The following is a 144179-nucleotide window of genomic DNA, read 5'->3' on the forward strand; positions in this document are numbered from 1 at the left end:
TGAATTTTGGCTATTCTAATACGTGTGTATCTCGTTGTTGATTTCATTTGCATTTTCCTGATGGCTTATACTGTGAGGCATCTTTTCTTATGCTTATTTACTATCTGTATGTCTTCTTTGGTAAGATGTCCATTAAGGCCTTTGTCCCATTTTTAATGTTTCTTTTCATATTTTTGAACATTAAGAGTTCTTTGTATATTTTTGGTAACAGCCTGTTGTTAGGTATGTCTTCTGCAAATATTTTTTTCCAGTCTGTGGCTTACCTTCATTTTCTTGGCAGTGTCTTTAATAGAGCAGTCATTTTAAATTTTAATCAAGTCGAGCTTATCAGTTCTTTCTTTCATGAATTGTGTCTTTGGGGTTGTAGATGAAAACTCATCACCAAACCCAAGATCAACTAGATTTTCTCCTATGTTATCTTCTAGGATCTTTATAATTTTGTGTTTTACATTTAGGTCTCTCATCCATTATGAGTTTTTTGCAAAGAGTGAAAGGTTTATGTGTAGGTTCATTTGTTTGCACTTGCATGCCAGTTGGTCCAGAGCCATTGGTTAAAAAGAGTGATACATATTTTAAAATTCCTTTTTTTTTTAAAGACAGAGTCTTACTCTGTTGCCCAGGGTGGAGTGAAATGGCGTGATCTCGGCTCACTGCAACTTCCACCTCCAGGGTTCAAGCAATTCTCCTGCCTCAGCCTCCTGAGTCGCTGGGATTACAGATACTTGCCACTACGCTCAGCTACTTTTTTGTATTTTTAGTAGAGATGGGGTTTCACCGTGTTGGCCAGGCTAGTCTTGACCTCCTGACCTTGTGATCCACCTGCCTCGGCCTCCCAAAGTGCTGGGATTACAGGCGTGAGCCACTGCGCCCAGCCCTTGTGCCAGTTTTCAAAGGGAATGCTTCCAGCTTTTGCCCATTTAGTAGGATATTGGCTGTGGGTTTGTCATAAATAGCTCTTATTATTTTGAAATATGTTCCATCAATACCTAGTTTATTGAGTGTTTTTAGCATGAAAGGGTGTTGAATTTTATTGAAGGCCTTTTCTACAGCTATTGAGATAATCATGTGGTTTTTGTCATTGGTTCTGTTTATGTGATGGATTACGTTTATTGATTTGTGTATGTTGGACCAGCCTTGCATCCCAGGGATGAAGCCCACTTGATCATGGTGGATAAGCTTTTTGATGTGCTGCTGGATTCAGTTTGCTAGTGTATTATTGAGGATTTTCGCATCGATGTTCATCGAGGATATTGGCCTAAAATTTTCTTGTGTGTGTGTGTGTGTCTCTGCCAGGTTTTGGTATCAGGATGATGCTGGACTCATAAAATAAGTTAGGGAGGAATCCCTCTTTTTCTGTTGTTTGGAATAATTTCAGAAGGAATGGTACCAGCTCCTCTTTGTACCTCTGGTAAAATTCGGCTGTGAATCTGTCTGGACATGGGCTTTTTTTTGGTTGGTAGGCTATTAATTACTACCTCAATTTCAGAGCTTGTTAGTGGTGTATTCAGGGATTTGACTTCTTCCTTGTTTAGCCTTGGGAGGTTGGGAGGGTGTTGTTGTGTCCATGTCCATTTCTTCTAGATTTTCCAGTTTATTTGCATAGAGGTGTTTAATGTATTCTCTGATGGTAGTTTGTATTTCTGTGGAATCAGTGGTGATATCCCCTTTATCATTTTTTATTGTATCTATTTGATTCTTCTGTTTTCTTCTTCATTAGTCTGGATAGTGGTCTATTTTGTCAATCTTCTCAAAAAACCACTCCTGGATTCATTGATTTTTTGAAGAGTTTTTCATGTCTCTATCTCCCTCAGTTCTGCTCTGATCTTAGTTCTTTTCTTCTGCTAGCTTTTGAATTTGTTTGCTCTTGCTTCTCTAGTTATTTTAATTGTGATGCTAGGGTGCCTATTTTAGGTCTTCCCTGCTTTCTCACGTGGGCATTTAGTGCTATAAATTTCCCCCAAAACACTGCTTTAGCTGTGTCCCAGAGATTCTGGTACATTGTGTCTTTGTTCTCAATGGTTTCATAGAACTTATCTATTTCTGCCTTAATTTCGTTATTTACCCAGTAGTCATTCAGGAACAGGTTGTTCAGTTTCCATGTGGTTGTGCGGTTTTGAGTGAGTTTCTTAATGCTCAGTTCTAATTTGATTGTACTGTGATCTGAGAGACTGTTTGTTACAATTTCTGTTCTTTTACATTTGCTGAGGAGTGTTTTACTTCCAATTATGTGGTCAATTTTAGAAGAAGTGTGATGTGGTGCTGAGAAGAATGTATATTCTGCTGATTTGAGGTGTAGAGTTCTGTATATGTCTATAAGGTCCACTTGGTCCAGAGCTGAGTTCAAGTCCTGAATATCCTTGTTAATTTTCTGTCTCGTTGATCTGTCTAATATTGACAGTGGGGTGTTAAAGTCTCTGACTATTATTGTGTGGGAGTCTAAGTCTCTTTGTAGTTCTCTAAGAACTTGCTTTATAAACCTGAGTGCTCCTGTATTGTATTGGGTGCATACATATTTACGATAGTTAGCTTTTCTGATTGCATTGATCACTTACCATTATGTAATGCCCTTCTTTGTCTTTTTTTTGTCTTTGTTGGTTTGAAGTCTGTTTTATCAGAGACTAGGATTGCAACTACTACATTTTTTTTTTCTTTCCATTTGCTTGGTAAATATTCCTCCATCCCTTTATTTTGAGCCTATGTGTGTCTTTGCACATGACATGGGTCTCCTGAATATCACACACCAATGGGTCTTGACTCTTTATCCAATTTGCCAGTCTGTGTCTTTTAATTGGGGCATTTAGCCCATTTATATTCAAGTTTCATACTGTTACATGTGAATTTGATCCTGTCATTATGATGCTAGCTGGTTATTTTACACATTAGTTGATGTAGTTTCTTCATAGTGTTGTTTGTCTTTATCTTTTGGTATGTTTTTTGGAGTGACTGGTACTAGTTGTTCCTTTCCATATTTAGTGCTTCCTTCAGGAGCTCTTGTAAGGCAAGCCTGGTGGTGACAAAAATCCCTCAGCATTTGCTTGTCTGTAAAGGGTTTTATTTCTCCTTAATTTATGAAGCTTAGTTTGGCTGAATATGAAATTCTGGATTGGAAATTCTTTTCTTCAAGAATGCTGAATATTGACCCCACTCTCTACTGGCTTGTAGGGTTTCTCCAGAGAGATCCACTGTTAGTCTGATGGGCTTTCCTTTTTGGGTAACCTTAACCTACCTTTCTCTATGGCTGCTCTTAACATTTGTTCCTTCATTTCAACCTTGGTGAATCTGACGATTATGTGTCTTGGGGTTCCTCTTCTTGAGGAGTATCTTAGTTGTGTTCTCTGTATTTCCTGAATTTGAGTGTTGGCCTGTCTCGCTAGGTTGGGGAAGTTCTCCTGGATAAAAATCCTGAAGTGTGTTTTCCAACTTGGTTCCATTCTGCCCATCACTTTCAGGTACACCAATCAATCGTAGGTTTGGTCTTTTCACATAGTCCCATAGTTCTTGGAGGCTTTGTTCGCTCCTTTTCATTCTTTTTTCTCTGATCTTGTCTTCATGCTTTATTTTATTAAGTTGATCCTCACTCCCTGATATCCTTTCTTCCAGTTGATTGATTCGGCTATTGATACTTGTGTATGCTTCACGAAGTTCACGTGCTGTGTTTTTCAGCTCCATCAGGTCATTTATGTTCTTCTCTAAACTGAGTGTTCTAGTTAGCAGTTCCTGTAACCTTTTATCAAGGTTCTTAGCTTCCTTGCGTTGGGTTAGAACATGTTCCTTTAGCTCAGAGGAGTTTGTTATTACCCACCTTCTGAAGCCTACTTCTGTCAATTTGTCAAAGTCATTCTCCATCCAGTTTCGTTCCCTTGCTGGTGAGGAGTTGTGATCCTTTGGAGGAGAAGAGGCATTCTGGTTTTTTGAATTTTCAGCATTTTTGCACTGGCTTTTCCTCATCTTCTTGGATTTACCTACCTTTGATCTTTGATGCTGATGACCTTTGGATGCGGTTTTTGCATGGGCATCCTTTTTGTTGATGTTGATATTATTGCTTTCTGTTGGTTAGTTTTCCTTCTATAGTCAGGCCCCTCTTCTGCAGGTCTGCTGGAGTTTGCTGGCGGTCCTCTACAGACCCTGTTTGCCTGGTTATCACCAGTGGAGGCTGCAGAAAAGCAAAGATTGCTGGCTGTTCTTTCCTCTGGAAGTTTCATCCCAGAGGGGCACCTGCCAGATGCCAGCTGGAACTCTCCTGTATGAAGTATCTGTTGACCCCTGCTGGGAGGTATGTCCCAGTGAGGAGGCACGAGGGTCAGGGACCCACTTGAGAAGGCAGTCTGTCCCTTAGCAGAGCTCAGGGAGATCTGCTGCTCTCTTCAGAGCTGGCAAGAAGGAACATTTAAGTCTGCTGAGGCTGTGCCCACAGCTGCCCCTTCCCCCAAGTGCTCTGTCCTAGGGGGATGGGAGTTTTATCTATCAGCTCCTGACTGGTGATGCCGCCTTTCTTTCAGAAATGCCCTGTCCAGACAGGAGGAATCTAGAGAACCAGATGACATATTGTTTATACCTCATGCCTATTTATGATCTTGCTTGATCAGTGATATCTAATTTTAATAATTTTGAAAAAAATTTTTTTGAATCTTTTTTTGCACAGGCATTTGCCTTGAAACATGTTAAAAGTCCCACTTATCCTCAAACAGAAACCACCAATTTCTTTTGCTCCAACCATTATATCAAGTTCCTGTGTCCTTCCTGTTCCTTATCACATTTCTTAAGAGGGCAGTCACACTTGATGTGTCTACTTTCTTAATTCCCATGCAATCTCCAGCTGATTAGAATTTGATTTATTTTATCACCATTGAAGGAAACTCTTTTAATTAGGAAGACAATGACCTCTTGCAGCCCAAATCCAACATGTTTTAATTATTCATGTTATTTAACCTCTGGTTAGCATTTGACACTATGCCACACCTGTGTGTCAAGAAGATTTTTTTTTTAAAGAGTTCAGCATTGTACACAAATGTTTTTAAAGCTCTATATAAGAAAATATTGCCAGAACTGGAAGTTGTACAACTCCTTCTTGAGAACTGCTCCAGTGTGTTACATTCTACACATCAGTTAATGCCATTGTATGGTACTATGTCATTTCTCACTTCTTTCTTTTTCTCAACTCTCAAATACAGGAGGACGGCAAATCCTGTCCTGTAGCTTCTACCTGAGAAATAGTTCTCAGCGATTCTTCTTCTTCAAAGCAGTGATTGTGATAGGAAGCCCTCCTTTTTCTCTCAATTAGAAAATATAATAGTCCCTAGTCGATTTTCCTGTTACTAGTGTCCCATACACTAGTCATATCTCACACTGTAAACCAAAGCCAATGATATGGATATCTATCCCATTAAGTTCTCTATCATTTCTCTGTTGTTTCCAAGATGAAGCTCCAGCACCCTATTTCAGGATCTCACAGGGTGGTCCCTGGATCAGGAGAATCAACATTTCCTGGGAACTGGCTAGCAAAACAAAACCTTTGATCCCATCTCAGAGCTACTGAAGCCCAAACACTTTAGTTCAGGTGATTCCGATTCACACCAAAGTGGGAGAACCACTGCCCCAGCTGGCTAGTAGATGAACCTGTTTGTTCAGGCTGCTACTACACTGCCTCTCCTGCATTTGTATGTCTCTTGCACTTTATGTTATTTTCTTATTGACTATCTCATCTTGCAAATGCCAGACATTGGGACTGACCTTCCAGACTGGAATACCACACCTGATTTTTTTTTTTCCTGGAAAATTGCTATTTCTTCAGTATCCATTTCAAATGCTCTGAGAATTCCGACCTCCCTCAAGATCCATTCTTGCTCCATCTGTCCTCCATTGGTATTTTGTTCACATCTCTGTAATAGCATTTACCATGTCATATCTTAATTTATCTTTCTATGTAATATTTTCCTCCTAAGACTGTGAATTCCTCCCATATAGGCTAGATCTCATTCAAATTTGTTCCCTAGTGGCCTAGCTTGCTGTTTCGTTATTTTTTTTTCTCTCTCTCTCTTTTTTTTTTTTTTTTTTGCCACCTCTTTACACAACAGATTTGAGAGTAGGAAAATATTTTTGAAGTGAAATATTTCAACTCAACACCATAATGGTAATCAAGAAGCTTGGCAACTATTACAACTTTGTAGGAGACTTTTTGCATATCAGAGTAACCAGTCTTCTATTGTTCTTTTGTCCATCTGCGTACATAAAATGACAGTAATTAATTGAGACAGACTGATTCCTCTCACACACTTCCCATATGTTCTTTCTATTCTACTTTATCCATGTGTCCCGATAGACTTCTTTTATACAGCTTCCTTTGTGACCCCCAGATTCCGACAACAAGGATCTAATGTTTCCCAGGTGATTTCTCTCTATTGTTCAAAAATCCTGTTGCCTTAGGTACGGTTCTTTCAATTCCCTCTCCTGATTTTTTAAAAATCTGATTGCCATTTGTGTTGAAGGAACACTGTGTGATGAAAAGTTGAAGGAACCTCAGGGTTTGGGCTCTGTTTGATGGCCTCTTTCATTAAAATGCAGCCCTCTCCCCTTGCTCATATTTAATTCAGTAAGATGGACATAAAACAGGCAATTTAACTCCAGGTGTGAAAATACGTTAGTTTTGAATAAACAGGAGCTGATATTTTCAGATCAGTTTGGGGTAGCTTTGCTATTACTATGGACTTGTTACAGGTGTCTTCATGTTTCCGTAGCTTGATGTTAAACTGCTTAGTAAATAACTATATCAAAGCACCAAATTAAATTCATTAGCTTAAAAGCTTAATGCAGTTCCAACTGGTAATTGTACGTTTACAGAGAAAATCATGTGCCTTGTTTTAGAGAATGAAATTAGAGAGTTAAGCCAAAACAGATTATTTTAATTACCAACTAAGCAGGTTAGAACACTTTTTGATTAAAATCTAGCAAAACAAAATCAGTTAATAATTTTTAAATGATCTCTTAATTTCATCGGAGTATTAAATATTCCTTGATGACTTCCATAGATTTATTTTATGATATGCAGAAAACCACATCTGCAAAACCAGAAGCAGAGTGTCTTCTTACTGTGATTTTCATTGTCATTGATGGGACAGATTTTTGACAAATCTCATTGTTAGCTCTGAACTGTTAGAACAGTTTATTTTCCAGCAGCAAGTAATTCCAACTCGATACAATGGTTAACATGAACATCTAGTTCATGAGCTAAATCTAAACTCCTACCTGTTAAATTTACTTCATGTAAGGAAACCTTAGGGTCGACCTGCAGCAATTTCTTACAGTAAAGGGAACTATTGCAATACTTTGAACTCCAGGTAAGTGAGAGACATAAAATTGATGTCTTTCCGATGTTCCACTTCAAGATCATAATAGATCTATTCTTAAAGAAGTGTGTAAAGCTTAAGCTTTTTGAGCCATAGTATCTGTGAAAAGGATACATTTGGAGACCAGTTGTTTGAGGTGCTGATGTGCTGCCCATATGTCTCAATCTGCTGTAGTGTGCAACTGAGGCCATATAGATACAACACTTTTTTCCCCTGCAGGCTCTGTATAATCCTCTCTGTGGCAAAGGCAGACAGGACATCATCCTACAACAGGTCTCTGCATTTGAACTTTTTAGCCTCTGCCAACAGCCAGAGTTGTTAATTACCTATCATAAATTGCCTTCTCTGAGCATTTCCAAATGTTTGTCTCCAGTTTTGCCTATTATGATTGTGTATCTATTAGGAATATCCCAAGGCAGGAGAATAATCAGTGTCATTCTATACCTTAAAAAATAGATGTAGGGATTAGGCAGACTGTGGGAAGAGAAGAGTAGCAATTTGCCTTCTACCGGGAAAAGCCCTGAGGAGAATTTATCCTTGTATCACAATTATCTTTTCCAGCATTGAAAAGAGGTATTCAAGTTCAGTGATAACTAAATCAACTTCAGGATCCTACTACGGTTTTTTCCTTCTTAGTAGTCTTCTGAGAGAGGTGCTCTCCCTAAGCACCCTGGAGAGTGCTGGCTGCACCCTTAGAGAAAGGCAACGATGCTTGGAGAGTGTGTTTTGCCTTGTGCTGTGAGGTTTGTTTCTGAAAATTCTAATTGACAGCTTTTCTATTTTCATCAACCATACTGCATCCCTTGTAATTTAGCCCAGAAAACTAGGTGGTGGATAAGAAACCTCCTTGTGATCTTGCATGGAACATCTGAATGTCCAGGGTGTTGTTAGTTGCCCTGAAGAATGCTGGAGAATGTTCAGGTCCCCTCTGAGGAAACTTAATAACCGCGATCTCTCCATGAGGGAGACTTATTGGCAAGTGTTCCCTGATAAGAAACCTGGAGTTAAAATGAAGAAACCTGGCTGCAACTAAAAATTATAAATTAGTGAAAGTGACCAGAAAAATGTAAGAACCAGATATTGTTTGTGTGTGTGCGTGTGGGTGCGTGTGTGTGTGTGAGTGTATGTGTGTGTTTTAGGAAGGAAGTTACTTAAAGAAGTACTTATTTCTGTCCTGCAGAGCTAAAGAGTTTTGGTTGCTTCTGGTTGACTTGGATGGATTCTTAATGCTATTTCAGACTGGTGATGCTGGTGGCTACAATGGATGAAAAACTGTTTGTATGTTAAAACCTACAGCCAATTGTGGCTTTTATTTATTCACTCACATATTTATTAATCATCACTTGTGTTCCAGACACTCAGACTGGCACCCAGATACTCTTTCAAGAAAAGCTAAGCATTATTTTTATAATAACCGTGTGATGAGCTAGGCAGCTCACTTTACTTCTCTGGGCTACATGTCAAGAAGACAATTGTTAAAATAAGTTACTCTAATCCAACTAACATGGCTGGCTTTTGTGGCTATGGGAGCATATGCCAGAATGCCAGAGAAAAGTTGTTACAGGTTGAGCATCCCTAATCCAAAGATCTGAAATCTGAAATCTTTCAAAATGGAAACGTTTTGAGTGCCAACAAAATTATTTAAAATATTGTATAAAGTTACCTTCAGTCTATATGTATACCGTGTATATGAAACATAAATGAATTTTATGTTTAGAATTGGGTCTCCTCCCCAAGAAATCTCGTTATGTATATGAAAGTATTCCAAAATCCGAAAAAATCTGAAATCCAAAACACTTCTGGCTGCAAGTGCTTCAGATAAGGGATATTCAACCTGCACAAAAAATGAGGGTTCACATTCTTTGGTGATATGTTGATAAAACTTAATGAAACGATGTAACATTGGCAGACAGAAATCCTTCATCTAGAGCTAGATGTTAATTACCATGGTTGAAGATCAATTCTTTCCAATTTATTTAACAAACTACTTTGACTGAATGTTAGAATACAAATTATAGACGAAAACCAAGATATCTCCTTCAATAATTTCATTGTAACAGAATTGGTACTTATTCATCCATTATTCCACAAATGTATTTGAATGACCAATTAATAGCGCTAGAAGCTTGCAGTATAGCAGAGGAAGGTGTAAATGCACTACAATGTCTTCATTCTGAAAAAAGAAGCTTTAAAGCTACAGTTCCAGGGAGGCGGGGAGCGGGGGGCAAAACGTCATAATAAAAGTCAAAGAATAACTCACTAGCGGTAACATAATAGTCTCAGCATCCTCTTAAACACTATGTCTCCTTCCTTTCCTTTTTCCCAGCCAGAAAGAAAAGAAACAGGTACCACCATTAGGGGTTTATAGCTGTTATCTTAAACCTGTATTATTATTTTTTTCTTCTTCCTTTATAACTAAGTGGCTTTACTTGACTAAATTCTTAGATAGGTAGAAGGAGAGGCCTCTATCTAGGCTCCAGAAAGAAGAATCAAAGTAAACAATTTGGGAAAAAAAGCTCCTGGGGAAACCTAAAACAACATAAGGGGTAAATGAAATTTTCTGGATTTAAGTCTGTAAAACTACATTTCACAGCATTTTGCTAAAGCTTAGTTCTGAGTGATGATGCACCCAAATAATTTGCTTAAATGTTCATCTCGTTTTTTTTTTCTTTTTTATTATACTTTAAGTTCTAGGGTACACGTGCACAACGTGCAGGTTTGTTAGATATGTATACTGTATACTTGTGCCATGTTGGTGTGCTGCACCCATCAACTCGTCAGCACCCATCAACTCATCATTTACATCAGGTATGACTCCCAATGCCATCCCTCCCTCCTCCCCCCTCCCCATAATAGGACCCGGTGAGTGATGATCCCCTCCCTGTGTCCAAGTGATCTCATTGTTCAATTCCCACCTATGAGTGAGAACATGCAGTGTTTGGTTTTCTGTTCTTGCGATAGTTTGCTAAGAATGATGGTTTCCAGCTGCATCCATGTCCCTACAAAGGACACGAACTCATCCATTTTTATGGCTGCATAGTATTCTATGGTGTATATGTGCCACATTTTCTTAATCCAGTCTGTTACTGATGGACATTTGGGTTGATTCCAAGTCTTTGCTATTGTGAATAGTGCCGCAATAAACATACGTGTGCATGTGTCTTTATAGCAGCATGCTTTATAATCCTTTGGGTATATACCCAGTAATGGGATGGCTGGGTCATATGGTATTTCTGGTTCCAGATCCTTGAGGAATCGCCATACTGTTTTCCACAATGGTTGAACCAGTTTACAATCCAACCAACAGTGTAAAAGTGTTCCTATTTCTCCACATCCTCTCCAGCACCTGTTGTTTCCTGACTTTTTAATGATTGCCATTCTAACTGGTGTGAGATGGTATCTCATTGTGGTTTTGATTTGCATTTCTCTGATGGCCAGTGATGACGAGCATTTTTTCATGTATCTGTTGGCTATATGCATGTCTTCTTTTGAGAAATGTCTGTTCATATCCTTTGCCCACTTTTTGATGGGGTTGTTTGTTTTCTTCTCATAAATTTGTTTGAGTTCTTTGTAGGTTCTGGATATTAGCCCTTTGTCAGATGAGTAGATTGCAAAAATTTTCTCCCTTTCTGTAGGTTGCCTGTTCACTCTGATGAAAGTTTCTTTTGCTCTGCAGAAGCTCTTTAGTTTAATGAGATCCCATTTGTCAGTTTTGGCTTTTGTTGCTGTTGCTTTTGGTGTTTTAGACATGAAGTCCTTGTCCATGCCTATGTCCTGAATAGTATTACCTAGGTTTTCTTCTAGGGTTTTTATGGTTTTAGGTCTAATATTTAAGTCTCTAATCCATCTTGAATTAATTTTCGTATAAGGAGTAAGGAAAGGATCCAGTTTCAGCTTTCTACTTATGGCTAGCCAATTTTCCCAGCACCATTTATTAAATAGGGAATCCTTTCCCCATTTCTTGTTTTTGTCAGGTTTGTCAAAGATCAGATGGCTGTAGATGTGTGGTATTATTTCTGAGGGCAACTCTGCACCAAGCAGACCTAATAGACATCTACAGAACTCTCCACCCCAAATCAACAGAATATACATTCTTCTCAGCACCACATTGCACTTATTCCAAAATTGACCACATAGTTGGAAGTAAAACACTCCTCAGCAAATGTAAAACAACAGAAATTATAACAAACTGTCTCTCAGACCACAGTGCGATCAAACTAGAACTCAGAACTAGGAAAATCAATCAAAACCGCTCAACTACATGGAAACCGAACAACCTGTTCCTGAATGACTGCTGGGTACATAACGAAATAAAGGCAGAAATAAAGATGTTCTTTGAAACCAATGAGAACAAAGATACAACATACCAGAATCTCTGGGACACATTTAAAGCAATGTGTAGAGGGAAATTTATAGCACTAAATGCCCATAAGAGAAAGCTGGAAAGATCTAAAATTGACACCCTATCATCTCGTTTTAATCCTGGTTCCTGAGAGTTTAAAGGGATTATTAGGCAAAGTTTATGGGAGGCGATTTCATTGTTTATACCAAGCTCCTACACTGGGCTCCAGCAGACAATGTCACTCATGCTAGGTGTCATGCACGATTACACTAAACTTTGAAACAGGCAAGTTTTCCAGAAATCAGAAGATTCACAGCAGCTAAGCAGAAGGGGCTCACTTTACCTGAGCCAGCATGATAAGGAAGCCCCTTCTGTGTTAACCCTATAAGTAAAGTAACTTTGAAACGACCAATCTGCTTTTGTTCCTTGTTTCTGCTTTCTTCAGCCCTTTTCTGCCTATAAAGCCAACCTATAAAATGGAGCATGCATTCTGTTTTAAGAATGAGATAGTGCCCAGTTCTAGAATCACTAATAACAGCCAATTACATCTTAAAACCAAACTTGCTGTAATTTTATTTTTTAACAATATCAATAAAGGTGCCTTTATTCTAAGAGCTATATGAGGTGGTTTGATCATATTCACAGAATTATAAAATTAGCATAAGAAAATTATTGAATTAAACCCCAAATTGTTTGTTCAATATGGTGGCTGGTTATTAATCGTGAGGATAGGAAAGATGTTCCTTGATTAGTGTTGGTCCTGAAAGAACTTATTGTCTTGTTAAGAAGAAAAGACTCACAAAAAATAATCCAAAACAGAATATAGTCAAGTTTCAACTATGTGTATTATAGATGTTCAGAGAATTGTGTTGTGTTGATTTTTGTTAGCATAGAAGGCCTTGTAAAACATGTGTGAGTAGAAGCCAATTAGAACTGAGTTTTTTTGTTCTTTTTTTTTTTCTTTTTGAGACAGAGTTTTGCTCTGTCACCCAGGATGGAGTGCAATGGCGCGATCTTGGCTCACTGCAACCTCCGCCTCCAGGTTCAAGTGATTCTCCTGCCTCAGCCTCCCAAGGCACTGGGACTACAGGTGTCCACCACCACGCCCAGCTAATTTTTGTAATTTTAGTAGAGACAGGGTTTCACCAGGTTGGCCAGGCTGGTCTCAAACTCCTGACCTCACATGATCCATCTGCCTCAGCCTCCCAAAGAGTGTTTTTACAGGTTCCATCCCTTATTCCTCCCTTATTCCTGGAGTCATCTTAGGGAAATTTTCTGACATTTTATTGCCATCTGTAAAGTAGAGAGAAAGATTACTTGCTTGCTTGCTGAGGACTAATGAGATACAATTTTGAGAAGTCATTTTTTTTCATCCCAACGATTTTCACCAACCATGATCACACTAAATTTGTCTTACTCAAAAACAGGCATAATGTAATGCTGTTAAGAACATATTATTCTAATATTCAGTCCAGAATTCCTCTCTGTGAACTGTTTCTGTTCAGAATCCGTGTTCATAAATGCTGGGAGTGTGTCAGCTGGTGACTCCAGAGGAAAGGGGAAGCCACTATGCATGAGGTAAAAGGAGGAATGTGTTGTTTTGCTACTGAGAAGGACTGGGGAGGGGAGTGGAATAAAGGGTGGGAGCAGAGAAGAGACATGCCAGCAAAATAAAAAAGCAGGTGCTGCAGAGAAAGAGCCAGGAGAGAAACTTCTGGTGGTGAGTGTTAAAAATGGACTTGGGGGACAGGACAGTATAATAAGTGATGAGCTTTTGCCCCTTGTCTCTCTAGTCATCAGGAAAGTCTATTGTGCTTATAAATGCTTTGTTTCAATTTTTGGCAAACACAATAAAGGAGCTGTTTAATATCTGGTAGCACCTCATGCTGACCCTGATGTAAACAAGAAACAAGAGCCCAAGAAGCAGAGGAAGTTAGGAGATAGTAAGCTGTCCAGAAATTAGCCAACGATCATGGAATGGCTCTAGACTTCTGTAGCAAATGGAAATATGAGGTTAATTCCAGGTTTATGTAAATCACCAAGGGTTAGATGAACTCTCATATGGCATGTTACACCAATTTGTAAGGACATCAGAAAACAGTTCACATTGTTTCAAAGTTGGCTCCATAAGCGGGCAATTATTTTTAATATATATCAGGGCTTAGAACATGATACCCCAAAATATGGCACCTTGGCATAAGCAGAAAGCTCACTCTCTTTCTCCAACCTTCTCTCCTCAGGCCATAAAAATCATTCTCTATCCCTCCATGTGGAGAATGAAGACCTTTTGGGACACCTTGTACCCAGAGAAAAGGAATGAAAATACATACAGCCAGAGCAGAATCTGAACAAACAGGTCAACAGGCCTTGCTAAGTTCCCCCTGGTTTATTGATCATATCCTTTTTGATCAATCAGTTTTGTTTGTTTGTTTGTTTGTTTGTTTTGAGATGGAGTCTCACTCTGTTGCCCAGGCTAGAGTGTGCAGTGGCATGATCTCAGCTTACCTCAACCTCTGCCTCCTGGGTTCAAGCAATTCTCCTGCCTCAGCCTTCCAAGTAGCTGGGATTACAGGTACCCACCACCACGCCCGGCTAATTTTTGTATTTTTAGTAGAGATGCGGTTTCACCATGTTGTCCAGGCTGGACAATCAGACTTCTATGTGACTGTCCATTCTTTAGCAAACCTAGGCATAAAAATACACAGCTTTTCCTAAGTCTTTGGGTCGTCATTTCTGAAGTTTCCCGTGTCACATAAAATTTTGGTTAAAAAATTTTGTTATGCCTTTCTCTTGTTAATCTGCCTTTTGTTATAGGTGTCAGCCACTGATTGTCAACTTCACAATTGGTGTGAAAAAGATACTACTTTTTCTCTCCTGCACATCTAATGAAATTCTTCAGTTTAAATCCTTAGGTGTAAACCAATAATATCCCCAATCTTTGTTTTGTACTAACAGTCTTGCCTTTTTCTAAATCAAATACATCCTTGTGGATTATTACTCTCACCTACATTGTCTTCAGAAAAGGAAAATAAAATTACTCTATTGGAGATCACAATGACACAATATTCTGAAAGTGGAGCTGCCTTATAAAACTATTTTTTGTTCCATTCTTTCACAGCTATTTTTAAAGTTCTGTTTTTAAAATTCACAGTTCTACTCTTTGAGACTTCAACTACAAAGTCAAGTATTGCCATTCTTAACATTTAATTCATACTTGCAGCCAGGAGTTCAAGACCATCCTGGGCAACATAGTGAGATCCTATCTCTACAATTTTTTTTTAAAATTAGCTGTGCTTGGTGACATGTACCTGCAGTCCCAGCTACTTGTGAGGCTGAGGTGAAAGGACTGCTTGAGCCCAGACGTTCAAAGCTGCAGTGAGCTATGGTCATACCACTGCACTCCACCCTGGGTAAGAGAACAAGACCCAGTCACAAAAAAAAAAAAAAAAAGAAAAAAAAATTCTTCCTGCATTCAACGACATTGCCTTTCATTTTGGCCATTTCCTCCTCTCCCCAATTGTGACCTCCATACTGAGTTATGCTACAAGTCCCTGATTCCTTTTCAGGTGGTCTCTGTAATTGGAATTGGAGGTGTGAAGGGAGTTCACATTCACACAGAGCCTGCTGAAGTAAGGTAAGCCTTACTTACACAGGCAACTTTTAACTGTGATGATACCTCAGTAAAATGTTATGCAACTTCGGTGTCTTTTAAATATTCTGTGACACTTTCAGAGGAAATTTTCCAGTACATAAAATTATCTCTTGTGTTACCTGAGAGAATGACAACGCTGTTTTAAAAATTACTCTGAAATTCCTAGAAAATCAAACCAAACCAAAAACCTCACTATGTTTTTTTATTTTCCCGGTAAATAAATATTTTTTCTTTGTCATATTTAGGTTGTGGTGAGAGTTACGTAGTATGTCTGAGAGTACATTATTTACCATAAATCTTTGTACAGACACTCCTATTTTTATTAGCTATTTTCAAAATATCAGAAACTAATAATTCCCCTTCATTTCCACAGAGCAATAGTGATCCTAGACCAAATTCATTCTTTTTCTCTCCAAATTGGTTATGATCCTACTTCAGTTTGGTCCACTATATTTAGGCATGAAGGACAAGGAGAGACAAGCTGTCACTGGTCAACAACAGCAGCAGCAACAACAAAACAGATACAAGGGCTTTTCAGGTTAGTCCTAGAGAATTTCACGACATCCCAGGGTTTTCACCACTTCCGTGAGTAAATTTTCTTTCCTGCTCCCATGCAGGAAATGGTTCAGCGTTGGCAAGCCATTCAGGCCCTTGTTACTGCTATGTTATGAATGTGCCCCCCTGAATTTCATGCATGGGTTTCCAAATTTCCTATGTGGCAGTACTGAGAGGTGGAACGTTTAAGAAGTGAGTGGTTCATGAGTGCTCTGCCCTCCTGAGTGGATTAATCTTCTCATGACTTAATAAATTGATGGGTTAATGGATTAATGGGCAATCATAGGAGTGGAACTGGTGGCTTTCTAAGAGGAAGAGAGGCCTGAGCTAGCATGGTAGCATGCTCAGCCCCCTCACCGTGTGATGGTCTGCACTGCCTCAGGACTCTGCATAATCCTCACCAGGAGGAAGGCTCTCACCAGACACTGAGCCATGCCCTTGGACTTCCAAGCCACCAGAATTGTAAGAAATTTCTTTTCTTTATAAATTACCCAGTTTCAGGTGTTCTATTATAAGCCACAGAAAACAGACTAAGACAGCTGTGTTATTAAGACTCTCACTTTTGAGAAAATGTAGACATGATCCTGAAAAGAGATATATATATGTGTAGGTGTATGTGAGTTACACAGTTCTAAGATTGCTTGTCTTCAAAATATACAACAAAATAATTAATAGGAAAAAGAGGCACAGTACAATGTTGTAATTATTTTTCAGAAAAAGCTATCAGACTAGGATGGAGAAAGTGATGTCATGTTGTCAAGGGAAGACTTTGATTTTAAAGGGGGATCTATTTACTTATTGCATATATATAGACAGCTTTAAAGAATATTAAACCTACTAAGCTACTTATGGCTTTGCTCTGAGAACTACTTCCTTTGGTGTTTGGTTTCAGTTGGCTTCTTTGAGTCATCTTGCTTCTCTGGACAAGTGAGGTATTTGCTGTCAGTGATGTGGGCTGAATCAATATGGTGTCACTGTTTATGCTTTAAATTGATGAGTTTTCAGAAGGTGGCAGTGGTATGAGAGCCAGTGATTCAGCTCACCCTAGGATTGTTAACAGAGGTTAATATAGTAGATACATGGTGTGTTCTATTTTTCTTTCAAAATAATGATATATTAAAAATATTATGAACATGGAAAAAGCTTTCAATAAAATCCAGCATCCCTTCATGAAGAAAATCCTCAATAAACTAGTCATCGAAGGAATATACCTCAAAATAATAAGAGCAATCTATGAAAAATCCATAGCCAACATCATACTGAACAGGCAAAAACTGGAAGAATTCCCTTCAAACTGAAACAAGACAAGGATGTTCACTGTCATCATTCCTATTCAGCACAGTACTGGAAGTCCTAGTCAAAACAATCAGGCAAGAGAAAAAAACAAACGACATCGAAGTAGGAAAATAAGTCAAACTTATTTTCTTCATGGATATGATTCTATACCTAGAAAACCCTAAAGACTTTACCAAAAGGCTCCTGGAACTGATAAATGACTTCAATAAAATTTCAGGACACAAAATAACTGTACAAAAATTAGTAGCATTTCTACAAACCAATAACATTCAAGCTGAGTGCCAAATCAAGAATGCAATTCCCTTTACAATAGCCAGCCATATACAAAAAATTATGTGGGAACATATCTAACCAAGGACGTGGAACATCTCTACAAGGAGAACCACAAAACATTGCTAAATGAAATTACCGATGACACAAACAAATGGGAAAACATTCCATGCTCATGGATACAAGAATCAATGTTGTTAAAATGACCATACTGCCCAAAGTATGGTCATCAATCTATAGATTCCATGCAATTCCTCCCAATATCATTTTTCACAGAATTAGAAAAAACAACCCTTAAATTCATATGGAACCAAAATAGAGCCCAAATAGCCAAGGCAATACTAAGCTAAAAGAATGAAACTGGGGGTATCACATTACCCAACTTCAAGCTATACTACAGAGCTGCAGTAACCAAAACAGCATGGTTCTGGTAAAAAAAAAAAAAAAAAAAAAAAAAAAAAACCAGATATATACACCAATGGAACAGAATAGGGAAGCCAGCAATAAAGTCACACACCTACAGCCATCTGATCTTCAACAAATTGGACAAAAATAAGCAATGGGGAATTGACTCCCCACCCAATAAGTGGTGCTAAGAAAGCTGGCTAGCCATAGGCAGAAGAATGAAACTGGACCCCTAATTTTCATTATATATAAAAATTTATATAAAAATTAACTTGGCTGGGTGCAGTGGCTCACACCTGTAATCCCAACACTTTGGGAGGCTGAGGAGGGTGGATCACCTGAAGTCAAGAGTTCAAGACCAACCTTGTCAACAAGGAGAAACCCTGACTCTACTGAAAATACAGAAATTAGCTGGGCATAGTTGCAGATGCCTGTAATCCCATCTACTCAGGAGGCTGAGGCAGGAGAATCTCTTGAACCTGGGAGGTGGAGGTTGCAGTGAGCCAAGATGGTGCCACTGCACTCCAGCCTGGGCAACAGACAAAAAAAAAAAAACAAAAAAACAAACAAAAAAACTCATGACAGATAAAAGATTTAAATGTAAGATCTCAAACTATGATAATCCAAGAAGAAAACATAGGGCATTCTAGACATTGACTTTGGGAAAGAATTTATGACTAAGTGCTCAAAATCAATGGCAACAAAAATAAATTGGCATGTGGGACCTAATTAAACTAAAAAGCTTCTGCACATCAAAAGAAAATATCAACAGAGTAATTAAGCAGATTACTTACAGATTGGGAGAAAATATTCACAAATGATGAATCCAGGGAAAGTCTGGTATTCAGCATCCAGAGGAAACTTAAACAACTGAACAAGCAAAAAACAAATAACCCCCTCAAAAAATGGGTGAAAGTCATGAACAGACACTTCTCAAAAGAAGATTCAAGAGGCCAACTGACATTTGAAAAAATGCTCCACATCATGAATCAAAACCACAATGAGATACCATCTCACACCAGTCAGAATAACTATTAAAAATTTAAAAAGCAACAGAAGTTGGTGAGCATGTGGAAAAAGGGATACTTATACTCTGTTGGTGGGAAAATCAACAGTTTAGCTACAGTGGAAAGCAGTTTGGAGATGTTTCAAATAAAACAGAGTTACCATTTGACCCAGAAATCCCCTTACTGGATATATATCCAAAAGAAAACAAATTATTCTACCAAAAAGGCACATCATGCACTCACCTGTTCATTGCGACACTATTCACAATAAAAAAGACATGGAATCAACCTAGCTGTCCATCAACAGTGGACTGAATAAAGAAACTGTGATACATATACACCATGCAATACTACACAACTATGCAAAATAATGAAATCATGTCCTTTGCAGCAACATAGTTGCAACTTGAGGCCATTATCCTAAGCAAATTAACCAGGAACAGAAAACCAAATACCACGGCCTCACTCGTAAGTGGGAGCTAAACATTGGGTACTCATGGATGTAAAGATGGGAACAATAGAAACTGGAGACTACTAGAGGGGGCAAAAAGGGAGATAAACAATCATTGAAAAATTATTGGGTACTATACTCAGTACTTTGGTGACAGGATCATTCATACCCCAAACCTAAGCATCATAGAATATAACTCGGAAACAAACTTGTACATGTACCCCTGAATCTAAAATAAAAGTTGAAAAAAATATGAATTAGACTATTATATTCATAATTGATAAGTAACCACCGTGCTTTAAGCTTCCATACAGAATTTTCTGTGCAGATAATAGTCTCTTACATATGCTAATTAAGTTGGTAAAACTCTGCTATTCTTCCATAGAATATTTGCCTAATCTGTGTTTCTTTCTCTTAACATATCAAATAAACTTAATTTTCATGGGTTTGCTAAATATTTTTGCTCTGTCTTTAAGAGTTAGGTCAACTGAGTTGTTGGTGTTGAAATTCTCCAGCATTCAAACTATGGTTGGTCATTATGGAGATTGAATCTGTTTAGTCTCAAATGCCTCTGGTAGCAATAGTTTCTCTCCCATCTCTATTTTGCATGTCCTAATTTTGCTTGTAGACTATAAAATGCAATCTTGCACAAGGACTGCCTTTATTGCTTTTCAATCCTAGCATCTAACATAGCATATTTTGCAGATGCTTCTCAATTTACAATGAGACTGTCACAATAAACCCATCATAAGTTGAAAATATTATAAGTCAGAATACATTTAATGTATCTAACCTACTAGACATCATAGCTTAGCCTAGCCTACTTTAAACATGCTCAGAACACTTACATTAGCCTACAGTTGGGCAAAATCATCTAACACAAAGCCTGTTTTATAATAAAGTGTTGAATATCTCATGTAATTTATTGACTATATTACACTGTGTAGTATAGTACTGGTTTACCCTCATTATCACCTGGCTGACTCAGGGCTATGGCTCACTGCTGTTGCCCAGCATCTAGAGAGTGTCATACTGCATATCACTAGCCTGGGAAAAGATCAAAAGTCAAAATTTCAACTATAGTTTCTACTGAATGTGTATTGCTTTTGCATCATTGTAAATTCAAAAAGTCATAAGTTGAACCATCCTGTCTGGGACTGTCTGTATATATGTTTGAGCTTCACAAATATATGACATTAACAATGGTACAATATTGTAAGTAATTTTTTTAATTTTAGAAGAGTAGTATTTACTAGAGGAGTATTTCCTATGTAACTGAGAACTGTGATAAATCCTCCTAATACTTTAGCTCACTTGTTCCTCATAATAATCCTATTTTACAGATGAGGAAATGGACTTAGACTAGGAAACTTGCCCAAGGCTTAGGATAAATATATTTCATCTTAAAAGATAGGTGTGATTTGAGCTGTCACTGGCATTATCAGACTTTTTGTATCAGATTGATTGATGATAGATAACATAAATTGGGTTCTTAATATGTTAAGTATTGTTCTAAGTGTTAATTAACTTATCTTCACAGCAACATGAAGAGGGAGGTAGATTATTACTTGTGTTTTGGAGATGAAAAATGCAGACATTGAGGGTTTAGTAGCCAGGCCTCAGAGGTCCTGTAGCTAGCTGCTAAAATACCTTGCCAGAATTTAAACCATGAAGTCTCTTCAGTGGTGTGGCTTTCTGCTGATTTGTTATACAGCTGTTTATTTAAAATTAGGTTTTAACCCAGCACATGACGTGAAGACTGTTTAAGATTTCATTTCCCATTTTGAATAATTTTCTGTGTTTTCCTAGCCAAAGACATTTAATGTTAGTTTTCATTTTGATAAAATTATCTTATCAATATTTTTACATTACTGTCATCAAAAGACTGTTGTTGAGATTAATCATGCAATGTGTTTAACTAAATGATAAAATAAAAGCCACATGTTACACACAAACACACTCAACTGATTTTTAACAAAGGTACAGAGACAATTCCATGGAGGAAGGATCTTCCTTTCAACAAATGGTGTGGGAGCAATTGGGCATTCCAAAGTATAAGAATATAAAACATTTAGAAAACAATAGAGAATATCTTCAGGACTTAGAGCTAGGCAAAGAGTTCTTATTGATGACACACAAAGCATGATATATAGAAAAAGGTTTTTTTTTTTTTTTTTTTTTAAATAAATTGGACCTTGTGTTAGTCCATTTTCACACTGCTAATAAAGGCATATCAGAGACTGGGCAATTTACAAAAGAAAGGGAGGTTTAATGAACTTACAGTTCCATGTGGCTGGGGAGGCCTCACAATCATGGTGGAAGGCAAGGAGGAGCAAGTCACATCTTACATGGATTGCAACAGGCAAAGAAAAAGCTTGTGTAGGGGAACTCCCCCTCATAGAATCATCAGATCTCATGAGACTTATTATCATGAGAACAGCATGGGAAAGACTCACCCTCATGATTCAGTTACCTCCCACCAGGCCTCTCACACAACACATGGGAATTCAAGATGAGATTTGGGTGGAGACACAGCCAAACCATATCAGACCTCATAAAAATAAAAAGTGTTTGCGAAAAACCCTGTGAAGAGAATGAAAAGGCAAGCTATACAGTGAGAGAGAATATTTTTAAAGCCCATATAGAACAAAGGGATTGTATATAGAATATATAAAGAATTCTTGAAAGTCAACAGTTTTAAAAATACAAAATGATCAAAAGACACGTTTCCAAAGAGAAGGTGTGGATGACAAATAAGTGCAAGAAAAGGTGTTCAGAATCATTTGTCATTAGGAAAATGCACATTCACGCTACAGTGAGATACCACTGTAAACCTATCAGGATGGCTAAAATTAAAAATAGTGGGCCAGGCATGGTGGCTTACACCTGAAATCCTGGCACTTTGGGAGGCAAAGGCAGGCGGATCACAAGGTCAGGAGTTCAAGACCAGCCTGGTCAGCATAGTGAAACCCTGTCTCTACTAAAAATGCAAAAATCAGCTTGGCGCAGTGGCACATGCCTGCAGTCCCAGCTACTCGGGAGGCTGAGGCAGGAGAATTGCTTGAACCCAGAAGGCGGAGGTTGCAGTAAGCTGAGATCACATGCAACAGCAATCCAGCCTGGGTGACAGAGCAAAACTCCGTCTCAAAAAAAAAAAAAAAAAAAAAAAAGAGCGATAACACCAAATGCTGATGAGAATGCCGAGAAACTGGATATCTTTTACTTTGTGGGAATCAAAAATAATAGAACCACTTGGGAAGTAGTTTGGCACTTTTTTAATAGAAATATATGTACCATTTTTGTAACTTCGTATTAATCTATAATTATTTCAAACAAAGAGTTAAATTACCCATCAAAGTAAAATGGGAATGAGTTGTTATTGTATTCATCATTTTGTTGCATCGTTTAAAATAATATAATTCATAGTGTGCTCATAGTAGATATGTGTGGCTATTTTTTAAAAGTTTTTGTCTCTAGTTGCTTCATATTAAAATGTCTGAAACATTCAAGCAATTCAAGAATAAAAATGTCCTTTAAAATGTTAGTCATGACTTGGCAAATTTTTTTTTTTTAATTCTGAGCAACCACTGGGTGGCAGTAAAGGCTTGGGTTTTTGTTCATTTGCCTGTTTTTTTTGAAAAGCTGAGAAAATAAGGAACTAACTGCTCTTAGCAAATTAAAAAGTCTGTAATGATAGATATTATTGCTGATTGGCAAGGTTTAAGCTGCAAATCCAATCATTAAGAAATAATATTGGTATAAGTTAAAGCAATAAGTAACACACACTCTAAGGGATCATATGCAGAGTAAAACCTTATAAACATAAACCTTGGGCTAACAGTCTGAGACGAGATGGACAATTCTAGAGAAAAAAGGAGTTTGGCATTGAGTGTTGTAATGGCATGTGGGATTTTCTGGTTCAAAATTTTACTGGCTTTCAGAAACTCTAAACAACTCCTTTATTTTTCTGTTTCCTCCCACTAATAATTAATTACACAAAATTCAACTGCTCTTCATTTCTTATTTGGAAAATAGTCTTCCTCTTTTAAATGTATATTAAAATGTCAGAATATGAGGAGAATGATAGATTCTCCTCTATAGGAGACAGAATATATCACATTTGGAAATGTGATGGGTAAGAGACTTAATGTCTTTTTATCTTTACAAAGCTGAGAGAAAACCTCCATACAACCTGTTGCATTTTTCATAAAATTTACTTGCCAGGAGCAAATTGAGACATTGACTTTAATAGCAAGTTTGAAGAGATCCTGTGCTTTTCTTCACAGCTTAACCTCATTGATGCATCTCATTCTAAATATATATTATCATCAAGGATGAGGCGTATATTTGCATGTGTTACTGTTCTTTTGTGTCATCCTAATGTCATATAAAATAAAACAATGGATATTAGGTCTGGCACTACCCAGGTGGAAGAGTCACATTCAAAATTTCTGCTGAATATTCATAATAGTATTGTCAAAGCAGATTTCCATGTGAATCAGGCATCAAAACAATTTACAGCCAAAAGGTCCAGTTTTTAGTCTGTCTGCTAAACCTTATGGCTGCAGGGCAATGAGGATAGAGCAGAATGTCTGTAATGAGACAACTACAGTGAGGTTGGGATAATAATTCATTGTATCATTGTGTGATTTGACTGTGATGATGCCATGAAAAAGCTTAGCACTGTTCCTGGGTGACAAGAGCGAGACTCTGTCTCAAAAAAAGAGAAGAAAAAAAGCCAAGCTGTGCCCTGATCACCTTGGGTACATGTCATCAGGACCTCCTGAGGCTGCGTTATGGGCACACATCCTCAACCCTGGCAAAATAAACTTTCTAAATTAACTGATACCTGTCTCAGATATTTGGGGTTCTTATTTGGGTGACCACAAAGGGATTCTGCATGGAGGTGCCCCTGACCTTTGAGAAATCTCCTATTGGTGCTTGGTACCAGCTTGAGCTATCTTTATGGCTCAAACCAACAGAAGAATGTGCTGAGACCTGGAAGCACCCCTCCAGAGAATCCTTGATCTCCTAAAATTTGGTCGAGATCTAAAGTTTATTTTGCCATACAACTAATTGTTTTGGAGTTTTACTTGCTTCCAACACAAGAAAGGCAAGTTTTTTCTGCTTCCATGACGATGGAAGGCAGGTAACTCCTTTATGGAGTTTGAACTCACTTCCAACAGGTAAGATGAATTTGAGATTTTCCTGCTTCTAGGTTAGTAGAGAGCAGTTTTAGCCTGAGACCTGTCCCTAGGTAAGTAACTGAATTGGGATTTTTCTTGGCCAAAGTGAAGATGAACAACCAGCTGGACTTAATTTCTCCTCACCATCAGAGCATCCAGTAACTGTATAAGTTGTGCCATCATTTGTTTTACTTAACTATTTTTTTGTTGTTGTTGTTTGGGTCTTTTCCCCATTGGGTTTGATTAACTCCATCTGATTTGATCAAATCTGAAGGAAAGTTCCAAATTATGGGGAACAAGACCTCTGAAGTGGCTAAATTCCCACAAAAAAAAAAAAAGAAAAAAGAAAAAAAAAGGTGTTGTGGTGTGGGGAGACAAATGGCCAGCAAAAGAAAAAAAAGAATTTTTTTTAAATTTTTGAATACTTAAGGGGCTTTTTATTACATAACAAGGCCACCTTTTTGCTAGCCAAGCCAAACTGAAAGAGCAATTGCTGTTGCCCCATTTTGCATTTCCATAGCTAAGGGTTCTACCTTCTTTTTTTCCACCATGACAGCCTGGATTTGGTTCCTAAATCAAACCCTTTCTGGTTTGATACTTGATACTTCTGAAATAGCACCAATTTGTTCTAGCTGAAACATGGTAATGAGAATTCAAAAGATTTTTTTAAAGGAGCTCAATGGTTAAAAGTCAGCTTAATTAAAAGCTAACATCCAAGATGCATGTGTGTATATGTGCATGTGTGTGTATTTAAAAGGTCTTCATTTTGTTGTTGTTATCATCTTTGTTTCAAAGCCAAGCTATAAAGTAAGTTCCTCCAAAAGTCCAGGAATGAACAAGGACAGCTTGGAGGTTAAAAGCAAGATGGAGTCAGTTAGGTCATATCTTTTTCACTGTCTCAGTTAGAATTTTGCAATGGTGAATTTTGTAACTGTAAATTATGACTATTGCAGTTTTCATAAACAACCTAGATAAATGAGTAAAATAGGTAAATGTAATGGGATAAACACATGTAGACAAACTCATCATAATTTAGAATCTAAAGTTAAATTAAATAATAGATATTTTATTATTTTGGTATTTTCCAACCAAAATATACTGTAGGAAAACATTCTTTCTAAAAAGAAAATGTGTCCTTTTTAAAAAGGTGAACAATTTTTGTGTATTTCAAAGCTTATATGAACGGTATGTATAAAACAAGGTTAAAGGGAACCAGGAAATAAAAGAGATGTAAAGAAAGTTGTAGAAATAAAGAGGTATTTTTTGGTAAGCTTAAAGAAAAATAATTTTATATGAGAAAGAATCTTATATAGTAAATTTAGTCCTAGAATAAAATGACTGGTTGTTTAAGAAAGACGGATGTTCAGGACAAACCAGAAACTCCAAGTATATCATGAATGGTTTGTGTAAGTCATAGAGTGCTTATAAAAAAACAGAAAACTTTTACATGATCATGTTGTCTATAATTAAAAGAAAATTACAATGCTCTTTCTAGAGATTAGTTTTGATATAAAAAACACTTTTACATGAAAGAAATAATTAGAAAAGTGAAATTTTCTGAAGGGATTGATTTACTCTTAGTAAATTATAAGATACTGTAATTTTTTTAAAACCAAAGTTCAACTTTTATTGCATCTCGTGGTTTTCAGTTTCTCTTCCCTTTTAAGAGGCACAAAATATTAATATTAATGCTCTCCTTCAATTCATTTTCAGCTTATGTAAGTTTTTTTTCCCCTCAAGTTCCATTTGTTGTGTCCTGATGTTAACAATGGTTTCTTAAGGGTGTAAAGGAAATGTTTTCTTCCAACATAATATCCTGTGGACTGCAGAAGGTCTTTCCTTTTGCTTTTTGGTAACTGGTCTGACAGATTTTACATTTTATCGAAATAACTCCTATGCCATTTTTATTAAGTATAGTTTCCTTAGGAAAAAAAAAAAAAAAAACTGAGTTAAGGCCAGGTGCGGTGACTCATGCCTGTAATCCCAGCACTTTGTGAGGCCGAGGTGGGAGGATCACCTGAGGTCAGGAGTTTGCAACCAACCTGGTCAACATGGCGAAACCCCATCTCTACTACAAATACAAAAATTAGCCAGGCATGGTGGCACACACCTGTAATCCCAGCTACTCCGGAGGCTGAGACAGGAGAATTGGTTGAACCTGGGAGGTGGAGGTTGCAGTGAGTTGAGACTGTGCCCATTGTATTCCAGTCTGGGTGACAGAGTGAGACTCTGTCTCAAAAAGGAAAAAAAAAAAAAAAGAGAGAGAGAAAAAAGAGAAAAAAAAGAAAAAACTGCGTAAAAAAAAAAAAAAATTTAAATTAAGGTTATTACATCTGTGGATCTTTCTGTATGTGCTTTTAAAGTCCTTGTGACATCAACTTACAGGGCTTTGACTCCTGGGTCTAAAAAGGGGACCAAATCCTGGTAAAGCATAAACATTGAAGATGAAGCTTCAATTGCCTCATCTTTAGGCACCTAGAAGATGCCAATCAAAATAAACTGCATTCCTGAGACACAGGGCCAGAAATTAAAGCTATTCAACTGCTCAAGGCCCAGGGACTATCGTGGAACAGGTGGGCATGTGGGATTGTAAGGGCCAATTTTGAGAGAAAATTATGTTCAGTTTCTTTATAAGTTAACCATTAATGTCAAAGGCACACTGATGCAAGACCAGTGTATGCCCTGTGTCAGATTAACAAGGTTTTCTTGAAGCATTATCCAACTCCTTAATAAAAGTTCTAAAGGTTATAAAAGGCTAATGGAAGTTATATCTTATAGTCAAGATTAAAATCTTATAGATTGTTTAGAAAATTTCAGAAACCTAATTTAATTGGTTTCATGCTGTTTTTATTAGGGCTAATTATGTGGAAAATTCACTCTCCTCTCTTAAATAATGAAGGTTTCCACCTTTTTTTTGAAATCCTTGAGTTATCCCTTTGATTAAATGAATAACTTATTTTACAATGATCTGTGATCCTATTTTGTGATATTAAGTGTTTCAAACCTTTGATATTTGACAAACTATCCAAAAGCAAATTACAAACTATGTCTTTTTCTGACCTAATTAATACTTCAAGATATTAGATTCCCTAACGTCCAAAATGACATAATTTGGCTTATTTGCTATCAATATTATATATGAAGCATTGTTAAATATGAAATGGTGTTTGCTTTTCTTTGGGCTGTATTTATATAAATGTGTTATTGGTATATGTTCCAAAATTATGGGAAACTCCTATAATTCTGATATTACTCAGTGTACATTATCAGTAATAATAATTGCTATGTTAAATTATTGTGTGCCACAGAGGTAACAAATTTCCTTCTCAATTATGTCTTTTGACTATGGCTGCCCTAAAATATTTGTCATCCATGGACATTTTTGTCTTGTTTTGGTCCTCTTTAGAAGATGATTTTATAATCAGCTGTAAAACCCTGACAGGTACTCTTGAAGGCAGGTTTCTGATAACTTTGGAGACTGATATCAGAATAGAGAAAAAACTTTCAGGACTTAATGGAAAGCTGAAATGTTCATAAATATCAAGCAGAACAGGAATTAACTGCAGGGACTGAACTAATAGAAGACTGAAATAATCTTTTTTACTTTTTTCTTAAAATGTTACTGGTTCTATGTTTTATTTTTCAGAGTAAAAGAAACGTTTCTTTTGAGCTATTGACAGCTTTTAACAATTAAGTATACTCTACTCCTATGAACAAAATTTGGAGCATATTTGTTTGTCTCTACCTTATTTCTCCAGAATTTAGAAACCATTTATGAGTATTCTTAATATATGGCAATATAGTTATTTGCATGAGTGCAAGAAGAATCTATTTTCATTTGTAACAGGACACAATTAGAGAAACTGGTTATTTTACCAAAGCTTTGACTGGAATGGTGTGCTTTACTTTCAGGAATCAAACTTTACTTATACAGCCAATAAAACCCCCTTGGGAAAACTGGCCTCATATCTTGTCTACACCATCCCTGTAGAGAATTCCTGACCTGTGGTAAGTAAAGAATGTCACTTTCTGACAGACCCAAGAGCCCCAAGTTGTCTTGGGACCTCAAGAGGAGAAGAATTCACCCAACTCATAGATATTTGATGGTACACATCCATGGCTGGGCTTGGCTTTAAAAAAATCTTATCTGAGATTCCTTCTATAGAACAACCTCCCTTAAAGCCATTTACTTATTTATTTATTTATTTATTTATTTATTGAGATGGAGTTTCACCCTTGTCACCCAGGCTGGAATGCAATGAAACAATATTGGCTCTCTGCAACTTCTGCCTCCTGGGTTCAAGCAATTCTTCTGCCTCAGTCTCCCAAGTAAGTGGCACTACAGGTGCCCATCACCACATCCAGCTAATTTTTGTACTTTTAGTAGAGACAGGATTTCACCATGTTGGCCAGGCTGGTCTTGAACTCCTGATCTCAGGTGATCTTCCTACCTCAGCCTCCCAAAGTGCTGGGATTACAAGCATGAGCCACTGTGCCCCTCCCATCAAAGTTAATTTAAAATGCCTGTATGAAAAATAATTATTCTTGCTGCACTTTATACAAATAATCTGGCCAGGCATAATGAAGCAAATGGGTCCTACCATGATTTGTCTCTAGTAAACCTGGGAAACTGCAGAGAGAAAAATTATGTTTCAAAAACTATAGTATACCTGTTGTTAGATTCTAGTCTTGCCTAATGTTTTTCAGTTTTTACCGTTTTCTACAATTTGGACTAAATTCTAATTTTTCCTGACTTCAAGTCTCCAAAATAATGTTTTCAATTTTTCTTCTTTCTTTTTCTTTTCCCCTGCATTTTTGCTAATGAGTAGTCACAAGGATGTAGCTATGCTTTCTTAAAGCCCCATGAACTGAACCTACTAGACAACTTAATCTTCAGAAGAAAGTAATAGCAATCTATTTACCTACATAAGCCACTGTCCTACCTGCCTACTAATGTATGGACTTCCAAGGAATGTGGCCTATATGGATTTTCCAGGATTGTTTATTTGTTTGATGTTATTTTTCTCTCTTCTTCTCCCTATTTTCTCTTCATAGGACATGCAACTTCTCAACCTTCTAAAAATGGGGTTTCCTAATAGCTTGGGACCAGCCATCTAGCAATAAACCATTGTAACCATGAGAGATCAGACAAAACCTGACACCAGAGACTCATTTTCTTTTAAAATGCTTTCTCCAAAATATTTTTAAAAGGAAAGGAGGGGGGAAATGTAATAGGAAAAGAAATCTTGGGGCGCCAAAAGTCACTAAGCTAAAGGGAAAAGTCAAGCTGGGAACTGCTTAGGACAATTCTGCCTCTCTCCTCACTGAGGTAAAACACATTTCTGATTGCCTCCTTTGAAAAGGCTAATCAGAAACTCAGAAGAATGCAACTGTTTGTCTGTTACCTACCTGTTACTTGGAAGCCCCCTTTCTGCTAGAGTTGTCCCGCCTTTCCAGACGAAACCAGTGTAAATCTTACATATATTGACTGATGTCTCATATCTCCCTAAAATGTGTAAAATCAAAATGTGACCCAACCACATTGGGCACATGTCATCAGAATCTCCTGAGGCTGTGTCACGGGCATGCATCCTCAACCATGGCAAAATAAGCTTTCTAAATTAACTGAGACCTGTCTCAGATATTCAGCTTCACATATTCATCTCATCTTGGCCGTCTCAGCAAAGAAGCAAGAGGTAGAAAATCCATTTTTATTAATGACAACATTAAAGCACAGAATATACTGTAGGAGACTGTCTCCAATACTTTCCAGAAGTGTTTGCCACACCAAAATCAGTGGCATTTACTTTTGTGAGCAGATAATTAATCTGTGCTACCAACTTCACAACTGAGTGGAAATCAAGTAAGGTAGCTGAAAAAAAAATACTGAATCATTTTAATTACGAGTCCATGATTACCAATGTGCTACGCACTGTAAAATGATTTTATCAGCAAATCTTTGCAACTCTATGATGCAACATTGTTTTTACACATGAGGAAACTGGATTCAGCAAGGTGAGGTGACTTAGGTCACACAGCTTGGAGCAAGCGGAACAAAATTTTAAGCCCTGATACGTTTGCCTGAAGGCTTAGCTGTTTCCACTGTGAATACTGACCTTTAAATTAGGACGTGAACTCAACTGAAAATCTTCTAACTCAGAGATATGAACCCACTAATAATCATCCCAAAAGCCATTCCTTATTTGCTGTTTTCTAGGGTATGGAGACCTTGGCATTTCAGGATCCAGTCTCTGTTTGAGAGGCAATATAGCTTTAGAGTTAGGCATATCTGCTAGATATAAGATGCAAAAGCCATGTAGCTTCTTTATGTCTCAATTTCCTTCTCGCTACATTATTAAATTTGTATACTAATATTTACTAGGTTGCAGAAGGGATCAAATGGGAAAATTTTTCTAAGGTACTTATCATAGTACTTGTCATGAAGTAACTTATTGTCTCTTACATAGTGCATGGTTTTTGAGGCATATATTGCTAAATTACTCATTTTTGGCCAGCACCTGGGTCCAGGTTATTTAGGGCTTTGCCATTTGGGGTGTGAACAGAGGAATAGCAGCACTGGCCTCATCTAGGAGCTGGTTAGATCTACAGAATGTCAATCATAGTTTCTGGCCTAGGCCTATTGACCAGAGACCTGTAATGTAACAAGATCCTCCAAATATTTTTTTATGTACATGAGATTTTGAGAAGCGCTTAAACATAGAGTATTTTCTCATTCTTATTGGCCTCTATAATAGGTAAGTCAGCTTACTTCTTCCATTTCTATCCATCGTACTATCCCTCTATGTCTCAATACAGATACGCATACATACAGGCACATACATATATCTATCTATGTGTTTGCATGTGAATTTATATGTATACTCATTATATGTATGCTTTGTGTCAGGCAGTATGATAAAAAGTTAGGTTTGTTAGTGAACAAGATAGTCTTTGCTCTCCTAGAATTTGAAATTACTGGAGGACAAGCACCATAATCAAAAGGGGAATCTCTCTGAAGGCCTAAGGTTGAACCAGAAATAAGTTGCAGGGGGATTCACAAGAAAGAAGGTAGACATCCCACCTGAAATTCATGAATTGGTCTTTCTACATAGCCAGTGGTAAAGTCTGATGAGAAGTCTCAGCTTCATAACATTAAAAATTTATTTCCATGGGCTTGGGGAATCCTGTGAGTCCATGGGTTGTCAGTTGAATCTGCTCATACAATAATTCTTGAGGCGTCTTGGTCTAGATTAAATTCACTTTGGTGTGAGCTCAAGGGAGCCTCTAATTGTTCCACTAGAGGATTCAGTTTATAGCCTCGCCTCCTAAACTATACTAGGTGAATGGAATTAAGAATTCTTACTCAAAGTGAAGCTTGTTAATTAGAGCTTATTTATTACTATACTTTGTAATCGTACAGATTATAATTATCATTATGTCATATATTACAACTATATGGTAATATCAATAATTATTGTTCTTTAGGTACTAGTAGATTATTATTCAATAGATAGTAAATAATATCACATAATTATATGTAATTATAATTTATAATATATTATTCATGCATCATAATCAGATTTGTGAATGGTTTTGATTTTCTATTTCAAAATATAATAAAGTTTAAAGCTTGAGCTTTCCTCACAGATGTGATTCCTGGGTTGATTGTTTCTCTATTTTGTAGCCCGATCTCTCATCTAATAAGTTATTTACCAAGAGGTCAGTACATAAATGAGTTCCATAAAGTCCTCCAAACTGAATAGCACGTTGTCTCATATTGCATTGATACATAGAAGTTTTGACATTTTTAAAACCTCTGATAACAGAGGAATAAGGAAGCCAGTTTGCTAACCTAAGAAAAGTAAACTTTTTTGGTGGGCTGAGGAAGTTAAGGAAACTGGCTCTACCTGGGTATATTGACTGATTCACATGCTTGCATTTACTTTTAAATTGTGTGGATATTGAAGTCTTCTCTCTCTTTATAGCTATGTTTTATTCACAGCAAAGCATAAGGACCGTTTTGAGGGGTGTATTGATTGGTGAGCATTTGCTTTGAGTATTCAGGAATCCTATCTGGACACCATGCCACCACGTGGGAGAAGTCCTTTCATAAGCTTACAAGATAGGTACTGTCATTATTACTATATTTTTAAGGGTGGAAACTAAAGCTCAGTAGTATTTATCACTTGAGCTTGGGAAGAAATGTTTTACCCAAAAGAGGCTGCATAGGTCAAACACTTAAATACATCCAATGTATATTCACCTAGATTAATTTATTGCTCTTTACCCAGTCTGAAGGTGGTAATAGGATACCCCAATTTTCTTTGGGAATATTTTATCTTACCATATTTTTTTTCAGCTACACATATTCTTAGCTATCTTTTGTCTGAATTAGTATGAAATTAAATATTTTTTTCATTTTTTTAATAGCAGCTTTATTGTGGTATTACTTCTATACCATACAATTCACTCATTTAAAGTATGAACTTCAAGATTTTTAGAAGTATTCCACTTATTTTATTTTATTAATTAATTTTTAAAGTGTATAATTGACACATAATAATTGCAAATATTCATGGGGTACAATGTGATGTTTTAATATATTATATAATGACCAAATCAGGGTAATGACCTTATCTATCACTTTAGATGCTGATCAGTTCCATGTGGTGATAATATTTAGAATCTTCTCTTCTAGCTACCTTGAAGTATATGCTACATTGGTGTTTGCTATAGTCACTCTATTGTGTGATAGAACACCAGGACTGATTCTTCTGGTCTCACTGTAGCTGGCATTATCAATTTTTAAGGAATCCTATTCTAATTTAATTAGTCTCTGGACATGGAATATGGTTTATTTTCCTTTTTATTTTGATATAATTTATTTTGTTTTTTTATCACCTTACTGAAAGATTACCCACTTGCTAGCTATGTAAACCTTGGTGGGTTACTTACCAGCTCTGGGTCTCAATTTTCTCATCTAAAAATGGGGTAAATAGCAATCATACATACGTCATAGGGTTGTTATAATAAATAATCAGTTAATTTTTAAAAAGTTACTATAACAGTGCTTGGCACATAATGAGAGCAATGTGTTTGCCAAGAAAAAATTAAAAAGAGATAATATGTCCAGAAAATTAGCTTACGTTTTTTCTAGATAATTTCTAACTAACTTTCTTTAATTGTGAGAAATTGAAATAGCGAGGCACAGTGGCTCATACCTGTAATCCCAGCACTTTGGGAGGCCGAGGTGGGCAGATAGCTTTAGACCAGAAGTTTGAGACTAGCCTGGACAACATGGTGAACCTACCCCCCATCACCACATCTCTACCAAATAATACAAAAATTAGTCAGGTGTGATGATGCAAACCTGTAGTACCAGCTACTTAGGAGGCTAAGGTGAGAGAATTACTCAAGCCGCAGAGGTTGAGGCTGCAGTGAGCTGAGATTGCACCACTGCTCTCCAGCCTGGGCAACAGAGTGAGATCCTGTCTTAAAAAAGAGAGAGAGAGAGAGAGAGAGAGAGAGAGAAATTGAAAAATTGAAACACAAAATGCTGGACCCTCAGTAGAAAAATCAACATTTTTTTTTTAGAACTATTTTCAAGGGGTTATTGGGAGGGTGCCATAGGGCTCATAGCCCTTCCCTTCTAGGCTATAATTCTCCTACACAGGTGTCAGTTATTGAAGGGCTGGCAGCGTAACGGAGAATCTTCCAGAAAGTTGGTGACTGATAAATGTTGTCTGAATTAATGAGCATTTAACTCATTCTTTCTCAGTAATTATCCTGGAATTCTCAGCTTGGTCAAACACCCCCTTTTCCAGATGTCCCTAGTTAGTCCAGATCCTTGTGACCACAGCAGTCAACCACAAAGTCACTGTGGTGGGAGAATTCTGATATAGCTAGGAGTGCCTGGAAGAGGCAGAGGTTGATAGATGGTAACTTCCAGAAACCACACCACCAACTTCTGCATCTTCCAGTTAAGTAATTTGAAATAAACTTTTGAAAATGAGATGACTTCAGTATCCTGTTTGTATTAACATGAAGAAGCACATCAAAGTATTTCATGCGAAATAATAATGATAGGATAATCCTTGGAATTTTAAACCATTTTGTCCAATGAGTGGGTTTTTTAAAAAATATTTCTCTAGAGAAGTTCAATATTTAAAAAACATTGTTCAGCACATGTTTATTGAACAATCAGCAAAATAAAATAATCTGTTGTCCACATTCAAAGCATTTTTTGAAAGTTGTAGATAAGTATTTTTAAAATATTGCCATTGTTTTAAAAATATTTGCTGATGTCCTGGGTTCTTAGGGAGATAATGCACTTAGCATATGAGTGTTCATGAATTTTAGTGTCATTATTGTTATTGCTATTATTACTGGTATTCTCATCTTTAGTAGTTTCCATTCCTCACCCTTCTACTTCTTACCATCATCCTTTTAGGTCTAATTGCAATCTTCCATGGCTTGCTCCAAGCCTGGCTTTTGGACTCATGCTGCTCCCTACACCCCCAAGTCCAGCAAGGATTTTTGGTTGGAATTTTTGCCAGAAACCAAGCTTTAAATCTTGTTCATCACGTCCTCTAACTGGTAGCTAAATGGGATCAGCAAAACTAACCCAACAGCCACTTTGCACACACTTTAACCTCCAATGAAGTTATGGCAGTTGTGTCTCCAGCATTATGTCTAAGAGAGTCATGGGGGGAAGATGAAGAGAATATGGGAAGAACAAAGTAGGTAGCAAGTTGATAAAGTTATGAATGAAAGCAGAGTAAAGGTGGGCAAATGAATATGAGAAGGGGTCTGTTCCCTACTGAGACTTAGGTCACTGGTGGAGAAAAATATGTGGAAAGGTACAAAGGCCTAGTGAAGTAAACACGGGCACAATCTCTTTTCTTCTAAGAGTCTTTCAGTTTTCCTTTCATTAAATGTTTTTCTTTTTGAAAATGACATCTCAGAAAATTGTCTTTTTTTTTTCCCATGACATCCTTGTTAGATCTCTAGGATATGATACTAATATAAGGAAACCTATCGTGAGATGTATTATGAGACCAAAGAAAACCAGTGGGTGACGTATTTCCTTTTGACTATTAGCTGTTGTGGCTGCACTCTGTGATGAAAATTATGGATAACATAGGATAAAGGCAATATTTAAAATATTGTCTTTTTTTTTTTTGAGATGAAGTCTTCCTCTTGTTGCCCAGACTGGAGTGCAGTGGTGTGTTCTAGGCTCACTGCCACCTCTGCCTCCCAGGTTCAAGCAATTCTCCTGCCTCAGCCTCCCAAGTAGCTGGGATTACAGGTGCCCACCATCATGCCTGGATAATTTTTGCATTTTTAATAGAGACAGGGTTTCACCATGTTGGCCATGCTGGTCCTGAACTCCTGACCTCAGGTGATCCACCTGCCTTGGCCTCCCAAAGGGCTGGGATTACAGGCATGAGTCACCGCACCTAGCCTGTTTTTAAAAATGTTGTTGATGTCCTGGGTTATTATGGAGATATGCACTTAGCATATGAGCGTTCATGGGGTAAAGTATATTTGTTCTCAGTGCCTGTATTCGCTTGCTAGGGCTGCCTTAACAAGATACTACAGACTGGATGGATTAAACAATGATAATTTATTGTGTTGGAGGTCCAGAGCCTGGATGTCTAAGACGAAGGTGTCAGCAAGGTTGTTACCTTCTGAAGATTATGGAGAATCTTCCATGCCTCTCTCCTAGCTTCTGGTGGTTTGCCCACAATCTTTGGCTTGTAGAAGCATCACCCCGTGTCTGCCTTCATCTTCATATGGCATTCTGCCTGCCTGTGTGCCTGTGTCAAAATTTCCACTTTTTGTAATAACACTGGGCATATTGGATGAGGGACCTACTCTCCTCCATTGTGATTTCATCTTAAGTAATTAAATCTGCAATCACACTATTTCCAAATAAGGTCACGTTCTGAGGTACTGGGAGTTAGGACTTCAACATATGAATTTTAAGGGGACACAATTCAATCAATAACATTGCCAGTTCAGGAAAATTTAACTTAATTTACTGTTCTTGGAAACCTATCATTTAGGTTGAGGGTTCTTTCTTGGATAGGACTTCTTAATGAATAAAACCCATTAACTTAAAAACTTTTAATTAATAAAGTACCATTTCCAAGCTACCTACATAGAAACTTTCGCATGTATCTCACATGGAAAAACCTACCTATATTAAGTGAAAGTCGTCATCCAAGTAAATTTGTAATGAGTGAAGAGGGCACAGGTGAACACAGGAGTCCAAGTTGTTCCTCCCATACGTCAGTCCTAAAATCAAAAAGTCGTCTTTCAGTGTCAATGTCAGGTCCAAGTTGCCTGAAGAAATCCTAATGGTTTGTTTTTGTTTTTGTTTTTCCAAGATAATTACTGTCTGGGCTAATGGTCTGTTTTTGATAGACTGTTTCTATCTTGACTGGATAAATTCTTTCCAAGTCTGTCTTCCCCGCTTCTCCTATTGGTTAAAGGAAATCCTTTGTGAAGCTTGTCTGCAATCTCTAGATATGGGGTCTTAGAGGTAACAGAGAATCTACTCATTCTTTTCTGTACACTTCATCTTTAAGGAGCAGGGGAGGCTGAGGAGAGGTAATTCCATTTCTGTTTTATCTCTAGAATACATACACACACCCTATGAAAACATTTAGTCCTAACCAAGTATACTCCACACCTATCACCCTCTCCCTACCCCCGACACATGCACACACACACAAGCTCTCTCTTCCTGTGTTGTGGGAAACTTTTAGGGGCAGTTGCATATGAAATGTTCATTAAAACTGCCTGAGCAGTTTGAGGCTATTGTATTATACTTGAAAATGAAGAGTATCTTATTTTTAACATTGAACTGTTAACGCATGCAGGGAATTGGGAAGAAATGTGAGTCTGACTAATAGATGATTAGAGAAAAAGCCATAGGGTTAACTGGAGTACAAACAGCAAGAGAATCATGAAAGTAATTTTATTTGGAGTTTTTGAATAGCTAAACTTTCAAATTTGTTTTTTAGATTCTGGTAGGAAAATATACAAGCTGTTTCTCCTCCCCTAGAAAAAGCTGATATCAGAAATAAGTCAAAATTATAGGCATATTTTTTCCATTTACTAAAATTTTTATAGAATAAGGACTTCCAATTATCCAAGGAGGAATTTTGAATATTATGCATGTGTGCTTGCACGACTGAGAATTTTTGTGTCTATTTTTTGTAAAAAATATAAAATACATGTATTTATAGAAGGGAAAGTTTAAAAAGTAAAATTAAAAAGTAAAATAAGGTAAGGTGTGATTATTTATTTTGAGCTTATTTTAGATTTTTTCTTTCAAAATCATGAATTTAAAAGAAAATAGAATTTGTTCAAATATTTCAAGATTGCTTTTAATAAGTACCATCAAGGCACTATTCCTTTCTTGTGAGACCTTGCCCCTGGTTTCTGTGGCACCATGAGAGTGATTCAATAGGAGCAAATGAACAGTTACACACAAACACACACCCAGGCACACTTAAATGTTGGCATTCCTCTTTGCAAGTCTCACATCCTTAAAGACAGAGTTAATGTTTGTGCTAAAGATAGTGGTGTTCACTGAACATTCCGTTGCTGTCCATATTTCTCAACTTCCTTGCAATTATGCAGGACCTTGTGATTTGTTTTGGTCAATGGTTGTGTGTGGGAATGATGTGTAATGTTTGCCATTTTAACATAGCAGATGTGTAATGTTTGCCATTTTAACATAGCAGCCTACTCAGCTAATACAAAGGTTTTACACAGGATATACCACAACACGCTTTAACTGTTCAAATATCCACAATTTTATCCTCCTAGTGTGAAAAAGATCTAAAGGTATATTCTGACGGTCATGGACTCTCAGTCCTGGGTCATCTTTCTAGCTGGGGAAGAGGAGGAGGCTGACACATCTTTCTAGCTGGGAGGTCTATAATTTTTTAAAAGACAGACAAATTAGAGCAACTGGCCCATTGTAAGAGGACAAGGTGGCCACTTACATAGAATTTTAGGGTGCTAACTGATGCCTTTTTCACTTAGAGCACACTAGGGCTACACAGAATATTAATTATCTTAGCTTAATTTAAACACATTTTTAAACTTCCAGTTCACATGTTTAACATTGAAATGTTTAAGCATTTGAATCCTTCTGCTGCATTTTAAACATTCAACACTGGCAGCCGTTGCATTATCTCAACAGAAAATGCACCTTAAAATCAATTAGGCTCATTCCATTTGAATATGCAACTCGTGTTAAATAAAACATTTAAATATTCCCTTCAAAAATTAATGTTTGACAATTATTGGGCCTACTAAAATTATCTTCCAAGAAAGCAATTGCTCAAAGAAACAGCATAAGAGGAAGAAACTGGCCCTACTTCATGTTGCCGCAGGACAGCCCACCTTCCTCTCTGTACTGTGATGTTTGCAAGATTGCAGCTTCTATGACACTCAATAATTAGGAATATAATCAGTCATTTTCATTGCTGTAAATAGTGCATTGTAGAGTCCCCACCAGCATTCTGCTTCACCATCTGAGGTCCCAATTAAAATCAAAGGAGGAAGAAAGGATCTACTACTTGAAAGTATCCCACTGATTCATTGTTAAAAAAAATTTTTTTTGAATAGTTTTGTTCCAGTCATACCAGCTAGAAGTGATTTCCCTTTAACTATTAAATAGAACTTTCTCTTTTGGCCTTCGGTAACACTTGCATTTATCTCCGGCTTAGTTCATTGCAGCAAATGTTTCTAATATTTCAGAAAACTCCAAGTGCAAATCATTAATATAGAAACATGAAAGACATTTAATACCATTAATCCTTCCCCACAATTTAAAAGATTACATTTAAATTAGAATTTAAATATAGGATGAAATAGGATTAAAGATTAGGGCTATCTGCTTTCGAACCAAAGGTATAATTCTATGTATCTCTTGGGTACGGCAGCTAAGGAAATGCAAAAACTTTGTGTTTTCTTAACTCAAGGAGCTATTGAGAGGGGAGACCTGTTAGTTCTCTGCATCCAAAAGGCTGACTACATTTTTTTTTAATATATACAGATGTTCGTAGTTTGAAACATCAAGACTCATAGAGTTGAGCTGACAAATTTAAAACTCTGCAATTTTGGATTTACAAGCACTATGCTAAGCACTAGACAATAGTGAAGAAAACTGAACATGAATTGTGTCACCATGGTGCTTGAATAGTGATGGAGACAGAGATTACACTAATAATGTAAAATTATATTTGTGATAAGGACAGTATGTGGTATTTGGAGCCACATCATCATTTAGCCAAGGGATGTGATATATAACTTGCAGACCAGACAAACTTTCCTTGAGAGAGTGATGATAGAGATGAAATCTGAAGGTTTACTTTTAGCAAATGAAGTGGGAGGGGAGACACTGTAAGAATTTAGCAAATGAAGTGTCCAGGCAGAGACAACAGTATGTGTTAAGGACTTGTGTTCAGATGATATGCAGACATTGCATTTTTCAGCTCTCGAAGTTTGATTTGAGTCCTTTTCCATTATCTCCCATGTCTTTGCATGCGTAAATCTTCTTGAATATATGGCATGTAGTTATACTAACTGATTTGATGTTCTTGTCTACTAAATCTGTATTGTTTCTAAGTCTATTTTTATTGATTGATTTTCCTCTTTATTATGGGCTATATATTCCTGCTTCTTTGTAACGATGGTAAGTTTTAATTATATGCTAGAAAATGTGAATTTTACCTTTTTGGGAGTTGCATATTTTTGTATTTCTATGCATATTCTTGAATTTTGCCCTAGGATGCTGTTAAATTACATAGAAACAGTTTGCTTCTGTTTTTTGTTCTTAAGATTTGTTAAGTGGGACCAGAGTAGCCTTCAGTAGCCAATTTTGACCTTTTAGTAAGGTAGTAATGTTTTTTGTATTCTATCCAATGCCCCTTGAATTAAGAGGGTTTCCAGTCTCACCGGTGGGCACACAAGCTATTCTCAGCTCTGGGTGAGCCCTAGGGGTTATTTCCCCTGATCCTTTGGGTGTTTCTTTTTCCAGCCTTGGGTAATTTACTCACATGCATATCCTGATCAATATTTGCCTGAATACCCAAGGGGGATCAGACAAACATGCATGAGAGCCCTCCCTTCATGGCCTTCCTCAGGTCCATTTTGTCAGCGCATGCACACTATGTAAATTTGTGCATATTCAAAGAGGTTGAGGCAATGCGGAGTTTTTAAAGGCAAATGAGGAGGATTACCTAGGTTTTTTAATTTGTTTGTTTGTTTTTAAGTCAATCATCCTTGGCTACAAAGATCAATAAAAAGGGCAAATCAGTCCAAGGTTAAACAGAAAGTTGCTGGGCAGACGCCCTTGCAGAAGCATTTACTGGACAAGGTTGTGGTGACCTTTGTGCAAGGTTGTGGTTTTTGCAGTCTGTTTTTCTAGTTGTTGTTATCAGACAAACATGCATGAGAGCCCTCCCTTCATGGCCTTCCTCAGGTCCATTTTGTCAGCGCATGACACAAGTAACTCCATTTTGATTCTGACAGCTTTGACAGCCTTGTGAACTCTTGCTTCCTTGGCCTCCTTGAACTCTCAGCTCCATCTCCTCAACTCAGGGAAGTCAATGGACTTCTAGGTTCTTCATCTTTTTTTATTTTGTCCTGCTATAACAAAATACAAGAGACTGGGTAATTTATAAAGAAAAAAATTAATTTTCTCACAGTTCCGGAAGCTGAAAAATCCAAGATCGAGGCACTAGCAAGTTTATTGTCTGGTAAGGGTTGCTCTCAGCTTCCAAGATAGTGCTTGATTGCTGCATTCTCTGAGGGGAGGAAAACTGTCTTCTCACATGCATGGTAGAAGTAGAAGGTGGAAGGGCATTCTCTGAGGAGAGGAAAACTGTCTTCTTACATGCATGGTAGAAGGTGGAGGGGCAAGTGTGAAGCATCTTTTATAAGGGCCATAATCCCACTCACAGGGGAGGAGCTCTTATGGTCTAATTGCATGTTAAAAGCTCCACCTTTTAATACTTTCACATTGGCCAGTAAGTTTTAATACCTACATTTTGGAGAGGACACATTCAAACCATTGCACCCTCCCTGTACTGCAGCCTGGAAACTCTTCAGGCAGTGAACTGATCCAACTACAGGGCTCACCTTGGTTGCTTTCCTTGTCACAGGAATTGCAATCCTGTGCTACCAGTGTCTACAAACCATTGTTTTATGTCTTGTTCACTTTTGTGGTTGTTTCACATGGAAGGGTAAATTAAGTCCCTGTTACTCCATGATGGCAGGAAGTGGAAGTTTGAAAGACTGATAAAACACCTATGTGGCTAGAATTACATGCTGCCAGATGAGACCAGAGGAGTAGACTAGCAGCCAGAAGATTTTCCAATCTGAAAAATATTAATGCATCTTTTTCTCTTTGCCTTTTCATATACACAATGTGTAGATGCCACCATGAGGCACCTGTTTACTTGGAGCAGGGGATGTGACATAAAAGAGATACAGAAGCATCCTTATGTTATTTTGATTATCATTTTTATTATTATTATTTGAGACAGAGTGATTCTGTCACCCAGGCTGGAGTTCAGTGGTGCAATCTCAGCTCATAGCAACCTCTGCTTCCTAGGTTCAAACAATTCTCTTGCCTCAGCCTCCCAAGTAGCTGGGACTATGGGTGCCCACCACCATGCCTGGTAATTTTTGTATTTTTTAGTAGAGACAGGGTTTCACCATGTTGCTCAGGTTGGTCTTGAACTCCTGACCTAAGGTCATCCACCCTCCTTGGCCTCCCAAAGTGCTGGGATTACAGGCATGAGCCACAATGCTCAGCCTGCTATCTTGATATTGAGGGTACAAGGTGAACTGGGAGACCTGGAGAGTCTAGCATGTAGCAAAGAGGGCATGGTACTTGGGGATTTGATATGGTCAAGGCTAGCAGAAAAGAAGGATGATGGGAACAGTAGCACTTTATGATAACTACTGGGAGAGTCCTGTAACAACCACTTCATGCACAGGTCAGCCAGGACCCACAGAACTCTGAGGGGTTTCAAACAGTCTTATTTCTCCATCCTCCAGCAGCATGAGATCTTGTGTTATCTTTACTTTTCTCATAAACTTCATTGTCATCTAGGAGGAAGGTTAAGAGAGGGTAAAAACTCTGATTTGGGATTTTCCTGGCTCATTTAAACAGCCTAAGTTACTTAGAGACTGTTTAAATGAGCATGCATCAAAATTTCTCCATCTTTTGACTTACCAGATTCTTTTTCCTCTGATACTTCTGAAGATGAGGTCTTTTAAGTAAATGAGGTCTTTTACTGATGAGGTATTTGAAGACCAGAACAGTAAATAGAAAATAAAGGAGTTTTTTATATTTTTATTTTATTAGTTTTTTTTTAACATATCTGAATGTTGTGTGAGTAAATCTGCAACCTCACCATAAAGTTAAGAATTTCTGTTTTAATAATGGAGAGTCAGTTATGTTTTTTAAGCATAGGTAGTTGGTGTGAGGGACAGGATCATATTGGTGTTTTCAAAAGTTTGAAGTGCATTTCAGAAGTTCACTCAGCCAAAGTAAGTGAACTATTAAAGCTTAGAGATCTTTCAGAGACTATTAGGTAAATGCAAAAACTGATTGAAAATACTCAGATTTTAAGAAAATATTTATGATAATCCTTAGTATATATTTATATATATATTTATATAAATATTTATTTATTTATATGTATATTTATATCTGTAGAGTTTACCACTATTCCAAGGCACCTAGATGACCATGCTACTAATATAATAATGTTAGAAGAAAGGCAAATCTCATTTTTATAAATGCTAACCCATTTTGAATACAAACCACTATCTTTTAAAATTTCTCATCTCTTTTCAGAGGAAGAACCACCTAATCCAAGAAATTTAAAAAAAAAATTACAATAGTTATTTTTACCACATGTATCAAAGTGCATTGCCTAAGGCCATGTGCTCTTTCAGTAAGTGAAAATCCATAAAAATAATTCTATACTAAGAGGTATATCACCATTCTTTCTCAAGCTGGAGGCTCCATCCTTACCTTGGACATTCCCAAGTGTCCAATCCGATTGTTAACAACTGTCACAATTTATGAAGTTCTTTGAATATACCTTATCTGGATGGTTGGTAAATCAGAATAATAAGGATATTTGGCCCTTGAATTAATTAGTAGCTGCTTGATTTGACTAATCTCTTCTAGTCCCTACTTCAGCTGGTACTATCTTATAAATCTTACTTAAGGAAATGGCTGACTCAAAGTTTTCTAGTCATTTTGCTTCTTGTTACCAATTGTATTAGTTCTGTCTCATGCTGCTAATAGAGACCTACCTGAGACTCGGTAATTTATAAAGGAAAGAGGTTTAATTGACTCACAGTTTAGCAAGGCTGGGGAGGCCTCAGGAAACTTACAATCATGGCAGAAGGGGAAGCAAACACATCCTTCACATGGCAACAAGAAGGAGAAGTGCCAAGCAAAGTGAGAAAAGCCCCTTATAAAACCATCAGATCTCATGAGAACTCACTATCATGAGAACAGCATGGGGGTAACCACCCCCATGATTCAATTACTCCCACCAGGACCCTCCCATGACATGTGGGGATTATGGGAATTACAGTTCAAGATGAAATTTGTGTGAGGACACAGCCAAATCATATCATCAGTGATCCCTTTTCTCATGTACCTAATGCAGGAAGAAAATTGAGGTTTTACATTCTGAAGTGCTATTCCATCTTTAAAAATCAGAACTTTCTTTATGCTTGAATGTCCCATTCCATATTTTAATGTAAGTGTTTTTCAATCAAGTAGATTTCTTTGTATTTTTTTTTTTACACAGGTAATATTTGAATATATGATTGTTCAGAAATAATTGAAAGATATAGGTAAGTAAAATAGAATTAAAAAGTCACTTATACCAACAACAGCCTGGAAGTAATCACTGTTATCTTCCTCTTACTGTACATTCTTCAGATTTCATATTATTGTTATTTGTAAACATAAAGACATCATGCTGCTTTTGTTCAGCAATGTATTATGAACCTGCTTCTTTGCCAGTAAATATTATTTTAAAACATTATTTTAAAAGGGTGTTCTATTACATGAATATGCCTTACTTTACTTAATAAAGCCCTCATTTTTGGATGTTCAAGTTCTTTTAATTTTTTTTTTTTTTTTTTTTTTTTTGAGACGAAGTCTTGTTCTGTCACCCAGGCTGGAGTGCAGTAGTGCGATCTCGGCTCACTGCAAGCTCTGCCTTCCGGGTTCACGCCATTCTCCTGCCTCAGCCTCCCGAGTAGCTGGGACTACAGGCGCCCGCCACCACGCCCAGCTAATTTTTTGTATTTTCGGTAGAGACGAGGTTTCACTGTGTTAGGCAGGATGGTCTCGATCTCCTGACCTCGTGATCCACCCACCTCAGCCTCCCAAAGTGCTGGGATTATAGGCGTGAGCCACCGCGCCGGACCAAGTTCTTTTAATTTTTAAAAAATATTGCAAACATAGCTACACAATTTAACAAACACAGTTGCAAAAACAGGTAAATGTTTGAGTGTATCATGAACTGCTTTCTTCAAATTAATTGGGAAATATGTAATGAATTGAGATGACTTAAAATTGACCCCTGTTGCCATTTTCCTAATCATGGAAAAGAGTAAAATATATGTTACCTTTCCAACCACATCATAGAAAAATGCCACATAACGATGCTACACTGAGGCATCTAGGGAGTCAATTATGCATCCTCAAACTCCCAGTAGGACTAATTAGGTTTGCATAACCTGTTTCACCATGTGGTTTGGTTCACAAGGTATGGACTGCTTATGACCAAATGACTTATTAAAACATATGTACTCAAACCAGTTAAAAACAATAATAATAAAGTTCAACTTGTATAAATCTACTGGGAAAATAAACTACAATTTATAGGACATCTGATAGGAAAAATAGCACCTGTACATTAGCTGTGAATTGTGATTCCATTTTTGGCTAGATCTTGACTGGAGCATACAGGAAGCATGCAGTGATCAGTTTGCTCCCAGAGTCCTCATGGTAAAACACAAGACAGATGAGCTAAGGACTGCATTGTGGAAAGGGTGCCAGGGGGACCAGGGCCACATAGTTCCTGTTTCTTCATTCTCTTTTCTATGTTAAGAAAAGGAGAGAGAGAGAGAGAGAGCATGAGGAAGAAAAAGGAGAGAGGCAGAAAGAGAGAGAGAGGCACTGATTGACTTGGCTCAGGAAATACTCAAGCAGATAATTTTTGGTTATTTCATCTTTTAGATCCCTGTGTCTTTGACTCTTAGAGGATCAGTTGGAGCAAACAATTTAGAAAGTAAACCCACTAAGCAATAAGCTTTAGGCAATGCGTTTGGAGCCCATCAGAGAGTATAACTATTTTGATAGTAATTATAAGTGTACAGTGGAAAAGTAAAACTCACATGTCCAGATCTGTCTCTGATTACAAGTCTGAAAGATAGAGAAAATGAGCAGGATAATTTAAAGGCAGCTGGCAAGTGAGTTTTATTTCCAGATGACATTGCCAGAAAGCTCCTCTGGTTTAAAAACATAGTCATTACTTTTAAAACAAATCAAAATGTTAACATTTTTTACTTCCATTTATTTATTTAAAAGATATATTATGCATATATGTGTGTGTGTGTGTGTATACACACACACACACACACACACACATATATATACCAGGTATACCAATGTATAATACAGAGGAAATTAATTAATATAAAATGTACCAAAGAATATATAAAATAATACCATGAATACGCATGGCCAGGCAAAAACTTCCAAGGCTGTTTGTGTTTCCTCACCTATTACTTCATGACATATATAAACATTGCCAAACATTATGTAATAATTTTGTATATTCTTTGACTTTATATAAATACATTTTTTCTGTATGTATTTTTCTGTAACTTGATATTATATTTGTAAGAATCAACCATATTAACACCTGTAGCACTAGGTCATTTGTTATAATGTCTATTTTGTTTGACATTAATGTAACTATATATAGCAATTTTGGTTTTTATAAGTTAGTATATGTTTTTCTATGTAAGTCACAGATTTGTATGTGCTTTAGCTTTATTTTATGTGTGCCTCTTGCTACAATATGAATGTTTGTGTCCCACCAAAATTCAAATGTTGAAACCTAATCTCCAATGCAAGAGTATTAAGAGGTAGAGACTTTGGGAGGTGATTAGGTCATGAGGGCTCCACCCTCATGAATGGGACTAATGCCCTTATAAAAGAGGCTTGAGGGAGTCTGCCCCGTTTCCATGTGAGGACACCTAGAAAGCAACATCTATGAGGAATGAGCTCTAACCAGACACAAATCTGCTGGGAGCTTTAGCTTGAACTTCCCAGCTCCACAACAGTAAGCAACAAATTACTATTATTTTTTTTCTTTCCAGAATAAATGAATTATGATATTACCAGGGTCAAAGTGAATTTGACTTTCAATTTTATACAATCCATCAATGACTATTCTCTTTTTAAAGGCTTGGCAGCTCTTTGGGGGTTGGAAGAAGACCATGAAGCTCTAAGTGCTTCAGAGGAATGGGGTTGCCAAAACAGATGTGAGAGACACAGAGAGGAGGCTGGGCCAGTGCTGAAGGTAAAGATCCAATTCACCGTTCCGGCTAAACTTGATCTTACCGGTAGTTTCAATAAAATAAAGTAACAACTATTTCTCCTAAGAATTTACTATTGACTTTTTAAGAAGCAAATATACCATTGCTTAGAAAATAATGGGTTATTGTTTTCCTTTTGAATACAGTTTTCTTTTTCTTTTTTACTTTATTTTTCATACCTCCAAGCAGCACCAGAACAGATGAATTCAGTTTTCTGTGCATGTATTCTCCAGGGAGAGTCGGGGGAAAATTTTTACTTTTGTAGTGGCTGGAAAGTATATGTTTCTTCATAGCAAGGAAAAGTTGTGTATGACACTTCAAAAGTAGAGTCCTTCGGTTCCTCCTGGGGACCAGCGTAGCAGCTGCTATGAGATAAAAGTTTCAATAGACTCTTTGCTCAGAAAAATGGAGAAAATTGAATCCCTTGGAACTAGATATTTATTCCTTTATGTTGTTTAGTTCAGGTTATGATTTCAATGGGAATCTTCAATCAGAACTGTAGTGAAGGTTTATCTTCCTTGAAATGAGATAAATTGGCCAAAATCATCCCCTACTTGCATAAACTTATACAATTTCAGATAACAGTCACTGGTGGGTGATGTTTCTTTATTTTGTATCTAACGCCTGCTCTATGCGTTCTCTGCTCTATGCGTTCTCTCCTCCTAGGGTGTTATTTTGGGTCTGAGTGCAGAAGTAAGAGACATGTGCTAAAAGGTCATCAGTTTAGAACCAGCCCTAGATCTCCTGGGATCCTGCCCAGCTGAATCTTCCTCCTTGTAACATGGGCTTTGGGAATTCATGAGAGATTTAAATAAAGTTAGAGACACTGCGGAAATGAATTCATAGGGCCCTGGGGAAATGCTGAGGATATAGGGGCAGGAACTATGGTTGGGGCAGAGAGGAACAGGAGATCTGGAGATATTTATAGCAATAAGTTGTCACTCAGTTCATAGTGGATGACTAAAATGAGGCGTGTCTGCCCTCTGAGCAACCTGAATGGAAGGAAGCGTTTTCACCTTTTATCTGCAGTGAGTGGGTGCTCCACAGAATGTTCAATCAAATCTGAACTGAAAGAAACATTTTAAACTCACACTTCAGGAGATCATAGAATAAACAGAAATTAGCAAGAGATTTTAATTTCAATTTTCTACTTGTGATAGTCACTGGTAAGAAAAAACTATAAAATAAAATAACAATCTATATTCTAGTTAGTCTCAAGCAGAATTTTTGGGGATTGCTATTGAAAGTTCTATATAATCGTTCTTTATATTAAAAGTATATTTGTCTAGGCTTGGTGGCTCACGACTAATCCCAGTGCTTTGAAATGTCAAGGCAGGAAGGTTGCTTGAGCCCAGGAGTGCTAAACCAACCTGAGCAACAGGGCAAAATCCCATCTCTACCAAAAATACAAAAATTATCTGGGCATGGTGGCACATACTTATAGTTTCAGTTGCCTGGGAGGCTGAGGTGGGAGGATCACCAGAGCCCAGGAGGTTGAGGCTTCAGTGGGCAGTGATCATGCCACTGCACTCCAGTCTGGGTGACAGAGTGAGACCCTGTCCTAAAGTAAATAAATAAATAAATAAATATTTGTGTATATATATTTGTAAAAATATACATATATTTATAAATACTTTTTATTTACAAATATTCACAAATAATTAACCCATGATCTGATAACCTATTCAGAAACTTGTAAGTGATATGTTAGCCCTAGCATTGCTATATCCCTATTTATTTTCTTCTCTTACCTTCCACACAGTGTGTTTTATTAGGATTTGCTAAAGCAACGTCTTCAAAGGGGTGTTTTAGAAGAAGAGGTTGGTCGGAACCAGAAAATGCATTCCTGGGGTGATCTCTGGGATACATCCAACTGACCCTCCGAAAAGGTCAGCCACATGTGTTTAATCATTATACTACATCACCACACTCCAAAGTCAGGGTGGAACTTATCTACCAAATCTCAGCCTTCCAAGCCAACAGAGTTACTTTCTGATCCCTACTATGTATCACACTAGAAAGTAAGTATGTAGACCTTATTATCAAAGTGGCTATGCATGCTCAAAATACAAATGAGTTTAAAATGATTTCTAATTGTTGAAGCATAAATTTGAGATAATGCTGTTTTTGAATGACCTATGAACTTAGAATTGTTTTTATATTTTTTAATGGCTAAGAAGAAATTAGAAGAATAACATTTCATGACACATGAAAAGTATTTGAAATTCAAATTTCAGTGTCCATAAAGTTTTATTGATCACAGTCACATTCATTCATGCTGCTTTGTATTACAATGGCAGGATTGTGTACTTTTAACACAGCCTAAAATTTCCAGTATATGGCCTTTTAAAGAAAAAAGTTTAATATTCGCTACTTTATGCCCTTGTCAGGTAGAATTCAGGGGTCTCCATGGGTCAGATCCAGGTATGGCTATCCCCTGTTCTTTCTTTTGTATATCAATGTATATAAATTGTCTTTCCTCTGGTCTACATAGCCAGGAGCATAGCTTGAGTAACCAGTTATAATGTTTTCTGATATTCTGCATGGGAAGAACTCAGAGGGCCACTCCAGATGTATTCCGGAGGACACCAAATGTCTGGGGGACACCAAATGTATTCACAGGGACACTCCAAATTATATTCTGTGTGGGAGGAACTCACAAGGACACTCCAAATGTAGTACAATCTGTATGTATATGGCACTGTATGTATATGGCACTTCAGTCCATTTATGAACCGAAAAGTTGAGAAGCCTATTTCTGGCACAGCACTATATTCTGGTACCCCAGAGGCACCATAAAATTCTAACTTGATTTTTGCTGTATTAAGAATACCACCTCTGTGATCTTCTTATTTGGTCATAATTTTTTTGAGTTTTTTATCCTTCAAATAGCTAGGCCATTATTTTGGAATGCTCAGACTTGTAGAATTTTTTTTTTTTTTCCAGTTCATTCCCACGATTCGGAGTGGAATTTGCATGCCTTTAGATTATTTAACGTGATTTCACAGGTTTACTGGGGCATCCAAAGTCAAGTAAAACTGTGCTAACACCATGACATTTTTCCTTTGGAATTACATTCTGGGGAACTGGAATTCTATTTTTCTATTCCCTGTGCTTTGGGAAACCAAGAATACTGGCTTCATAGCAGCAAAGACAGTGATTAATATTCTGTGCTCAATGTTCCATTGGTCTGAGAGTAAAGGGAAAAGGGTTCAGAGCCATTTCTGCCTCCAACTAGTTTTGTAGCTTTATGCTCCTCATTTAAATTATATGGACCTTAGTTTCTTTTTTAATTGGCAAATAATAATTGTATATATTTATGGGATCCAATGTAGTATTTTCATACATGTATACATGTTAGGATAATCAAATTAGGTGAGTTAACATATCCCTCACAGAACATTTGATATCCTCTTTTAGCTGTTTTAAAATATATAATACGTTATTATTAACTATAGTCACCATGCTATGCAGTAGATCATGTTCCTTATGTTCCTTATGTCTAACTGAAACTCTGTACCCTTTCACCATCATCTCCCCTTTCCTTGTCTACTCCTGTGCCCCAATCATTGCCAGCCTCTGATCCATTCTACTCTCTACTTGAACGAATTTGACTTTTTTAGATTTCATATAAAAGTGAAATCATATGGCATTTTTCTCTCGGTGCCTGGCTTATTTCATTTAGCCTAATGTCCTCTAGGTTCATCCACGTTGTCACAAATGCCAGAATTTCCTCTCTCTCTCTCTCTTTCTCACTGTGTGTGTATGTGTGTGTGTGTGTGTGTGTGTGTAAAGTCCTAAGAGTATTCTATTGTGTATATATATGACATTTAAAATATCAATTTATGCTTCAGTAGACACTTGGGTTTTTTCCATATCTTGGCTCTTGTGAAAAATTCTTCAGTGAAGGTGGGAGTGCAGATATCTCTTCAAAATACTGATTTCAATTCCTTTGGGTATATACTGTACCCCAAAGTGGGATTTCTGGATTATATTGCAAGTCTTTTTATAGTTTTTTTGAGGAAGCTCAATACTGTATTCCAAAATGGCTGTATTAATTTGTAATATCACCACCAATATACAAGGGTTTCTTTTTCTCCACATCCTTGCCAACACTTAACTTTGGTTTTTTTAAATCCAATTGAACAGGTAGGTATGAGGTGATATTTCATTGTGGTTTTGATTTGCATTTCTTTAATGATTAGTGATGTTGAGCAGTTTTTTCTTATATCTGTTAACTATTTTTGTCTTCTTTTGAGCAATGTCTATTCAGCTTTTTTGTCCATTTTTAAATAGGTTTATTTGTTTTCTTGTTACTGAGTAATTTGTGTCCTTGTATATTTTGAATATTAGCCCCCTTATCTGATGTATAATTTGCAAATATTTTCTCCCAATCTGTGCATTATCTCTTCACTCTATTGTTTCTTTTGCTGCCCAGAAACTTTTTAGTTCAATACAATTATATTTGTCTATTTTGCTTTTGTTGCCTGTGTTTCTGGGATTATATCTGAAAAGTCATTGTTCCAGACTCTGTCATGGAACTTTCCCCCTATGTTTTCTTCTAGTGGCTTTACAGTGTCATGTCTTACATTTAAGTCTTTAATCCATTTTGGCTTTATTCTTGTATAAGAGTGAAATAAAGGTACTTTTCATCCTTTTTCATGTGGATATCCAGTTTTCCCATTTATTGAAGAGACTGCCCTTTCCTCATTTTGTCTTCTTGGAACCTCTGTCAAAATTGACTATGGATGTGTAGGTTTATTTCTGGGCACTCTGTACGATTCCATTGGTCAATGTGTCTGTTTTTATGCCAGTACATTCTGTTTTGATTACTATAGCTTTGGAATATGTTTTGAAATCCAGTTGTGTGATATCTTTAGCTTTGTTCTTTTTGGTTAAGAATGGTTTGGCTATTGAGGTCTCTTGTGGACCCATATGAATTTTACAATTGTTTTTTCTGTTTCTGTGAAAAATGACATTAGAACTTTGATAGAGGTTGCATTGAATCTGAAGACTGCTTTAGTAGTATAACATTTTAATAATATTAATCCTTTAAATCCATGAACACAGGGTATGTTTTCTTTTATTTGTGTAATCTTCAATTACCTTCATCAATGTTTTATAGTTTTCAGTATACAGATCTTCCATCTCTTTGGTTAAATTTACTCATAAGCATTTTATTTATCTATTTTTGACACTATTACAAATGGGATTGTTTTCTTAATTTATTTTTCACATAGTTTGTTATTAATATGTGGAAACACTACTGTTTTTTTGTATGTTAATTTTGTGTTCTGCAACTTTGCTGAATTAGTTCATTAGTTCTAACAGGTTTTTGGTGAAGTCTTCTGAATTTTCTATGTAAAATATCATGTCAGCAAAAAGACAATTTCACTTCTTCCTTTCCTATGCAGATGCCTTTTCTTTTCTTGCCTAATTGTTCTGGCTTGGATTTCCAGTACTGTGTTGAACAGACGTGGTGAGAGTGGGCATCCTTGTCTTGTTTCTGATCTTAGAGGAAAAGCTTTCAATTTTTCACTATTAAGTACAATGTTAGCTGTGGGCTTTTAATACATGACCTTAGTTGTTTGGAGGAACATTCCTTCTACACCTAATTTTATCATAAAAGGAAGCTGGATTTTGTCAAGTGCTTTCTCTATTTCAACTGAGAAATCATGCACTTTTTGTCTTTCATTCTGTTAATATGGTGAATCACATTTATTGGTTTGTATATGTAGAAACAAACTTGCATTCCAGAGATAAATCCCACTTAATCATGGTGAGTGATCCTTTTAAAGTATTGTTGAATATGGTTTGCTAGTATCTTGTTGTGAAATTCTGCATCTGTTTGTCAGTGATATTGGCCTGTAGTTTTCTTTTTTCATAGTGTCTTTGTCCAGTTTTAGTGGCAGAGTAATGCGGCCTAATAAAATGAATTTGGAAGTATTCTTTCTTCTTCAATTCTCTGGAACAGTTTGAGCAGAACTGGTATTAGTTTTAAAAAAATATTTCATAGAGTTCAGTTATGAAGCCATCTGGTTCTGAGTTTTTCTTTAGGTGATTTAAAAAGCCTGATTTAATACTCTGACTCATTATTGGTCTATTTAGATTTCCAGTTTCTTCATGATTCAGCTTGGTAGGTTATATGCTTCTAGGAATTTATTTTTTTTTTCTAGGTTGTTCAATTCCTTAGTGCATAATTGCTCATAGTAGTCTCATGATGCTTTCTCATCAGTTGTAATGTCTCCTTTTTTATTTTAAATTTTATTTATTTGGGGTTTTTTTCTTTTTCCTTAATCTAGCTAAGGGTTTGTCAGTTTTATTAAGCTTTTCTAAAAACCAATTTCTTAATTTTATTCATCTTTTCTATTGGTTTTCTAGTCTCTGTTTTATTTATTTCTGCTCTGATCTTTGTTATTCCTTTCTTCTGCTAACCTTGGGCTTAGTCATACTTCTTTTTCTAGTTCCTTAAAGTATAATATTAGGTTGTTTATTTGAGATCTTTCTTCTTTTTTTGATGTAGATGCTTATTGCCATAAACTTCTCTCTTAGAACAGCTTTTACCATATCCCATAAGTCTGGTATGTTGTGTTTCCATTTTCATTTGTCTCAAGATTTTAAAAATTTCTCCTTTAATTTCTTCTTTAACCCAACAGTTGTTCAGGGACATGTTATTTAATTTCCACATATTTGTTCATTTCCCATGATTCCTCCTGTTCTTGTTTTTTAGTTTCATACCACTGTGGTCAGCAAAGACAGTTAATATAGGACCTTAGTTTTCAAAATTATGAATCAATGTAGTTTGACTAGATGACCTTGGTGGCTACCAACAACTGTAAAATATAATGCTCTTATTTTAACTCATTAAAGATTGCCCTCCTCCTCCACTGAATTGACTCAGAGTATTTAGGATTTTGTCAAGTTATATATTTGCTGCCTATCTATCTGAAATTTAGTGGAATTTGTTTTGTTTTTAATGCAATTGAACTATTGCAATGAATAGATGTAATGGAAATATTGTAGTGAAATGCTTTTCACTACATTTAAAGAAAAGTCACTGGATGGCAGTTAATAATTATAAAAAGTACAAAGACAGTAATAATAAGATAAATAAATATAAGATAATTGGCTGTATGTATACAAACTAAGAACATTCTGGTGGTAAAGATGAGCATGAGTTAAAAAAAATTCTAGGCATTATATTTAAAACAAGGAACAATCTGCCTGCACTGATCTAAATAAAAACAGCTTCTCAAACCTCCATCTTCTTCCATATCATCATGTTTAGGATTAAATTGTTCATGTATTTTTTGACTATTAAAGGCACAACATTTGTCAACTCAACCCTCTTCAGACTTTATCAGTAACAAAAAGTTGCTAATGCTTGATGAAATGATGGGTGAGAAGGTGGGGAGGCAGAAGCAGCCAACAGAGAAGACAAAGGATCTAAGAAACTGAGAGAGAAAGAAAGGAGAAAAATATGTAGAAATTTCAAGTTGATGATAATATTCTAAGACCAGTTGAACACTTACTTTATTTTCTGAAAAAGAATCTTTGACCCCATGTAACACATTGTGAATGTATTTTGTTCTTCCTGACTCAACCTAAGAACAGAACATTGAATTCAAGATTGACTACAAAGTTAATAAATATATAAAATTTTATAAAATAAAAGTACAAAGACAATAATAATATAAGTAAATATAACAATGTATAACTATATGTATAACTATATATACATAGTTATATTATGTATAACTATATATACATAGTTTGTAACTATGTATACAAACTAAGAACATTCTGGTGGTAAAGATGTACCAATATAAGAAAGTTCTATTTGATGTTGACCCGGACAAAGCACACTTCATCCCGAAGGCATTTTTGACGGTAAATCTAAACAGCCTGTTGTCTTTGTCTTTTTCAAATAGTTTACTGGTGAGCAGCCAGACATTTGAAAATAATTTCTGTTTTTCCACAGCTTGAAGATTGAATCAGAAAAAGTAGTACAATCATTTTGAAAATAAATATTTTTAAAACCAATCACTTGGAGGATGATTTGTTTTATATAAGCAAATTACATGTAAAATATTTTTATTCCTTCTTTGTATAAAAATACTAACTTCAGGCATTTTGCTATGTTGTATTAAGAAAATGTCTCCTCCACCCCACTACCAAGGGGCTGTTCCTTTCAGATGAAAAGGTTGTTCTTTCTTAATACTAGCTAGGTCACTTTGGTAGTTTGCTGTCAGGACATGAAGTATTACTAGTGTTCTCTCACTTACCAATGAAGGTAATTTTGAATGCCTCCAGTCAGCATTTTGTTTTGGAAAAAAGATTGATTCAGGACTTAATGCTTGTTGAGATTATGAGAATAATTCACCAATCTGTGCCTCATCTAAAATGAAAGCAGTGGACATAACTTACTATTGTCCATCTTTAAAATTTTATGATTAGAGTAAAAACCAGAGAGAAATGAGGTAATGCTTGAGGCAAATTATTACACTCAAACTCTCTCATGTTGTGTCTCAAGTACCCTAAGGATGCAGCTGTCCATGACTGGCAGTTAACAGTCACATTATTGCCATGTAAAGTAAGAAAAGGCTACTTTATTTAACTTCTATGAACCAGGATATGCATTAGTTGTTAAGGATACAAAACTAAATAAATCGTGACCCTTGTCCCTGAAGAAGTGTGGCAGTATTTGCAGATGAAGTTGTAAACAGAGTTAAACTGTTATGTAATAGTAAGTAGAAAGCAGGCATTCAAACGAAATCATTCAGGGATTGAAAATATTTGCTGATTATATTAGTTTCTTATTGCTGTTGTAACAAAGTACCAAAAATTAGTGATTTTAAACATCACAAATCTATTATTTTATAGTTCTGAAGTCAGAAGTCAAAATGAGTCCCAACCAGGCTAAAATCAAGGAGTTTGTCGGGTGTGTTTTTTTCTATGGGCACCAAGGGAATTCATTCTTTTACTTTTTCCAGCTTCTAGAGGCCACCTGCACTTTTTGCTTCATGCTAGCCCTCTCCTGTCTTCAAAGCCAGCAATGAACAGCTAGTCTTTTTCACAGCATATTACTCTGACATTCAGTCTTCTGACTCCTCTTTCACTTATAAGGACCCATATAATTACCTATTACCCACTAGAAAATCCAGGACAGTCTCCTCATCTGATATGGTTTGCCTATGTCCCCAACCAAATCTCATCTTTAATTGTAGCTCCCATAATTCCCACATGTTGTGGGAGGGACCCAGTGGGAGATAATTGAATCATGGGAGTGGTTCCTCCATACTGTTCTCATGGTAGTGAATAAGTCTCACAAGATCTAATAGTTTTAAAAAGGAAAATCCCTTTTGCTTGGTTCTCAGTCTCTCTCTTGCCTACCGCCATGTGAGATGTGGCTTTTGCCTTCTGCCATGATTGTGAGGCCTCCTAGCCATGTGGAACTGTGAGTTCATTAAACCTCTTTTACTTCATAAGTTACCCAGTCTTGGGTATGTCTTTATCAGCAGCATGAAAATGGACTAATACACTTTCTCAACATTAATTTATTAACAATTTTAATTCCATCTGCAACCTTAATTCCTTCTTGTCATGTAACATAGCATATTCACAGTTTCCAGGGATTAGGAAGTAGACATCTTTAGAAAGCTATTATTCTGCCTACCACATTGATGGGATTGTAAATCTTGAGTTTTCATGTAGCTTTCATGACCAATTCCAGTTAAGCTTACTCGTGCAATGGTCATTTAAAAACATGCAATTAGTTCCATGAATTTGAAGTCCTCCCCAAGTCTGATATGAGTCTTTAAAAATTCATCCAGGACACAAAGGACAACTGGATTAGAACATTGCTGACATGGCTTTTATGAGAACTGTGTGGTGCCTATATAGTCCCAGTCTGTATTTTTAATTCTGGCTCATTCTGACTGTGTGTTGCTTCAGTATGTACAACTCCAAGGAACTGATGTTTTATTAGCACCATCTGTTTATTACAGATTATGAGTCATCAGTTGGCTCCCAGAACCTTAAGGCCTTAGACACTTTAATATTAATTGACAAGTCTTTGTGAGTATGAACCCAGAAAATCTGAGACAGGTCCCAGTTAACTTAGAAAGTTTATTTTGCCAAGGTTGAGGATGCATGCCATGACACAGACTCAGGAGGTCCTGATGACATATGTCCAAGGTGGTCAGGGCTCAGCTTGGTTTTATGCATTTTAGGGAGGCATGAGACATCAGTCAGTATGTATAAGATGTACGTTGGTTCAGTCTGGAGAAGTGGGACAACTTAAGGCAAAGACGAAACAACTCGAAGTGGGGAGGGAGCTTCCAGGTCATAGGTAGATAAGAGACAAATGGTTGCATTCTTTTGAGTTTCTGATTTCTGTCACTCAGGCTGGAGTGCATGGCATGATCCCAGCTCACTGCAATTTCTCCCTCCTGGGTTCAAGCAATTCTTGTGCTTTAGCCTCCCAATAAGCCGGAATTACAGGTATGCACCACCATGCTAGGCTAGTTTTTGTATTTTTGGTAGAGACGGGATTTTGCCATGTTGACCAGCTGGTCTCAAACTCCTGGCCTCAAGCAGTCTGCCTGCCTCGGCCTACCAAAGATCTGGGATTACAGTTGTGAGCCACTGCACCTGGCCAGTGGAAACACATTTAAATGCTCCTCTCTTTTGAAAACAACAGTTAGTTTTTGAACCGTAAAGGAAATATTTGTTAATTGTAGACATTTTGAAACAATTCTAAAATTCAAAGAATTAAAATCATCCATAACTCTTTTACCTACTCGTAGTTAAGTTTTTGTTATATTTCTCTCCAGTCGGTAATAATCTTTTCTTGAATGATGTGAAAAAATCACTAGTGCTTGGTGTTTGGTGTTTTTTTTTATTATTCATAATTCAATCAACCTCATTTTACCAATTTATTTCCAACTCAATAAGGAGTTGAAAATTTTATATACACGTTGGCAGAGCCTAAAAATGATAAACCAAATTCTCCTGTCTTTCAGAAATTTAGAAATGGAGTTTATGTAAGCATTACCTTTCTACTCTTCCTAACCTTTAGGGCCACTACATGACATTTTTTTTTTTTTTAAACAAAAAGGAAGGAAAAGTCTGAGTATTTATTTTGAGCAAACATTCTGTTAGCCATGGGAAAACAAAAGGGTATAAAACATTTGTCTTCAAAGAGTTTATAGTGCGGTTGTATAGGAAGACACATCTTCAAAGAAAATTTCAGTGCAACTGGAAGATGGGGCTCTAAGGACCCAGCCTCTCTCATGGAGGAGGTAACATTGCCCAAAGAATCTCTTTCCAGAGAGAATCAGTTTCCTCTCTGTGGTTACAAGAACATGGCAAGTGCCAAGTGTTCATTCTGGAGGATCACCGGAAAACTATGGGCCAGTGAATCTGGAGAATTACAAAACTGGGTCAGGTATAGTCAGTTCCTGAGAGAATCATGGTGCCATTCACCAGGATAAGAAAATCCCAAGGAAAGTGGACATCATTTTACTGAAAAGGAAAATAAATGATTTTGTCTGGACACGATTGACTGTCATCATGTGGTGATATCCTGCATCAGGCATCAAAGAATCGTAGATCAATGAACAATTAATACTTGAAGGGATTTTAGAGGCAATTATTGTGTTAAAATTTTTTCATCCTAGACATAGCGGAAGATAAGTTTCCAAGAGATTTAATAATTTTGCAAATGCCACCAAACGAGTTGGTTATAGAAGTGGGACTAAAAGATAAATTCCTTCTTTTTATGCTACTAGCACATGAGAAATCCTGAATTTTTGTTCCTTGTTCTTTGGTGATGGTGGGTTCAGTCATCTCAGACAATCTCAAAAGGGAATTTTGGACAAGGTAACCCCCAACATCCTTTCCAGCTCTGATAGTCTACTACCATCAGATAAGCTCAGGAGAAATGTGGCTTGCTGAAGAACGGATTTGTAAGCACTGAGAACGTTTAAGATCCCTGAGAGAAAAAATGATGACAGGGATCAGGATATCAATGATTAAGCTTTGTGCTACCTCTTGATATGTGGTGTGGAAGAAAGAAGAGAAACCACAAAGGACACCCACAAAGAAGTGGGTATTGAAGCAGAAGAATAGGAAAAGGCCTGGGACAGAGACAAGAGGAGGGGCTGAAGAAGGACTGATTAAATGTGGCAAATGCCACAGACGTCAAGGCAGATGGGAATTGGGAAACGGCAATGGGATTTGATAATGAGATTGGACAGGAAGAGTCTTTGTATTAAAAGATTTAAAGTACATTGATTAAAGTAAATTATCTATTAAAAGATGGATACAAAAGAGAAAATATTGAATGTAGGTAGTTCGAAGATAAATAAGAATAAGAGATAAGGTGTATAGAATTGTGCAGGCTATAAGAACAATTACAGGCAGAGGAGAAGAAAAGCAAGAGATTGAAGATTTGTGAAGAAGGATTTGTCTGATGGCATGAAGTTCCAGAAGAGTTGGAAGATGGGGAATACGCTTAACACAGCTAGAGAGGCTGATTCAGGCAAGGGGAAGGTGGGCACCTCTTCCTCTGAAAAAGGAGTAAAGGAAGAATAGGCACCTGAAAATACAGAGATATTTAGAGTTCTGTGGATGCATAGCTGGTTTGAGGTGGAGGAAAGTATATGAAGGATTTTGTGACAAGGAATTTGTCTTCTTAGTCATTATAGTGGCAAGACCCGGGCTGAGTGGTGAGACTGAGTAGCTAAGGACTGAGCAAAAAGATCCAAGCAGGGGCTGGAGGGAGAGATCCACAGAGGGTTAAGAAAAGAAGGGGGAGCTGCTGTAAAGTTAGGTAGAAAATGTTTCAGTGCTTCTCTGATGCATAATTGTGTGACTTTTATTTCAATGTTTGGGGGCTGAGGGTGGAACCGTAGAAAGTAGGTTTCCCAGGGCTAGGGATTAGCAGAACTGAAAATTAAAGGATGGAAGCTGCCAGGGACTCCAAACAACTTAAAGTTGCTGATCATGTGTCTCAGGCTGAACAGTGAGGTGATGAAGTGGTAAAGGTACTAATGAGCTTGATAAAGTGGTGGGATTAAGGGGCTGGCCCTCACACTAGGGGAGGAGCAAGATCAGTAACATGAGGGAATGGGAAATGCTAGGTCAGAAAGTCATGGCTAGATAGAAAAATCATTGAGTGAAAAGAGGAAGCAGAGAGAATGGCTTATGAAATAACAGATCCCTGACCTTGTGGAGCTCACATGCCATCAGAAAAACCATCAGTAAACAATAAAAATAATAAAGGAGAAGATTACTTAGCAGTATGAGGAAAAGGGGAGAGGAGAGCAGAGTAAGGGAGATTGGGACTGCCAGGGGAGGGGGACAGGAGGGAAGTTTTCACAGTGGTTGTCGGCCGTCACTGAGGTATGATTTGAGTAAGGATGGATGGAGGTGAAGGTGGTCCAGGGTAAGGGTGTTCTAAGAAGAGCGGGCAGCATGGAGTGTGTGAGGCACAGCAGGGAGGCTGTCCACTACTTTTTGCTACATAGTGTTGCTGGGCTCGTGCCTTCTCTGAGCTGCAGAGCTGCGAAGCTCTGCTTTTGTGTTGTGACCAGAGCTTGCAATAGTGCATGCTCTGTCCCGGATCCCTTTCCTCTGGGTAGTAGCAGTACCCACATTGTCATTTTTGTGCCTTACTTCTAAAATAAAAGAGTCTGTATTGCAGGTATTAGGTGTGCAGGTTCCTGGCTGTGAAAAAAATAATAATAATTTTCTGCCTAATCTGATCTTAAGCTAGAGGAGTAGACTCAGAAATGGAGCAAATGAATCTTTATCCTTTTGTGATTTGGGTATTCAGAAGAATAAACTTTTATTTATTAAAATGTTTCACTGAGATCTTAAGTCTTTATTGGACAGTAGGGGTTTAAGATTAATAGAGTCATCCAAAAGATCTCAGTAACAAAATACAGTCTTAGTAACTGACATGATAATTCTTCTGAGGAAAAAAATACAGGTTTGATGTTAAAATGCCTGTCTGGATAGGCCCTTAGGAATTCACAGATTTTGACGAAGGCTTTGGATTGTGAGGTTATGAAATTGAGGGGTTGAGTCAAGACTGTTAATTTTTTCAGGAGTCAGAGAGGCCTGATCTTGGATCTGAATTATACAAGAGTTAAGAGTAATTGGGAAATTGATTCAAGTCAGCAAATACATTAACAGTGGCTATTTGTTTGCTATGATTATACACATTCTATTATGCATTGCTGACAAAGAGAACCACCTGACATGAAATTTTCCCTTAAGCACAATAATTCTTTGGTAAATGTTTCCTAAGTATCTATAATAATGAAACAAAGAAGATTTACAAAGATCAAAGCAAGCTTGTTAATCAACAATTAATCTCAGGAACAAGTTGTAAAAATACATTCATTACGGCAAAGCCACCTTTACCTTAGAATTCTAACAAATAATTAATTTGAAATAGAGTTTGAGTAAATGTGTATCAAAGACAAAGCCCAGAAGACAGGGTGTGAGTGATAGTATTACTTGATAAAACTCCCTGGGATTTCTGTAGTCTGTTACATGTTTGTTTATAGGAGCTCAGCTGAGAATGTTTAATTCATCAAAACAAAGTTATCTTTCCAAGATGTTCTTATAAACGCCATTAAGACCACATTGTCTAAGATGAACTCCTGCCCAGACAGACTTGGAAATTGACATGTAATTTTCCAACCCATATTGCTAGTAAAATTAGAATCTTTTAATGTAATTTCTATTAACTGGTGACTGCTAGGAGATTATAAAGAATTTATGTTCCCAGATAATGTAAGTGCTCACAACTGTTGCAGGGAAATCTCAAATCATATTCATTCACTGTATCACGGTCTAGGCCAGAAGGTTTTCTGTCTTCAATAGCCAATATTCAAGGTAGCAGTTGGTTTTGTTTTTGCTTTCTCTCTTTAATGATGTTTCTCAGCTTAAAATGTGTGACCCCACCCCTCCCCTCTCCTCCCTTCCCCTTCCCTCCCTGCTCCTTCCCTCCTATTCCCTCCTCTCTCCTACCCTCCTCTTCCCTCCCTTCTCCCCTCCTCTTCCCTCTCCCCTTCTCTTCCTTCCCCTCTCCTCCCCTCCTCTTCCTCCCCCTCTCCTCACCTTTCCTCCCCTCTTCTTCCTCCCCCTCTCCTCCCCTCCCCTGTTCTTCCCTTTCCTCCCCTCCCCTCCCCTCCCTTGCCCTCCCTTCTCTTCTCTTTCAATTCCCAGGGAGGTAGCAAAAACATTGAATTTCTAAACTGTCATCCTAATTGATAGTTTAAAGTCCAAGAGCTTTAATGTGCCACTGTGTTCTTCTGTAACCTTGTTTCTAACATGTTGATACCTTTTTGATGCTCTTGAGAGCTCACGGATGGCTCATATGATTCTTCTATCTGTCAAGTATCACCTTCTGCCAATCTCACTTCACACACCAAGCATCATCTGAGGGAGGAGGTTGAATTTCCTGAATTGAATCAGGAAAAAATTTCTGGTGGAAGATATATATGTATATATGTGTGTGTATATATATGTATGTGTGTGTGTATATATGTAAAAGCTAAAAACCAATGGATGAACAGAAGCTGCCCAGACAATGAAGACAGCTAAGAGTGTTCTGGAAAAGGGGAGAGATGTCAAAATAATTAAAACATGGCTCCTATGGATCTTTGTAATACAGTTCAGTATGGACCACAGTGGCACATTAAAGCTGTTGGCTGCATTGTAGTGAATAACCTGGGGTATAAAATGGAGGTAAGCAAGTGCGGTGATAACCCAGGTGAGCAAATAGGATGACTCAGAATAGGGCAGTGGTGTGGGGTGTTGGAAAGAGACACATCTAAAAAATGATTAGGAGATAAGTTAAACAAAATTTGATTTTTGGCTAAATATGAGAGTGAGGGAGAGAAAAGAGTGAGGGAAAACTCAGGTTTCCAGCTTGAGTAATTGGTTGGAGAGTGATGTTGTTCACTAGGAAAGGGAACACCTAGGGAGAAGCTGGTTGGAAAAAAGGTGAAGATGGTGAGTTCAGTTTTGGACATGTTGAGCTTTAAATGTCCAGAAGCCATCACAGTAGCTGTGCCCAATAGACAAGTATGCACACAAGGCTGGGGCTCAACAGAGAAATCTAGCCTAATGATTTGAGTTTTATTTCCATGGAAGTTGATAAATCACTGGTGGAGTGTGTGCACTGCAAAAAAGAAGGTGGCTTAGACTATGCCTTGAGGAAATATTTTCTCTTTCAAAGGCAAGCAGAAGAGGACCTATAAAAAATATCTGAAAGGAAATGAGGTTAGAATTAAGGAAATCAGCAGGAAAACGTGTTTGAGGAATGAGTGGATCAACAAGTGGTGAAAATTCCCCACCAGATCTATGAAAAATTTCACCAGTAATCCTGACAATAGCAGTTTCAGTGGCAAGGCAGGGGAGAAAGCTGTATTGCAGTGGGTTGAAGAAGGAGTGGGATAAAAGGGAACAAGGATGACAAAGATGCCAAAAACAAAGATGCCAAAGGCAATTGCAGCAAACAAAAATTTAAAAATGGGACCTTCTTAAAATAAAGAGCTTTGCATAGGAAAAAAAAAAAAAAACTATCAACAGAGTAAACAGACAACCAACAAAATGGGAGAAAATATTTGCAAACTATGTGCAAACTATGTGTGTAACAAAATATCCACAATTTATAAGAAACTTAAATCAACAAGCAAAAAACCAAAAACTCCATTAAAAAGTGGTCAAAGGGTATGAACAGACACTTTTCAAAAGAAGACATATGCTGGCCATCAAATATATAAAAAACACTCGACATCACTAATCATTAGAGAAATGCAGATCAAAACCACAGTGAAATACTATCTCACATCAGTCAATGATAATTAATGAAAAGTAAAAAAAAAAAAAGTAACATGCTGGCAAGGTTGCAAAGAAAAGGGAACACATGTACACTGCTGGTGGGAGTGTAAATTAGTCCAGGCATTGTAGAAAGTAGTCTGGTGCTATCTCAAAGAACTCAAAGCAGAGTTATTATTTGATCTAGCAATCCCATTGCTGGGTATATACCAAAAGGAATATAAATTGTTCTGCCATAAAGACACATGCACATGTATGTTCATTGCAGCACTATCCACAATAGCAAACACATAGAACCATCCTAAATGCCCATCAATGATAGACTGGATAAAGAAAATGTGGTATATATACACCATGGAATACTACACAACCATAAAAAAAGAACAAGATCATGTCCTTTGCAATAACGTGGATGGAGCTGGAGGTCATTATCCTAAGTGAACTAACACAGCGACAGAAAACCAAATACCACATCTTCTCATTTAGAAGTGGGAGCTAAACATTGAGTACACATGGACACAAAGAAGGGAACAACAGACACAGGGGCCTACTTGAGGGTTGAGAGAGGGAGGAGAATAAAGATTGAAAAATCACCTGTAGAGTACTATGCTTATTAGCTGGGTGGCAAAATGACCTGTACACTAAACCCCAGTGACACACAGTTTATTTATAGGAGAAATCTGCACATGTACCCCTGAACTTAAAATAAAATTAAAAAATTTTTAAAAGTGAATGAGGGTTAAAATTGACAACTTTTTCAAGAATTTTAGTTGAAGAGAATGAGAAGTGGGAGGATAGCTGGGTGGGAATGTGCAGTAGACAATTTATTTTTTAATATAGGAGAGGCTCAAACATGATATATACTTATGAATCAGTAGGAAATGAATGACTGAAGACATTGAAGTTTTGAAGGAAATGTTCCAATCTTTTATTCTAGAATACATGTGGGTAAAAGTAAATATTGAGAAAGTATACTAAGTATTACAGCAATATTCAATTTTTATGTCATTTTCATTGTTCATCAAACATCGTAGAAGATTTAAGTCAGGCATAACATTTATTTTGATGCATCATTTCCTTAATATAGACCTGGTTTAGATTGTATTGTTTACAAGATGTTTGAAATCAGAACTTTGTGAACATATTTGTACAGTTGTTACACATTTTCGTGGCAAAAGTATTTTCAACTTTCTGAGTAATACTATTGAGCATTATGGTAAACAGTCAAAGGGTGCAAAACTATGCAAATGTCCCATTCTGAGTAAAGTGAAAAAGTTTGTGGTATAAATTAAGCAGATGTGTTGTACTAATGAGAACAAAATTAGCCTTGACACATTTCTGGCAGGTCTAGAGAAAGAGAAGATATGTTCTCCACCACACACGAAGTGTTGCATCAGGGCAACCACGGATGTCATCGTTGAGCCTAGGAAGTGCCAGGAATATGCTCTACTTGGACAAATCCTGCCTCCCAGTGGGACCAGAGTCAAAACCTCAGTGACTTTCCAGGTTGAACCAATTGAGAGATTTTGAAACTATTTTGATCAGACTGGAAAGTTAGGGACCACCATTGAAGAACTTGAGAGGTGACAAATTCCACAGGTATGTGCATTTGGTGAAGACTGGCCACTTTAGTAAACACTAATCAAGCTCTTATACATAGAAGTAGAAACCCCAGAGAACTTCAACTGGATTATCAGACAGAAAAAAAAAAAAAAAAAAAAAAAAAAGGGTTGAATGTTACTTTGATTTTGTCCACACTTTCTTTTCTTTCCCAATGGATAGAGTCATGGAAGTAATTCTAGAAAATAAAATGGAAAATGCAAATGTTTTCTAACCAGATGGCCTAATTTTGGAGTAATTCTAATTAACTGAACATTGGATGAAAGGGACTTGGGCCTCCTATCTTCTTTAGTAAACTTCAGGGAGGTGGTACTTATAAAATGAACAGACACTTTTCAAAAGAAGACATATGCTGGCCATCAAACATAAAAAATACTTTACATCACTAATCATTAGAAAAATGCAGATCAAAACCACAGTGAAATACTATCTCACATCAGTCAGAATGGCTATTTCCCCTTAAATCTACAATTAAAAATATTTTATTTTCCCTAAAATTATATATACTGATTTAATTTGGAAATTCTTATAATGGTATATTTTAGTTATTCTGAGAACATAATTACCTACACTGAGTATCTATATTTTTAAAGAAATGAATATTTCACAAAAGGTATTGGGTACAATGAGCTGCCATTCCAAGCCTCAGATACATTGAAACATGTTTTCGTGCACTACTTTTGATAAAACTGATTTGAATCAGAATAAATTGTCAATAAAGAGAACACAGACTTGTATGGGTTTTATTTTACATATTCTTACATATAAAATGAGAATTTTAAAAATTATTAAAAGGCAAGTCAAATACCTGAATTACTGATTATAATGAACAATTTTTGGAAAGAAGAAATAAGAATGTAAATTTTATTATTTTTTTTTGAGACAGAGTCTTGCTCTGTCACCCACACTGGAGTGCAGTGTCGCAGTCTCGGCTCACTGCAACCTCCACCTCCTGGATTCAAGCAATTCTGTTGCCTCAACCTCTGGAGTAGTTGGAATTACAGGCACCTGCCACCACGCCAGGCCAGTTTTTGTATTTTTAGTAGTGACGGGGTTTCACCGTGTTAACCAGGCTGATCTCAAACTCCTGACCTTGTGATCCACCCACCTTGGCCTCCCAAAGTGCTGGGATTACAGGTGTGAGCCACCACACCCAGCCAAGAATGTAAATTTTTAATGTAGAAGAAGGCATCAGCCTGATTCTGAAGAGCATATTGGTATTCACTGATTAGATTAGCAAACTTAACATCAACATTCCAAATCACTACTAAGTTATTTCATTACCAAAGCCTTTCATTATTAACCTTAAAGGCTGAGGTACAGATTTATAGGACTAAGCATTTGCTTTAGTCTTTTGGTACATAGTGATGTGATAGAATTTTTTTTTTTTTTTTTTTTTTTTTTTTTGTGGCAGGGGCAGATAGGCTGCCAGGGTTTTTATGTTGCTTTATTAAAATCATTTGTATACAGCTGAGGCTGGATTTTAAAGCTATAATTCTGACCCATTTTCCTCTGCAGTTTGAAAGGAAACAAAACAAGACTGAAGTCTCAGCTGAAAATTGCTTTCAGTCTGATCCCTTGGGCCTCGGCCTCCCAAAGTGCTGGGATTACTGGCGTGAGCCCCGGCGGCTGGCCTAGATTCTTTTATACCAGACAATGCGCCTATCACTCATTTGCTCTAGTATTGGCTGATAATAGCCCTTATTCTAATAGCCCCTTCCTTTAAAGAATTGCCCTTGGCAGGCTTGGCTCAATATCTCACGCCTGTAATCCCAGCACTTTGGGAGGCCAAGGTGGGCAGATCACCTGAGTTCAGTAGTTCAAGACCAGCCCGGGCAACATGGGGAAACACTGTCTCCATAAACAATACAAAAACTAAAACAAATTAGTCGCACATGGTGGCCTACATCTGTGGTCTCAGCTACTTGGGAGGCCGAGGGGGCAGAATCGCTTGAGCCCCAGAGGTCGAGGCTGCATTGAGGCAAGATCATGTCACGGCACACTAGCCTAAGCTACAGAGCTAGACCCTGTCTTAAAAAATAATAATAATAATTGCCCTTGACAAGACCTGCCTACCAGGAAAGCACCAACCTAACCTCCACCCTGCATGGAAGTATAAAAGGCTGGCTCAGCCTCAAGGTCAGTCTACCTCTCTGGTAGAATTTTCTTTCCCAAGGGATCAGACTAAAAGTAATTTTCAGCTGAGACTTCCTTCTTATTTTGTTTCCTTTCCCCTGTATATCCAGCTTTCCTCACTCATTTCCTGAAAGTACTCAACAAGTCACATAAACCAGAATCTTCATCTCAGTCTTTGTTGCTAGGAAATAAGACCCTATATAAGATGGTAAAGTCCAACCATGTACTAAAGCTGTGTAGTCCAATGTGGTAGTCACGAGTCACCTGCAGCTGTTAAATAAAATAAACTAAGAATTCAGTTTCTCAACCACACTAGTCACATTTCAAGTGCTAAAGAGTCACATGCAGACATCACAAATATAGAACATTCCACTGTTGCAAAAGCTTCTATTGGATAGCACTACACTAAAGACTCTGTGCCCTGAAATGTTTCCTCTATTTCTACTCTTCCCCCTTAAACTCTCAAAGAAGGGCATAGTTAGTGCCCAAGTGTAGTTTGAGACTTCAACATTCCTCTCTCAGTAATTGATAGAGCAAGTAGATAGAAATCAATAAGGATAGAGAAGACTTGAAAAATGCTATCAACCAATATGACCTAAGATGTAGATAGAATATTCAACCACTAATATCAGAATATATCACCTCAGGTACACATGAAGTGGTCATCAAAATACACAAATTTTGACAAATGTAAAAGAATGGAAATCATACAAGTATATTCTTTGAAGATAATGAAATAAAAAATGGAAAATAATCTGGAATATCTTCACAATTTGAAAGTTGAACAAGGCACTTCTACAATATTTCATGGTTCAAATAGAAAGAAAAAAAGTATTCTGAATTGAATGACAATGCAAGCACATTATGTGGGGTGCAGCTATAGCTACACTTAAAGGAAAACTCATAGCAGTAAGGGATATTTTAGAAAGGAACAAATTCCTTATATCAATGATATAAGTTTTGCCTTAAGAAAGAAAAGAGTAATTTAATTCAAAACAAGCAGAAGGAGACAATAAAGATTAAAAATAAAGAGGATAAGTTAATTAAATTAAAATCAGAAAAACACTAGAAAAAAATGAGTAAAACCAAAAACTGGTTCTTTACAAAAATCAATGCAATTTATAGACAACTTTATGTCATAAATTGAAAACCTTTAGATAAATAGGCAAGTTCCTTAAAGGACACACACTGCCAATGCTCACTCAAAGAGAAATAGATAACCTTAATTGTCCTATACCTATTAAAGAAATTGAATTTGTGGTTAAAACCTTCCAGCAAAAAAATTCTGTGGTTCACTAATAAATTCTACTTAACATTTAAGGAAGAAATAATGCTAATTCTATGCAAGCTCTTGTGGAAAATTAAAAAAGAAGAGGCCAGGCATAGAGGCTCATGCTTGTAATTCCAGCACCTTGAGAGGTCAAGATGGGAGGATTGCTTTAGCCCAAGTGTTTGAGACCAGGCTGGGCAACATAGAAAGACTCCTGTGTCTACTAGAAATAAAAATAATTAGCTGGGCATGATGGTATGTGCCTGAGGTCCCAGCTACTTGGGAGGCTGAAATGGGAGGATGGCTTGAGTCTGGGAGGGGAGACTGTAGTGAGCCATGATTATGCCACTGCACTTCAGCGTATGTGACAGAGTGAGACCTAGTCTCAAAAAAAAAAAAAAAAAAGAAAAGAAAAAAAAAAAAGGAAGGAAGAGAAGGAGGGAGGGAGGAAAATGGAAAAGAGGAAACTTTATCACTCATTCAATTAGGCTGGCATTACTGTATACCCAAACTAGCCAAAGTCATTATAAGAAAACTGCATATCAAAACCCTACATTTACATTGACAGTATAACCCTCCACTAAACATTAGCAAATTGAGTGCAGAAATATGTAAAAATGATAATATATCATGACCAAATTCAGTTTATTCTAGAAATGCAAGTTTGGTTTGAAGTTTGAAAATGAATTGATATTATTCAACGTATCATTCAACATAAAATACTAAAAAAGAAAAGCCATACAATCATCTCAACAGATGCAGTAAAAGTAATTGACATAATTAAGGATTCATTCATGATATAAGCTCTCAATAAAGTAAGAATAAGCAGAAACTTCCTTACTATGATAGAGGGCATCTTTGAAAAACATTCAGTTGCCATCACATTTAATAGTGAAAGACTCTTCCCTTAAGACTGGGACTAACACAAAGCTGTTGGCTGTCACCTCTCCTATTCATCATTGTCCTAGTCAATTCAATAAGGGAATAAAATAAAATAAAATAAAAAGCATTCAGACTGGAAATGAAGTTGTCTTCATAAGTTACGTAATTGTGTCTGTAGAAAATTCCAAAGAATGTACAAAAAATGACTAAAACTATAAAGTGAGGTTAGCAAGTTTACAGAACACAAGATTAATATAAAAATCAACTGCATGTTCATATATAAAAAATCACTAGCAATGAATAATTGAAAACTGAAATAATAAAAGTTCTATTATGTCTGTGGTCTGTATGTAGAAAACTAAAAATATTACTAATGAAATGTATCAAAGAAGACCTAAATGAATGGAGAGATATATTGTGTTCTTATGTTAGGATATTTAATATTATTAATGTATCAATTCTCCCTAAGTTGATTTATAGATTCTATGCAATCCCAATAAAAATTTTAGCAGAATTTTAAATAGAAATTTACAAAGTGATTCTAAAATTTATATGGAGAGGCAAAGGAATTAGATGAGCCAAAATAATTTTGAGGATGTTCAAAGTTTGAAAACTCACATTACCTGATTTAAAAATTTGTTATAAAGCTATGGTAATATTTTGGCCAAAAGACAGACATAAAGATCAATGGAACAGATCAGAGAATCTAGAAATATACCCAGCTCTATATGGTCAATTAATTTTCCTTTGGTCAATTAACTTTTTGACAAAGTTGCCAATCTAATTGAACAAAGAAAGACTATTCTTTTAAAAAGTGATACTGGAAAAACTGGACAAATTCATGAGATAAAGAACCTTGATCCATACCTGACACCATACAGAAAGATTAACTAAAATGGTTAATTTACCTCAGTGTAAACATAAAATCTATACTACTTCTAGAAGAGAAATTCGAAAATCTTTGTGATCTTGTGTTAAACAAAATTTTCGTGGCTATGACAGCAAAAGTAGGATGCATAAAAGAAAAGAAGTATATAAATTGGACTTTACCAAAATTGTACACTTTTATTCTTCAAAATAAACTGTCAAAAAAACTAAAAGACAAGCATTTGTGAAACACATATCTCGTAAAAGATTTTTATTCAGAATATCTTACATCCACCCAAAACTCAATAATGAGAAACCAATCAAGTCAATTAAAATAGGGACAAAGTATTTGAATAGATACTTCACTAAGTATATTACTTCACAAAGATATTCAAGATCATTCATCATTAGTACCATTTAAATTAAAGCAACAGGAACTATCATTGGGTACTCAATAAAATGACTACATTATAAAGAAGAAAACAAAAATCTGACCATACCAAGTACTGGTGAGAATATAGAATAACCGAAACTCATTCATTGCTGGCAATATGCAAAGTGGTAGAGATAGTTTGGAAAATAGTTTGGCAATTTCTTAAAAAATTAAACTTATACTTCTATGACCCAGCAGTAAGTCTCATTCCTAGGGATTTACCCAATTAAAATGAAGACTTACGCTCCTGCAAATGCCTGTATAACAGTGTTTGTAGTGCTTATATTTATAATAGATCAACACTAGAAACAACAACAACTGGTGAATACTTAAAAGTGTGGTAAATCTATGCCATGTAATACTACTCAGCAACAAAAAGGAACAAACTACTGATAAATATGACATCACGGCTGCATAACTACATCTCAAATTTATTTTGCTGAGTGAAACAAGCCAATTTTAAAAGGCTACATACTGTATGATATCACTATATGACATTCTGAAAAGGCAAAACTACAAGGATAGAAAATAGATCATGAGTTGCCAGGTTTGGGGATGTTGAGAGTGGCTCATTATAGAGTGGCATGAGGGAATTATTTGTGGGGATGGAACTGTTCCATATTTTGATTGTGGTGGTTATGTAACTGTATGTGTTTGTCAAAACTCATAGAAGTATACACCAAGAAGTTTGAATATTATTGTATGTAAGTTCTATCTCAATTAAAAATATAGAAAAATTACAGAAGACAGAAAATATTTGAAGAAATAAAATATTTTTTTCAGAACAAAGACAAGACCCTACAATCAAAAGAATTCACAGATTATAGTACAAGCTAGATAAGAAGAAAATACTGAACAGAAACATCCCTATACACTGACACATACTTGTGAAATTTAAGATCATCAAAGCCAAGATTGTGCCATTGCACTCCAGCCTGGGCAACAAGAGTGAAACTCCATCTCAAAGAAAAAAAAAAAGAGAATAAAAAAACGGAAGTATGGGGGTATGGTAAGTAAAAACTATAAAATAGGAGCATATATATAAATTCTAAATGAGTATCTAAATGAGTTAAACTCATCAATAATAATAGACAAGGTAGAATTTGAGATAAAATATACCTTGAGGGGAGAGATGCTACATATTAATAAAAAATAAATCAAGGAAACGAAATAATCACAAATGCATATGAACTTAATTGCAGAGACTCCAAAAGTATTTATAAGGTGGTAGCTGACAAAATTATTAGAAAATGGATCCATTAATAATTATAATTGGATTTTAATAATATGAACACAGTAAAATGAATATCACCTTTCGTCCTGAATGGAGGTTTTCTTTTGAGATCAGAAAAAGACAATGATGCCTACTATCACTACTATTTGGCGTGAGACTGAATATCATGACCAATGCAGAGATGGGAAAAAGCAGTGAGTCTTGTAAGTATAAGAAAGGAAGAGACAGCAGAGAGGATGCGATAAGCTACATAGTAAATCTAACAAAATCAACTGCAGGAAATCAAAACTGCAATTTTTGAGTTACATATTCTATATATGGATTGCTGACAGACAATATAATTAGTATTACCTTTTGACTTCCTTCTAGGAGAAAAATCCTGAAGATTGAGATCCTAGTGAACACAAAGTAAATCCTGTTTGCCTGTGACAGGCCCTGTTGATACAATTAAGTGACCCCACACTCTCAGATGGATACCACTTGGACAGTATTCATGTGATTACCCAAATTCTGATTGCTGAATTTTATGTAATGAAAATATCAATAGAATATCAGATGTAACTCATAATATAATTTAGTTTCTTTTTGTAAGCATAGTGAAAAGTATAAAATAAATATCAATTTATTTGAATATTTAAATTTGTTTCTCCTATTGATGTTGTTGATCTGCCCATCCACTTGAAGGAGGCAGGAATCATCACTGTAGTATTCAAACCATGAACGTTATAGTGGTTTACAAGAATTAGGAATGAAAAGAAAAGAAAATATGTCCAAAACAAAGAGAAAATGAGAGGAGATATACCCTTGGATGTACACCATCTTAATATTTGGAACATTACTGCAATCCTACAATTCATTTAAAAAATATTTTACATAGATCTCATGCAAGCTTGAAAGTAAGAAAAGTACAGATGTGGTTTTTAATTTCTATTATCAGAAAGAGTTCTTTAAGTGAAAATAAGAACAAAAACACATGGAAATATGAAGTGAAGAAATTTCATAAAAATTTAGCATACATAAAAACTAGGAAATAATTTGAGCATAACTCATTAGATTATTGTTAATTTATTTTCCAAGATAACATTAAATTACTGCATCTCTGACTACTAAGATTGGGTTAATTTATTTGTTATTTTCATAGACATGAAAAGAATCTACAAACTTTAACCATTAGTACTCTCTTTCTATTTAAGAGATGCTAACTGATAACAAAATAAGGTCTGATTGGCGTATTTCTGCATATTTTAAGTCATATTTGAGTAAATGTGCTAAAAAATGATGCAATATCATAAAAGAAAGTAGCAAGATTGAAAGAAAGCTAAATTATATCATAAATCACAAATGAGGGTGAGTTGTCATTTCTATAACTATTAAGAAATGTCCCGATCTGGAAAAGCTAAAGATTTAGCTATTACTAAAGATTTTGGGTAAGAAAAATTTACTGTATTATCATTGACCTAATAAGGATCACTGATTCATTAAAAAGTATGTAAACATTGCTGGAACCTAGATTTTTAGGAACCATGACCTTTTGCCTATATTTGTGAATGCATTCAATTGACTATGTTGTTTTTGGCTAGTGAAGACACAATAGCTAAATTCTGACACATCATGCATAAAGAGAGCCTTTCTTTCTTTTTCTTTTTTGACCACATATTCTAAACATAACAAAATCTCTATATATAGTCTTACATTTTATATATAATGTAAAGTCTATATATTATATATAGCATAGTTTTTTATATATAATATAAAGTCTATATATTATATATATTTAATTTTTTTGAGAGAGGGTCTTATTCTTGTCACCCAGGGTAGAGTGCAGTGGTATGATATCAGCTCACTGCAACCGCCACCTCCCAGGCTCAAGCAATCCTCCCACCTCAGACTCTTGAGTAGCTGGGACCATAGACACATGCCACATGCCTGGCTAATTTTTGCATTTTTTGTACAGATGGGCTTTCCCAGTGTTACCCAAGTTAGAGTCAAGCTGGACTTGAACTCCTGAGCTCAAGTGATCTGCCTGCCTTGGTCTCCCAAACGCTGGGATTCCAGGCGTGAGCCACTGTGCCTGGCCCCAGATACATATTTTTCAATCTCACTCCTTCAAGAAACTTTACTCAGTTTACATATTGCGAACATCTGTCCTTTGTGGTATTGTTCTCTGCTTTCTCCCTCCTATCCTTTTCCTGCATAAACAGTATTGCTCTTCACATAGTATGTAGATTAGATACTATCTTTTTTTTTTAAGGCAGTTTACTTATTTGACAGAAAGAGACATGCTATATTCATAGAATATATCTGATGTATAAAACTCATAAATAAGGTTTGCCTTACTTTAGGACTTAGATTTATTGGGGGAACAAGATATCCTAATGACTGTCACATTTTAAATTTTATGATTCCTCTCTCTGCCTTAAATTCCAAACTCGCATTTCCCTGAATCTACTTAGCTATACAATTATGTCTCACAAACAGTTCGCACTCAATGCATAGCTATATGTATTATCTTGCTTCCTATTTACAAGTGGGTACAATCATTATAATGCAACTTTCTAAATGTCTACTTTAACCTATTTTACAAATCTGAAAAATCATAATAGTAACACTTATCTTCTAAATTTGGGAGAATTATATGAACTAATATATATAAAGTGCTTTGTAGAGACCAGCAATTTTCAAAATTATTTTTATTGCCCCACTTAGCAACATGTTCTTGGTTACAATATTTATACTTCCTTCGTGTCTCTCAAATTCTTTTCCTTCTTTCTTCTTCCTCCTGCCACTTCCCTGGTTATGTTTTCTCATCTAGATTATTTCACAAACCACCTACCTTATCTTTTGGCCTGCAAACTACACCATACCCTGTATGCTCAACATACACTTTACGCTGCAGGTAGACTGACAGCAAGAAAGCTAAATGGTGATTTTATCACCATGATTCTTCAAAATCCCTCAACTGTTTGCAAAGATAAAATATAACACCCAGTGTCAGTAAGCATGCTAGAAAATGGCATCTCACATGTCATCATAGGCATGAAAATTGACATTTTTTTCAGAAAGCGACTTGCCTCTATACCAGACCCTTTCAATAGTACTTCTTGCTTGACCCAGCAGTGCCACTTACATGTACAATCCTGAATTAAAGGGAGAAAATGTGCTCTGGATTTCTGGCAAAGCTTCCTTTAAGAGCAAAACCCCTTTTCAACAAGTGGTCATATGCTAGGATAAAAACAATAGGAAATAATAATAATAAAAAAGAAAACTACCTTTGTTAGTGCCAAGAATAGAAAACGACAGTCACATACCATAAAATCAAGGAAATATCAGCCAAGTCTAGGGAAAATTTAATTATCCAGAAGGCACCAAGACGGAGAAAAGAATGCATCATTGTGGAAAATGAGTGGAGAACATTCTGGTGAGAGTTAGGAGAAATATGGTTGGTCCCAACTGAGTTGCGGCACAGTCTCATTTGCTGCCCATGACCTCAGATCAGTATCACTGCAAGGCTGTTAGAATCAGGGCTGTGGAATAAAGCAGGTAGTCAAGTCACACAATTCTTTGCTGATAGAATCTGAAGTAAGTTTACTTTTCTTCTCTATGTTTTCCCCATTTCCAAATTTCCATAGATGAAAAATTAATTTGACAGCAAAACCCCCAAAAATCAATAAAAATGATGGTGGCTTCTTAATTCCTTATTTGAATGGGCAGTTATTCCCTGCCTGTTTATACTCCAGTTATTCCACCTGTGCTAAAACATTTAGAAATTGACAGTACGATATGGTCTTTTTTCCTTCCATATCTTTGCAACTGCTTTCCCCTGCAACTGTTTAGGGAGTTCCTTGTAATTAGATGTCACTCAACTAAACATTTACCTTCTTTGTGAAATACTCTGTGATGTCTGTGTGCATGATTACATACTTCCACTTTTGTGATCCCATTGTACTCTGTCAACATCTCAGTTGTGATATTCACCACACTAGGAAATTTCTGTATACATTTCTCTCTCCTGTACCATGAACGCTCTAGGACTGCAGGAATTGTTAGTTTAAACTTTGTATGGAATTTAGTAAATGTTTGTTTAATCAACTCATAAGAAAATTGGGTGTTAATATTTTACTTTGTTCAGTTTCTTCATTGGGTTTAGTGGAGAAATTTCTCACAATATTGCCTGGAGGACAAGTTTGAGTACAGATATATTCTTCTTACATAGTTTTTCTTTTTATATTTGTCATTATATGTCCATTTCCAATGAGTAAGTGTTTAATTACATTTGTTCATTCCATATTCACATTCCACTTACTGTTGTAGAATGTGGAGATCATGTTTCTTGTGTTTGACTTACTTCACACATGGGAGAAGTTGCATGCACGTGAATTCGCTTAAATTATTTCACAAAGCGGAAGGGTGCAGTGGCTCATGCCTGTAATCCCAGCACTTTGGGAGGCTGAGGTGGTGGAACACTGGAAGTCAGGAGTTTGAGACCAGCCTGGCCAACATGGTGAAAGTCTCTACTAAAAATACAAAAATTAACTGGCGTCATGGCATATGCCTGTAGTCCCAGCTACTCGAGAGGCTGAGGCAGGAGAATCGCTTGAACCCAGAAGGCGGAGGTTGCAGTGAACTGAGATTGTGCCACTGCACTCCAGCCTGGTGGACAAAGCAAGATCCTGTCTCAAAAAAAAAAAAAAAAAAAAAAAAAATCACAAAGCGATGGCTGCATTTTCATTTCATCAGAAATAAAGATTATTAGTTACTAATTGTATTATTTATCAGATGTGGAAGCAAAAGGATTTTAAATTCACTGTGCAGAGGAGGTATGCTTATAGAGACTTAAGAAAACAAACTGATTGCTTGAATTTTTCTGTAAGCTCACCTGCCAAAAAACAATTCTGATCTGGCTCTTAGATTTTAGTAGATTAAAGTTATGGAAAACAGGAATATGTTCCTATGCAAAATGTTTTGCCGATATTGAGTGAATTTTAAGCTTATTTAGTCTGAAGTAAACTACTAAGTTTTTTTCCAGAACCTCAACTAAACCCAAATATTTGGAGGAAAAAAGGAAGCAAAAACAAATGTTCAATTATACGACAGAAGGTAATTTCAAAAATGAATGATTAAAGATTTTGACTTTTTAATGTTATAACAACATATAACATATAACATTATAGTAGTTATGTTATAATAACATAACTGTTTTCATTTATTTTTAACAAAATCATTAAATTGGTCCTTTCCATGCTTTACTACAAACTCTTTCAATTGTTCTCCATTTCTTTGACAAGCTAGAAGGGTCTAGATGTTTCTCATGTGGTGAGCCCTGTCAAAACACTTTTAAGTTTGCATTTTTTCCAGATAAATGTAACAATACCCATAAATCATACTTATTTGGAATCTTATCTAATATTGCATTGAAACAATTGGAAATAAGGCAAAAGCTTTTCTGAAGGAATGCAACACTTTCCTCTCAAACCTCAGACAAAATCTAAAACCTGTGTGAGCCTAAACTGAAAAGAGGAGGAGGGAAAGAAGGAAACATATTCAGTGGTGGACACTGTGCTAAAATGTAATTTTACACTTCCATTGAATCCTATTTTATAAAAACCTGCATTTTTAGTTTTAATTTTGATTCATAGTGCTCTTTGTGAATCATTGAAATGACACATGTTAAAGATTACAAAACAAATAACACAATTTGCACTTCCAGTTTTCAGAATTTCTGGTTTGGCAGTTTGCGAGCTCTTTGAATTTAAGATAAAGAGGGAAACACAATTTCTACAGAAGTGTTATTTCTTCTCAAAACATGATCCAGACATTCATAGAACCATTGAATTTGCTATTGCTATTCTGACTACCTGAGAAATATAAACTTTTTGCGTGTGTGTGTATGTGTGTGTATGTGTGTGTGTTATGTGACATTTGGCATTGGGGCTGGTGGTGAAAGATAAAACAAAACTGCATGTCCTGTCTGCTTTTCTGGTGAGTCCAACATCTGAAGATGTAAATTCAACAAAAATTGGACATCTCCCTAGATAAGATGACTCTAAATAAACATTTTATTTATAGTTCTCTGCTGACACAAATATAACTTGCTAAATCATGCATGTATCCTGGAATATGTGTAAAGCCAGTTTTGCTAAAGTGATTAATTTGTAGACTGTGTATTTTTTCTTATGTGTTCCTTGAGTCAATGAGTTAAATAATGGGATATGCTGTGGGCATGTCACAGTCTGACTCAGTGACTCATGCGTTGGCAGTGGCCACGTAAACAGAGCTACTGTGTCTGAAAGCAATGGGTAGCTAGATACCTTTTTGACAGCTCAATATGAAAACTTAAAGAATTTCAAAACAGGCTGGGTGTGGTGGCTCACGCCGGCAATCCCAGTACTTTGAGAGGCTGACGTGGGAGGATCATTTGAGCCCAGAATCTCGAGACCACCCTGGGCAGCCTAGCAAGACCCTATCTCTGCATGTAAAAACAACAACAAAATTATAATAGTAATAAAAAAGACATTCAAAACAAAAAATATTTGCAAGGATTTTGTTTCTGGGTCTTTTGATTTTGTTGTGAGATTTTTAATTAAAATAGAATAAAAACCTGAACTTCAAAATCAAGATCTGCTTATTTGGAAATTTTGTCTGTTACTCAAGTCCATTCTTTTACTTTTTCAAAATAAATTAATATTACCTATTTCTGGATCTCCTACATTGCAGTTTCTTCAAGATTAATAAAAGTATATTTAAAAATTATTTTTCAACAGAGCAGTGTCCCCTTTCCAGGCTATAGTCCAACATGGTAAGATAATGGAATCGTATGCTAAGCAGACTATCATCTTGATTCCAAGAATTATCTAGGAAAATTACTTAACAATTGATGATTTTGAATAATTTATCCTGAGAGATTTTGCCAACTCACAAAATAAGAATCATTGGAATTACTAATTGTACTAGAGAGCATATGTACTACATAGAGTACTAAGAAACTTACTAGCTTTCTAGCTGTGTTGACTAGGTTTAGAACCTTACCTCACACACAAACTGTGTGAAATGAGGTCTAAGTTCTTCGTCTTCTTTATCTTCAGTTCCTTACTTATAAAAGATAAAGAACTAATCAAACCTGTAGGATTTTTGAAGATCAAAAAAACAGAATGCTATTTTTAAAATTTTCCTTACACCATACTTATCATAAGTAAATCCTCAATTTATAGTAGTTTCTGCCATATTTTAATGCTCACAAACAAAAGAACATGATGCAGGTACACCTATTAAAACTAGATGTATCAATAAAAACAGGTATTTTAGTGAATATAAAACTTCAATAATGAAAATCATATAATGACTCAAGAGTATTAGTTTTATGATTTTTTTTTTCTTTTTTTTTTTTTGGAGACAGGGTTTTACTCTGTTACTCAGACTGGAACGCAGTGGTGCAATCACAGCAGGGTCTCACTATGTTGCCCAGGCTGGTCTTGAACTCCTGGGCTCAAGTGATCCTCCCACTTTGGCCTCCCAAAGCTCTGGGATTACAGGTGTGAGTCCCTGTGCCTGGCCAGTTTTGCTGTATTATTGTTGTAAACATTTTGGCAATACGGGGACAACTTAATTTATCAAAAATCAACACAATGTTTTAAGAGCTCTCTATTATTTTTGGCTCAATTAATTTGGCTTAAAAGCAAAAGATTGAGTTACTTGGATATTTTTAATTCTACCACAAACTTACTTATGTAAGTATCTGTGGGGAAGTTTTGTAAATCGGTTTCCAGTTATCTAACTTCAGGGTTATTTTTTAAAAGGGAAAATATCAGAATTTTCTGTTTTTAATAAAGTAGAACAAGAATTTTTTAAACATTTTATTTTATCATAATTTCAAGTTTTACATAATTTCAAGATTATCTGAATAGAAAAAATGACACTCATTTTATTCTTTACCTAGATTCACAAATTATTAACATTTTTGCTCTAGTTGTTTTATCATTTACTCTCTTAATAACCTTTTTTTAACCATGTGAACAGTGTGTGTTTCCTAAGAACACATTCTCTTGAATAACTAGTAAAATGACCACAGTAAAAAATATATATATATCATTTATACAATAGGAATGCTTCATCCAGAGGCAATATTCAAATTTAGTCCATTATCCCAACAATGTCCTATATTTTTTTTCCTGGTCTAAAATTTTACTCAGTGTTAATAATTGTGCTTAATCATCATGTCCCTGGAATGTTTTTAAATCTAGATTAAATCCTCAGTCTTTTCTCTTATAACCTTGGCAGCTGGTAGAGTACCTGTTATTTTGTGGAATGTCACTCAGTTTGAGTCTGTCTGACATTTCCTCTGTTTAGAACCAGGTCGTGCATGTCAGATAGGGAAACAAACGTGAGATTTTCCTCTTCTCAGCACATCACATCAGGAAGCACATGATGTTGGCCTGTCCCGTGATTGGTGATGTCAGCTATGATTTATTGGCTAAGATGGTTCTGCTAGGTTTTTCCACTGCAAATTTATTATTTCCTCTTAGTCATTTGTAATTAATTTGTGGAGAGATACTTTGAAGACACCTAAATATTCTTTATTCATCAAACTTTGACCTACTCATTTAAGTACTCATTGATAATTTTTGCTTACATCAGTTTTTATTATAATAGTTCAAAAATGGTGATTTTCTAAGTCTACCATCCCTTCTACATTTATTAGTTGACTTTCCACTTAAAGGGATGAGATTCCCCCACTACTAATTTAGTTTTTGTTCATTTATTTAGATTTGGATGGGTTAATTGATTCTTATATAACTCAACGATTAATAATAATCCATCACCAGGATTATTATCAGGATTCTTTGAGCTTTCTCTTCCTGGGGGTGACTTTAACTCAATTGTCCCTTATCTTTCTTGTGCATTTTTTCAGAACCCCTTTTCTCTGTGGGAATGACTGCAGAAGAGCTTCAAAAGTTGGCTATGCTGGAATTTGGTGCTGATTTTTATACCTATGGGTAATTTTCACTTGTAATATTTTTCTGTCTTCTAATTATGCCAAAGGTGAGAATTTTGTGTGGTTTTATTCTTGTTGCTTAGAGGTTGTTTGAGGAGATTTGGATTTAGGCAGCTGTCATTCATATACCTCAACGGCTCAGGACTCTGGGTTGCAAAGACTTTTACCATCTGGCTTAAGAGTTCCTTTAACGAGGAGGAATCGTCTTGTTTGTAAAATAACGTGAGAAACTAAATTTCAATATAATGTGAAAACTTAACAGCATGGGTTCTAAGAAAATAAAAATGAAGAAAAGCTATATTCTTTGCAAAAGTGATGAACAAATATTAGAAAAAGAGTAGTAGCTGGGCACGGTGGCTCACTCCTGTAATCCCAGCACTTTGGGGGCCCGAGGCAGGTGGATCACTTGAGGTCAGGATTTCAAGACCAGGCTGGGCAACATGGCAAAACCCTGTCTCTACTAAAACTACAAAAATAGCTGGGCTTGGTGGCATACGCCTGTAATCCCAGCTACTGAGGAGGCTGAGACTGGAGAATCGCTTGAACCTGGGAGACAGAGGTTGCAGTGAGCCGTGATTGCGCCACTGCACTCCAGCCTGGGGAACAGAGTGAGACAACGACTCAAAAAAAAAAAAAAAAAAATTTGTAAAATGAGTGAGAGAGAAGAGAGGAGAAAGAATGGCCAAGTAATATAGCAGAGCAAATATCCATGGAGGAAAATGAACAGTAAGAGATTATTGAAAGCAGGTCAAATAAATGTAAATAATGAGAAAGTATAATACTAAATTTTAAATTTTTAGAGGCCATGTAAATACATTTATGTATCATTTCGAATCGTAAGATAAATGTAATACATGAACAAATATTATGGGTGAGCCATTTATAGGGTTATTCAGAGGAATAAGGTTGCTTTTCATGTCCTGGTTGTCACAGAGCAGAGGACAGGAGAATAGTTATAGGGGATCAGATGCCAATGACATCAGTAGTCCAGTGGAGGCAGGCAGGCAGAGTACGGGTAACCGTGAAGATATGAACCCCAAGGAATTCTCAGACATCTTCATAAGGGTACTAGATTTCCCATAGAACGTGGGATAGAGTTCTTGGATTGTGGTTTTAGAGTAAGCAGGCATGAGCTCCATGTAGACTACACTGTGACTGAGAGATGGCCATTGTGCCATATACATATGAACAGTCCAGGCGGGGTGTGAGGGTCAGAGAGCAAGTCAAGTAGGTTGTATCTAGCTATCCTACAGGAAGGTGTTCTCCAGGAGGTGGCTGTGCAAGGTAGATACCTGGATCAACCACACTAAAGAATTAGGAGAAAGTGGACAATGGGAAACTGTGTCGGGGGTGACTAAGCTCTGCTTCTAGTATAAGTCCAACTGATATTTAGAAAGGATTCTGATGCAACATAACATTATAAGAATTCACTACAGTAATTACTTAAGTTTCCGTTTGTAGGCATAGTTTTCATCTTGTCATTCATCAAAGAGATTTGTACTTACTCATGTGAATGTTTTAGTTTATTAAATGTGTCTTCCTAATTAAGATAGCCCAACTATGTAATAAATACTTAACTCCTAGTATTCCTCTTCCTTTCGTGAGCATTCTCAAAATTAACTTCTTTACCTGTTCACAAGATGTATGCATTTATAAATGACCAAAGTCCTATGGTGTTTTGGGTGTATAGTCTTTCCCTTCCCAATTTTGGTTTTGTAATTGGTCTTCTGTAGAATACATTTATATATTCAACACATATCTGTGAAGTGCAGGAGTAATGCATGGAAGGAACATGTGAGGGATATATGTGTGATACTTTCCATGGAGTGGTCAGAAAAGCTCTCACTGAGAGAATGGGAGTTTTGAGTTAAAAAAAAAAAAAAAGGAAAGAAGCAAGGTAATTAGCCATACACATATCTGAGAAAAGTACATCCCAGGTAGAGGAAAATTCATATGCAAAGTCCCTGAGTAATTTAAGAAAACATTAAACAGGCCAATGTGCTTTAAGTAAAAAGAGTGAAAGAGAAATAATAGGACATGAAGTTCGAAAGCTAATGGGGACCAGGGCATGTAAGGGCTTGTAGGTGCTGATAAGGACTTTAGCTTATATTCCCCTTGAGATGGGAAGACACAGAAATGTTTTGAGTAGGGGAGTGGCATCGTCTCATTTATATCTCTCAGGATCATCATTCTGGCTACTCTTCTGAGGCTAGTGTGTTTGGAATGGTGGAGGGAACTGGAGAGGCAGTAAACTAGGCCACGCTCAGGATTGTGGAGACCATTGGGAGGTTATCACAATAATTCTATAAAGATATTGTGGTGTCCTGAACCAGTATGATGGCAAGGAAGGTGATTAGAAGTGCCAGATTCTGGATATGTATTGAAAATAGAATTCCCATGTGAGATGTAATAGCAAGAGAGGAGTCAAAAATGACTTCAAATTGACTAAGGAACTTAAAAAAGGATGAATTTATTTACTGAGAAGGGGAAGACTGTATGAGGAGCTACTTTAGTAGGAATTATCAGTTCGGATTTGGACATACTAGGTTTGAGATGCCTGCTGGATAAGGAAATGTCACTGTGGGGTGTGGTGGCTCACATCTATAATCCCAGTGCTCTGGAAGGCCTATGTGGGAGGATTGCTTGAGCCCAGGAGATCAAGACCAGCCTAGGCAACACAGGGAGATCCTGTCTCTACAAAAAATTTAAAAATTAGCTGGGTCTAAGTCCCATCTACTCGAAGGGAGGGCTAGGTGGGAGGATCACTTCAGCCTGGGGGACAGATGCTTCAGTGAGCCAAGATTGCACCACTGCACTCCAACCTGCATGGCAGAGTAAGACCTCATCTCAAACGGAAAAATAGGAAATGTCAGGCAGGAAGTTTTGGGTCTGGGTACATGGGTTTGCAGTTAAACATGCTGATAGTATTTAATGGCAGGAGATAGGGATCCCTTAGGGAGTGAGTGTAGATAATAAAGGGAAAAGAACTAAAGACAGTGTTGTGAGACACTCCAATATTTAAAGGGTGAGGAGACAAAAAGGAAGCACAGTGGTATCCTGGGATCCTGGGAAGCTGAGAAGTTTGTTTTGGCTAATTAATTGCACCATTGAGCAGAAGCAGGGAGGGGTTCATCATGAGAACTGACTTTTTCTTACAGGGTGACTTCTTCAGATCAGGATGCAGCAACACTTTCAAACAGGAGAACATCCTAATAAAGGTCTAAACTATGATCCCATGGACCAGGGAGGCTCAGAGGGTGGTTGGAGTTTCAGGATTTCTGGGTACATGCAGAACTCGAAATTCTCCACATATCTCATTGCAATTCTCTAGTGCTTGTTCACTCCTGACCAGTATGCTGCACGATGTGCAATCAAGCATATGGATGGTGGAATCAGTCTAATTGTTTTCATCCTTGCTGCAATACTACCAGCTATTTGACCTATGAGAATTTGCTTAACTTCTTTATGCCTTAGTTTCCTAACCCGTGAAACACGGAAGACAATAGTACTTACTTAATAGGGTTTTTCTGAATATTAAGTATGATAATATAAATATAGCACTTAGTATAGTGTCTTGAATAGAGCATTTTCTAAGTGTTAGCCAGGACTATTATTGTGAGACTTGGTGAGGCTTGGCATTCAACAGATGGTGTAACTGGTGCAGATGGACAACTTACAGCATGAGCCTTTGGCCACATCAGCCCTGCAGCTGCCTGAGCTAAATAATTATTTCACATGATTTTAGAAAGTCCCTGGGTTTTTAAATGTATTTGACTTGAGCCAAGAATTTAGAATTTTGAACTTTTTAATAAGTTAATACTTTTTCTGTTCTAATTATATTTCACAACGGAGTATGTTTATGATATTTTTCATTACAGAATTAATACAGGTTTGCTGGAAAAAAAATGGCCACGATAGATAGATGTTAGTAAGAAAGTTAAAATAAAATGAAAGCTCTTTACCCTAAGGTAACATTAACAGTTTGGTGAATAATCTCTTACACATCTCTGTATACATCTATGAAGCTCTGAGGGCCTACGTCTCTCCAGGAGTCCCAAGAAGTCCAGGCTCCAGTCAGGTCTCAAAGTTCCCTCCTGGTACAAAAGCAACTAAGTGTTGCATTCATTTTGCCCATCAAGATCTTGGAAACACAGAAGCCATGTTTGTACCGTACCGGCTGCTGAAACTGCCCTGCTTAGAAAAAAGAAGATGGCAATTGACTTGTATTTGAGAGAGGCAGGCTGTAAACTCATTCATGTCTCCATTATGCAGCGTCCACATTCTCTTTAATATATGTCTATATAAAATGCCAACAGATTAACCTTTCTCACACTCCGGTCTTTTTATTCACATCCTTTACACAGCCTATGGGCTGGGCAACATGGTCACCGAAAGCCTCACCCTAGAGGATATTTTATTCTAGAAGACGATATACAGCACAGATTTTCCTCCTTCATGACCATTTACTTATGACCTTTTGTTTTAGCATCTCTTGAAACGTTTACCTCTTTGTGAATGACTCTTTTCTTTTTCAGTATAATGACTTTATAACCTAAAGATATTTAAGATATATTTCTAAAGATATGTAAGATATGATATTTTAAAGAGATATACAATATAATATTTTAACATGTTTCTAAGCAAAGACATCCTCATCAATAGACTTGACACACAGTTTATGGTCAGACAATATTATATAAAACAATGCTTGGATGAATAAGAAATTATGTTTTGTATATGCATGCCAAGTGAAAAGGCATGAAAAGGGTGCGCCTTCTATGACTTTTGAGTCTGTTTTGTGCCTGCACTATTTACATATTTTAAAGTCTCTTGTGTACAAACGTTTTTCACCCTAAAAGTGGTTTCGGTTCGGCATTCTTCTCATCTCCGGAACGCACGTCTGCAGCCAGCTCCCTGGTTGTCCGAATCACCGACCTCTCTCCCCAGCCGTATTTCCAAAATGTCGCTTTGTAACAAACTGACGCTGGACAAGCTGGACGTTAAAGGGAAGCGGGTCGTTATGAGAGTCGACTTCAAAGTTCCTATGAAGAACAACCAGATAACAAACAACCAGAGGATTAAGGCTGCTGTCCCCAGCATCAAATTCTGCTTGGACAATGGAGCCAAGTCGGTAGTCCTTATGAGTCACCTAGGCCAGCCTGATGGTGTCCCTATGCCTGACAAGTACTCCTTAGAGCCAGTTGCTGTAGAACTCAAATCTCTGCTGGGCAAGGATGCTCTGTTCTTGAAGGACTGTGTAGGCCCAGAAGTGGAGAAAGCCTGTGCCAACCCAGCTGCTGAGTCTGTCATCCTGCTGGAGAACCTCTGCTTTCATGTGGAGGAAGAAGGGAAGGGAAAAGATGCTTCTGGGAACAAGGTTAAAGCCAAGCCAGTCAAAATAGAACCTTTCTGACTTCACTTTCCAAGCTAGGGGATGTCTACGTCAATGATGCTTTTGGCACTGCTCACAGAGCCCACAGCTCCCTGGTAGGAGTCGATCTGCCACAGAAGGCTGCTGGATGAAGAAGGAGCTGAACTACTTTGCCAAGGCCTTGGAGAGCCCAGAGCAACCCTTCCTGGTCATCCTGGGCGGAACTAAAGTTGCAGACAAGATCCAGCTGATCAATAATATACTGGACAAAGTCAATGAGATGATTATTGGTAGTGGAATGGCTTTTACCTTCCTTAAGGTGCTCAGCAACATGGAGATTGGCACTTCTCTGTTCAATGAAGAGGGAGCCAAGACTGTCAAAGACCTAATGTCCAAAGCTGAGAAGAATGGTGTGAAGATTACCTTGCCTGTTGACTTTGTCACTGCTGACAAGTTTGATGAGAATGCCAAGACTGGCCAAGCCACTGTGGCTTCTGGCGTACCTGCTGGCTGGATGGGGTTGGACTGTGGTCCTGAAAGCAGCAAGAAGTATGCTGAGGCTGTGACTCGGGCTAAGCAGATTGTGTAGAATGGTCCTGTGGGGGTATTTGAATGGGAAGCTTTTGCCCGGGGAACCAAAGCCCCCATGGATGAGGTGGTGAAAGCCACTTCTAGGGGCTGCACCACCATCATAGGTGGTGGAGACACTGCCACTTGCTGTGCCAAATGGAACATGGAGGCTAAAGTTAGCCATGTGAACACTGGAGGTGGTGCCAGTTTGGAGCTCCTGGAAGGTAAAGTCCTTGCTGGGGATGGACGCTCTCAGCAATATTTAGTACTTTCCTACCTTTTAGTTCCTGTGCACAGCCCCTAAGTCAACTTAGCACTTTCTGCAACTCCACTTGGCATTAGCTAAAACCTTCCGTGTCAAGGTTCAGCTAGTGGCCAAGAGATGCAGTGCCAGGAACCCTTAAACAGTTGCGCGGCATCTCAGCTCATCTTTACTACACCCTGGATTTGCCTACATTCTTGAAGATCCCATTTGAATTTCTTAGTGACTAAACATTGTGCATTCTAGAGTGCATATATTTCTATTTTGCCTGTTAAAACAAGTGAGCTATGTTAGTTCTCTTTTGATGTAGGCTATTATGATTAGCTTTGTCACTGTTTCACTACTCAGCATGGAAATAAGATGAAATTCCATTTGTAGGTAGGGAGACAAAATTGATGATCCATTAAATAAACAATGAAAGTGTCCACTGAAAAAAAAAGTGGTTTCTATGTTATAATGCTAGTTTTAAGTGCAGTTTGTGGTGGAAAATTGATGAATAAAATGGTGCAAAAGAAGAGCATACCTGCGTGCACCTGTGGCCCCAGCTACTCAGGAGGGTCACTTGAGCCCATGAGGCCAAGGCTACAGTGAGCAATGTTCCCACCCACTCACTCCAGCCTGGGCAGTAGAGGAAGACCCTTTCTCAAAAAAAAAAAAAAAAAAAAGAACTTATTTTCCAAAGAATAACTGCCTTGAGCCCTTGAGGTCTTTCTCTTTCTCCAGTGACTATTTTCTACGTTCTAATCTCCTCATTCTTTTTCAGTGAAGACAGTAAATCTTCATGGCACTTAATTTTCTGTGTAAGCTGTATTTATTACTTTGAATTGTTGTTCTTAATTATATAAACTTATTTTCTTTGTTCAATTGATATAGTTTTCTATCCATTGGAAACTGAGTATTTTGGATCGGATGAAATGAATCATAATTTGGTCCATCAAAATTAATGGAAAAATGTCATATAATGGTTTTTCATTTAGCAGGAAAATGTTTAGAAATGAAGTGAAATTATGGGGAAGCATATTAAATATATATGGAAGCTAAAGCAACTCCATTTTGGATGGTAGGCTAAAGCAGCTCCACCTTAGAAGCTAATCTGCCATGCTGGCTTCACTGATTAATTCCAATATCTGGAAGGCCTCTAAGATTTCCATTTATCTGTTGTTCCTTGTGTAAGAAAAGGTACTTAACTTTAAATCCTGGCCTCAGGTCAAACAACCTTGATGTTATCACACTTCAACTGGCCTACAAATTCCATCTGAGCCACTAACTTCACTATGGTATGTAAGCCCTGGATCAGAGAGGTAATGGTGCCAGGATCTGCCATCTTGTCTTGCCACCACCCAAGACACAGGCATGGCTTCTGTTCCTTAAGTCCCTATTAAACGTTTGTTTCTAAGAAACAGGATATGTCAGCCTCTTTCTTCGGCCTCTCAGCTTCCTCGGACATTGGTGTAGGTTTGCACAGATTTGCCTACTTTGAAACAGTAGAGGTGTACTTATTTAGCTGCTTCATCATGGTTTCCCATGGACTTCTGATTCCTATTGGGGAATATTCATGAGACTGTCTACCTATAGTCTCCAATAGCTAGATAATAAATCCTAGATTCTCCATATTTTCATTTCTTACAAACCTCTTCCTATTATTAATAACTGTATTTGTTAGGATTTTTGCTTATAAAAGTGAAGTCAAATCTTGCTGTCATAGCAACATTGGGATTTTCTGGAATTATATAAGGGATTCACAGAACTGAGGACAGACTGCAAGAAGAAATAAAAGCTACAGGGTCAGTCTGAGCTGGAACTACAATCCAAAGTTGCTGGTGGGCACTAATACTGCCACCAGATCATTACTAGTGCCATTGAGTCTGACTTTTGCATCATTAATTCTAATAATCTCTGGTCATTGGCTCATTTGGTCCACATTAAAAATAGTGGGACAGTCTCATTGACCAAACTTGGGTCATGTGCTTTCTGCCTTTGGAAGGAGCGATGCATCCCTTGCATATCTCCCCCATGGGAGATTCTCCTGAAAGACAACAGGGGAATTAGTGTTGGAAATCCCAAAGGAAACAAATATCCTTTATTGTTGTCTTTATCTTGTAAGTCATAATAAACCTAGTTATTAAAGAAATAAATCTCAAGAAGAGTCATTTTCAGGGAGAAAGGACACATGTTAAAGTAGCACCGTGTGCTAAATTAGGAGGAGGCAGTTTTGTAATAGACTTATTTTTTGTAGAGATATCTGGGTGAGCTTATTTAACAGGTTCTCTAATGCATAGGCAACCTTTTTTCTTTCTTCTTTTTTTCTTTTGTTTTTGAGATGAGGTCTCGCTCTGTTGCCAGGCTAGAGTGCAGTGGCACGATCTTGGCTTGCTGCAACCTCCAGGATTCAAGTGATTCTCCTGCCTCAGCCTCCCGAGTAGCTGGGACTACAGGCTTGCGCCACCACACCCAACTAGTTTTTGTATTTTTAGTAGAGATGGGGTTTCATCATGTTGGCCAGGATGGTCTCAATCTCTTGACCTCATGATCCACCTGCCTTGGCCTCCCAAATAGGCAACTCTTTTAATTGTCAAAGGCCAATATGAGGATAACAGAGGAAGTTTAGTATTTTAAAAGTGCATCATGTAAGGGCCAAATCACGTAATGATTTATTGTGTGAACACAGTTTGGATTATCAGTATGATATTCATATTGACACTGCTGATTTCATTTTAGGACAACAGTATCATCTGCTATATTAATGTTGTTAATACACTTTTTTGGGTTTTGTTTATAAATTTACTTTGGTCTCATACTTTTATGAGAGCTATAAGAATATGTTTTCTATCTATTTCTATGTTTTTGCATACTTAAGTCAGCACAGTACATTTGTGAATGTTTTTTCTTTCAAAGGAGGTAACACGTTGCTCAGTCTATGGAAACATGACTCCTAGCTTTGATTAATGTACAGATACTCATTTTTATTCCAAATGCCATTCATCAATATAGTTCTTTTGATAACTTTTATCCCTGTTACTATAAAAATGGGGATTTGTTTTGCTTTGTTTTATAGTGCTCTTATTTGGAGGCAGTTTAGCTGCATGGTTAAGAATTTAAGTTTTGGACTGGGCACAGTGGCTCACACCTGTAATCCCAGCACCTTGGGAGGTGGAGACAGAAGGATTGCTTGAGCCCAGGAGTTTGAGACCACCAAGTTTTAGTAAGATTTTTTTTTTTTTTTTTTTTTTTTGAGATAGAGTCTTATTCTGTCACTCAGGCTGGAGTACAATCACGTGATCACAACTCACGGCATCCTCTGTCTCCTGGGCTCAAGCGATCCTCCACCTCAGCTCCAAAAGTAGCTGAAACTACAGATATGCATAACAACACCTGGTTAATTTTTGTATTTTTTGTAGAATCGGGGTCCTATTCTGTTGTTCAGTCTAGTTTCTAACTTCTGGGTTTAAGCAATCTTCCCACCTTGACCTCCCAAAGTGCTGGGATTACAGGCATCAGCCACCATGCCTGGCCTAGTAACAAAATACGAAAATTGTTTTGCCAGACAAAAGTCATCTTTAACATTTGCCCTGACTACCCACACACACACTTGAAATGGTTTCCTGTGGCTGCTGGGTGTGCAAAAAGAGACTCTGAAGCCTTTAAGCACATGAATTCACAGCTCAATCCTAAACTGGGGAATGTAGTTAGAATCCACATGGCTTGAACTCTATAATGGGAGCACACTGGGTCAGCCATTAACGTCCAATTCATGTAAGCTCATGACTGAGGTTGCCCTTTGAAACAACCTGAGAGTCTTAAAAAATACGAATACCTGGGTCTTGTCCCCAGAGATTCTGATTTAATTTGTTTGAAATAGGACCTGGGCAACTACCTTTTAAAACACTCCAGGTGTTTTTAAGGTTCAGCTTTGAAAACCTCTGCTTTGCCTAGATTACTTCGGGACCTAATTCTTATCAATTTCCCTACTCTACATTGTAACTAAGCCATCTGTGGAACAGTTCTCCTGTTAGATAGCCAATGGCTATTTCACTGGACATGTTAGACCCTTGATGAATGATGATCATTCGTTTCACCTTGGACATACAGTGAAGAATGCACATTGTCAATAAACAACAACTATAAGTAAATGAGTTATTGTGATGTACCCCAAAGTGATACTTCACTGATTTCTGATAAAAAGAAAAATACAATTTATTTTTGGACAGTGATGTGATACAGAAGATTGCTATATTAGGATGTTGAGATATGAGGCAGGCTTTCAGTGGTTAGAGGGTTTATTCAGTCCTATGATTCTGTGACTCTAGGTATCTGAGATCTAAAAAGTAAAGCAGCAATGGGGTTAGAAAAAAAGATTTGGACAATGAAAAGAAGGTTGTGAAATCAAAAGCATGAGTTCCTATTTCTTTCTCATCTTCTGTTAGGGACCTTTAGCAAATACCACAATCAATTTACCTCCAAGCCTCCCATTAGTCACAAAGCCACTTTTACTCAGAGGTTTAGTTCTCTCTTCCCTTCCCTGGCAGACAAATCCTAAACTGTTTCCTCTAAATCAATTTCCTCTTTCTCTTTACCTTATTAACATTGCTACTAAAACTTTACTGTACTAATAGATTCAAGTTGGTTCAGATTTTCCAAAACACTTCTTGCCATGATGAAGGTGCAGCCACCAGCACAAATTTACTTGTCTTGGTTTGTGGTGGAAAAAAGTGAGAATGGCAAACTGGTGAGCTTCTACTTCTTCTGGCACATATCAGCTCCCTCCATTTTACCTGAATATCTCCTTCTCTGATCTACAGCCTTTGGACATTTGCTTTAATTCCAATGCATACTTACATATGCAGCTGTTTATTGCCCACTTCCTTCTGGGAAGTAGAGGCCTCGCTCATTGCAACCTGTTTCACCTTCTTCACCTCCTCTAGCTGCTCTCTCTTTGCTCCCAGTGAGAGTGAATGGTTCCACCATGAACCCGGGGCCTAAAGCCAGGAAGCTGTGTGGTATTCTTTTACCATGATCTCCAGTCCATCACTACTATCCCTCCTAAGTATCCTGGAATCTATTCACTTCTCTCCGTCTCTACTATGGAAGCTTTTAAGTATGCTATCACTATATCTCATTTGAATTACCATGACAGTCTCCTTACTGATCTCCTTGCCATTAGCTTAGTTCCCTGGAGTTGCCATGGAGACATTCTTGCCTATAAGGACAATAGCGAATGCAGCTTGAGACTTTTAGTAATGACAAGTGTAGCATCTCAGTCATTTTTCCAGTGAACCTGAGAATTAGGGAAAATTTATTTGTTACCAAAATCATGACTTCACACTTATTCCTAGGTTGTAATGTTTTGGAAACCACAGGTTGTTAGTTATTTTGTTGTTTTGAGGAAGTTTTTATTAAATGTTTTTGATTTGATTCTCATATACTATATACATTATCTCATTTATTCTTGCAGTACTCCTAAGTAATTAGAATTAACCACAAACAATTGTTTCTACTTTATGTGTAAAAAGATGGATGCAGAGTATTTTTATGTCCAGTCATGCAATAGCTTCCATCAATAATCAATCAATAGTCAATCAGAAATAAAGTCAGGTTTCTCCAACTTCTGACTTTACTATCTCTTGACTATGACTATATAGGCTGGCTGGTGAGGGGTAAAGAGTGAGGGGAGATAACCAAAACCTTGATTATTAGTGGTTATTGAAATTCACAGCAGGTAATGGGAAAATATAGGACCATGAGTTAGCAAGAAAGTTTGACTTTCACTGGTGGCTCTGCTACTCATTTGTTGAGTGAACTTTCAACAAATCACTTCTTAGCCTCTGGGTTTCATTTCTTCTTTAACAGGTAAGATAGGTATTTGGACCAGATCTGAGATAGTTGACCTGGGCTCTGTGGAACCCCCCATCCTCCCACCAGTCCCACCATTCATGAATAGGTTTCAAGGAGTTGGCAAAATAAACTTCTGCACCACACGTGGAACACATGCACTTTTCTAAGCAGGAGGTTCAGAGACAATATCAGAATTTTAAAGAAGTCTGTGATCAAAAATTATTGACAACAAACAAATGAAAAAAATTAGAATATACCACCTAATAAATACCTAGGATTTCAAGTATTTTTAGGATTAAGTGTGGTTATGTAACAAGAAAAGCTCCTTGCCCAGTGTAATTTCCAAGTATGAATTGTTATCAGATTTCGAAACACCTAGCCCCCAAGTCAATCTTCAGAGAGATGTAAATAAATATAAGAGGGCAATCCATGATGTCTTTGTATCAGAATGCATTTAGAATCCTGTTACTTTTAAATCTCTTCATTTGTCTTTAGTTCAGATTATATGCCTCCATTTTTTGTGTGTGTGAGAACTCCTGAGGAATTGTTGAGTCATTCATTTTGCAGACATGTGGGTACTCTAACTTCTCACAATGTGTTAATGTTTTAAATAAAAATGTACTTAAGAGGGCAAACCATGACATTCCAATATGTACATCTCGTATGTTTGTTTGCAAACCCAATTAAACACATCATCTTGAAATCATGAAATCATTCCAGAAACTGTACATGGCTTTTGAAAAAAAAAAAAAAAAGATTTTGGCAGGCAATAGGGGAGTTTCCTTGAAGTTTCTGAATGCTTATGTTATTCTCAGTGGGAGTTTGCCATTGGAACACTTGGGACTTGTCTGTGTTTGGAAAGCTGGGGAATTCTTATCATTATACACATGGGAAAATATAACAGTTTTTCATTTGGAGGATGCAGTGAAATGAATGGTGGTCCATCTGGTGGTCAGGGAAATGTTGAATTATTCCCAATTTAATCATTTAATCTTTTAATCTTTTCTGTTCAGCCCTAGAACGCCTTTCATGCACATTCCCATGCAAATGTCTTCATACTTCTCTTTCTAGGCAACAACAACAATGTCAGTGATTATTATCTCTGCAAAGACTGAAGCCATCGCTCTAAGGTTGTGAAATTCTAGACGGTCAGCAACATCTCTGTCTCCTTCATTACTATTCTTATCTTCTACCACAATCAACATGTCTAACTCATTCTTCACACAGGTATTTTATAGATACCTCCCTTACACTGAAGAGTAGGAATTATCTTCTTCATGCATTCTTGCTCATACATACATATATTTTTTTTCATCATCCTTTTGTGCTTATCAGTTAAATAACCTGTAAGAAAATATTTCATTTTTTCTCTCTCCTTATGCATATCCTCTATCTCAGTAAATTTGTTCAACACATATGCTCTACAAGACCCTTGATATTAAGAAGAATAAGATGATTTAAAAGGAGCCTTTGGCTGCGCATGGTGGCCCACACCTGTATTCCTAGCCCTTTGGGAGGCTGAGAGAGGAGGATTGCTTGAAACCAGGAGTTCAAGATTAACTTGGTCAACATAGTGAGTCCCATCTTTAAAGAGAAAACAAAATTTAAAAGAGCCTTTATCATTGAGGTGAATCACAGTTTTGAAGATGAAATAGATGTGTGGACAATTATACTTTTTTCTTGGCCCCTGTCAAAATAGTAATTAATTAACCTGTTTTTGTCTCTCTCACCAGGTACTATTGGTATCTATTCAATGTTATTCCTAGCATCTACACATTGTGGGGTAAAACAGGTACTTGTCAAATAAATTAATGAATTATGGCTAGGGCAATAATATTCTTTTTAATGTATAGCATAACTATATTTATTTAAGAATGTATTCTAATATCAAGGGCAAATTCCAACAATGCAAAAACCATGATGCCTTTTGCACGGACTTAATATGTACCCATGGGATATAGATACCAATTAAGTAAAGGATTATCAAGTAAGGGTGATTTTTCAGTATGGACATTAAGGAGCTGATCACAGATTTTGACTTCAGTGGTGGAGCATCTCATTGGCATATAAGGCAAACTCAGGAATTCCTAGAGCTGAGTCAGCATTTCCATCAAGAATTGGCTTTGGGTCCATTCTGGCAAAAGAACACCTGTAGGATTGAATCCCTAAAACTTTACCCTAAAAACAGGATCAGGATGATTCCTAAATACTTATTTTATATTTTTATTTTTTTCCATAAGTTATTCAGGTACAGGTGGTATTTGGTTACATGAGTAAGTTCTTTAGTGGTGATTGTGAGATTTTGGTGCACCCATTACCTGAGCAGTATACACTGCACCATATTTGTAGTCTTTTATCCCTCGACCCCCTCCCACTCTTCCTCTAAAGTCCCCAAAGTCCATTGTATCATTCTTATGCCTTTGTGTAGGACAATAATATTCTAATAGAGGCACATTCAAGCTTCAGTGGAGGCATCTAGGATCTTCTTATTTCGGCATGGAGACATCAGAGGTTTCACAAAAAAAGACAATGTCCGAGATGAGACTTAAAAGAATCAGTAGGTGTCAAGGAAAACAGGTAAGTTGACTGCATTTCTGTTGGATGCAGCAAAAGATAAATACAGGAGCTATTAGGAGATAGAGTTGAAAGGAACTTTTTTCCTGTGGGTTGGCATTTCCTAAAGTGTGCTCTGAGAACAGTGGTCCTATCTGTTGCTCAGAGAAAATAGTTTCCATGGTATGCTGGTAAATGTTTAACAACTGGCTTCCTTGAAAAAATACAAAGTCCTTATTTGTAACATTTGTTGGGAAGAAATGCTGAGTAGTACATCATTTTATAATATTTCCATCACAGCTATACAGGAGACATATACAGATACATAGATATTAGTACATGTAGTCACATGTTTAGGAAATGATGAATGTTGAGTATTTATTGATTTGGTTTGATATAATTTATCCAATTGTAAATTTTTATAATTTGTATGATGGCTGTTTAACTAGTGGCTTTCCTAGTTCACAAAACTTTAACATTTGGCTTCTATAAGCTGATAAGAGCTGGATTCAGCATACCACAGGTCAAGTATACTCAGGGAACATGGTTTAATACAGTATATTTGTTATATATTAAAGGGCCTGAGAAGTCTTGAAGCAAAAACACATGTCTTAGCTTACTGGTTGGACAAAAAAAAAAAAAAAAAAAAAAAAAAACATTTTTAGCATACTAGGTATTAACAAGTCACAGAGCCGGAGCATCATGGCCTTATATATTTTGGGTGCATGGTGACTCAACATTCAATGTGCTTATCTCTTTTCTATTACTGGAAATGGCAATCAAATTTCCTTTTTTCTATTATCTTCTTTTTTCTTTTTTACTAATTCCTGATAAAAGTAATTTACCCCCATTAGAATGACTACTCTGAATCTTATTTTATCTTTCAAAATTTCTGCTTGAGCCATACCTCTTTTAAGAAGCTTTAGGCTGGGCGCAGTGGCTCATGCCTGTAATCCTAGCACTTTGGGGAGGCTGAGGTGGGTGGATCACTTGAGGTCAGGAGTTCAAGACCAGCCTCGCCAACATGGTGGAACCCCATTTCTACTAAAAATGCAAAAATTAGCTAGGCATTAGTGGCAGGCACCTGTAATCCCAGATACTCAGGAGGGTAAGGCAGAAGAATTGCTTGAGCCCAGGGAATGGAGGTTGCAGTGAGTTGAGATCACGCCATTGCACTCCAGCCTGGGTGGCAGAATGAGACTCCGTCATAAAATAAAAAAAGAAGTTTTTTGTCATTATCTTGTATTAGTCTATTTTCATGCTGCTGATAAAGACATACCCAAGACTGGGAAGAAAAAGAGGTTTAATTGGACTTACAGTTCCACGTGGCTGGGAGGCCTCAGAATCATGGTGGGAGGCAAAAGGCACTTCTTACATGGTGGTGGCAAGAGAAAATGAGGAAAAAGCAAAAGCAGAAGCCCCTGATAAACCCATAAGATCTCATGAGAGTTATTCACTATCACAAGAATAATACAGGAAAGACTGGGCCCCGTGATTTAATTACCTCCCCCTGAGTCCTTCCCACAACACCTGGGAATTCTGGGAGATACAATTCAAGTTGAGATTTGGGTGGGGACACAACCAAACCATATAATTCCACTCCTGGTCCTTCCCAAATCCCATGTCCTCACATTTCAAAACCAATCATGCCTTCCCACGGTCCCCCAAAGTCTTAACTCATTTCAGCATTAACTCAAAACTCCACAGTCCAAAGTCTCATCTGAGAAAAGGTAAATACCTTCTGCATATGAGACTGTAAAATCAAATGCAAGCTAGTTACTTCCTAGATACAATGGGGGTATAGGAATTGGGTAAATATAGCCATCCCAATGGGAGAAATTGGCCAAAACAAAGGGGTTACAGGGCCCATGCAAGTCTGAAATCCAGCGTGGTGGTCGAATTTTCAAGATGATGTTCTTTGACTCCACATCTCACATTCAGGTCATGCTGATGCAAGAGGTGTGTTCCCATGGTCTTGGGCAGCTCTGCCCCTGTGGCTTTGCAAGGTAAAGCCTCCATCCCAGCTGCTTTCACCAGCTGGCATTGTCTGTGGCTTTTCCAGACACATAGTGCAAACTGTTAGTGGATCTACAGTTCTGGAGTCTGGAGGATGGTGGCCTTCTTCTCACAACTCTACTATGAAATGCCCCAGTACGGACTCTGTATGGAGGCTCTGACCCCACATTTGCCTTTTGCACTGTTCTAGCAGAGGTTCTCCATGAGAATCCCACCCCTGCAGCAAACTTTTGCCTGGGCATGCAGCCATTTCCGTACATCTTCTGAAATCTAGGTGGAGGTTCCCAAACCTCAATTCTTGACTTCTGTGCATCCACAGACTCAACACCACATGGAAACTGCCAAGGCTTGGGGCTTCCACCCTCTGAAGCCACAGCCTGAGCTATACAGTGGCTTCTTTCAGCCATGGCTGGAGCTGCTGGGACACAGGGCAGTAAGTCCCTAGACTGCATACAACATGAGGACACTGGGCCAAGTCCTCGAAATCACTTTTTCTTTCTGGGCCTCTGGGCCTGAGATGGGAGGTGCTGCCGTGAAGTTCTCTGACATGGCCTGGAGACATTTTCCCCATGGTCTTGGAAATTAACATTAGGCTCCTTGTTACTTATGCAAATTTCTACAGCTGGCTTGAATTTCTCCCCAGAAAATGTATTTTTTTTTTCTATCCCACAGTCAGAGTGCAAATTTTCCAAACTTTTATGCTCTGCTTCCCTTATAAAACTGAATGCCTTTAACAGAGCACCCAAGTCACCTCTTGAATGCTTTGCTGCTTAGAATTTCTTCTACCAAATACCCAAAGTTCCAAAGATCTCTAGACAGGAGTAAAATGCCACCAGTCTCTTTGCTAAAACATAACAAGAGTCACTTTTGCTCCAGTTCCCAACAAGTTCCTCATGTCCATCTGAGAAGACCTCAGCCTGAATTTTATTGTCCATATCAGTATCAGCATTTTGGGCAAAGCCATTCAACAAGTCTCTAGGAAGTTCAAAACTTTCCCACATTTTCTTGTCTTCTTCCAAACCCTTCAAACTGTTCAATCTCTGCCTGTTACCCAGTTCCAATGTCGCTTCCACATTTTCAGATATCATTTCAGCAACGCCCCACTCTACTGGTACCAATTTATACTGTATTAGTCCATTTTCACACTGCTGATAAAGACATACCCAAGACTTGGAAGAAAAAGAGGTATAATTGGACTTACAGTTCCACATGGCTGTGGAAGCCTCAGAATCATGGTGGGATTCTTACATGGCATGGGCACTTCTTACATGGCAGTGGCAAGAGAAAATGAGGAAGAAGCAAAAGCAGAACCTCTGATAAACCCATCAAATCTCGTGAGACTTATTCACTATCACAAGAATAGCACGGGAAAGACTGGCCGCCATGACTCAATTACCTCCCCCTGGGTCCTTCCCACAACACGTGGGAATTCTGGGAGATATAATTCAAGTTGAGATTTGGGTGGGGACACAGCCAAACCATATCAACTGCAGTTTTCTTTTTTTTTTTTTTTTTTTTTGAGACGGAGTCTCGCTCTGCCGCCCAGGCTGGAGTGCAGTGGCCGGATCCCAGCTCACTGCAAGCTCCGCCTCCCGGGTTCACGCCATTCTCCTGCCTCAGCCTCCCAAGTAGTTGGGACTACAGGCGCCCGCCACCGCGCCTGGCTAGTTTTTTGTATTTTTTTAGTAGAGACGGGGTTTCACCGTGTTAGCCAGGATGGTCTCGATCTCCTGACCTCGTGATCCGCCCGTCTCGGCCTCCCAAAGTGCTGGGATTACAGGCTTGAGCCACCGCGCCCGGCCAACTGCAGTTTTCTTTTCCAGTCTAAATCTTATTCTTGCAATTTCCACATTCCCCACAGTTCATTAATGTTTTCCCATCACACCATTTCTAATCTGATATATGTAGCTGTAAACATAATGCGTTTATAACACAGATTTGGGTTCATGCTTGTCTCACCTCTGCTAGGGGGTCACTGTCCAATAGAGTATGTTCTGTGCCTTCGATAGGTTCATAATGTAACAATGCCTGATACAGAGTTCCATAAAGAGTGTTTGTCATATTATATTATATATAATAATACTATATTTTCAAACTAACAAACTGATAATTATAAAGAAGAGATAACACAGAGCTTCAGAATATTCACGGTTTGTTTTTCTAGTTTACACAAGCTTGTTAATCAGAGCTAGAGGCAGATGTAATAGAAGATTTTGGCAGCACCTAGAAAATAACTCTGAATCTATATAATGGTTAGCTAAACCAGAGGTCTGGCTGGTACCATTTTATTTGTCATTTGAACCTAGGACTCTCTGGGAGTGTGCCAAAAGAACACATAAAAGAACATTTTTTCTCCTATTTACTCTTTAATTTCATCTTCCTCTTTCCTCTTCCCTCCTGCACGTCACCTTCCTCCTTTATTTCCATCTCCTTGTCTTCCTCCTCTCCTCTCTCTCCTTCTTTTCTTCTTCTTCCTGCTGTCCTCCTCTCCCTCCCACTTCTACATCCATCACTCTTCCTCCTCTTTCTCTTCATTAATTGAATATGTTTTCAAGTTCGACCATACCCTACACATTGTAGAAATAAAGCCACTAACTTTGGCAATGAAAGCTAGAAATAATTATTAGAAAATAAAGCCCAGTTATTATCATATTGTTTGCTATGGCATTGTACTCCTTACCGACAGACTTCTTTATTCACTTCTTTAGAAATTCGAGAAACTTGGCAGGTGGCTGTATAGCTTCCATTCACATTTAAACTCTTAGAAGTGCCAACAATCCTCTATAATGCTTAATAATGGTATAGGGTGATAACCCGGCTCATTTATGTTAGTATCATTGTGTGTTGAACTATATGTATGATATGTAGAACACATTTTAGAACTTTTCCTCCTGATATTGTATTATAGAATTACAATATTTATTTTATTATTAAGAAAATTTATATATTGTATTAGCAATAGAAAAAAAAATCATAGAAACTATGTTATTTAACTGCATCGATAATATTGCAAAGAATGAAAATCTTAAATGCACATAACTGGCTTGCTGAAGGCATGAGGAAGAAAGCAGCTACTCACATTTTCTCCTTAGAACCATGATACTTCTTCGTAGTATAATGTTGTGTTGTTAAGGAATAGTCATTTCTTATTTCCTAAAAGATTTCTATGGTTTATTCACCTGGTCCTTGGAGCCTCATTTCTTTATCACCTTGCTTTTTGAAAAGTTTATCCGAAGCTGTAGGGAAGGGATTTCCCTGGACCTACATGGTTTACTGGAGAATGAGAGGTTGAATTGACCTCAGGGTGAGTGAAGAAGGGCAGAAAGCTGGCTGGCTCCACAGAGGAGAAAAACTCCTGAGCCTTACAATGAGATGTATTCTTAGCCCTCACTTCCCTTTTCTGTGGACATTTTTTCCTCCAGGCCTAAACATTTTACGCTGTGCCTTCTGTGTAAAGAAATCAATTTGGGCACCTCTTTCATAATCAAGAATTATGGAATGAATTACTACTCATAGAGAATTTGCCATTTAAAAGGTAGTAACTTAACATTCCATTCTTACCATCGTTAAGCAAGAGTGGAAGACTGGTAAAATCAGTCACTTCAATTGCCATTGCTCTTTCAACATCCAGGCCGTTTCCTTGAATGCATCACTGTTAGGAAGGATGCTAACTGAGTCCCATTCAATCCGCACAGCTGTAGCCAGATTCTGACAACAGGGGAAATATACTTGCAGCAAGGCTGGGCAAGGTGACCGTAGGCGATAGAGGGAGCCTTGAGTTAAAAGAATTTTGTTTCTCCAAATTGATAAATCAGTCCTGATCATGACCCCCTACTGGCAAAATATCTTAAATGCCTTTTTTCACACATTGGCTAACAGGCAGCACAGGACAGTGATTCTTAAGAGAAAGGGAACAAATCAGGCCTCACCTGATTTATTCATCTTGACTTTCCACCTGGAGGCCCTTTCAAGGTTGATTCACAGGAAGGGGAATCCAAGCAGAAGTAATAGTTTCACAGATTCCACTGAGGAACCAGACTCAGAAAACACAGAGAGTGAGGATTTTCAATTTATGTGGGAAAGCACTCAGTGAGGATGTAGCTATGCAGAAAAAAGAGCTACAGAAATTTGCCTAATGGTCCCCTGAATTCTGCTGATGAATTATAAGCTGTGGATTGATAGGGTGAAACTATGTGGCCAGGCAAAGAATTACTAGGGAGCTGATAAATTTCCGGAACTCATATAGCACTGAGAGGCTTTAAGTTTCCAAATACCGAGAGTAGAAATACTTCATTAAAAAGATCAATAAAGACAACACACCTGTAATCCTAGTACTTCAGAGTCAAAGGCAGTAGGGTCACTTAAGCTTAGGAGTTTGAGGCCATTCTGGGCAACAGAGCAAGGTCCTGTCTCTACAAAAAATTAAATATTTAGCCATGTGTGGTGGTGCGTGCCTGTAGTCTTAGCTGCTCAGGAAGTTGAGATGGAAGGATTGCTTGAGTCTGGCAGCTTGAAGCTGCAGTGAGCCGTGAGACCATTCTGGGCAACAGAGCAAGGTCCTGTCTCTACAAAAAATTAAATATTTAGCCATGTGTGGTGGTGCGTGCCTGTAGTCTTAGCTGCTCAGGAAGTTGAGACGGAAGGATTGCTTGAGTCTGGCAGCTTGAAGCTGCAGTGAGCCGTGATCATATCATTGCACTCAAGACTGGGCAACAGAGAGTGAATCTCTGTCTCAAAAAAAAAGAAAAAAAAAAAGAGAGAGAGAGACAAATTGTCAGTATCATATGATACAGTTTGACTCTTTGTCTTCACCCAAATCTCATGCTGAATTATAAACCCCAGTGTTGGAGGAGGGGCCTGGTGGTGAGGCAGGAAAACAGGGTCTGGATGCAGGGAACATAAGGCCAATTCACACTTCAGCTATGACAGGAAATATCTTCTCTGTAGGGCATATGCAAAGTAAATAACTTTGGAACTTTTCTTCATCCTCTCCACTTATATAAGGTGTACCTGAAGTAACCAGTGGAATCCTCTAGAGGGTAAACTCTCCAAAATACCGTAAGGGGGCCCTTGAGCCCCTATGCTTGGGCTCACTCCCACACCATGGAGTATACTTTGATTTTCAATAAATCCCTTAATTTCTTCCTTGCTTTGTTTGTGCATTTTGTCCAATTCTTTGTTCAAGACGCCAAGAACCTGGACACCCTCCACAGGTGACAGTGGGAGGTGACTGAATCATGGGTGTGGTTTCTAATGGTCTTGTGATAAAGTTCTCATGAGGCTATTAGAGTACTGTTTCATGATAAAGTTGTCATGAGAGTTGGTTGTTTGAAAGCATGTAGCACTTCTTCCTTCACTCTCTCTCTTTCCTGCCAGTCATGTGAAGATATGCCTGCTTCTCCTTTGCCTTCGTCCATGATTGTAAGTTTCCTGAGGTCTCTCCAGAAGCAGAAGCCTGTACAGCCCACAGAACTAGAACTATGAACCACTTAAACCTCTTACCTTCATAAATTACCCAGTCTCAGGTATGTCTTTTAGCAGTGCGACAACAGACTATTACATAAGAAATAAAGGAAAAGTCATCAGTCTAGATCCTATCAACATTTAAAGAATAACAAGGGAACATGAACAATGTGATGACAATACGTTTGGTAAGTTTGATTAATGGATAAGTTCCTCAGATGACACAGATTACCAGAATAAACACAAGAAGTAGTAGAAAGTCTGAAGAGTAGTCTAGAAGTTACTCCATCTTGAGGTGGTACTTTAGGTTCCCCATCCTTCCTGGTTTTGGCTAAGGTAGCAGAGTTGCTTTCCCTGACAAAGCTCAATATAAAGGTCAGAGCGGTTTATGCAGAAGAACGTGAAACAGAGGGTGTTTAGCTGTGAAGGCACTAAGGTAGACAATGTAAAGTGGTAATGCAAGTAAAACTCCTCCTGAGAAATTCATCATTGAAGAGTCAAAATAATAAAGTGAAACTTGTGAGGGAGAGTGAGGAATACTATTCAGACAGCATAAAACTAGGACAGAACAGTTGCTTGGAAACAGCCATTAGGGAAGAATTCACCTGATATCGAAGAGATAATTCATAAAATAAGGATGAAGAAGAAACAGATGAAGATGAGATTCTTAGTACAGGTAAAAGTTTTTTTTTAATATTTTTTTGAAAATAGGAGCAGGGTATTTCCTTTTATTGGTAACAAAACTGAAAAAGTGGTAATAAGATAAAGTTTTCAGATTAGGAAAGAAAGAAGTCAACAAAACTTATAGTTAAGTTGGAATTGAGAACTTATATAGCTTTTTAAAAACAAAGAATGATGAATCTGTGCAGAAGAAACAAGACAAATAAAAAGGGAGTTAAGTTTCCAGGGGTGGGGAAATGATTAGGAAATATATGGAGGAAACTATGAAAGATAAGGGTTATTTTAGTAGGTTTGTTTATACAGATCCACTTTGGTGGATATCAACACCCAGTCTCCAATTCTCATGGGAATTTTTATGACATGCTTTTAGGTAGAAACATGGAGTTCAGAGACCTCTTTCTGCCTCTGCTGTTTCTCAAGCACCTTGAGTTCAAAATAACCAATATGCCCACGTTGCATATTTTGGTGGCATGTTCTGAACTCCTGTGGAATTCCTGAAGTCTTTGTTCAGGGTCTCACAAGCCTATAATCAAAGTGTAGACTGGGCTTAGTTTTTGTCTGGAGATTCTGAGGAAAAACCCATTTACAAGTTCATCCTTGTTTTTGGCAGAATTCAGTTCCTTGCTATCTGCTGGTCAAGGACGCCTGTCAGCAGCTAGAGGCTTCCCACGTTCCTTGACATATGGACTATATATATATATAAAGTGTATATATATATAAAGTGTATATATATAAAGTGTGTGTGTGTGTATATATATATATATATATAAAGTTTAATGAGGATTGTGAACCTGCTGAAAGTCCTTAGGACATTCCAAAGTCCAAAGGTCCAAAGTGAGTCACTTGAAATTATGTGTGACTCTGCTTGTACAATTAATGTATACATCTGTAGTTGAAGTATAGCTATTCTAATGTGATCATGCTGAAGGGAATCTTCTAGTTGGTGTCTTTTGAATAAATAAATGGTGTACATTCTCTAGTGTCTAGAGCAACCTTTGGATGACTAAGATTGAATCCTTTGAAAAAGGATGACCATTTTCTCCCTTTTTTCTTATGTTGCATGTTTTTCTAACACCTGTCACAGTTAGTCCTGAGTGTGTTATAGGATAAATACTGGTCTTTTGTATATGGGCTGTCCCATCTGTGCTGACTTTGTACTTATGACTCATACTTTCAGGCAACATTTATGCCAACTATGCCAAAGAGCATGAAGATTTTTTTTTTTTTTGGCTTATTTCCTACCTACTGTTGGCTTATGTATTTGCAATTATACTTCCCCATTTCTGTTAGCTTTTAAAAATGTGTTTCTTCAGTACAAAATTTGTTCATATTGACTTAAAATGCCAATTTGAGTTAAGCTGGGTTTCACTGATGATCTTGTAAGTGCCTAGCTAATCTAAATTATCCTTTTTTGCAATCAAGATGTAAGCTGAGGCTGGTGCAGTGGCTCAAGCCTGTAATCCCAGCACTTTGGGTAGATCACCTGGGGCCGGGAGTTCAAGACCAGTCTGGGCAACATGGTGAAGCCCCATTTCTATAAAAATACAAACATTAGCTGGGCATGGTGGTGCTTGCCTGTAGTCCTAGCTACTTGGGATTCTGAGGCAGGAGAATCGCTTGAATGTGGAAGGTGGAGGTTGCAGTGAGCCTAGAGCGTACTACTGTACTGTAGCCTGGGAGATAGAGTAAGACTCCATCTAAGAAAAAAAAAAAGATGTAAGTTTAAAGCATCGATTACAAAATCAGTAGAGTTTATTAATTTAACAAAAGTTTACATTTGTTGCTTTTGCATAGATTGATACAAAATTTTGTTAATTTTCCAACTCATGTTTAAAAAGGGACGAATTTCTGGTTTTAATTTAAAATGTCCTATCATTAGATTTTTTTTTAGAATTTAAGTTGTGTAACTAATATTTGTCACTTGGATTTGCCATGTATATAATTCAATCCTCTAGATACTACGCAAATGTATCCAAAAGTTGGTGATAAAACACTGTTCTCCATGTCCAGTATGTTAGCCAAGTCCTTGAATTACTGTTGTTTAGAGGTTCTGTCCTACTGAGACAACGCTAACTAAAATGAAATGTTTTCTGGTGAACAACTTTCCAGACTTTAAATCATCTGTGCACTCTGTTCAGCTCATCACAGTAATTTAAAGAACTTGGCATTAGGAAAATGATTGTAAAACTTCCAAGTCATGTACTAAAACTTTTTCTAGCAGCCACATTAATGGCAGTATCTCCATGAGTGAACATTTAGCTCATCCAGCCTGCCAAATACGTAAATGTTTAGGTCTTTGAAAATGGAAGAATATGTAGGTTAAATAAATTTTAAAATATTCTTCAACTTGTAGCAATATCACTGAGCCGGCACCGGGGATGGGTCACTCCTCCAGGTGAAAGATGTTCTTGAGCTGTCTCTCACTATTCTGTTGCTCAGGGGTGTGTCTATTTCTGCTGTTTCCTGGGCTTCCATCCTTCTGGACCACTAACTGGATCATGTTAGTTTCTTAAAGATATGGGAAGTTTGTGGGTGTGGGTATGTGGGGAAGTGAGAGGTAGCAAAATCTCCAGAAGCAATCTCATTTTGCAAAATGTATGCATTTATCAACTATATTAGGCTAAATATCTCTGAAATGTGTGACAAGTTTCAATTTCCTGAGAAGGACATTGATTCTATTCCACAGATTCTCTTTGGAAACAATAAATCATTCATCATTTTACATCATCATTCTGTAGAACATTTTCCTCTCATGTTCTTGTTGATAAACAAGAAACATTCCACTCCACTTAGTTCAGACAATACTTGGAGAAATGGAGATTGTCCATCTCCAGCAGGGAATGGCTTGATCAGGAGAAGCTGAGCAGACAGAGAGCTCCAAGGACTTTCAGTTTCTCCGATTCAGGTCTCTATGGCCTACTTCTATTACTTCTTCTGAAATGCAAATTCTCAGAATGCCAGGCACACCCATATTCCAGTGCAAGAATAAAAACAAAATTGAAAGCCAACTACAGTGGAGTTTTTTATTACCTATCTCTTTGATCTTGTCCTCTCTCGTCTATCCTTCTCACTCCCAATTAACTGGAATAATCGAAGGCTGCCTGTATTGAGTGAGAAGGAGAACTCTAAAAAGGAGGTAATTCATACAATGTAGATACATTCCTAATTGACCAGAAGCCCTCTCTTTTTGCTGAATGTTCTCAACAGTATCAGGTATTACTGATATGTTGTTTCTTAGTGGTACAGCTGACCTTTATTAAGAGAAAAAAAAATGCAGGGATGAATTCTCAAATCCAGCCGCTGCTGCTGTTGGGCCTGTTTTCTTTTCTCACACAAGATTAAGGGTAGGCTTACTTGAGATTCTATGTTCTGGCAAGTCTTGTTGCTGAACTTGGCAGGAGCATTCAAATATCTTTATTAGATGCCATGAATCAAGTTCCATTGCAGAATTCCTAACCTTTCAAATCTGGCTGTCTTGTTTTGTCAACCTCACAAAAAAGGTGTGGCTTCGAATAATGTTTATTTTGTGGTGTAGTGATCCAGTGATAAAGGTAAACCTTGTTCCATAGCCTATGTAGGCAATCTGCATTTAAAACACAGGGATCTGTGAGTTTAAAATGTCTACAGAAGTTCCAAATATGATCCACAAGATTTTGCCAAAGGAAACAGTTGGGCTGAAAAGTAACTAGACTTTTTTTTTGAAAAATGCCAATATTTTCTTTGAGCGTGCTGACAATCCATTGGTTTTTGTTCTTTAAAGATACAAATCGTTATAGTTTTAGTGGGAAATTATGTTACTACTTTCTTGGAGCAAAGATTTGAAATTGCTCTCTCAAAATCGCTTCCAATTCCAGAAATCTCGCCTAAGGGGATCTAAAATCTCACAGATGTACAAGACTTAGCCTGCCATGCAGGCATGGCCCCAGCTATCAAGAAAAGCTATAGGCAATTGGGAGGTTTTGTACATACCGGTGAGAAAAAAACAAACAAACAAACAAACAAAAACTTAACACGTATATGGTAATAGGCACTCTTGAACCTGAGTTTTGCTTTTTTAGCAGCACTGTAACCTGAAGGCCCTTGGAGGTGAAAGTGTATATTCAACAGACAAATTCAGAAACCCATCTCTCTATTGAGGTGAAAGGTAGGGAAAGATAGAGTATCAGTTCCCCGAGATTAATAAAGGGAAGATAGCATCTTCAAGGATGGTTTTGGTGTGCACTAACCTTCTGTATGACAGGCAACAGGGGATAGACTAGCACAAAAATTCTAGTCCGAATCTGAAAACCATAAAATTGCCCAAATAAATATAATTTAATGGCATTTTTGTCTATGCATGATGCAATTGCGGATGTGAATGTATTAGAGATCTATTGCTTTGTACAAAGTAAAACTGTTATTTTGTTGTTTATGAAAATATCTGTGGTGAGTTGGATGCATTAGCTTTATGTAAAAAATGTTGTGTTTTGGGTGTTGTATGCGGTCATTTCATAGAGAATAATTCTATGTTAGAATAAAGACAGAAAAGCAGAAAAGCACAAAAGCACTTGCTATTTCAGTTCCCCTTTCTGATTCTGTGAAACTTCGATAATAGGTTCATGAATTTAGTGGACTAAATGATTAACATGTATTATGTCTCTTTAAGTCTCAGATTACCTAGGAATGCAGGTTTTTTTTTTCCAGTTGTGTAATAGCAGCTGACTGAACACACAGGTTAAATCCTATTGCCTTCACAGTGTCTATCTATTGCTTTTGTTCAGAGGCACTATGCCAGGGTAAAACCCTGTCATTTTGAGAAGTCACGTTAGGAAATGGAACACCTTAGTTGTGTGTACTAGTGCCATTTACACGCTTAACACTCCACCTGTGTTCTCACAGCCACTACATGCTGTAAACACTGTTTGTTTATTAAGTCTCACAATGCACACTTAACCGAATGACTGAGAAAACAACCTGCCATTGTTTTTCTCCAGTTGCCATCCATTAAGAATATTTTGATTTGGAAATTTATCCTCTCTTTCCTATATATTTAAAGCCTCTGGTAACAATCAAATGGACCTTGAGCAAACTTTCAAAGGTCTGGGAGGTGTTTAATTACTTTGTAATGAAACCCTGGCATTTTTTTTTTTTTTTTTTTTGGTAATTGCTATTATACCCTCCTCCTGTGGTACAGACTCCCTTTCGCAGAAATCCCTGTAAATTAAGCTTCTTTCCATTCGTAGAGGAAGAAAAGACAGCCCTGTTTTAGTTTCCTCCATAGAATAATGCATATTTGTTTTATATTGTGAGAGGCTGTTAGGTTTGGGCTTTGCTTCTAGAGGTCCAGATGGTTTAATAAAAAAAGAAGAATACATGGCATATTTTATTTTTCTCATCGAGAAAGAATCAGCTTTATGTCAAGTTAATTTGTAAGTTACAAGTTGAAGGAAACTGCTATGTAAATAAAATGACTGATAAAAGAGAAGAAATCAGGGCAGGTAGAGGCACTCTGCCCAGAAAAAAAACCATATAATAAAAAATGACTTCTTTCAAACAAAGACTGAAATGTTTACATGATTTACCACAGTCTGAGTTTATACATAGCTCTAGCCCCTGCAGTAATCTCAACTCCAATATATTTGCAAACAGCTAGTGTCCTAAATTCTTCACTATATAATACATTAAGAAGAACATGTTCTGAGTTAAAACCAAAAGATAAAAGAAAGAGTATGAATAAGCAAATTAAGACTACAAAGGCTTACCCAAGGGCAGATATTCAGCAACATCCAGACACATACAGTTTGGAGCAAACTTGATTTATACTTACACAAAACTTGTTAGCCCCTTATAATTAAACCTTTCCCTTCTGATATAAAGTTCGGTACAGTATTTTTAGAGCCTTTTGGATTTTATCTCTTAACAGAAGTATATGCAAGTAGTTCATAGACTTGCTCTTTTGTTCTCAATATCCACATTTAGACAAGAAAGACTGAAAGAATAGTTGAGGATTTTGCAGTTTTATCTTGGCTATATCAACAACTTAACTATAACAAACTAGTTTTTTGAGAAGAAAGAATGGAATGAAACAACATTAAAGTTGGGAATTTTGGATGGACACTTTAAAAGCATAGTATCATATACTAAACACTATATGGGAAACCATATTTAAAACTAGAATATTGAAAGGAATTTCATTAACCCTATGAAAAAAAAATGCTTCTTTCCTTTGAATAATAGTCTTTTGCTGGGAACACCAGACACTGGAGAATAAAGAGAAAAAGAGGGGTAAAGTTTGAAAAAGCTACCTATTGGGTACTATGCTCATTACCTCCATGACAGATTGATTTATACTTCAAACCTCAGAATCATGAAATATAGCTTTGTAACGAACCTCTATGCATACCCCTGATTCTAAAGTAAAGGATGAAAAGAAAAAAAAATAATCTTTTGTATGCAGCAATTCATACACATTTATTATATTATCACGGAACATTCTAGTCACATAATCTTTAAACATGAGGAAATATTCTGACTATGGAATTGAAAAGTTCACGAATCATTTTCATAACAGTCTATATATATTTACATAAGGAATAGTCAGGATATTCAAATAATTTCAGCTTTGGCTAAAGTTGCTAGCACCATCAAAATAGAATTTCTTGATCCATTTTTGGAAGGGATAGGGTGGAGCGGGGAGCAAAGGCTTGGGCAGGCTGGGCTGGGACCTGCCAGTTGTTCACGCCTGGTCGGTGTTTTGAGTTCAGCATTGGATCTGTTGGGATAATTGCTAACAGAGAACGGATAAATAAAACAATACAAATAAAAAATAAGAATAAAATAAACTTTATTGAGTACTTACTAAACTCAGAGACTGTTCTAAATGCATTATATATTTTTTTCTTTTTTAAACTCACAGTAATCCTATAATAGTTACTATTAGTTTTACTATCTCAATTTTCTTTTTTTGTTTTTAATCAAACATACACAAACACTTACATTGCCATGAAATTTAGATACTCAGAGTTTCCAAATTCTGGAGGAATCAGGCAGGAAGAAAAGTATATTATTTGTAAATGTACATTTTAGTTTATTAAGATATAGTCCACTAAATTGTTATGAGTGATAGATTGCTTCAGAGAAAGGGGCTCTTCATATATCTAGAAAAATGGAACTTTAAAACACCAATAGTGTTCCAAACAAAACCCCATAGCTATCCCTCATCAATTCATTTGGTTCTATATAATTAATTCTTGCTCTGCTCAGACCTGAGTTAGACTCTTGGGTCTCATGAATCCATCTGTTTCTTGACTAGAATTGTGGAAATCCTGATTCAGTCCAGTGAAATTTCCATGTTAAAAAATAATTGAGGAAAGTTAATTACTTAAACAGAAAACCAACTATTCATTGCCAACAGATCTGGCTTCCTGATCAAGATTTTGATAAGGTCTCCCCAAGGCATTTTTTCTGTTTTTTGTTTTGTTTTGTTTTTTTTTTTTGATAGAGTGCCTTCTGTTGTCCAGGCTGCAGTGCAGTGGCACGATCTTGGCTCACTGCAACCTCTGCTTCCTGGGTTCAAGTGATCCTCCTGCCTCAGCCTCTCCAGTAGCTGGGACTACAGGCACCCACCACCATGCGGGGCTAATTTTTGTATTTTTTTTAGTAGAGGTGGGGTTTCACCACCATATTGGCCAGGTTGGTCTTGAACTCCTGACCTTGTGATCCTCCCACCTTGGCCTCCCAAAGTGCTGGGATTATAGGCATGAGCCACCACGCCCGGTCTTTCCCAAGGTTTTGATAAAGACTTCCTTCTTGTCTTTATAGGAAGAAACATACAAAGACTTGGCAAGATCAAAGGCCATGTAGGTAAGTGACCAGATCTAAAGGTAGACCCAAAGGCAGCAGCTCAGACAGTTTTCTTGAGTTAATAATTACATAGAGCCAAGCAATGAGCTAATTTTAAAAATCAAAATTAGCTTAATCATAAAGAAACAGAGCTCACACCCAGAGGGAAAGTTACCTTTACTGGTGTGACTTTCTGCTATTATTTAGAGGCCTTTGCACTATGTCACTGAGGTGGGTACCTTAGGAATTGGCCAATATGTAACCTAGTAGAATGAACTTTAGATGTGTCCTGTGGGAGGGGAGGCTTAGGTCCTAGTCTTAGCTCTACTAGTGAGTCAAGTAGTTTCAATATGTCATGAGAATATTGGGTAATCTATTAACAACGTAAGCTATATATATATATATATATATAAAAGTATATATATTTTATACACATAAGTATATATAATATAATAATATATATAAACAATGTAAGCTATATATAATTTATTAACAATGTGAGCTTCATATATTTAATTAACAATGTAAGCTATATATATAGAGCTAACAATGTAAGTAACAGTATATAAATATATATAGCTTATATTGTTAATAGATTACCCAATATTTGTTTTATACACATATATTATATGCGTGTGTGTGTGTATGTATACTTTTTTTTTTTTTTTTTTGAGACAGGGTTTCAATCTGTTACTCAGGTTATATAGTGCAGTGGCACAATCATGGCTTGCTGCAGCCTTGAACTCCCAGGCTCAAGCGATCATCTTGCCTCAGCCTCCCAAGTATCTGGAAGTACAGCCATGCACCATCACACCAGGCCAATTAAAACAAAAAATTTGTAGAAGTGAAGTCTCACTATGTTCCTTAGGCTGGCCTTGAACCCGTAGGCTCAAACTATCTTCCTGCTTTGGCCTCCCAAAGTGTTGGGATTATAGGAATGAGCCACTGCACCTGGCCAACATATGTATTTCATTCCTCTTACATTTTATATTCAAAATCAGAAGCTTGCACTTGAGCTACACAGACTATTTATACCTTTTTTTTTTTTTTTTTTTTTAACATTTAGAAGTTGTCTACCAATGTTTGGGAGCTAGAAAGCTGCAAATAATAAAACATGGTAGATCTTTTAAATTCACTCTATTTTTTCAACATACAATCTCAGAGTTTTGTAGGTTTCTTTTTTTCCGCCCCCCCCCTCTTAAAACTATACCAGTACACTGAAGGTTAGAAGTCATACTGAAGAATTTGCTCCCTTAAGATTTTTAACAAATATAATATTCTAAGGCTGTCACTTGGGCAATCAAAGCTTCTGTCTTTGAAGTAGAGATTTTCAGAGAGAAATAAAAAATAAGATCTGGAGTTTGCTTCATGCCATTTTTAAAAGTTCTTTCTGGTAAGTACTTCACATACTTTGCAGAAATTGGATTCTGATCCTTTGGCTATAAGAAGGAAGCATAATTGTCAACTGGCCACGGGACCATCATAAGAATGATGACTTGTGTGTTTAAGCTGACTTTCTGAATTTTAATTTTTGGCATCATACTTATGAATGTTTTGTTAGAGATCAAATAAACAAATGTAAATTGATCTTGCTTCTGAGACTGGGATTTTTTGCTACACTCTATTTGAGTTAGTAACTCTAAGTTTCTTTTCTGGATTGTATTACTAGTTTTTATGGTGGGAGTGGGGATGTGGAGTGGAGAATGATGAGGAAAATTAAGACTCTGTAGTTCCTGTGGTTCAATAAACTTTGGTATTCTACCAGGCTTAGTCCATTTTGCCAGAACCCCAGTGGAGAAGAACAGGCTGCTGGTGACTGAGCTAATCTGAAACCTAGAATCCTAAACAGTATAATTGAAAATATTTCCTCATTAAATAAAATAAAATAAAAGTAAAAGGTCAGAATTTCAAACATGGAAGGATTTGACATTAATCTACTGGTAAATTGGTACTGTACTTCAAATGAGGCTTGAGTGGTGTTCTTTTCTTTCCCTGAGATCAAATCATAGACATATAAAACAGGATTTTTCATTTCTAAAAGCCATGCAAAACATTACATTTCCTTAATATTATAACTTTACACACAAAAGCATTTTCTTATAATAAAATACTAGATCAATAACAAATGGTAGTTATACACCTTCATTTAATATCTTTCTTTCTCTCTCAGACAGAAAGAAACGAAAACATTTAAGACCTTTATTCTGTAGGAGGAAAACATCTTTCCCAAAGTGATTTTACAAAGATTTTCTTTCAAGCTACTCCATAAATATTTGGAAACTTCTCCTAAATCAAATAATCTTTTACTTGATATGTTTGGAAACCTCTCCTAAATCAAACAATCTTTTATTTGATATGTCAGAAAAAACACAGCCAAAGATGTAGTAGACAGATAGCAGAATGGAAGGGAAAAGAAGAGCCCTATTGCTTTAGGAGAAGCCAAGTTTATTAAATAAGAGCTAAATCAGCTTTGGTTATGTCTGGATGCAATTCTAGTGCTTAATCATTGCTTTTTTGTTTGTTTGTTTCCAGTGAGACAAGTATAAGTTTTTTACAAAGCTGGTCTATTTCCAGTTTGGATGGAAAGTGTAGAATAAATATCATACAAATATCTTGTAAGGACTAATTGCCAAGAAAATCACTGACTCACAGTATAAGGTAGAGCGAGGGTGTAGGGAAAGAGAGTAGGGAGGCGGGGTGTAAGGTTTAAAATATGGCATCTATTCGGGTTGTTTGTAGCAAGTTTCTGGCCTGAAAGCTCTTCTTGTGCTAGGACATGTTCTGGTTACTTTGCCAAGTGTTGGTGTCAGGGTTCATAGTCATATAAATACACAGTCCAAGCATTAAGACAGAATTCATAAACACTCTACACAGTACTGGTATGGGGGGAACTAAAGTAAGTGAGGTTAGTTTGGGGATAATTTTTGTCACTCTACTACTCTTTCTTCACCTTCACCTGTCCTTAGCATCTGTTCCCCACTCAGACCTGCTTCCTCTATAGGTCGTCACACTCTAGAAAACTCTTTCTTTCAGGACTTCCTTGACCTAATAATACATGTATTCAATTTCCTTAAGGTTCTTATCTCTGTTGAAGCTAATCTGATAAACTAATATCTGCTGAGTTGTTTAATAACAAATAATAAATTCTACCTTGCCCATCTAAGAATATAATTTTACATATTAGCATCTTGTTAAGCTTTATCTCAAAAGAATGACTAAGATTGAGTATTTTATAAAATAGAGCAGCTGATTAGTACAGAGAAAATATTAGACTAAGCAACCCTGAAACGTGTTGCTTTCTGGGCATATTTTTTAACAAGGGCTTTCAAAGTTGGCATCAAAACCTTATAAAAAGCAGTTGAATGAGCTACTAAATATATGCAACATTGAAAGAGAGCTTGGTCCTAATTAACTCATAGTTTTTTCCACTTGGTATTTTTTTTCTTAACTTTAAAATATTTAATTGGCAAACAAAAATTGTATATATTCAAAGTATACAGTGTGATAATTTTATATCCCTACACATTTTATAATGATCACCACAATCAAATTAATAAACACATCCATCATCACCCATAGCTACCTTTTGTGTGTGTGTGTGAATGTGTGGTGAGGTTCACTTAAAATATTCTCTCTTATCAAATCTCAAATATATACAATAAGGTACAATAATTAACTATAGTCACCATGCTGTATGTTAGATCCCCAGAACTTGTTCATCTTATAACTGAAAGTTTGTCCTTTTGACTAACACGTCCACATTTTCCCTATACTACAGCCTCCGGCAACCACCATTCTACTCTCTGCTTTTATGAATTCAACTTTTGAAGATTCCACATACAAGCGAGATCATTCAGTATTTGCAGTATTTGTCTTTCTGTTCCTAGCTAATTCCACTAAGCATAATGTCCTTCAAGTTCATCCACATTGTTGCAAAAGGCAAGATTTCCTTTTTTAATGGCTGAATAATATTCCTTTGTGTGTGTGTGTGTGTGTACGTTTTCTTTACCTTTCAATGAACACTTACATTGTTTATGTAGCACATCTATTGTGAATAACACTTGAATGAACACAGGAGTGTAGATACATCTTCCAAATACTAATTTTATTTCCTTTGTTTATATACCTAGAAGAAAGATTGCTGGTACATGTGGTAGTTCTATTTTTAATTTTTTGAGGAACATCCATACTGTTTTCCACACGGTTGTATCAATTTACAGTTCCATCAACAGCATACAAGGGTTCCCTTTTCTCCACGTTCTTGCCAATACTTGTTATCTCTTGTCTTTTCTATGACAATCATGCTAACAGATGCGAGGTGATATTTCATTGTGGTTTTGATTTACATTTCCTTAGTGATGGGTGATGTTGAGCACCTTTTCATATACCTGTTGGCTATTTGTATGTCTTCTTTGGAAAAATATCTATTTGGATCCTTTGCCCACTTTTTAATCAGGTTACTTGATTTTCGCTTTTGAGTTGTGTGAGTTCCTTACATATTTTGGTTATTAACTTCTTACCAGATCTGTGATTTGCAAATATTTCCCCCATTCTGTAGGTTGCCCTTGCATTTTGTTGATTGTTTCCTTTGCTGCGCAGAAGCTTTTTTGTTTGATGTAGTCTCACTTGTTCATTTTTGCTTTTGTTGCCTGTGCTTTGGATGTCATATCTAAAATATCATTTCCAAGACTAACGTCAAGGAGCTTTTCCCCTACATTTTCTTCTAGTTTTGTGACTTCAAATCTTCCATTTGAGGCTTTAATTTTTGCGTATGGTGTAAGAGAAGGGTCCAGTTTCATTATTGAACTCCTGATCTCATGAACCACCTGCCTCAGCCTCCCAAAGTGCTGGTATTACAAGCGTGAGCCACCGCACCTGGCCCAATTTCATGCTTTTACTTGTGGATATCCAATTTTCCCAACACCACTAATTGAATGGGCTATACTTTTCCCATTGTGTATTATGGCACCCTTGTCAACTATTAGTTGATTATGTATGTGTGAATTTCCATCTGATAGTCTTATAGCTATGAAATGCTATAGTGAATGAAAATATGTGATAGTAAGTAGTTTAACCTTCACTATTTTCTAGTGTTCATTTCCCGGATGAATACTACATTACTTTCAAATGGCGAAAACTCCAATTGCTTTTGCACCAACCTAGTAGATACTTAACATATTAGTAGTAATACTTTTGGTTGCAAGTAACAAATTCCCAACTTAAATTAGCATAAACCATAAACTAGATTTTTTGGCTCACATATCTGAAAAGTCCAGGTATATTTTGATCAAGGCAGTCTCTCAGTTTCCTGTGATTCTCTCAGCTGTTCCCTCCTTTCTATTCTGGCTCCCATCATATTCACAAAATGGTTGCCAATAACAGGGCAACCAGGCCAACAGGTTACTTGGTTCACATCCAAGAAGAGAAAGGGTGTCACATTCTATGATCATTGAACAAAAGTCTTGAGATTTACTCTGATTAGGCCAATCACTGTGGCCATGAAGAAGACAAATGCTGATTGATCTGGGTTTGGGAAAAAGCTCTTATGGAACCAATATCTGTTTTAAGTGAGGTAAAATAATATAGCTTGAAGTTGAGATAGAGTCAGTTCTTCCAAAGTTCCTGGATACAGTACAGTGGGGAAGAAATATTTCTAAAGGAAAATCTGAGTGTATTTTGTAAAGGTGAAATAACTATTTTCTTGCCTGGTGGTGACAGCCTACAGCTGTCATGTTCCAACACCCAACTTTATTGCTACCAGAGGTTCTTTACCCAAATATAACCTGTTTACCTTGCTCTGGTATCTAAAATTGTTATCTGTACATTTATTGCTTATTTGCTTTAACCTTGTCCCAACAAGTTGCTTTTTAGAGTCCTTACTACAGCTTACAGTTAGAAACATTTCCAGGTACTTATATGCAAATTCAATAATTGTTTCAATCTTAGAAAGTGAAATGGCTGGATTTTGCTCTTCTGGCCCTAGCTGTGGGTCTGTCTTCACCTACATGCTACAAAGTTCAACTTTTGAAAAGGGAGAATTTGTGTGGAGCTTTACGTACTGTCCCAGAAGGGCAGACATGGGTGAGTCATTGCTGTGACAACATGTAGATATAAGAGCAGCCCTTGAAGAGAAGGGTTAGAAAGGTTAGGAGTTGGGAAGAGTCCAATGACTATGAAATTTTCCTTTTTTTCCAGTAGAGAATTAGAATATCATTTCTTCATCAACTTAAATTAAAGCAAAATAAATCTAACCCCATGAGTTTTAATGGCTATGTACTGGAAATCTAAGGGATTTTCTGGCTGACACCTTTCCCCTCATTTTCATACCTGAGAATCAGAGGACCTTTCCTATAATCTCTTCCTCCTGGCACTGTTCATTGGTCCAGGGACAGGCACAATCCCTGAAATGTATCAAGTGGAGTCCTTAGAAAAATTTTAGAAATGGAAACACAGAAACGGAAGTTTCTATCTTTTAATATGCCAGGAATGTAGCTATAAAGATAGGAGTGTTGGAAACAATTAGGACCATGTTTTCTACCCTGTGGATGAGAGAAGGTGGCAGTCATTACTAGTCTGATATTTAAGTTGAACTAGTCATAAAATATATTCAAGATCCAGTAAATGTCATTTAATTCTAATAAGAAACATAAAAAATATGAAATGCAATTAGGTGGTGAAAAAAGTTGGCTAAACCCTCAGATAGCAGAATTCATTTATTCAAATTCAATGAAAATATTAAGTAAAGGGGTGTCTTGAGCCCTGTTGTCAGTGACAGGAGAGGTATCAATCTGCATGACCCTTCTTTCAGGTCTGTCATCCTTGCCCCAAATCACAGAAGTCAATAAGCACTTTTAACATACTGAGATGGTAATATTATTTCCTTCTTCAGTTAACAAAATTTACTTTTGAGGGGGGCTTAGAATTAAATATAGAAATAGTTAAGTATATAAAATCCATAGTATTAAGGCTCTGGTATTAAGATAAGAGCAATATATTCATATTTCGTTATATACTATTTATAACGTTTAATAGCTATCTACATTAGTTGTCTATTGTTATAAAACAAATTACCCCAAAATGTATTGACTTAAAGTAACAAAACTTTATTATTTCATAGTTTCTGTGGGTCAGGAACCAAGGAAAATATTTGTTGGATGCCTCTGCCTTAATGTCTCTTCAAGGCCGCAGTCAAGGTGTTGGCTGGTGCTGCAGTTTCATCTGAAGACTCAACTGGGAAAAGATCTGTTGTCAAGCTCATTTTATGGTTGTAAGTAGAATTCAGTTTCTCATGAGTGGTTGTACTGAATGCTTCAGTTTCTCACTAGTTGTTTGCTGAAGGCCTCGTTCAGTCCTTTGCCACAAGGGCCCTCTGAGGGCAACTTACTTCATTAGATCCAGCAATCAAGAGAGGATGAATGGTCACCATAGACAGAAGCTAGGTTTTGTTGTTGTTGTTGTTGTTTTGTAACCTTATCTTGGAAGTGACGTGGTTTCTTATGCATCCTGTTCTCTGGGAGGGAGTCTCTAAATCCAGCACACACTCAAGGGAGGGGGGTTACGTAGGAGTGTGGATATCAGGAGACAAGGATCATGGGGGGATATCTTGGAGGCCACATAGCATATTGGCTTATTAGAGAACCTGACAGTTGAGACCTTTGAATCCCATTCAAAATTATAACTTAAAATTTGATTTGGACTTGTTATTTATAGTGAAAAACCTAAGAGAATTGTTCTAAGATTATAGAGAGTATTGGGATTTTTGAGATAACTTTAGAATTATCATTTTTATGAATTTAATTTGTCTGGTTTATTAGAGTGATTCAAGTACCTTGGAAAGTTTTGCTTATCAACTTAGGCAAGTAAAAAGTAAATCAAATACGTTAACTTTATAAGTGCTATCTAAAATGTTTAAGACAATCAAATTAACTAAATTGTAAGAAGCCTGATTGCTTAGTGCATTCTGCTATCCAAGTTACTCAAACTTTAGTCAAAGAACAATTTGAGAGTAATTGTTAAATTTTACTGAATTTATAAATAGAATTATATGATGTATATAAATTTAAGGGCTTAAGATAAACTAAATTTGAGAACATTTTACTTTGACAAATTGAATATTAATTTAAGAAAATCTCAGTAGTCATGATTTGTTCTTATGGTGTAAAAATATATCTATTACATATAACATAATTGGATTTTTATATATACATATATATACACACACACGCACATACATATGTGCCCATATGTACGTATAAATGTCCTCAGAGAAAATAAAATCTTACATTGACAAAAGCTAGTCTTCAGAGAGGGGAATAAAGAAGATTTAAATGAACCAGAAGAAAGGAGGAGTGCTAACACTTCTGGAGAGCCTAGTTCCAGTTGTTCCTGCCTTTAGTGACATTTATATTCTTGAGTTCCGTAAGATACCTTAGTCATTACACTTAAATTGGAGATGATTTTTTTTTCACTTGAAACAAACAGTCCTAACTCATCTATATATTTCCTTGACTCTCTGTTGCAGAGTTGTAAATTTGTGAAATAGCACAAAGCCAAGTTGAAGACAATATCTTCCCTAATAATGGTAGTGCAATGGGAGCCAGTCAGAAAAGCTCTCCACCTTGGCAGCAATGAGACTAAGACTTTTATGCCTGAATTGCTATCTTTCTTTTCCAGGTCAGTACATTTCCTCATATATTAAAGTGGATTTAATATCTGGTCCTTAACTCATGTGGATATGGGAAAGTAATAATAAATATTACTAATAAATAATAATAGTAAATATCAAAATGTATTGAAAAGTGATTCTAGTGCAAGGTTGAAACTGTTAGTTACATTTCAATGATCTTTCCAAGGGAGTTTTGTAGTACTCATTCATTTTGTAGTGTTGGAATAATAATGGTAACTGTCTTATACGATTATTAAAGGATTTGAAATGCAGTGCCTGATACAGTATCTGGAACAGAGTATGCCTTCAATAAACATGAGTGATGCTGCTGATGTGTTAAAAAATTATTTTTAGACAGGGTCTTGCTCTGTTGCCCAGGCTGGAGTGCAGTGGCACAATCGTGATTCACTGCAACCTAGAACTCCCAGGTTCAAGTGATCCTCTTGCCTCAGCCTGAGTAGCTGAGACTATAGGCTTGTGCCACCATACCAGGGTTTTTTTTTTTAAATTTTTCAGAGAGACAAGGTCTCTCTCTGTTGCCCATGCTGGTCTAGAACTACTGGGCTTAAATGATCTTTCTGCCTTGGACTCCCAAAGTGCTGAGATTACAAGCATGAGCCACCATGCTGGACCCTGATGTGTTTCAAAACTTTGTGCATAGGATCTAAAAACCTATGAGTTATTCTAGAGCTCTTCCTCCTTTTTCATTGCTCAGTTCCAACCTGACACTGGATTCTATTTCCCTAATTGTGGTCCTTCCTGTGTTTAGCTCTTTAGCTCCATTGTTACTGCATTTATTAAGACCTCTATCATCTTTCCTATGGAATGTTGCAAAATTCTTCCACTTAGTTCTCCAGACTTTCAGGTTCACTCTTATATGTTTTATTCTGAATCAACCCCAAACATAAACCTGTTCATCCAACTTCTTGATTAACATCCATAAAAAGTTCCCCATTGCCTAGATAAAATGCAAACCTCTTAGAATAGCACTCGGGATGCTTCATGCTTGCTTCCAGCCCCAAGTTCTACACTAAACTCATAGAGAATTATAATCAGAGAACTGACTACAGTATTTTTTTTAACTAATTATGCAGTGTCTTTCTCCCTGGAACATCCCTCCTCCCAAACTCTTAAGAATCTTTCAAGGCTCTGCTCAAACATCTCCTATTTTATGAAGCCTTCCCCTCCCCTGACTCACTCAGGCACAGTTCTCATTATAACTGCCTATTAACTTTGTACATAAATCAATTACAATCATTATAACATGAAATTCTGTCTTTTTCTTCCTTACTTGTTGGTTTTCCAAACACAGTTGTGAGCTCCCAAAGGCAGGCACATAGCTTATTTATTTTTGGCTTTTTACCGTTTAGTATTATGCTTGGAGTTGGTACAGTGGCTCACATCTGTAATCCCAGCACTTTGTGAGGCTAAGGCAGGAGGATCACTTGAGGCCAGGAGTTCAAGGCCAGCCTGGGCAAGACATTGAGACCCCCCTCTCTACAAACAATTTTTAAAAATTAGCTAGGCATGATTGAATGCACCTGTAGTGTTAGCTCCTCAGGAGGTTAAAGTGAGGGGATAACTTGAGACCAGGAGTATGAGGCTGCAATGACCCATTATCACACCATTGAATTCCAAGACCCTGTCTCTGGAAAAAAAAAAAAAAATTAAAGGTAGATCAACTGATATTCTTGGCATTCACAATATTCCAAATTAAAATAAAAAATTCACTCAGTAAAGATCCTACTCAAGAAATCTAAGAAGATTATTTAACCTTCCTCATCAATTTCTCTCATACTGAGGGAAAGGCCTATTTTAGACTATAACAAAGCACTAAAATAAAGTAAAACAAGTTTGTCCCATTCTTTAGGTAGGAGAACAAGAATGTTTCATTTCTTTAGTTTTTAAATCTTTTTAAAATTTATTTTTAAATTTTTCTTTATTTTTATTTTTTATTTTTATTTTTTTGAGATGGAATCTCATTCTGTTGCCCAGGCTAGAGTACAGTGGCGCAATCTCGACTCACTGGAACCTCTGCCTCCCAGTTTCATGCTATTCTCCCGCCTCAGCCTACCGAGTAGCTGGGATTAAAGGTGCCCACCACCAAGCCTGGCTAATTTTTGTATTTTTAGTAGAGACGGGGTTTCACCATGTTGGCCAGGCTGGTCTTGAACTCCTGACCTCAGGTAATCCACCTGCCTCGGGCTCCCAAAGTGTTAGGATTACAGGTGTGAGCCCCCATGCCTGGGCATTTCTTTAGGTTTTTACATACAGATTAAAACACCATTGAAGTAAGATTTGTTACAAATAAGCTGAAATACAACAGACTTGATTGACTATAAGTTAAAAGGGACTTTAAAGAAGGACTCATTTCCCCTTTTTTAAACTTTTTGTTTCTGTATAAAGGACAGGAACACCAACAGAGAGGGATTCAGGGAAGTTTATGACTGACAATTACTATGGGGTTGACTCAAGGTTTTCCCTCTACTATAAAGTACTTACAGAGTCAAGAGAGAGTAAGTGAAAAAAGATACCAGCATCTGCCTTAAAGAGCTCTTTTAAAAAAGAGGAATTATTTAAAAGAGTAAGTTTAAGTAGAAGCTGCTATGTCTATCCATTCTGGCTTTCTGCTCATCAAGATGTGTTTTCATGTGTGTCTGTCTATGTGAAGAACTCTCCAAGTACTGTTATTTTCCTTCGTTTGTCTTGTTTTTCCTTCAAGTTTTGAACATTTTACAGCAATGACAGAAAACAGAATTGTTCAGAGTCCAATATTCCTCACCACAACTTGTAATAAAATGGATAAAAATAAATGGGAAGCAGAGATCAATCACTACTCTGTTATACTGTGTATGAAATAATTCGAGATACAGACGCAACCCAGCAATGCTGGGGCCTGACTTGGGATATTTCAGAATACATACAGAAGTAATCATCCCGAGATGAAATCTTGTGACAGAAAGGACAGTTTTGGATTACAACTGATAAATCCCCACCAATACATGGCTGAAATCAGCCAACAAGTAAAGAGTATTGCTACAGACCAGGGAAACAGGGAAAGCCTGTTTATTTGTCTTAGGTGCTACGATTACAGTATAAAATGCTTATTCATTCTCTAATTGAATCTGAGTCAACAATGATTATAAACATCTGTGTGCAGAAAATTAAATTCAGATATCTATACCTTATGTTTTTATACTAGGCTAAATACAAAAAAACATATTTATCTGCGGTTTATCCAAATCTCTTCATAGTATATTTACCCTAAAACTCCCACCACTCCCCACACATCTCCCGATCTTCATTTTCTTCCATTTGCAGGAATCCCACCCTAACCATCCTCCTGCTCACTCTCCTACCTGCTTCACTATGGGAAAGATTGCAGATGAGTATAAAATGGGAATGAAGTAGGCAAAGCCAGGGTGGAATTTAGGGGAACTTACAATTTGATGAGGAGTAGCCCAGATAAGGCCTGAATGGTGAATTGTGGTCTGATCGCGAAGGTTCTGGCTGGAGGGTTGGATTCATGCCTCTGGAATCAGAGGCATGTGTTAGATAGATTATACCAACAACAGTATTTAGGGTTAATTGACTAGAACAGAAACTGGAGACTTGAGAGTAGTTATGAAAAAAATCAGAATACCTTAATACACATGAAACTATGAGAACTTGGCTTTTGGCAGTGAAAGTGGAAGTGGATCAGAAAAGAAGGAATGAAAAAAGAAAAAAAGAGATCCCATGCTAGAAACATGTAACTTTCCCCCTCAATCTCATAAATCTCAAATGCAGCATGTTCACCCCATAAAATGCTAGGTATCTGCTTGTTAGTCCCATACACTTATACTGCTCTCTCACTGATAAGGTAGAGGAAGAGGAAAGAACAAAAAAGATTAAGTGTTATCATGACAGTTCAGTGGTCATCAGCTAAGGACAGTAACATTTACTTAGGAAGACTAATGCTGAAAACATCATTCTTGTTAGAGAAATCTCCCTACCCCGACTCTGACCCACATGAACAAGAAGCATGAACCAGGCCATTAATGAACATTTTGTCACAACATCTAGATAACATAAATGTTGCATTTATCCAATGTTAGGTGGCTACCATGACTCAGAGGCTGCAGGGAGGCACCCAGCAGGCACTAGATTGGGGCAACAGCAGAAGTAGCAAACTAGAGCCTATGATTCTGGAAGTATTCCTACCAAAATTCTTCAGATAGTAAATGGAATGGAGAAACCAAATGTTAGAAAAAATTAGAAAGAAATCAGAATAGGGAAAGAATACCATAATGATCCTTTATGATTAAGAAAATATTACTATGAATTGTATTTACTTTGTGTAAACTGAACTGTGATGACTTATATAGTACTATAGAATAGAAAGTTTAAGGAGCTCTCAAGGTCATTCGGTCCAACTTCTCACTTTTACAGAGATCTTGTGTATAGAATCTCTAATATGTAACCAGCTGGCATCAACCACCATCATCTAAATCATAGCAATTTTTTCTGCCATTGAAAATTACAAAGGCATTTCATTTGGAGTATCTTAATTCTGAAGGTACCTTCAACTACATCCCTTTCACCTTTACTCATTCACAGTTCTGTTTACAGGAGGCAACTATGTCTATTCTATTTCCTTATGGTAATTTCAAGTATTTGCAGTTGTGTGTGTTTTTCTCCCATTGTCATCAAGATAAAATCCAAACTCCAGATTGGCAAAAGTCTCTTAAAATGTGATACTTAGACTCAAACACAGTATCCCAGAAATCATCTAACCAATACAAAGAATGAACACATTAACTTGCATGTTTTGGAAATTTATATTTCTTTTAAGACAGCCTAGTGTGCCTTACCCATTTAATAGACACCTCATTCATCCATTCAATAAATATTTATTTGATGCACACCATATTCCGTGCACTGTTTTATATGCTGTGATTAGGTAAAGAACAGAACCAGGTAAGGTCTTTGTTTTTATAGAGTTTATGTTATGGTAGAATAGAAAAAAAATATAATGAAAAAAAAATGACTGACATAAATTCACAGAGGATCAGCGCTATGAAGGTGAAAACAAAATAAGGGTAGTGTGATTATCTAGAATGGGATAAGTAAGTGATTAATTTAGAGTGGAGGCTCTGGGATGCCATTTTAAGGACACATTAGAGTCAGGCTGTTCTTGGAAATATATGGGAAAAGAGACATCTAGGCAGAGTGAAGAGTGAGTGCAAAGTTCCTAAAGGGCATATGCTTGGCACATTCAAGGTGCAGAGAAGCTAGTGAAGCTAGAGTGAAGTCAGGAAGGGAGTGAAAATAGGTGAAATGGGACATGGAGTATTTGATCTTACTTGCAACCAGAAACCACTGGAGGTTAGTAAAGAGGAGTGTGGGATGATCTGACCTTCAATGTGATCCTTGATGCAACTGCCGTTGACCCTTGAACAATGAGGGACTGAGGCACTGACCCCCCGGGGCAAGGCTGAAAATCCACATAACACTTTTGACTCCCTGCTAATTTAACTACCAATAGCCTACTGTTGACCAAAAGCCTTACCAATAACAAATAGTCAACACACACTTTGTATATTGTATGTATTATATACTGTATTCTTGCAATGAAGTAATTTAGAGAAAAGAAAATGTTAAGACAATCCTAAGGAAGAGAAATGTATTTACTATTCATTAAGTGGAAGTGGATCATCACAAGGCCTTCAGCCTCTTTGTCTTCCCATTGAGTAGGCTGAGGAGGAGGAGGAAGAGGAGGGACTGCTCTTGCTGTCTCAAGGGTGGCAGAGGCGGAAGAGATGGAAGAGGTGGAAGGGGAGCAGGAGATGCAGGCACACCCAGTGTAACTTTTATTGAAAAAAATCCATGTGTGAGTGGGCCCATGCAGTTCAAACCATTTTCATTCAAGGGTCAACCGTATTTGTTTTCTATTGGGTCTACTCATTGTATACTCTTTTCTTTATTTCCTCCCTTTGGACGCATCAATTAAATGTTATTATTTAACTATCTTCTAAATTACCGTATTGGTTTTAGTAATTAATGTAATTAATTAGTAATTACATTACTTAAATTCTGTATTACATTAGGCTTTCTTGACTTACTAATATCTAATTTTAATTAGTGGGGTTTTTTTTGTTTGTTTTTTTTTTTGACAGTCTCACTTTGTCGCCCAGGCTAAAGTGCAGTGGTGTTATCTCCACTCACTGCAACCTCTGCCTCCCAGGTTCAAGCAGTTCTACTGCCTCAGCTTCCTCAGTAGCTGGGATTACAGGTGCACGCCACCGTGCACAGCTAATTTATGTATTTTTAGTAGAGACGAGGTTTCACCACGTCCATCAGGCTGGTCTTGAACTCCTGACCTCAGGTGATCCACCCACCTTGGTCTCCCAAAGTGCTAGGATTAACAGGGGTGAGCCACTGTGTGTTTTTTTTTTTAACCAAATCTTTGAAAATACAAACACCTTAGAACACTTTAACTCTGTTTGATCCCACCTGCCTTTCATGCTTTTGTGTATTTTAATTCTACGTGTGTTTTAAATACTAGAACTCATTATTTTCCTGACTTAATATAGTAAATATTCATTTAGATTTCCTCACTCCTTTTCCATTACCCTTCAAATTACCCTGAATTTCTCTTCCTTCATCTGGAGATTCTTTTTCCCCCTGAAAAATTCTTTACTTGTATTTCTTTGAATCTGAATCTATTTATGATGAATTTTCTGATTTTATTTTTTTCCTGGAAATGCCATTAACGCACCCTCTTTGATTTTACAAGATTTTTCTTAACTCAATTTAGAACTTATATTCAGTTTTTATTCATTTGGAACCTTAAGATATTTTTCACTGTGTTCTGACTTTCGTAATTTCTGCTAAGAAATTAGTGGTCAATTTTATTTTTGCTTCTTGTATAGACAGTGTGCCTCCCCCTGCTCCCCTTTTAAAATTTCTTCTGGTCATTGGTTTTCAGTGGCTTTTACTACTATTTGGTGTGCCTTTTTTCTTCTTCTTGCCATTTGTATTGCTTCTTGAATCAAGCAGCTTAAAATCTGATTACTTTGGAAAATTCATTGAACATTAGTTACAAATAATGCATCTGCTTTAATTTCCTTTTTTTTTGCAGAACTCTAATTACACCTATGTTAGACTGTTTTGGGGTTTTTATTTGTTTGTTTTTTTCTGCCTTTTTGAGATGGAGTCTCGCTTTGTCTCCCAGGCTGGAGTGCAGCTGTGGCATCTCAGCTCACTGCAACCTCTGCCTCCCGGGTTCAAGCGCTTTTCCTACCTCAGCCTCCTGTGTAGCTGAGATTACAGGCGCACGTCACCACATCCAGCTAATTTCTGTATTTTTTGTGGAGACAGGGTTTCCCCCTTTTGGCCAGGCCAGTCTCAAACTCCTGACCTCAGATGATCTGCCTGCCTCGGCCTCCCAAAATGCTGGGATTACAGGCATGAGCCACCACGCCCGGCCTATTAGACTGTTTTTAAAGTCCATATCTCTTTTATTCTCTTTTCTGTATTTTCCATTTCTCTTTCTCTTTTTGTTTCAATCTAAATATTTTCTACTGGCTTATTTTCTATTCAGAAATCAGATTCACAAATCCTCTCTCAAGCTATGTTGAATCTCTTATTCTATTGTTTTCTTAATTTCAATGTTTTTTCCATCTCCAAAACTGTTCTTCATTGTTTCTAGTTTTTTCAAAAAATTCCCAATCTTTTCTTCTAATTTTTGAACATGTCAATGACAATGATTTTAAAATCTGTTTCTGATAACTCCTATATCCATCTCCTAGGGGCTGTGTTTGTTTTCATTTAATTATTATTATTTTTTCCTGTCTCTTTATGTGTCTGCTAATTCTTAATTAAGTGCTAGAAATTGTATAAAGAATTGTATATGCTCCGGTTTATAATTTTTCTTCAGAGAGGGGTTCATTAGCTGATGGCACATAGGTAAAGTAGTCGCCTGTCTGATAAAGATGAAGCTCACTTGAGCCTAGGTTTTAGTTTTTGTAAGGCCTGCTCTTTATTTCTGGTTTGCCTGTGTGTGTGTGTGTGCGCAATACAGCCTTTTTGGAGCCTCAAATGAAAGCCTGGGCCATTTCTTTGTATTCTACCTACTTGCTGATTCAGGCAAATAATTTATTGGAAGTTTAAAAATTTTTTTCCTTGATAGTTTTGTTCCCAATGTTTACACTGCAATTTCCTTTCGCTGCCTGATTGTACTGGATTTCACCAGTAAGTATGATGATTGCAATGTTTTTTGGTGGATACTCTATAATAGACTAAGAAATCTCCCTTCTCTTATTAGTTTTTAATAGTTTTTGTTGTTGTTTTTGAAAATGTATGTTGAATCTTATCAACATCCAAAAGCTTTTTCTACATATATTGATGTGACCATACAATTTTTCTTTTGTAGTCTATTAATATGTAATTTTCACAAATCATATTTGAATGTGAGACCAAATTCAGTTACTGTAACTCCACTTGTTTATGATTTTTTCTTATTTTTGATATAAAAGAACTTGTTTTTCCAATTTATTTAGGAATTGTATATTTATGTTCATTATGGCAAAAGTGAGATTGGCCTATACCTTTTTTTCTTTTTTAATAATGCCTTTTCGGTTTTCGAAATCACAGTTATAAGTTGGCAGTTGTCTCTTTCTCTGTACTCTGGGAGAGGCAGAGTACATTTGGAATTGTTGCATCTTTAAATACTTGGTAGAATTCACCACTGGAACAACCATCTAGGCAAGGAATGTTCTTTATGAGAAGGTTTTTAATTATAAATTAAATAAATTGTTGAGATTGCAATCTCTTTAGTAGTTATCTAACTAATCCAGTTTTTCTGTTTCTTCTTCTGTTGGTTTTGGTAAATTGTTTATTGAAGGGGTGGCCTACCCCTCCACACCTCTGGGTGTTTCTCATTAGGTGGAACGAGAGACTTGAGAAAAGAAATGAGACACAGAGACAAAGCATAGAGAAAGAAAAAGAGGGCCCAGGGGACCGGCGCTCAGCATACAGAGGACCCATGCCGGCACCGGTCTCTGAGTTCCCTTAGTATTTATTGATAATTATCTTTACCATCTTAAAGATAAGGGAGTGGTAGGACAATAAGATCATTTTAGGGAGAAAATTAGCAGTGAGACATATGGATAAAGATCTCTGTGACATGAATAAGTTCAAAGGAAAATGCTGTGCCTTGATATGCATATGCAAACATCTCCATAAACCTTTTAGCAGCATTGCGCCAGCAAGTCCCACCTTTTGCCCTAAGGTGGTTTTCTCCTACCTCAGTAAACAGAGCATACAATGGGGTCTCACAAGGAGATGTTCCATTGCCCAGAGACGGGCAGGAGACAGATGCTTTTCTCTATCTCAGCTGCCAACAACCACCAAAAGGCCTTCTTTCCTCTTGTACTAGTCCTCCTCAGCACAGACCCTTCACGGGTGTCAGGCTGGGGGACGATCAGGCCCTTCTCTTCCCACGAGGCCCTATTTCAGACTATCACATGGGGGGAAACCTTTGACAATAACTAGCTTTCCTAGGCAGAGGTCCCTGCGACCTTTGGCCATGTACGTGTCCCTGGGTACCTGAGATTAAGAGAATGGTGATGACCTTTAACCAGCAAGCTGCCTTCAGGCACTTGTTTAACAAAGCACATCCTGCACAGCCCAAAATCCATTAAGCCTTGAGTCACCACAGCACATGTCTCTTGCAAGGACAAGGTTGGGGGTAGGGTCACAGATTAACAGCATCTCAAATGCAGAACAAAATGGAGTCTCTTATGTCTACTTCTTTCTATATAGACACAGTAACAGGCTGATCTCTCTTTCTTTTCCCCACAGTTTATTTCTAGGCATTTGCTTATTTTATATAAATAGTCAAATTTACTCATAAATTTAATAAAATAATTGAACTTCCTTTTTATTGTCTGTATGACCTGTTTTTATTCTTGAAATTATTTATTCATAATTCTCCTTTCATTGCTAATAGTGTGAGGTGTTTTACTCCAGTTTCATCTAATTTTGACCCCATCAACAGGGTATTTCTGAGCAAAATAAAAAAAAGGAACAGCTGTAGTGAATAGCCATTTGATAAATTCGAATCTACTGGTATTGGTTCCAGTAGGAAACAAATGGCACTCTCAAACTGGGCAATTTTAAGTTAATTTAGTAAAACAATTATTTATAAAGTTATCTGCAGGACTCAGGGAAAGAGGAGAAATAGCATAGGACACTGGGACTAGTAACTGCAGGGAGATGTTACCACTTCTGGACCTGGAGGAGCAAAGGAGGGAATGATAACTAGAACACAGTGTGAGTAGCTGTGCCAATGACTGCCTGATAGATACTGAGATAACCAAACCAGGAATGAAGTCAAGGAGAAATACCTTGATCTCGCTTTTCTCTAGATCTCAAGTCTCTAGAGAGTCTCCTACTGACTGAACTAAATCAGGTGCTGAAAGGCAAAGGAGTAGTCAGTCTTTAACCTGGAGCTCAAAGCAATATTAAGAGTGAATCTAGAGGGCAAATCAAGCTATCCAATGTGTGTTGGAAAGCCATTTTGTTATACTTCTTAGCAATTGAGAAACTCATGGACTCTTAAGAATAGTAAATCACTTTGCAAGAAAGCTGCCTTCCAAATTTTGCTTTCAAAAATTGGAAACAGATATCACCTGATAAATCACTTAAAAAGCTTATTTTGAGGACAGATTACTATGTGTTTTTGCAATATAATTTAGAGGGAGCTCAAAGAACTGAGTGGTACTATTATAACAAAACTTTCATTTACATCGGTTTACTTATGTGAACAATTTTTCTTAAAATTTATTGCTATAATGGGACTGGAATCGATCCTGATCCTTACTTTATCAATAAATAATATTTATCTTTGACTATATTAATTATTTGAGGGAAAAGCTCCATTCATATTGGTAAGAATGCATTTCTGATACATTTTAATTTCCAATTTAAAATAATTATTCATAAAAATGTTAATATTATAGCTATGCTTCTCCCTGGAACGTTACCCCAGTGGCCAAGAAACTGCCTGTGCTTACATCTGGGAAATCAGAGCTGGGACTTGCCTGACCCAGCGCCCACCTGGCTTTGCCCCTCCACACACCCTGGTAGTGTAACACAACGGACAGGGTCCTTTGGGATCTCCATGGCCTCACCCATTGCCCAAGGCACCGGAATACCTCCCTTGGGTAACATAAGGCAAGCACAAATTTCACAGCTACCACCATGGCTGGTGCTGTTTTGCAAGTGCCACCTCCTGGCTGGGAGCCAACGGCCTCTAGCCTTTTATAACATATGCAAGAACAATCACACAGAGCCCTGGAAAAAGAAACATGGCACATGTATACATATGAAACAAACCTGCATGTTGTGCACATGTACCCTAGAACTTAAAGTATAATAAAAAATAAATTAAAAAAAAGAAAACTTTTGTGTGACTTCGGCCTTCACCATTGACTGCATCACCCTAGCTAACCAGTAGGTCTTAAGTCTGGTTATTACTCAAGTAGTATATTGTCCACATGCCCCATATATTACTATTACTACTATCATTTGAGAAAGTCAACACACTAAGGCTATTTATAACTAAGGAAGTCTCAGAGTCTACATCACTGCCCTCCTAACTCCATCAGAGCTGGTGCTGTTACCCGCTGCCGTGAGACTAGAGGACATGTCACATCACTGGATCCCTTGCAGACATTTTCTAGCACCAGCTTGGAGTGTGGGAGACCCACGGGGTGGCTAGACCCAGAGGAACAGCAGCATTCACAGTAGTCTGGTTCTCAGCGACACCTACTCATAGCTGGAGGGGGAGTGCACCACATTAAGGAACACCCCATGGGACAAAAGAAGCAACACTGCAGGCCTTGAGTCCCTGAAATTTCCACTTGTGGGAAGTTTCTTTCAGCAGAGGCACAGGTACAGTTCTGGGCTTAGTGGGGAAAGTCTGCGGCTCTTATTCCAACAGTCAGGCAGCCCTGGTGCTCATGAAGGGTTGTGGAGATGGGGACTTCTTCTCCCCTTCATCTACCATTACAGACACAGCTGGGGCAACTCCTATGGGAGCTTGGCATGGGTAGATCTGTAGACAGCCTTTCTGGAACATTTCAGGACCGTTCCTGAACATTTCTGCAGCATTCTCAAAGGAAGAGTGCCATCCAGGCCTGTTTAAAATGTAGAGTCACAACCCCTCTCTACATGGAGCATGAGCCTTCCTGCAGATGAAAAGAGGTGCCTGTCTGATGTGAGCAGCTGGAACACTGAGTTAGGGGTGTGACGGAAAAATGGATTGCTTTCCTGCTGGCTGGAAGCAGAGCTGTGGCAGCTCCCTATCTATCCTCAAAAATACCTCAGTGCGTTTCACTGATAACTTCGCCAGCTACTGTGGTAAAGGCTGGGATCTCTGCCTATACTGGGGTTTGTATTTTCCTGCCTGCTTTAGCCATAGCTGGTTTTGACCTGTGGGCACCTCAGACTGGCCAGAAGACTGAATTGTTCAATCCAGTGAATAAAAAATACTAGGGGAAAAAATTTTAAGTGCACATCTCTGGGAAATGAGATAAGCTTCATGAGACCCCTGTTATTCCAGCCCAGTAGGGGACAATGAACCTGCTCACACACCCGGCACATCATTACTGCAGCCAGCATTGAAGAAAGCCATCACACAAAGATTCTCCATAACCAAGGAACTCATACAGAGTCTTCACCACTGAAAGCAACTAGAGCTGAAGCTAGGTGACAATAAACTATAAACATTAAAGTCACATCCTCAAGGGGAAACAAGAGATATAAAAAACCATAGTCTAATAAAAAATAGATTCAAGAATAATAATAAATAGTTTACCCAAATAAGAAGGAACCAGGAAAACAATTCTGGCAATATAAATAAATAGGGTTCTAGAGCACCCCCCAAAGATCACACTAACTCTCCAGCAGTAGATCCAAATCAAAATGAAATATTTGAAATACATGACAAAGAATTAAAAAGGTTAATTATTAAGCTATTCAAGGAGATACAAGAGAAACCAACATAAGGAAATTAAATCAACATGAAGAAATTAAAACCAACTTAAATAAATTATGAAAGCCAACATAAAAAAATTTTAGAAAATCAGGATATAAATGAAAAAATTTCTAAACAGATACATGTTTTAAAGAAAATCCAATCAGAACTTCTGGAAATGAAAGACACATTTAGGAAACTACAAAATACAGTGGAAAGTCTTAACAATAGAATAGACCGACTAGAAGAAAGAATTTCAGAGTCTAAAGATAAGGCTTTTGAATTAATCCAATCAGATAAACACAAAGGAAAAAGAATTAAAAGCAATAATCAAAGTCTCCAAAAAATATGGGATTACATAAAATGGCAAAACCTAAGAAACATAGGTGCTCCTGAGGCTGAAGAAAAGTTAAAAATTTGGAAAAATTATTTCAGGGAATGATTGAGGAAAATTTCTCTGGCCTTGCTAGAAATCTAGACATCCAAGTACGAGAAGCAAATTTTTTTTTTTTTTTTGAGAGAGTCTCACTCTGTCACCCAAACTAGAGTGCAGTGGCAAGATCTCACTGCAACTTCTGCCTCCTGGGTTCAAGTGATTCTTCTGCCTCAGCCTTCTGAGTAGTTGGGATTACAGGTGCCCACCACCACACGACTAAGTTTTGTATTTTTAGTAGTGACAGGGTTTCACCATGTTGGCCAGGCTGGTCTCGAACTCTTGACCTCAAGTGATCCTCCCACCTCAGCCTCCCAAAGTGCTGGGATTATAGGGCTGAGCCACTGTGCCCAGTCCAGAAGTGCAATATTAATGTCAAATGCAAATAGTCTAAATGTTCAACTTAAAAGGTACAGATTGGTAGAATGGATTAAAAAAGGGCATCACCAAGGCATATAGTCACCAAGTTATCCAACGTCAATGTGAAGGAAAGAATTTTAAGAGTAGTGAGACCAAACATCAAGTAACTTATAAAGGAAAACCTATCAGACCAATAGCAGACTTCTCAGCAGAAACCTTATAAGTCATTAGGGACTGGGGTCCTGACTTCAGTCTCCTTAAACAGAAAAACTGTCAATTAAGGATTCTGTATCCAGCAAAACTAAGTTGAATAAATAAAGGAGAAATAAAGTCTTTCTTAAACAAGCAAACGCTGAGAGAATTTGTCAACAATAAACCAACTCTACAATAAATGCTAAAAGGAGTTCTAAATCTTGAACCAAAAGGTATATATGCATCAGAATGGAAACTCCTGAAAGCATAACATTCACAGGACTTATAAAACAATAACACAATTAAAAAATCAACACATGGCTGGAAGAATATCTCACAATTCAATATTAATATCAAATGCAAATGCCCTAAATGATCCACTTAAAAGATACATTGGCAGAATAGATTTAAAAAAAATCAAAGACCAAATATCTGCTATCTTCAGGAGACACAGCTAACATATAAGGATTCTTATAGACTCAAGATAAAGGTGTGCATAAAAGTATTTCATGCAAATGGAGACCAAAAGTGAGTGGGAGCAGCCATTATTATATCAGATAAAACAGACTTTAATGCAACAACAGTAAAAAAAGAGAAAGAAGGGCATTATAAATTGATAAAAGGATCAATTCAACAAGAAGATATAACAATCCTAAATATATATGCACCTAATGCTAGAGCTCCCAGATTCATAAAGCAATTACTACTAGACCTAAGAAAGGGTATACAGCAACACAACAATAATGGAGGACTTTAACACTCTACTGACAGCATTAGACAGATTATCAAGGCTGAAAGTCAAAAAAGAAACACTGGACTTAAACTACACTCTAGAACAAATGGACCTAGCAAACATTTACAGAGCATTCTACCTAAGAATACAGAATATACATTCTTCTCATTAGCACACAGAACATTCTCCAAGATAGACCATATGATAGGCCACAAAACAAGTCTCAATGAATTTTGAGAAATAAAAATCACAGGCCAGCCACGGTGACTTACACTTGTAAACCTAGCACTTTCGAAGGCCTAGGTGGGAGGATCATGAGGTTTAAGACCAGCCTGGCCAATATGGCGAAACCCTGTTTCTACTAAAAATACAAAAATTAGCTGGGCGTGGTGGGTGCCTGTAATCCCAGCTACTCAGGAGGCTGAGGCAGGAGAATTGTTTGAACCCAGGAGACGGGGGTTGCAGTGAGCCAAGATCATGCCATTGCACTCCAGCCTGGGCGACAAGATGAGACTCCATCTCAAAAAAAAAAAAAGAAAAAGAAAAAGAAATAAAAATCGTATCAAGTATCTTCTCAGCCATAGATGAAAAAACTGGAAATCAATTCCAAAAGGAACCCTTAAACAAATATACATGGAAACTAAACAATCAACTCCTGGATGATTTTTGGCTTAACAATGAAATCAAGATGGAAATTTAAAATTTTTTCGAAATGAGTGATAAGAGTGACATAAGTTATCAAAACCTCCGGAATACAGCAAAAGCAGTAAGAGGAAAGTTTACAGTGCTAAATGCCTACATCAAAAATTATTAAAAATCAAAAATTGACAACCTAACATCCTAGCTAGAGGAACTAGAAAAATAAAAACATGAAAGCCAAATCTAGTAGAAGAAAATGAATAGCATGCGGCCAGGGGCGGTGGCTCACGCCTGTAATCCCAGGACTTTGGGAGGTCAAGGTGGGCAGATCACTTAAGCTCAGCAGTTTGACACCAGTCTGGGCAACATGGCGAAACCTCATCTCTACTAAAAATACAAAAATTAGTTGGACTTGGTGGTGTGTGCCTGAAGTCGCTGCTACTTGCTGGGGCTGAGGTGGGAGGATCGCTTGAGTCTTAGAGGTTGATGGAGGCTGCAGTGAGCTAAGATCGCATCACTGCACTCCAGCCTGGCTTTCAGAGCAAAACCCTGACCAAAAAAAAAAAAAAAAAAAAAAGGAAAGAAAGAAAGAAAGAAAAGAAAAGAAATAAAAAGATAAGAGCAGAACTAAATGACATTGAAATAAAAAATAAATAAAAGATCAATGAAACAAAAAGCTGGTTCTTTGAAAAGATAAACAAAATTGATAGACCACTGGCTAGATTAACCAAGAAAAGAAGGGGAAAGATTCAAATAAGCTCAATTAGAAGTGAAAATGGAGACATTTCAACTGACACCACAGAAATACAAAAGAAACTACAATGAACACCTAAATGCATACAAAATAGAAAATCTAGAGAAAATGAATAAATTCCTAGAATCATACAATCCTCTTAGCTTAAATAAGGAAGAAATAGAAATCCTGAACAGACCAATCACAAGCAATAAGATTGAATCAGTAATAAAATAAATTGCCAACAACAACAAAAAGCCAACAGTCCAGCAAATTTACAACCAAATAACACCAGTCATTCAAAGAAGAATTGGTACGAATTTCACTGAAACTTTCCAAAAGATTAAGAAGGAATCCTCCGTAACTCATTCTACAAAGCCAGCTTCACCCTAATACAAAAGCCAAGAAAGGCCATAACAAAGAAAGGAAACTCCAGGCTAATATCCCTGATGACTATAGATGCGAAAGTCCTTAACAAAACACACACAAAACAAATCCAATAGCATATCAGAACAAAAAATAATTCTCCACAATCAAGCAGATTTCATTCCATGGTTACAGGGATAGTTCAACATATGCAAGTCAATAAATGTGATTCAGCTGGGTACAGTGGTACACACCTGTAATCCCACCACTCTGGGAATCTGAGTTTGAGACCAGGTTGGGCAACATAACGAGACCTTGTCTCTACCACTATTACTACTACTACTACTACTACTACTACTACTACTACTACTACTACTAAACTAGCTGGGTATGGTGGTGTGCACCTCTGGTCCCAGCTACTTGGGAAACTAAGGCAGGAGGATCTTGACCCCATGAGGTTGAGGCTCCAGTGAGCTGTGATCATGCCGCTGCACTATAGCCTGGGCAACAGAATGAGACCCTGTCTTTAAAAAAATGTGATTCATCACATAAACACAATTAAAAACAAAAATGATATGATAATCTCAATAGTTGCAGAAAAGTCATTCAATAAAATCCAGCATCCCCTTGTGATAAAAACCTTCAACAATCTAGGCATAAAAGGAACATACCTCAAAATAATAAAAGTCATATATGACAAACCCACAGACAACATCATACTGAATAGAGAAAAGTTGAAAGCATTTCTCCTAAAAACAAGAACAAGACAAGGATGCCCACTGTCACCACTTCTATTAAGATAGTACTGGAAATCCTAGCCAGAGCAATCAGACAAGAGAAATAAGTAAAGGGCATCCAAATTAGAAAAGAGGAAATCAAATTATTTCTGTTTGAAAGTGATATGATTTCATATGTAGAAACCCCTAAACACTCCTGCAAGATCTGATAAATGAATTCAGTAAAGTCTCAGGTTACAAAATAAATATATGCAAATCAATAGCACTGCAACACATCAACAATGACAAAGCTATGAATCAAATGAAGAACTCAGTTCCTTTTAAAATAACTACAAAAAAAAAAAAACCTAGAAATATACTTCACCAAGGAGGTGAAAGATCTCTACAAGGGGAACTATAGAACAGTGCTGAAAGAAATAATAGATGGCACAAACAAACAGAAATATACACCATGCTCATGCATTAGAAGAACCAACATTGTGAAGATGACCATACTGCCCAAAACAATCTATAGATTCAGTGCAATTCCTACCAACATCATTCTTGAGAGAATTAGAAAAAAAATTCCTAAAATTCATATGAAACCAAAAAAAGACAAATAGCCAAAGCAGTCCTAGGCAAAAAGAATAAATCTGGAGGCATCATCACCCACCTTCAGATTATACAAGTCTATAGTAACCAAAACAACATGGTACTGGTAAAAGATCAATGGAACAGAATAGAGAATCCAGAAATAAAGGCAAAAACAACCAACTGATCTTAGGCATAGTGTACAGAAACATAAATTGGGGAAAGGACACCCTATTCAATAAACGGTGCTAGGAAAATACAATAGTCACATGTAGAAGAATGAAATTGGATCCCTATCTTTCACCACATACAAAAAGTAACTCAGGATGGATTAAACACCTATATTGAACATCTGAAACAAACAAACAAACAAAAAAAACTACAAGAAAATCTAGAAGAAACTCCTCTGGACATTGGCCTGGGCAAAGAATTTATGATTAAGACCCCAAAAGCAAGTGCAACAAACACAAAAATAAATACATGGGGTGTAAGTAAACTAAAAACTTCTGCATAGCAAGAAGAAATGATCAGCATAAGCAGATGACCTACCGAAAGGGAGAAAATATCTGCAAGTTATGCATCTGACAAAGGACTAATATCCAGAATCTACAAGGAACTCAAACAAATCAGCCAGAAAAAAAACAAATCATCCTGTAAAAAAGTGGGTAAAGGGCACGAATAGACATTTCTCAATAGAAGATATACAAATGTCCACAAACATGAAAAAAATGCTCAACATCACTAGTCATCCAAGGAAATGCAAATTAAAACTACAATTAGATACCACCTTACCCCACCCAGAATGGTCATTATTTAAAAAGTCAGAAAAACAATATATGTTGGCATGGATATGGTGCAAATGGAATGCTTATACACTGCTGATGGGAATATAAATTAGTGCAACCTCTATGGAAAACAGTGTGGAGTTTTCTTAAATAACTAGAAATAAAGCTACAATTCAATCCAGAAATCCTACCACTTGGGTATTAACCCAAAGGGAAAAAGTCACTATATCAGGAAGACACCTGCATGCATATGTTTATAGCAGCACAATTCACAATTGTGAAGATATGGAATCTAATATATATTATATTATCCGCTATATGTATATTTAATATATATAATATCTCTCATGGAATACCACTCAGTCATTAAAAAGTATGAAGTAATGTCTTTTGCAGTCACTTGGATGGAATTAGAGGCCTTATTTTAAGTCAAGTAACTCAGGAATTGAAAACCAGATACAGCATGTTCTCACTTATAAGTGGGAGCTAAGCTGTGGGTATGCGAAGGCATACAGAATGATATAACTGACATTGGAGATTCAGAAGGAGGGCAGGATGGGAAGGGCGTTTAGTATGAAAAACTACTTATTGGGTACAATGTGCACTACTTGGGTGACAGGTTCACTAAAATTTTAGACTTCACCCCTATACAATTCATCCATGTAAGCAAAAACCACTTGTACCGCTAAAGCTATTAAAATTTAAACATTTTAAAAAATGTTAACATCATTGTATTTTGATCAATTGTATATTATTTTAACTGTATCAAATCCACTTAGACCTTATGAAAAACAAAATTCAAAATTCAACGTGTGTGTGTGTGTATACTTGTTGCAGAGCTATAATCATAACATTCACAGAAAAATATTTAGAATAAAATTCTGTAGAGGAAGCAACTATGAGTTGAACGATAAAACAAAACAATACAAAATTTCTGACTCTTGAGAAGGACCGTGTTCTTGAATTTTAAAGTGGTTCATAAAATGGTTATGGTATTTATCACCCATTGGACATTTTTAAAGCCAATATTGAAAATCTACAAAAGTAACTACTTTGTAATGAATTTAAACTTATATATATCTTATATTTAAAACTTAAAAATATGAGAGGGGTATGGCAGGAATAGCCAGCTCTCCAGCAAAGATAAATATTTACCTTTCCAAAGGGTAGCACTGTTGCTGGAAAGTGAGTTCCTAGGCAGAGTTTACATCTCCCAGCACTAAGAGCCCACCCTTGCACCCAGGTGGGACCATTTAAGTAGCTCTACAAAAGGTATCAGAAAAGGCTGAAGTGATTAAGGAGCAGGTGTGCCTTGTCCGCCCTCTGAGTAGGTCCCAAGGCTCTGAGAGATGGTGGAGCTATGAAATGTAAAGGACCTGAATCTCTGAATCACCCCCTTTGGCATGCTTCCCACTCTACACCTGCATTCAATTCTTGCATCTGAGAGTAATAAATTTTTATTTTGTTAAGCCCGTGCGATTTCGGGAATTATCTCCTATAATACCGAGCATTACCTTAGCTAATACAGATTGATTCCAGAAGTGAAATGCCGCCAAACAACAACAAACCTAATGTATCCCGCATTGGCTTCACAGGTGAGTTGTGGGCTGTGAGGCTAGAAGAGTGCAGGACCACGTTAAGCAAAGATAAAACATTTGGTGAGTATGTTCCCTCCCATGCCTACCCAGATCAATTCCTATGTGAAGGGGTTCAGAGATAGAATGATAATGGTATGTTTTTTGGTATTTTCTGATTACATCTAGCAAAGTATAGAACCAAGAGGTGAGCTCAGGCTGGAATTGGCTTGTTTGCAATTAAAACTTAAAGAAGAGGTAATCCAAAAATGTGGAGGTTTTTGGGTTGGAAAAGTCAACTGCTTCTAGTCTCTAAGCACAGAAAGATAAGACTCAAGGAATGTTTTCTGCATGAATGATCCATTAACCCTTAGTTATGACACAAATTTCAAGTGTGAGTTCTATCCAAGCCTACTTTCCTCAGTGTATTGCCATTATGTTGAAAGAAGAGAGGAATAATGAGTGGGTAGGGTACAAAATAACATATCAGGCTTGAAAATTATGACTGTTAATGACTTATGACTTTAAAAATATTTCAGTGTTTTAAAGCAAATGAAATTCACTAGAAGTAAATAGATCAGACCTACTAATTTTTTAATATGATGCACAGCTGAAGAAATCCCAAGTCAGAATTTAAAAGCTTTTAACTGGGCTGGGCCTGGTGGCTCACATCGGTAATCCCAGCCCTTTGGGAGGCCTAGATGGGCAGACTACTTGAGGTCAGGAGTTTGAGACCAGCCTGGCCAACACGGTGAAACCCCATCTCTACTAAAAATACAAAAATTAGCAGGGCGTGGTGACATGTGCCTGTAATCCCAGCTATTTGGGAGGCTGAGGCAGGAGAATAGCTTGAGCCTGGGAGGCAGAGGTTGTAGTGAGCCGAGATCACACCATTGCACTCCATCCTCGGCTACAGAATGTGATGCCATCCCCCCGCCTCAAAAAAAAAAAAAAAAAAAGTCTTTTAACCGTTTAAGACAAAATAAACCTTGGGTTTCAAAGAAACTTGCATTGACAGGACACAGTATGTGTAAACTCCACCACTTCCCAGAAGATCTGGCACCAAAAGATGGAGGATAATAGACGAAGAAAAAATTCACTAAGTTAGAGAGAGAGGCTCCTGGGCACAATGGTAAAATTATGAATCCCAAATGGAAGATTTCAATATCAGCAAGGAAATTCCCCACTGTCAGGGAAGAAAGACCTCATAATGCCTACAAGGTAGGACTGTCTCATTGCTGTTGACCACACACTGGTTTGTATCCCATTCTTTTCTTTTCCAAATGAGGTATTTTATTGCAGTTTTTCTCTTCTCGCCCATCATTAGAGTGTTTGTGTGTGTGGACACACAGAGCAGATGAGAGAAATTGTCTTTTAAGTTCATAGGTCACTAGATCATGAGAAGCCACGTGCTTCCTGACAGGGAGGACTGTGCATCTGTTGGTGATTCTGAATCTAAGTTGGGTATAGTAACGGCATAGGATTTCACGATATTACCCTGGAGTAGGAGTGAAATGTTTTCAGTGTGAGGAGCAAGGGATTTACAGGGATATTAACTGTGGCAAAGACAAAGATGATTTGTCGATTAAAAACTCAGCCTCTCCGTGGTGTGTAGACTTCTTCCTGGGAGGCATCACCTGCAGTTGCTACGTTTCCCAGTATCCCTTGCATTTAGATAGGGCCATGGGACTAGTCTCACCAGTGGACTATGAGTCAAAATAATGCATGTTACTTCCCGGCTGAAATGTTCAAGAAGGAGGCATGCCGGCCCATTCTTTCTTCTCGAGTTCACTGACTGGAAGTAAATGATTTGAAAGCTATAGACAGGGGAGCTACAAGGTAGAAGGATCCTGAACAACCTCATGAAAAGCTGCTCACTGAATACAGCACTAGATTCTTGTGTGTGTAAAGAAAAAAAAAAAACCAATTGTGTTAAGCCATGAATTTCAGGGTTTATCTGAATTATTTGCTACTCTTACTCAATTATGACCAAGAATACACAGTTATAAAAATTATTTTGTGGGTATAGGAGCAAAATATTTGAAAGCCATTGATCTAGTTCGGTTCTACACACACACACATACACACACACACACACACACACACATGAATTTAGGGGCAAATAAAAATTTACGTAAATGTGTACTTTAGATTTTAAATAATGGTATGTCATTAGCATGAAATTACTTTAGGGCAACCTAAATGCAGGAATTTAACAGTTTATCCTTTTTCAATTTAAACCTAGCAGATTGAGCTTAAAGATGTAGTAAGATCTAACAAGGCAGTCAACATGTTTTATTTATTTATTTATTTTTGAGACAGGGTCTCACTCTGTCACCCAGGCTGGTGTGCAGTGGCATGATCTCAGCTCACTGCAGCCTCTGCCTCCCAGGTTCAAGCGATCCTCCCACTTCGGCCTCCAAGTAGCTGGGACTACAGGCACGTACCACCATGACTGGCTAATTTTTCTGTATTTTTTGGTAGAGATGGGGTTTCGCTATGTGGGCAGGTTGGCCTCAAACTCCTGACCTCAAATGATCTGCCCACCTCGGCCTCCCAAAGTGCTGGGGTTACAGGCGTGAGACACTGTGCCTGGCCCAACATCTTTTAGTAGCCTTGTTTCCTTCATAGCACTTGTAAAGTGAGAATGAGACAGTAGTTTTTGAACACATACTTAAAGTCACGGTAGTAAGACAAATGATGTTAAGTATTAGTGATAGGAATTAGTAATAAATCCATACATCCGTATAGCAAAATGCATAGGCTGTTAGTTACATGCAAATGACTACAGGACCATTAGCTATTGTGGGACTAGACCCCAGAAACATCACACCATTGAATACCTATGGAGTTAGAGTGATATCTTTACTCATGATCCTTAAAAACAAGCTTCAGGCTGGGTGCGGTGGCTCATGCCTGTAATCTCAGCACTTTGGAAGGCCAAGGCAGGTGGATCACTTGAGGTCAGGAGTTCTAGACCAGCCTGGCCAACACAGTGAAACCCCGTCTCTACTAAAAATACAAAAAATTAGTCAGGTGTGATGGCGGGTGCCTGTAATCCCAGCTACTTGGGAGGCTGAGGCAGGAGAATAGCTTGAACCCAGGAGGCTGAGGTTGCAGTGAGCCAAGATGGCACCATTGCACTCCAGCCTGGGCAACAAGAGTAAAACTCCCTCTCAAAACAAAACAAAAACAAAAGCAAGCTTTAGAAGGGAGTAAGTAGCAAGTCCAAATCCATATTGTAGCAGAGAAAAATATAAAATGTATGTCATTTGCCTGTTTGTTCTCAGATCCACAGCCTTCCCTTGTGCTGCTCTGCTGTGT

General features: G+C 37.2%; 2 long non-coding RNA genes and 1 pseudogene across 5 annotated transcripts; all 3 read left to right on the forward strand.

Moving 5' to 3' along the window:
• The first annotated feature begins 11364 nt into the window (after nucleotides 1-11364).
• LOC102139020 (uncharacterized) lies at nucleotides 11365-73784 on the forward strand. Of its 4 annotated transcripts, XR_010587082.2 has the most exons (7): nucleotides 11365-32633; nucleotides 44376-44421; nucleotides 47053-47168; nucleotides 48947-49205; nucleotides 65390-65643; nucleotides 72036-72261; nucleotides 72856-73784. It is a non-coding gene; the product is annotated as an uncharacterized lncRNA (long non-coding RNA). The 4 variants fall into 4 exon arrangements; XR_012435233.1 differs by lacking the exon at nucleotides 65390-65643; XR_012435234.1 differs by lacking the exons at nucleotides 72036-72261; nucleotides 72856-73784 and having other exon boundaries at nucleotides 48947-49073.
• Nucleotides 73785-86136: 12352 nt separating this feature from the next.
• Nucleotides 86137-88117, forward strand: LOC102138399 (phosphoglycerate kinase 1-like; annotated as a pseudogene).
• A 2775-nt stretch (nucleotides 88118-90892) lies between these two features.
• On the forward strand, nucleotides 90893-95206 carry LOC135970831 (uncharacterized). The gene is made up of 2 exons (XR_010586682.2): nucleotides 90893-94737; nucleotides 94909-95206. It is a non-coding gene; the product is annotated as an uncharacterized lncRNA (long non-coding RNA).
• Nucleotides 95207-144179: the final 48973 nt, after the last annotated feature.

Source organism: Macaca fascicularis, chromosome 5 (assembly GCF_037993035.2).
Source record: "Macaca fascicularis isolate 582-1 chromosome 5, T2T-MFA8v1.1".
NCBI lineage: Eukaryota > Metazoa > Chordata > Mammalia > Primates > Cercopithecidae > Macaca > Macaca fascicularis.